General features: G+C 35.0%; 1 pseudogene across 4 annotated transcripts; it reads right to left on the bottom strand.

Annotated features, from left to right (window-relative positions):
- Window positions 1–130,027: 130,027 nt before the first annotated feature.
- On the bottom strand, window positions 130,028–133,962 carry LOC149546019 (pentatricopeptide repeat-containing protein At2g27610 pseudogene; annotated as a pseudogene). Of its 4 annotated transcripts, none has more exons than XR_016353639.1 (3): window positions 131,270–133,962; window positions 130,802–130,849; window positions 130,028–130,678 (listed from the first exon to the last, which is right to left on the bottom strand). The product of XR_016353639.1 is annotated as a pentatricopeptide repeat-containing protein At2g27610 pseudogene, transcript variant X3 (transcript). The 4 variants fall into 4 exon arrangements; XR_016353640.1 differs by having other exon boundaries at window positions 131,293–133,962; XR_016353637.1 differs by having other exon boundaries at window positions 130,028–130,849.
- Between the last annotated feature and the right edge of the window lie 10,217 nt (window positions 133,963–144,179).

Below are 144,179 nucleotides of genomic sequence, written 5' to 3'. Positions count from 1 at the left end.
TCATCGAGATTCTTTCTACAAATTAGGAAAGCATCTCACATGTACCTTTTCCATTGTTTCTTCCAAAGGGGAGGAACATTATTCAGTGCTCGTGGATGAGCTTCTACATTGGAGCAACTATCACTGATTGACACACTACATTTGGGGTAGGGGGGGAGGGGACTACCTTGTCTCCTTCTTCTCTTTTATGGGGGGGGCCCTTTTCCTCTTATGGGGGTTTGTCCTTCTTCTTCTCTTTTTATATAGTTGATGTATGTCATAATGGGTGGCGAGGAGGGGGGGGGGGGGGGGGGGTTGGGGGTCTTGATTGATCCATCCATCCATGCATCTTGTCTTTTCATCTCTCTTTTTGGGGGAGGGTTTTTAAGATGAGATTTTCCCTCTTTCTCTACTTTATGAGAGATTGTTTTACATTATGTACATGGGTACCTAACATGGCCTAGTAGCCAGGACCCATTATGCATTTCATCCTAGTTTTTGTGAGCTTAAGTGCATTCCCCTAAGTTGCACTTAAGGGGGGTGTTGGTGTAAATACGTATTCACTATCTACACTTACTTAAGTTTACCTAGGTTAATGCATTATTTTATTATTTCTTAGGTGAGACACTTAGGAGTTTGCGTACTCTTATGAGTTGTCATGTTGACAACATCAGAGTAAGAAACTCTGATTCAGCACATGGTGTCTACAACACTAGAGTTTGCATAATTAATTGAGTTTTCATGTAGACAACACAGTTATTCACACTCCTATTTTAGCACATGGTGTCTATAACATAAATTTGCACGCTACACCTTTGTAAGCGTATCCTCTCATCATCACACTTACTCCTATGCTTAATGGAGGATAATCCATTCTTAGAGGACATGTGCCTAGTTGTAAGACTTATCAGTGTGTTGACTCCTAGGCATTGTAGAAGCATTCAAGAGGCCTTTATACACAGACACTCCTAGTATACTTACACATTGAATGAATATCATATCATCATTTTGATCATACTCTTTTGGTCTACTATTGTGCTTGTGCTTGAGTTCCTTGGTCTTGGGTGATTTTTCCCTAAGGCAAATTCTTATAGTATTTGTGATAAAGTGTGTAAATTAATATTTTCATTACATTCGTATAATTTGTTTTATACATGCTTACATTTAGTTTGTATAATTGATTTGTGTAATTATTTTAAGAAATCAACAAATAAAAAGTAAGCACATTTTATAATATTTATATATTCAAACTATATTTTTTTATTAGTTGTTGCTACTTAAATTCTCCCAACATAAGAAATAATGATCAAATGTGTGAAGATATCAAAAGAATACAAATGATTACTTTGAATTTAAGGAATAACACCAAAACTTGTTACTAGAGGCTCTCATTCCTTTACAAAATCTCATCATTAATACTATAGTTGTTCTTGATGATATTGTTAAGAGTCATAGATCTAGACCCATTGTAGCCATTTCTTTGTCCTTCATAGTTAGGCCTTTGTCCTCAACATGACAATTGTAGATTTAGACTATCTTTAATATATATTGAGTCATTTTTTTAGATATTAAATCCTATCATACATGATAAAATGAAATATAATCATCAATATTTTACATATCATATTGTATATTTTGATACCTATCTCTTGTATAAAACCTCATTGTATGAACATAGTTTATGATTTGAAATCATTCATTAAATGATCATATTTATTCAATTGATACTTCATTTACTCATTTACTCATTGCATAAGGCAGGGACTCAAGTTCTCCTAGAGCTCGTTTAAATATTATTGCTTATTGACTAAGATATTATTACTTGCTGGGCTACTTCAAGGTTTCTAATGGTGAGCATGGTAGGCTATAGGCGTAGGCCACTTGGGAGAAATTAGAAGGAATTCTCGCCCATTTCTAGACACTCAACATCACTTTTATTGAGATAGTCCACGAGCCTTATCTGTGCTTCTGACATTTTGGTTACATGCCACATTTTATGGGTGTCAGCCAGTAGCTAGTCTAACTGTGCAAAAAATAGTAGAATATTATTGAACATATTGTATTTTGCATAGTGGATAGTCTTCAGTAGATTGTTAGGGTATCAGGTTTTATAGGTATGCTAATTGTTTGTTGCGATTGCTTTATTCAAAAATAAATCAAAATCTAATCTGATTCCTAGTCCTTGGTATTTGTCTTTGTTCCTTATGTTTTTGTCAAGTTGGTAGATCCCATTCATCTAATCATTTCTGTTGTGTTTAGAATGTCAATCTCCCTATTCAAAACTATAGAACTTTCCAGTCTTGATGAGTTTTAATTTAGCTATAGGAAGCTGTGGTTGATTGGGAACTACACTAGAGTGCTTAGTAACAACAACATTCCTTTGGATGAAATTTTGGTTTTCATCATGCTATGTGATTAAGGCCTCTCAAATTTGAAACTCTGAATTCTATTCAGCAACCTTCTGGACATAGTGACACGTGGCTGATGTACGTCTTAGTAACTTATGATAAATTCAAAGGCATAATACATAAGACCACCATTGTAGCCTTCATTATAGGAAATATTGCCGTTTGCCAATTCTTGCTTGGATAGTTAAATCAATGGCTGCGAACACCCAACAACTTCCATAAGACCTCTTGTCTGGTTTTGACTATGGAGGCACCAAAATGTATCTACATAATCAATTTGTTTGTATTTTTTAATAAATTAAAATTTATAAAATTGTTATATGTAATTTTAAAATTAATTAATAAAAGTACATTTTGACCTTTACATAGACAACACCCTCTTCTCTCTCCAATTAATAGAATTGGGTAATGATTCACCATTACTCTTCTGATTTTGAGGGCTTCGAGACCAAGAAAGCCTCTTGTTAGCATTGGGTTTTAACTTCTCTATTATAATTGAAGTAAAATATTAGAGCATATGGAAACCACATGTTCTTACTTGGATTCTTAACAAAGTTACACTGTAGCATTGTGGCTATGCGATATGGAAGTTGCCAAAGATCTTTTAATTGTTCATGGGTAGAGCGTGATTAAAGCATACAATAAAGTAACAAAGGAAGGGTCCACACCCTTATATAGAGAACAACTCTAATGCCTGTTTATCAGGCCATACGTTTTATCATTCATGCATCACAATCAAAATTCTAATATATTAACAAAAGACCTTTGAAAGGAAGTAAACAAGACATATATCCACAATGTTCATGACTCCTCCTTTGTTAACATCAAGACTTTAGAAAACACAGTTTACAATGCCTACCATATTTATAATAAATGAGTGACTGTATGGTAGTGGAAATATGAGTGAAATAGGCATATGTAAATTTTTAAAATTTTGAATTCTTTGTTTGGATGCACTAAGTCAGAATTGTGAATAGGAATACTTATTCTAATTTTTGACCCAAAAATGAGCATTTGTAATTCCATCTCAATAGGTGGAATTGGAATACGTATTCCTATTCCAATTTTACTTATTTTAGAAAGCATAAGTTTTTGGGTCCCTAAATTTCCCATCAAATTCTGACTGAACCAAACAAGAATAAGAATATGTATCTTCATTTTCTATTCTAGAATAACTATTCCAAAATAACAATTCCAATTCTCATAGTTCTATTCGATTTGTTCCATTCTTTCTTGATAAATTTAATTTAAGCCATGCAAAAAAGACAATAAAATAGTATCATTAGTATTGCTATACGACATTTGGGTTCCACATAAATCTAAAACCCTAATTCCTAGTTTGCCTTGCTTGAGATGGGACCAACACTAAAAAGTAAAATCTACATCTTGCCTTTCTCTCCAGAAGGAACATATCAATTTATTCATTTTCCTTTCAATAAATTCAATATTATTTTTACTAGCATGACTATATGAATTTGGACATCCCCCAAACTTGAAACCTAATCTAGCACTGCTCGAATAATGAAATCCTAATTGATGCCCTATTCAAATAATGAAACTATAGTTTGTGCCATACGAAAACAAAATTGCCTTAGCCTACAAATGATGGTCATTCAATGGATAACACAAGGGGTTTTCATCACTGACTATAGTATATTCATACGATATGGAGTTATAGTTGGGAGGAACATACCTTTAGAAACTACAAATAGGAAGGGAAAAGGAAGAAATTTTATACGTTTTGGTAAAAAGATTTTTCACTTAAAAAATACGTGATTTAGCCCAATGGAGTGTGTGGCAAATTGATTTCTCCAACAGTTGGATAGGCCCTTGATATCCAATCTTCCTTTGCATTTAGAGGGGCAGCTCCCTCGTAAGATAAAATTCTTGATTTTTCAATAAAGATGATTATAACTTAGAATATAAAAAGGAAACCATTGATAGAAAATGCACCACACGACTTCAATGTTTCCATAAAATCAATGCAAACTATTAATGAAAACAATCAAGAACTATGCTTGAGAGCTATCATTGACATAATGCTGATTCAAAAATTCGTGAGCATTTGCACAATATCGTGAAAAACACCATTACAAAGAAAGAATCAACATTTCAATGTTTCAAATATGTAGAAAGAGAGAACGCAAAGTGTACTTTCTTTATTTCTTAGCACCAAGAACATAAGAAATGACTGATTACAAGAACAACAATTGTACACACTTTCCAAAAATTGCCTTGCTATCAAAACATAAGTTTTCCTTTTCTTTAAGTCTAAAACATCCCTTATTACATTGAGGTTCATAAATTTATAGCTATTCCGGCTCAACTAACTTTTCAGGTTCGCAACCACTCAAAAAGTTAGAGTTTTGACTAGTCTAAAGATGGTTCGTAACTAACTCTAACTTTTGATACCTAACCATAACTAATGGAATGAGAGGTGGAGAAACTGAAAGAACCCCACCTCACCTCTATTTTACTTGAAAGTTTTTCTAAAAGCCTTTTCAACTATATAGAGATGAATTAAAACGAGAATCCCTACGCCCATGAACAATTTAATATAATTGCTATCACCATAGTTATCATCATGAGTGCTTGAGCTGGAAAAACATGTTTTGTGGCATGTAGATTTGTAAAATAATGATTTAAGTGGTCACTCAATCTCTTCAAACTCTCTGGAACTCCCTTAAATGGTTATCAAAACATGGTTATCTATCTCTCCATTGTGAATTTAATTAACTCTCTCTCACAAAAATATCTGGGTAACAATGCTTGAGACAACTCTAGCTAGATTTAGAGCCTTTCTCTTTCTGCTCTCATCCTCCAGAGACAATTTGAGCACTATTATCTGCAAATCAGAACCGTTAGCAAGCCGCTGAAGACATTTAAATCAAAATAATGCAATGATCAAGAAACAGAAAAATATTATCTTCATTCTCATAGGGCAATGAAGAATTACATGATGTTTAAGTGGTCTAAGAATGTGTGGCAGAAATTGGGGAATCTCAGTTTGGAAAGAGAAGGAAGTAAGTGTGTGCATTTGTAGAGGTGAAATGAGAAATGATTTATTTGGAAAATTTAGTCTACTGGATAGGTGCTTCCAAATGAGAGCATGCACAATCGAGGAAAGGGTCATGGTAGGAGAGTGTGGGAGTAGAAATTCATTGTACAGTGGGTTCTGCCATTGACTAGGAAGCTTCAAATTCAATTATTTGCATAACAGTAATAGAAATTTCATGAAAAGTAAGTTTGGAGAATTGTTTCAGTAGGCTTCCAGAACAAAAACCCAAAAATGTGGCAGTCCAATAGTTTATGTTAATTTTTTTTTTCTAATTTTTGAATTAAAAATCATTTTAGTTCATTACTTTTTTCAATGATCACCAATAGAATTTCAAATAATTGATAATTTAAAAAATAAAAATAAAATGTTAAAAATTAGAACTATATAATAAAATTACTATGTTGAAAAATACTATATTGTATTGGTCAATTGTAATATAATTATAATAATAATTTGTTGAAGAAAACAATTATAATAAGACATTTGTATGTACCATAAAAATTACTTTTTATTTATATTTAAATGATATCAATTAATTTTTAATTTTAAACAATTTAATGAAATATTTCTTAAAAGAAACAATTTTTTTTGAATAAAGGTATATTTTTCAAATTTAGTTAATAAATATTGATAGATAACATTATATTAATTAAAAAACTTTTATGAGTTACTCCATTTTTACAATACGGTTACTTTTCCTAATTTAGAAATGCAGATACATATAGTTTACTAAATAATATATATATTTAAATATTAAAATACATTTTTTTGAAAAAGCAATCAGTTAACGGATAGCTGCGAAGTTAGTTGCATCCTATATATTTGAACGATCTTCTTCCTTGCAATGCATCGATTTCATTTGAACACTCTTGTTTCATTGGGAATTCATTGTGACTGTGATGGGTAGGCAGAAGCTGGAGATAAAATTTGTTGAGAATGGCGCTAAACGCCGCACTCATTGCAAGAAGAGGTTGAATGGACTGTTCAAGAAAATTCATGAACTTTCTGTGCTGACGGGCGAGCCATTCAAAGTGGCAGCTAAAGACGAAGCAGGAAAATACTATTACCATTCACGTACCGAAAGCGGCTTCTCTCATATTGATCCGACTCTCTCAAATCTCACTGACAATTTGATGGTTTATGACGGCGAGAGAAACGAGTTTGTAAAAAAGATTCATGAAAAGGTTCGCCCAACTCTATTGAAAGGGGAATGTTCCAGCGGGAAGAATTTGAATGAGTGCAGGACAGAAATCCCACGCCTTTAGAACAATGAAAATAAAGTTTTAGATCCACAGCTTCAATTAAATGAGGGTAATATAGTGGCTGCTATTAATGTTCCAGAGATTCAAAATGACAGTAATATTCCAGCTCTCTGTTCAAAGGGCAAATCCCCTGTGGTCAATGTCGCTCAGTCTCTTCTTCAAGATTTTCAGTCACTCGATGAGCAGAGAAATCTTCATGTTCCACAGCTCGAGTCATTAGATGAGCAGAGAGAAATCTTGAATGTGTCAACTGATGGAGTGGTGTCAATGGCCGAATTTGATAATTGGATTGAAATGTTTATGATGACAAGCGAAGGTGATCTCCTTCCCACTGCCCCTCAAATGCCCCACGTAATACCAATTTCTCCCTTGTTTTAGTTCTCAGGTTGATGATATTTTTACATACCGATCATAGAGCGTACGAGGCTTCGTCTCATCTATTTTTAGCTTATATTCCCATTATCATTCCTATTTCTATTATGCATTCTTATGTCTGCAAACGGACATTTGTTTTGTGTGATGTTTAATTTTTACATGAAAAGTGTTAAATACTTAATGTTGATTTTTTTTTAAATCTTATATTTTTGTTTGTTTTTGTGTACGATGTTTGAGGGTTGTCTATTCGTTCTAACTATCTATATAGATGCACATATATTCTTGTTAAAGAAATATATTTTTTTTTATAGAAAAGGGAGTAAAATTATGAACACATTTCTTCAATTTAAGTATTATTAATTTAAAAAAAAAAAAATTCAAGCGAAAAAGAGACAAATGGATTATTACATATAGAATTTAAATTTAAGCTTTATTCAATTTATTGTTCTAATTATATAAATTTAAGGAGGAGAACCCTTAACAACAAAAAATTAACATCAAGTCAAAGGTACACCATATAGAATTTAAATTTAAGGTTTATTCAATTTATTGTTCTAATTATATAAATTTAAGGAGGGGAACCCTTAACAACAAAAAATTAACATCAAGTCAAAGGTACACCAAAATATGGTTCACAGGAAGTGAGAAACAATTGCTAAACTAAACATTATTGAGAGCTTAATATGTGGGTTATTTCTCAATTAATTAGCTAATAAATTACAAATATAGGGTTCAATTACTTGGATAATACATTGAGTTGAAAAAAAAAGGTTTTCAATTATTTTGATAATACATTATGTAGGGCTTATAGTGTATTTTTAAAAAATTCCCTAAGGGTTTCTCCATAATAAATCATCGTGTAATGTATTTATTGTTGTTTCATTTATGCACTTGTTTGTATCTTAAAATATTTCTAATAATTAAGTTGATATTTGCATAATTGTCTTGTCAAGATTAACATAGGATGTAGTCTTGCATACCTTTGATTCCTTGCAAGTGATAGTAGAGCCTATTGAGTTTTGGTTCTATTTCTTGGGTACATGATATTTTGGGCTATCCAAGTTTTGTGCGGGGTCTTGTGTAGATTATTTGATTTTCTATATTACAAGATGTAAAAATGGAAGACATGTCAGGGAGGATTGATGTATATCAACAAATATAAGTTATGAATAAGATTTCCTTGAGGAAGATGGTGTATTCCTCAATAATAGAAGAATATGGATGAATATTTGAGTATCTAAAAAGTTTTAATATGTTGGTGGCTTGGTTGAGCTTAGTAGGGGTGCCAATGGATGAAAAATAAAGGTGTCAAGTCTTGCTAGATGTTCATTGCAAAACCCATTGGATAGCCTTGTCATGGCCATATAGAGATTGATGTTGGCTCTAGTTCCCTATTTTATGAGAAGATGAGAAAGAAGTGTTAAAAAGTAATGTCCATCAACACAACTCGGGGGGTGGGGTGATTAAATTGTGTGGCTAAACAAGTTAAATTAACACACAATCTAAATTTATGCTGAAAAATTCACACACAATCTCACCTAGAAGCATGCACATCACTTAAATTAACTTTATCAAATTTGAAACATATAACCAATAGACACAACAACCATTAGATAATGACCATGCATAAGAACACAAGATTTTTCAACTAGGGAAACCCTTGGTTAGAGGGAAAACCTCAGTGGAAATGTTGCCCACAAGATGATGTACTAATATAAATGTTCTTTGTGAAAGGGTAGGACATTGTTGGGAGCCAAACACATACAATTAGTAATGTAGTCCTTGCTAGGAGATTCTGAATCAGTGCTAGAGGATTCCAACCTTATTAATCTAGCCACTTCAACTTTGTAAGGAGTTGATAGGAAGTCAACTGAATCCACTATCGAAATTGCTTCATAACTATCTTCAACTAAATCCCCTAGTAAGTCCAAGATAATTTGTTAGAATTGTTGCAAACTTAGTCACTTCCAAAAGGAATCCACTATCAAAATTGCTTCATAACTATCTTCAACTAAATCCCCTAGTAAGTCCAAGATTTATTTTGATTGTGAGTCCAAGAAGGGAGATGGAGATGGCTTTATTTTTACCTCGACCACTGGTTCATCTGACAATACATGGTGCATATTTTCACATGACTCCTAATAAGAATTGGTTTAGTAAGTATGAAACAATTGATGCTAGTAAGGTGTATCTGGGATATGACAACTTCTCTCTTGACATTGTGTGTCATGGAAGTGTTAACATTAAATTTTTTGATGCTAGAATTTAGAAGATTTGATGGTGTATTGCATATCCCTAGACTAACAATATTTTTTTATCTATTAGCAAGCTAATATATGAGGGCATGTACATAAATTTTTTTGGAGTATTTTCAAAAGTTGAAAGAAGTGTTATGGCAATAGGAATATGATGCACATTGGGTACATTATACAAATTTGATGCATGAATAGTTGAGTTTACTAATACTTCTAATAGGATTGTATGAAAAGGAACTCTACTAGACAAGGAGTGGGTTTCCTTTTCAAAAGGTGGTCATGGATTTTGGGTATCCAAGGGTTCTCTATTGAGTGAATAAATTTAACTTCATAGAAGATGTTTCTATTGCACTAGAGACTAAGCCATATAGCTGAGAAGGGTCCAAGAACTTTGAGAATTAATAATAATAATTATTTTCTGATTGGTAAACTACTGAAGCTTAGATTAATTATTATTATATGTTAAGCAAAGGTAAATTTGAACCCAAGACATCCCACCTGAGAGGCTCACAAGTTACCGTTGTGTTGTAGGGTTTTGCCTACAACTGAAAATTAATAATTATGAACTAGAACTAATTGTTTGAGTTATCGCAATCTTAAGTTTAATTTTTGTGAGCACTATATCTATGCCAAAAAAAACCACATTTTGTTAACTTTAGTTCTCATAAGTGTACATGTATATTGAATCTAATCCATTCAGATGTATTTTGTCTAGTTGAAGTTCCTTCCTTTTATAGCTTAGTTTATTATGTTCCTTTCATTCATGATTTTAGTAGTAGAACATTGGTTTATTTTTTAAAGAGTAGCACTAAAGTTTTTGATCGTTTCAAAGAATTTAAAGTAGTGATGGAGTTTCAATATAGAAACAAGATCAAATGTTATATGATAGATTATAGTTATGAATATTGATCCAATTATTTTGATCTATTCTATAAATATTTTAGTATTACAAGATAAAAGACAACTCTATATTCTCTACAAAAAAATGGACTTGCAAAAAGAATGAACATTACCCCAATGGAGAAGGCTAGGAGTGCGATGAGTGGTGTTGGACTAGAAAAATATTCTTGGTTGAAGCTATAGCAACTTACTGCTACTTTAGAAACATGTCTACTAGTCCAACTCATGTTGATAAGATGAAAATGGAAACATAGTCGGGTCATAAGTCTACACTTAGACCTCTGAGAGTTATTGGTTGTGAGGCATATTATGCTCATGTGCTAAAGGGGAAGTAGAAATTTTTTGATAATAATGTTATTAAGTTGGTATTCATTAGACATAGTTATGTTGTGAAAGTATCTTGTCTTAATAAAATGAAACAAGTTCACTACTAAATGAGTAAAGATGGGTATAATTTTTAATGGGGGAATATATGGATAAGTTCCTATGTCATATAATAGACATGGATGTATGACATCTCTTATTAGGTCTCCCTTGACAATTTGACCTTAAATCACAACATAATGGGAAAATAAATACATTCATTATCACAAAAGTTTGAAATAGATACACCATGAAGCCTCTATTTGAGAATGAAAATGATAAACAAAAATCACCCATTATCATTTTCATAGGATAAAAGAAGATGCTAAAAATAATAAAAGAAGAACATGATGTAGGCTAAGATCTAGTACTAAAACCTAAGGAGAATGAATAACAATAAAAGTGCAAGAAACTCCCTAAGGTCCATATAAATATTTGTTGGAAAAATAAACAGGTGGAAGACTTATCCAATGCCCTCACACTCTTGAGAGATATAACAAATCATAGTGATTTTATTTATGTAACATCACTACTAAAAAAGGAAGACTAAAAAATGATAGCTAATTAGAATGAAAAGATTACCAGAGAAAATTAGGAATTAATGGATAAAGGTCTTATCCAAAATAGCCTAAGTCCTTGTGTAGTACCCATTGTACTAGCACCTAAAAAGAATGGAATATGGAGACTTTTTACTAACACAGGGGCCATTTATATAATCTCTATCAGTTACAGATTTCTAGTCCTAAGAAAAAGAAGAGTTCTTGAGCCAATGAGGAGGTATATGTTACTTTTAAAAGATACACCTAAAAGTAGGCTATCATTAGATCAAGATAAGGCTAGGGGATGTATGCAAAATAAACTTCAAAACAACATAAGGGCTCTATGAATGTATTGTTATACCTTTTGGACTTAGTAATTCACCTAGCACATTAATGATATTGATGACTAAACGTCGTCATGTTTTCATAGTAAATTTTGTTGTTGTCTTGTTACAAGCTAGAGTTGCCATTGCACCAAAAGATCAACTTGTCAATGCCCGATACAACCATTAGACTTATAGAACACAAGAGGTGGTTAAGTCATGTCACAAATCCTAAAGGGAGATGTTGACAGTTAGTCCAATAATCCCCCCTCAGCATTACTTGAGGAGATTCGAACCTGTGACCAAGCTTTGTGGTGCAGGGCACCTATGACTCCTTGGCATGCTAAATTGCTAGGTAGGTCTAGTAGTTGGTCTAGGTCCGCATTTACATTATATTGACCCATTTTGTAAGGTGCTTGATCATTAAGGTGTCTTTATAAACCTAGTGAATCAAAGCAACCATAGGGTCCTAGGAGATTGATGGCATGTTTAAGTGGTTGTGGTCATGTTTGGTGTGTCTAGGTGATAGGTCAGAGTTGTTTTAGAGGTCTAGGGGGTTAAACATATCCTCAAGAATAAGTTTTAGGCCTAAGTACGCCTAAAGTGACAAATTACATTGTTATGTTTTAATAACATTTGAAAAGGTGTCTTTTGGTTCCCAACGGTCCATTGGAGAACCAACATTCATGATTTGAATTCAAAAATGATGTAATGTGATCCATAGAGGCAGAAGGATCATTGTGCAAGGCTTGAATTTGAAATAAGGCAATAAAACCCTTAAATTTTTGGAAAAACTAGTGTGATAGCAGACTGTACGGCCTTGTATAGATGGTTCATAAACGCAAATGTACCTTTTTGTGTAGAGGGTTGTTTTAGCTATCTTTTGGTTTTTGTTTGAATTCATTTGAAGCAGGGAGTCAAAAGTTATTTAAGTTTTTCTGGGATTGGTCTCGAATACTGTTTTGTAATAGTAGCTTGCATTAATGGCATCCTAACTTGCAAAACCCATGATGGAAAATTCTAAAACTCGAGGTAATGCAAGTTAGGAGTTTGAACTACATGATTCCAGAGTTTCAAGGGGCTTGGAGAAGGGTTGAGGAACTTTCAAGCTGACCCTAGGTCAAGTTAGAGAGCAATCTTGACTAGGAAAAGAAGCAAAATGGAGACAATTGTAAAAGCTGAGTTGTTTATTGGCACCAAGGGTTGTTTTTGAGTATTTTGGGGTTTTTTGAGTTAGCCTAGAAGATTTGGGGTCTTGGGAACCCACCTTGTTCAAATTTTCATGATGCCCTAGCTTAGTTTGGCCAACTAGGCATAGGAGTGCAATTGGGGATTTGGGGGTGCAGGACTAAGAACTTTGCCAATCCTTTTAGGATCAGACAAAACAACCAAATGGGTGTCTGGAAAGGTGATTAGTTTCCCTGGGTGTGTGGAAGATTTAAGGGTTAAAGCCCAAAAATAGAGAATGGAGGGCTAGTTGGCCTAATAGGCCTAATTGCTACAAAAGAGGGTTTGAGACTTGAGGGATCCAAACAAGTTTTGGAATCATAGTATTTAGGGTATTTGTAGATTGTCTCCAATGTAATTTGCTTGAGAAGTGACGTGACTTAAATATAGTTGCTTCATAACCCCATTGAATAGGGTGTACCTGGCTGAAGGGAAAGTTGCCAAATTTGAGTGTTGGTGTTAAGACCTAGTTGTGGAAAGGCCTTGGAAGGCTTAAGGAGGTCTTTAGCTGCAGACTCTGCATCACTTTGATACCACTTGTTACAAGCTAGAGTTACTGTTGCACCAAAAGATCGACCTGTCAATGCCCAATACAACCACTAGACTTACAGAACACAGGAGGCAGTTAAGCCATATCATGAATCTCAAAGGGGATTTACCTAGTCCTAAGAAGGATTTATAAGATGAAACTAATAATAAATTAGGATAAACATGTATTCATACAAGAAGAACTAAACTATCTTTGGTTTTTTAATCTCCAAAGGAATACTAAAGATGGATCCAAAGAAGGTTGTAACATTCTCAATTGACCACCCCCTAAAATGTTAGGTGATGTAAGAAGTTTCCATGGTCTTACAATATTCTCAAGAAAATTCATCAATCTAAATTTAGCCAAATTTGTGCCCCCATGTTGGCCACCGTAAGAGTAGGTAAGAAAGAAAGATTTCATTGGAATACCAAAGAAGAGCATGCCTTTGAATACCTCAAGGATTGAGTAGCCTAATTCCCTATTCTTTCTCTCCCAGACATTAATAATAGCTTCATTGTTGAAATAGATGTAAGTAACTTATCCACAAGAGTGGTTCTTATTCAAGAAGGAAATCATATTGCCTTCTTCTCTGAAAAACTAAATGAGGTCAATTATAAGCCATTTAACAAAAGCAAATATATGAGGAGAGGAAGAGCAAGGTAAAGCTAAAGAGATAGACGATGAAAAATGGAGAGAGAGAGGGTGGAGAAAGGGATAGATGTAGAGAGTGAGGGAGAGGGAAAGGGATATAGAAATATATAGATAAAGGGTGATCTAAAGAGATAGAGAGTGATAGGAAAATAAATAGATAGAGGAATTGAGGTAGACATGGACAAAGATACCAATATGGAGAGATATAGATAGAGTTGGAGATAAAGATAGGGAGATAGAGGGTAAGTTGAAGAGAAATAGGTGAGAGAGGGGAATGAAGAGATGGAGTGATATAGATAGAAGGATAATATAGAACTAGAAATAGGGAGTTAAATTTAGAGAGATATGGATAGAAAGAAATGGAGAGAGGTGAGCAAGAGATAAAGAGAGAAATAGAGAGAGATGGATATAAAGTAGGAGAGATTAAGGAAATAAAAGCCGTATGGAGATAATAATATATAGATATAGAAGGGAATAAAGATAAGGAGATAAATGTAAAGGGGATAAAAGTGATAGAGATATAGAGCAATATAGACCAGTATTAGAGAGAAAGATAGAGCAAGGAGGATAGAAATAGATAGAGAGATGGATAGGTAGATATAGAGATAAACATAAGAAGGACGAAATAGAAAGAAAGAAAGGAAGTCTAAGAGAGGAGATCAAAAATTTTAATTATTAATATACAACTATGTAAAATTGGAGAAATTAGGACGGACCGAATGAAAGGAAGTCTAAGAGAGAAGATCAAAAATTTTAATTATTAATATACAACTATGTAAAATTGGAGAAATTAGGACAGACCGAATGATTGTTGGGGGAAAACTGTGGCTGCTGGGATTCGAGCCCAGGTCTCCACGGCCACGTTTTTGTTGTCGGGATTATTGAGCTTTCTTTCTTCAATAGCTCAGACACAGGAATTCGTACTTGACAGGAAACTCAGACACAGTTACTTTGCCCAGTCCTATTATTTTGGTTTGTGAGAATGTCATGCTAATGACGCAGAGGTCGCAGGTTCGAAACCTATATAGGTCACTTATCTGCTACAGTAATACTGGTGATGCTTAAGCTCTAACAGGCCGGATCAAAATCCCTTTATCTGTTACGCCCAAGTTATAGATTTCGCTTTCCCTTTTCATAAGATTCTGTTGGAATGTACTGCAACAATTGATATGTTTGAAATTTGTATTGCTTAGTCTGTTGTTTCAAAACTATGTATTATTTATAGGAAAGTATTACAGAAAATATAATATATAAAATCAAAGCGTACATTGATTAAATTTAAAAATTAATTTTTAAATAGCACTGTATTATGATTTTGAAGAAAATAATAGAAAGTGAAAATTTTAAAATTCAAATAATTTATTTTTATTATAAAATATAATTAATTAATGAACATAATATATCTTATAAATGCATATTGTGGAGGAAAATAAATTATGGAGAGTTACAATAACACTATTCAAATATAATCTAGAAGCTAAGCATCATAACTATCATGAATTGTGGAAATCTGACCTCCGAAATGTTCAAATATAGTAATTAATATGAAAATTAAGAAATTGAATGTAATAAATTGGTCCATTTTTTAAATAGTAGGACATTTTACAAATGGTGTGGAAAATTGTTAAAGATTTTGATAGAGGAACATTGAAAACTTTGAAAACTGAAGTTCCAAAATTGATTAAATTCATACAAGTGAATTTGGAATAAAAAGATAAATCGAACTTATATAATTGAATAGATAAAAAAATTATAATTATTGTAAATGTTCTTTGGGCTATTCTTGCTCGCAAATGATGCTAATAGACATTTTTAAAGTATTTATTTGACAAATTTTATTGTGTTTGATCAAGCTTCTACACAAAAGATCAAAGACAAGGATCGTATAATATGTTCTTATAATAATCTCTTTTATCCTTTTCAATTGATATCTAGATATTTTCCAAGATTATTTAAATAAATAATCACTCCTTAAATGTCTTGTTGCACTTTTTGGAATCATTTGTGATTTAGTTAGCTTATAAGAGCTAGTAGGAAAGAAAAACAAGAGTCCAAATTTGAAATTCAAAACTAAAAATTTGAATTTTTAGTTTACTTGCATCAAAATTATTTGATCATATTTCTTCAATTACAAAATCAAATCAAATTGTTTAGTAAAATAAACACCTCAATCAAATATAATTATATAAATTTGACTATTACAATTTTGATGTGATTAATTCTTATCATACATAATTGTATGATTTTTACTATTGACAATAGAAATATCTTATCATTAATGTTAATATTTTTAATCTAAATATTTTTTATTTACGTAATAGATTGTAGAAATCTCTTACTATTCATATTAATGATTTTAACCATATACTTTGAATTTACATCATAAATTCTAAGAATCTCTTTTGATTTATATTGATATTTTAAAACCCTAATTGTTATCTCTAATAGATTATTTTAATCTCTCAGATTATCCCAAAGTCTGAGAAGATAAAAGAGAATTTCCATTTGGTAATGTAATTGAAGCTCATAAAACATCATCATGCCGAACAAGTGGCTGCTGGGATTCGAGCCCGGGTTTGACAGCGCAAGTTCGAAGAACAGCGTTAAACATTTACAAATAAGATTTCTGTGCAGTTGATTTTGCAAACGGTTTACGCTCGTAAAAATCCTCCCAATCTGTTCCAATCAATGAAATGCAGCACCAACTATTTTGACTCAAGGTGTTCATAGCATAGTGTGGAACTTGGCAAACATGAATTTCTAAGCGGAGAGTTAATAAAAATATACAAAAGGTTATGTCAATAATTTGATATATAAATTTGAATCAAAATATTGGAGTGGATCTTTACTCAAAGTACGTCAAATGTAGTTGTTTATGTAGATGTCAACAATTTTTTAAGATAACAATTGAAAATACAAAATAATTTATAAATTATTGATTAATTTAATTTAACTTATAATAGTTATTATATAATTTTCATATTAAAAAATAATTATATGTATTTAATAATATCATATTTATTAAAGAAATTAGACCAATTTTTTTTTTGTCATTTTCACAAATATTTATCAAATCTACTAGCTACATTTGAATTTTTTAGTTAAAAAAAAAATATAAACTAAACATATAATTCTTATATTTAAATAATAATATAATATAATTTTTCAATAAAAAAATCTTTGAATCACAAAGAATCCTTTAAAGTAAATATTGAATGATTGTCTAATTTATTGAATCATTTAATATAAACATTAGATGTGCTAGGTTATATTATTAAATATTAATATCGTAATAGTGTAACTATTTTTATAACTATTTCATTAGAAAAAAATAATATCGATTGGCCTCAACTTACCTTACCGTGATAGTGCCTCAATTAATTGTGTTTCTATGGATGAGGAATCTTTTTTTTTAGTTCATCCACAATTTTTACATATCGAATCAAATCTACCCTTGGGCATGAGGTAAGTATCAATATCTTGAATCAAAATTCGTTATACTTAGACTGTTGTTCAATAGATTTAGCTAAGGAACTCGTAGAAGTTGAAGATATTAGTTTTCAGAAATGGAAACCCAATTATAACAATACACAAGAGAACATTAATCCACTAAACTTGGTTTGTTTTAAAAATTTCCAAAATATATCACATAATCTCAGCCCTGTCAAAATTATTACGAATCACTTTATCTACAATTTGTAGCGTGAAATCTACAAAGGTCTTGTTGATGATATTGTCATTTTTACCTCTACAGTCAATGATCATTTCACTTGCATTCCCCATACTTTTGATCTCAGGCTTAGGTTAAAACCCTTAGTCTACCCTACTTCTACACAATAGTCAGATAGGGCTTTCTCCACTAGTAATTATGCCTCACTCTTTCATTCCCTGTCCACCTCACCATCTCACTTAGCTTCCATGTCAGCCCAACTAGACATGCTTTACGAAGGAGAACTACCTAACACTCAGGAATTCCAATAGAGGATATCCTTACTCCAATAGAGAACATCCTTTCTCCTTAAGCCTCACCCCCAACACACTCCCTTCCCTCCCCTAGCAAGTTGGATCCCTTATAGATCTCTCTACTAAACCTAGCACACTTTCCATAGTGGATCCTCAACCCACACCTACTTACACCTTGCCCCCATCCATTATGGACTTGATCCCCTCTTTCTTTCCTCCCCAAAATCAGATGCCTATTGGCCAAATCGATTGTCCAGTTAACCATACTAACCAACTTGAACAGAATAAAATTAATACTATTACTAAGGAAATATTGAATGGAAATTTGGATAATATCTTGGTAGATTTTGTTGACATGAATGCTATCAATGCTCAAAGAGAATTTTTAACTACCAAAATTCAAGAACTAGAGGCTCAAGAGCATGACCAATTGGTCTTGCAAAGAGAGTTGGTTGAATTAAATGTCTAGGAAAACAATCCAGATTTAGGCATTGCAACCAACAATGAAAGCATAGTAGAAATTGATTATGTTGAATACGTCAAGAAAAGGGGTAGGAAATCTCTTGTTGAATTAAGAATGAAGGATTGAAATTTGTTCAATCAAATGAAAATCACTTATCTATTTCATGCAAGGAGTGGGATGGTCCCTCCCAAGGACCAATGAAGGTACTTTCATGGAACATTAGGGGCTTTAATGCCCCTAAAAGACATTGTTTATTAGAGTGTTGCTTAAACAAATATAAACCTGAACTAATCCTCATATAAGAAACTAAACTTAATAAGGATGAATTAACTAACCTTGATAAAAAGTTAGGCAATGGGGAAATTTATGGTATTCAGGCAAACATTTCATCTGGAGGTTTAACTATCATAGATGACCTAAGGAAACTAGTGTATAACCCTATATCTAATAATAAAAATTGGATGTGCGGGAAAGTTAGAAGCTTAAAATCCAATTTGAGCTTCTTTGTTTCAAAAATATATGGACCAACACAACAAATAGAAAGACGATTAGTCTGGCATGAAATTAACACCTTTGTAGATCTCTATCTAGATCAAACCTTCTTCTTAGGTGGTGACTTTAAGACTATTTTAGATCCTTAAAAAAAAGGGGGGGGTAGAAATGTCACTTCTAGATCAATGGACGAATTTGGAGAGTTGGTAAGGTATAACTAGCTAATGGACTTGAATCCAGAAGAGGGCATTTACAGTTGGACTAACATGAGGAAAGGTAATAATAATATAGTAGAAAAACTTGATCATTTCTTCTTCAAGGGAAACTGGACTAATTTTCCCTTTTCCTTGAAGGCATAAATCCTTCTAGGTTTCGACCATTTTCCAGTCTTGCTTAACATTCTTGATGACCCCAAAATACAGGGTACCCCCTTCAGATTTGAGCAAATGTGGTTCAAAGATGAAAGATTGTTACCCTTGATTCAACAATGGTGGGAAAATATACATTTCAAAGGTTCTAAGATATTAATTTTAGTCAACAAGCTTAAGAAAATTAATAGTAAATTAATTAAATGGAACAAAGAGTGGTTTGGCAACATATTTGAAAACACAACTAAAATTGAAGCTGAACTTGATACTCTTAATAAACTAATTATAACCCAAGGAATGGATCAAGAAACCCATTATAAAGAAAAACTTCTCAAAATAGAGTTAGAAGACATTTTATCTAAAGAAGAGTTGTTCTAGAGGCAACAATCCAGAGAAAAATGGCTAAAGGCAATAGATAAAAATACATTTTTTTTCATAATAGTACTAATACTAGGAGAAATATTAATAAGATAACAAAAATAATTATTTCAAATGGTGAGCAAATTGAAGAAACCAAAGCCATTGTTGAGGAGGCCATTAATCACTTTAGTGATATTCTAAACAATAATGATTCTTTAGGCCCCTTAAACCAAAATTTACTCCTTAACAAATTCTTAGATTTATCTCCTATTGCTCTTCACATACTGATGATGGATCATTGGGTGTGATTCAAAATGTTAAATATGGCACACAATCAAATCCAAAATATGCATCTCTCTAATATTCCTAGAATTATCAATCAAGGTATTAATAAATCTCTAAAAGAAAATTTTACCATATAGAAGAAATTGGGAATGTAATTAAACAAACATAACTAGATAAATCACCTAGCCTTGATGACTTCCCAACAATGTTCTTCCAAAAATACTGGGAATTCATTGGTAGAGAAGTCACATGTGCATTAGAAGGTGTACATAATTCAGGAAATCTACTTAAAGAAATTAATAATACCTTCTTAGTCTTAATTCCAAAAAAGAAAAGATTGAAATTTTTAATGATTGCATACCTATTGCTCTATATAATACCATTATAAGTTGTAGACCAAAACAATGGCTGATAGAATGCAAAAATTACTTCCTTCAATTATTAGTGATGGACAAACTAGATCTGTTCATGATCACTCTATTTATGATGGTGTCATCATCACACAAAAAGAAATCCACTATGTTTAAATGAACAAAAGACCCAACATGTTCATTTATATAAGCAATATATAAATTTAATTTTTGAATGTATATCCACCTCCAAATTCTTCGTCATGCTAAATGAGTCTCCTAAAGGCTTCTTTCATCATTCAAGAGGCATTAGGCAAGGCAACTCCTTATCATCTTTCATATTTATCATTATGGTTGTGGCCCTGGGATGCACCATCACCAAGGCTAGCTTGGATAATCAATTAGAAGGCATCAAACTCACCTCCAATGTGGATTGTATTACTCATCAACAATTAATTGAAGACACTATGTTATTTGAAAAACCACAATCTAGGAGGCCAACAAATTTAAAGACATCCTTGAAACACATACAAGGGGCTCTGGATAGGGAATTAACCAAGATAAATCTAAAATATTTTTTCTTAACACATATCCAAATTTAGAAAATAACACCTTCAATATTCAAATTCTACCATAGAAGAAATTGGAAATGTACTTAAAACAAACACAACTAGATAAATCACTTAGCTCAGATGGCTTCCCAACAATGTTCATCTAGAAATCTTGGGAATTCATTGGTAGAGAAGTTGCAAATGCATTAGAAGGTGTGTGTAATTTAGGAAATCTACTTAAAGAAATTAATAATACCATCTTAGTCTTAATTCCCAAAAAGAAAAGATTAAAATTTTGAATGATTGCAAACCTATTGCTCTATATAATACCATTATAAGCTATTGACCAAAGCAATGGCTGATAGAATGCAAAAATTACTTCCTTTGATAATTAGTGATGAACAAATTGGATTTTTTCAGGTCTCTCTATTTTATGATGGTGTCATCATCGCACAAGAAGAGATCCACTATGTCTAAATGAACAAAATACCCAACATGTTTATTAAACTTGATATTAGCAAAGCCTACAACAAAGTAGATTGGAGATTTTTATGTAAGGTCCTAGAAAAGTTTGGGATTGATAAGTGTATATATATATATATATATATATATATATATATATATATATATATATATATATAATGTATATCCAACTCCAAATTCTCTGTCATGCTCAATGGGTCTCCTGAAGGCTTCTTTCATGTTTCAAGAGGCAATAATCAAGGCGATCCCTTATCATCTTTCCTCTTTATCATTATGGTTGAGGCCCTAGGACACACCATCACTAAGGCTAGATTGTATAATCAATTAGAAGGCATCAAACTCACCTTCAATATGGAATCTATGACTCATCAACAATTTATTGACATCACTATTTATTTAGAAAAAGTAAAATCTAGGAGAGCCATAAATTCAAAGATATCCTTGAAACATATACAAGGGCCTTTGGACAAGAAATTAACCAAGATAAATTTGAAATGTTTATTCTTAACACTTCACCAAATTTAGAAAATAACATCTACAATACTCTTAATTTAAGAAAAGGTTCATTACCATGGAAATACCAAGGCCTATCCTTAGATAAAGGTACTAGAAATACCAATTCTCAAGATCTAATTGTTTCTAAAATTAGAAAAAGAATAGCTACATGGAATGGTAAATGGCTTTCCTTGGTAGGAAAAATGGTGATGCTCAAATCAATGTTATCTTCCATCCCTATTTATCAAATGTCTTGTTATAACCTGTCCTCAAATTTCAACAAATAAATCAATAAACAACTCAAAATCTTTTTCTAGCGTGGAACTAGCGATCAACATAAAATACCCTTAGCAGCTTGGGAAACTTTATGTAAGGCCATGCATAATTTTGTGGTTTGAGCTTAAAAAATGTAAATGATCAGAGCAAGGCTCTAGGAGCCAAGCTAGCTTGTCCATCCTTCTTCATAAATCCATTCTAAAATGGGAAAAAATATTATGTCACATTTATACCTTAATGGAAGAGATGCCACTTCCTTTTTAAGAATTAGACAACTCCCAAAAGGATCAAGGATATGGAACTTCATGTATGAATGCAGAAAGATCTTGAAAAAAAATCTTGCCTGAAAAATCAATAATGATAGAGAAGTGCTCTTTTGGGAGGACTCATGAGAAGGCCTCCCTCTCATCTCTAGCCTTTCTAATCGGGGTAATAAAATTCAAATACTCCAAGATATGTGGGGTAAATTCATTAATGATTACATCATCTTTCCTAAGGATAAGATCCATGGTCACTTTAGATGGAAATAATTAGATGAGATAAATATTCTAGACCAACACTAGATCATGTTAAATAATATCCCGGCAAAGAGGAAAGTACACCTAAGCAATAAAAAGGAACACCTTTTTGGATTGCATCTAATAATGGGAAGTATAACTCAAAGGATGGTTACAAACAAATCCTCTTAGTGCACTACTAAAACAAATCTCACATTCCTCTTCACCTATATTTCGATAAGGCGGTCCTACCTAAAGTGGGTCCCTTCTTATGGTTTTCTATTCAGAATAAAATTCTTATTGTTGATTGGTTTACCAAAATGGGTTATGAAGACCTTGTAATTTTTTTTCTTTTTGAAAAAGAATCAAAATTTGTGGACTATTTACTTCATAACTACCCTTATGCAAGACAAAGCTAGGAATGATTGAGCAATACACTTGTTTTCATCTCAACATTCCCTCGCAGTTTTAAAGAAATATTTTCAGCATGGAAAAAGCTTCATAAAGATAGCATCTACAATATATTATGGAAGGTTTGTCCATTCATTCTTATTTAGTAAATTTGGAAAGAAGGAAATCAAAGAAATTTTAAAGAAAAATACATGCCTGTTACCGAACTATTAAACAAAATTAATGCAATTATAATTGAATTGAATAACAATAGGATCATGTATGAAAAAAAAAAATGGAAATCCATGAGAACCTAGGATGGGTTGATGAGAGACCAATGGATGGGTCTCAAGATCCTCCCATTTTTCTAACAAGTCAAAGTTTGATAAAGTCAAAGCTAGAAAAGAATGTGTAAGGATGTCTCCCTCACTGGGAATATTCAAATTAGGCTTTGACAAAACTTTAGAGGAAACCTCAGATTGGTTGGAATTAGATGTGTTGTTCATGATTCAAGTGGTTGAGAAATAGTTTCTCTAGATAAGCCCCTGGGTATCACTACAAATAATAACACAAAAATGGAAGCTTTGGTGGAAGGCCTCAAACTATGCTCAAAATTGGGTATATCAAATCTCAATATAGAAGGAGACTTAACTAACATCATTAAGGCCCTTAGAACTCTAACAACTCCTAACTAGAAGCTAAACACTAACTTAGACTTGGAATTAACAATTATCAATCACTTTTCCTCTATTGCCTTTAACTGCATTTACATATAAGGGAATAAACAAGCCAATGAATTAGAAAATCAGCCAATGAATTAGAAAATCAAGGCACATATGGGATCTTCATCAGTACCGTCGTAGTGTAGTACAACCTTTTCCCCTATTTCAGCATGATTCCTTTGAGGGTTCTTCTTCAAAGGCGTGACAAGTATTCTTATATGCTTTGTATATTTGATAGTAAGTGATAATATTTGTATATGATTTTTGTCAGTATTTGTTGATTATTTGGATAAAATATGGATTAGATTTTTTCTTTCTAATACAATCTTGGGATGATTCTTTTGATGAATCTAGGTTTCAATATGGCCCCCTCTATTTCTTTGACCTTGGCTCTAAAGGTGCTCGACATAGATTATAGTTCTTCTGATCCTATCATACCTTTGACCTTTTGAACTATTCGCTGACTACTCTACTCTTGATAACATTCTATCTTATTTTCAATTTAATTAAAAAATATAAAGACTCTGTTTCGTAAGGCAAAATACATAGGTATGTTTTGGTTATCTACAAATTGGTTTTAGTTCTTTAAATTATATTTCTTTTAAATAAAAACTATTTTACATTTACTCTAATATGAATGATGATTCATAATATCTATAATTTCTTTTTACTAGTAACAAATATACTGCTTGCATGTTTTTCTCCTAAAAATTGTCCCTTTGGTATAACAACTCGATGTAAATTAGGGCTGAACTAATAACAATGTTAGGTATATGATTAATGAATTTTGAAGACTTTTCTATATAGTAATGCTCAAATATCATGATAAATTTAGGTTTAAATAAAAAAAGTACTTCGTTATAAGGTTGAATGGTATTGTAAAGTTGTTCTATGTGAGTCAGATCTTCAATATACTTAACTAAGTTGAATTAATCAATACAATTTTAAAGCTTTTAGTTTATTAGGAAGACATGGTTTTTGATAGTGGAACTCATTTTCTTAACAAGGGGCTTATAAACTTAAAAATATTGATTAAGATTTATTTCCAAAATATATTTATGATCTTATATGACAAGCCTAGTATACATTAAACAAACATGGCGTTTAGGCCTCCTATTTGGTAATTGGATATTGACCTCTTATGAACAGGTTTATTATGGAGGAAAGCTTACCTATGGTAATTTGTTACTTAAGTTATTTATTTTCCTAAAGCTTTACTTGTGTTGTCTAACATCTCTATTTAATTATATTTGTATATGAAAAAATACTCTAATATCAATATTAGCCAAGGCAATATTTCAGGTCCTAGTGGCATTCATATGAAAATATTTGTGAAAAAGAGAATACCTAGTCAACAAAGCCTTCATCTTAAAGTATGCAAATGCCAAAGACTAGTGAAAACAACATTGGGAAGTAGTATAATATGATAGTTTTAATACAAAGGGTGCAAAAGCACTAAAATGTTATAATAATACAAAACACAAGATGTAAACCATGACTATAAATGTTTAGAGTTACCTTAAAACTCACAAATGGAAGAGGGTATGTCTCTAGTCCTATGCACAGAAGGGTGTGCCCCTAAATGTCATACTTTATATTCTTTATTGGAGTGGACAATGGTCCTTGAGAAAGACTTGAGGTTTTCTTTGCTTTGCTCTTTGCTGCCAGTGCCTGTTTTGAATAGAGAAATGCAAAAAAGAAATTTACATGATTAATAAAAAATATCAAGGCCTAGCCCTATTATTGAGAAAAATAATAAATAAATTTAAAAAGATTATTAAAGTTTATAAGAATTGAATTAAATCAAGAGATATATTTTTAAACTATAGACATGTGAGTGCTACTTAATTTAAAAAATATATTTATAAGAGTGATAACGTAAAAGAAATGTATAATGCTATGAAAATTTTATCTAATAAATGAAAAAATGCTCATAGGCGGATCTAAGGAAATTGAGGCTAAGGAAGTATAGAAAATGTCAGAGATAGAAGATATAAAATAGTGGAAATAAGAAAATGCAAGGTAAAACAATTATTATAACTAACTCAAATGTTGTAAATATTGATATTAAGAAAGACAAATGACTATAAAACACAACAAACAAATGATGTGTGAATGCAATGCATGGAGATATTAGAGGAACACGAACTATTTGATTGAGTGCCTTAATGAATCCCACTGAATGAAGTGTAGTTCATAGGTTATGCAAAAAATGAATATCTTGAGAAGACGTCAAAAAGTTTTAAGATGAAATTTGTAGGTGTAAATCTATGAACCACAATTGTTCTCATCATCGTTTCTATGCACAACAAAGTGGGGGCTTTGTAGTAGGTTGTGAAATGCTTGATAGAAAAATAATAATAGATATTTGTAAGATACTTATGCTCAGATCAACATGCATGCAACCACAGATGATATATCTTGATCATTCAACAAAATTTCAACAAATGAATGAGATGAAATATTTGCACAATGCACACAATTGTTTGTAATGTGAGAAGTGATATACAAATTTTTAAACAAATTATGAGAATCTATAATATGCGAGTCAAATGATAACATGAAAGGAAAAATGACATAAGGGTTGGGGTGGAGCACGTTGTTTTCAGTTGTTTTCAAAATAGATTAACCTCATTGCAATCTAGAAAGTGTTTGAAGATGCCATTGAATTTTTTTTCAAATGATATAAATGCATGTGAATTCTCCAAGGTAGATCATAATTTACTCCCTTTGAAGATCTTGATAATGATAAATATTGTGTTGGGTTCTTCTCACACAAACGTGAGAAATGACTTCATTGCATAATGTCACTTTTAAAAGTCTCTTTCAATCAGTTGATGCCCATCCTTTTATAGGAACACCCAATTATCAAATTTCCATTGATAACTCTAAGAATTTGTCTTAAGTGTAAGATAAAAAGAAGAAAAGAAAGATTATGCTAAAAATCCCTAAGATAAAATAAGAAAATTACATAATGGAGAAATTCAAATATAAAAACAAATAAAAATTAAAAGAATATGCAAGGAAACTAAAAATTAAAAAATATTATTTGAAGATACGACTAAAAAATTAAAAAAAATGGCCAAGGATTGACATTTTTTCTGGTAGAAAGTTTTTTCAAGGAGCAAAGTTCCCATATATAATCTATTTGCTAAATAAATGCTATTTTTAAAAGCTTTTAGACTAAAAGTAGTTCAAATTATTCATAGTCCTTGCTTTAGCGAGGTTTGATGAGGCAATTATGTTGAATGGAGAAATTAGTTTTTAAAGTTGAATTTGTATGAAAAGTTGAGGAAAGATTTATAGTTCACTTATCAATGTCTATCTTGTTATGGATGTCGTAGCCGATGTTGTTAGTCATGTAAAATTTTGAATGCATTTAGGGATTTTCTAGTATAGCTATTGTTATAACTTTACATGATGTTAACTCTAAAGGATCTTGCAAAGTAAAACATGTTCAAAAGTGTTATTAATAGTTATCATTCAATTCATATTTTTGGTTGCTTTTAAATAATATGCAAAGGTTCAATATAATGTATGGCCCTGAAGTTGATCATGGTTTTCTTGCACAACTAGTTCTCTAACGGGTTTCAATATCATTTTCTCTTGATACATGATATGTAATATTCCAAGCTACTTTATTTGTTGTTAATGGGATGAAATTGTAATTTACGAACATGTATTCTAGGGCCAATCTTAGTTTCTTATGACATCATGTCATTTCCTATTTTTAAATATTATAATGTTAAGATAATGGATATCAATAATTAAGAAAAACATTAGTTTACATCGATACTAAAAAGTAAAGAAGGATGCAAGTGGTAGTTGACATAGGTGCTGATAGAAGGTTTTTAAATCTTCTCCTTTAGTGAATTGGTTTTAAAACTTTTTTGTATAGAATTTTGACCACAATTATAGTATTTTAGTCTAATTTACTGAAATAATTTAATCCTATCTACTAATTTATGTGAACTATAAAAATTAGTTACATTATCTACTTATACACAGAATGCTAAATATTTGTTAAAAATTAAAAAGTGACAAACAAAAAAGATAAAACTTTAGGTCAAAGAAACTACACACCATTCTTCCAAAAAAACCTGTTTTTTGTTGAGGCATTGACTTTGCATCCTACAGAGTGACTACTATGGGTGGTAGTTTCTAGTAATATCCCTACAGGTACCTTGCAACACAACAAATTTCTCAAAATGAAAAACCTAATTACTCAAGAAAATAAAAGATTCGAGGGTTTTAAGGAAAGGAAAACACTGAAAAAGTCCAAAATTTCATAGGTTAGTGATGTAAAATTGGTATGGCCAAATTAGGATGGATGTAGAAAGAATAAATTAAATATTTAAACACATACTAACTATGAAAATTATCCAAATTTCATTGTCCATTCAATTTGATAACTACATAGTTAATTTGAAAAATGTTTATACACAATGTAGAATACAAATATATAGTTGCAATGTACAAATTAATTAATTATTTTAATCTCAAACCCTTTCCCAACAAGAAATTGAGCCACTCAAAATTTCATTCTATATCCCATGTGTGAAGGCCATTTATTTTTTTGTGATTCCAAGCTAAATATCACAAAGATGCACTTCCCATTTTGTAAATAAAAAATAAAAAACACTCTTTAGGATGAATTTCTTCATGGAACATTATGCGCTTCATCAAGTGCTAAAATATACAAAAAAATTTTACATTTGCAAAAATTTTAGGTGAGCCTTTAAACAACACAACATGACAAGCACAAAAGCTCCAAAAGAAGCAAGAAGGCAAAAAAGACCAATGGTCAGTTTTAGAATTACATTCCATCCACATTTACCTAGTTATAGAAGAAAAATCTACAATACTCATGACAATTTCCTGTTCTTGTAATAAATGCCCTATCTTGAAATATGTGTTAGAGTAATAAGATATTTCTTTATTAATTAAATCATTTTGATTTAATTATTAAGTCACTTATTATCTCTAGTTTACTTAATCTAAACATTAGGCATATTATAATTAATTCTTTTTTTAATTATCATCATGCAACCTAGGATATCTATCTATTAGGGTTTTGATCTCCTTTACAAGGACTATCTCTCTTTGTAATTTATATTCATTCACTTTTGATAATAACAATGCCTTTTTTACTCATCAAGAATGTCTCATTTATGGATCTAAGAATTCCACCCTCCATAGCTTTGCTTCTCTCTTTCTATGACAAGTGTTTGCATGCAGGTGATTCTCGGGAGCTATGGGGTTGATCTTTAATTAACTTCAACATGGTATCAGAGCTCTAGATCTTCATGCCCTTGTTCTATTTATGAGAGGTTTTTCTTGGCTTTTATTTTTGTATTTTTTCTTGCAGAGGGTTTAATTTTTTAGAGTTTGTTTGTAGTGGATCTAGGGGGTCACCTTTTTTTGGTACACTTCGAGACCAAGTGGACCTCACCATTGAGCTTAGAGTGCCCAGCAACCCCTATTTTCATATAAAATTTGTCTAATTTGGACACAATAGGAATTTGAGGAAAAAAAAATACTCCTAGATTGGGTACATTTCCTAAGGCGGCCATTTTGTGATTTGTGGCTCAAAAATTGAGGTTTTCTAGCATGGAAATCAAGATTTTTTCTCCTAAATCAAGATTTTTGGTATGCAAATTGAGGTATTTTGGTACGGAAATTGATGTATGTTGGCATGAAAATTGAGGTGATTCACCTCTGCTTGCCCTTTTGACTCTTTTTTGACCTACCTATGGTTTTCTAGTCTTAACTTGCTCATCCAAACTCTATTTTTCACAAACGAGATATTGTCAGAAAGATAATTTTGAGCCCATCATGGTGGTGTAGTATATTTTGACTTTTGATGTTGTTTGGTTGCTAGTTTATGTAGTCAAATTCATAGGTTCTACTTACCACTCTGGGAGACATATCTTGAGATATTCTATTTTCTAGATTATGCTCTAGGCATATCCCATTCAAATTTTTTATTTTTTGCATTCTCATGGATATATTGGTTGTTTCATATTCAGAGATCAATTTTATTTCTTTATATAATTTTTTATGGGTTGTACTATCTTTTACATTAGCCTTATATCTCTTTTGATCTTTGTTGATAGCCTTTTGTAGTATTTTTGCAAATGCACTAAGATAAAATGCCACTCTAGTGCATTTTAGGATCTTGCACATCTTTATGTCTTTTTGTACTCACACTACATTATAAAGTGCCTTGTGGGGTTTCATGTTCTCCATATTCACCATCTTCCTTTGTTAAGTGAGTGTTCCTTGCATGATATTAGGCTTTTGATGTGTCCATGACATGTCCCATTATAGGTGTTTGTACTTCTTTTGCACTCTTGATGTTCCTGGTTCTTCTTTCTGCAGGAGATATTGCATTTAGTTTCAGTGTTCATGTCTTAACTCTCAACATTATAGGGGGTTATGTTGGTTCTGTTACTTTACTAGTTCAATGAAGTGAGATATGCATTCTGTATTTGATCCTATGTAGTAAGCGATTGCAGTGGTCAGATAACTATACACTTTGGTGAGATGGATCATTTACTATACAGACATTCTTTTATTCTTGTTTTTGGAAAGCATGAAGATACCTTCCATCTTTGATTGATCAGCTGCTTAAACTTAGTCTTCTCTACTTGGTCATGTTCTATATAGTGGAGATTCTTTAGATCAACAATTTGACATTGTTTGCAACTTCATGCTTTAGTTGTGTTCCACATGATCATCTTTTGTTCCTAACTTCTAAGGCATTCCCTAGTTTGGAAGCTTCTTCAATCCTTCAATAGTTCTTTCAACATTATTTCCATCTCTTTTTGGAGTAGGATTCTTCCCATGTGGTTTTCTCTATTTCTCCTCTTTTTAGAGATTTGGGTGTGCTTGGGTACCTCATCAGGCTTCATTTGCCAGGACCCAAATTTACTTTCAATAGTAATTTCTAGGTTTTTAGCTACTCCCTAAGATTATCTTAAGTTGGGTGTTAGAGTAATAATAAATTGCCTTATTAATTAAATTATTTTGATTTAATTATCAAGTCATTATTATATCTAGTTTACTTAAGCTAAACTTTAGACATATAATAATTAATTCTTTTTAAAAAAGTTATTATCCTGCAACCTATGATATTTATCTGTTAGGGTTTTGATCTCCTTTATAAGGACGGTCTCTCTTTGTATTTATATTCATTCACTTTTGATAATAACAATCTCTTTTTCTTTCATCAAGAATGTCTCATCTATGGATCTAGGAATTCTAGCCTCCATAGATTTTGCTTCTCTCTTTCTGTGATAGGTGTTTACATGTAGGTGATTCTTGCGAGCTATGGGGTTGATCTTTCATCAACTTCAACATTATGCACATAAAAAGATGACAATATGTCTTATCTTGCAGTATGTACATAAAAATATGACAATAAATTTAATGAAAATTATTTGGTAAAAGTATTTTTTCTTAATTTTTGATTCAAAATTAATTTTCCTCCATACCATTTTCAATCATAGCCAATAGAAATTTAAAGTAATGGTCTTTTTCTAATTTTAAAAATACATAAAATTTTCAAACTTTAGGATAAATTAATAGACTTCAAAAATATTAAAGTTTGATTGGTCAAATCTAACAAATAAATTACATCTAACAGATGCAATAATATCCTCTATAATAGGAACTAATAATAAGATGAGAAATATCCAAGGCTATAAGCAAGTTCAAGTCTAGATTGATGCAAATATAAGAGGAGTAACTGAGAAGGGAGGGGTGAATTAGCCACCACTAAAATATATCCTAGATCCCTTAGATGTCAATACAAAAAATAAAATCTACCTAAATTGTTGTTACTTGGTTAACACATGGGTATTGGATTAACACTAACAATATTCTGCGACTCATTAAGCTCTATAATACTAGCTTCTTATCTTCCACACATTCACACTTTCAATCCTCAACTTGACCTTATACTTATATCATTGACATTGTCAAGTTGATTTGAATACAACTTAGAATAATTTATATTCATCTCTTCAGTCGGCTAGAACCAACAAACAAATCCATAAAATTCAATATGCTAATACAAGAAAATGCTTTGTTAGCCGATCTTGCTTGGTAGACACTAGCACTAGAATGATTTTTCTATGTTAACTAGGTGAACTCGGTTAACACTGCATCTTCACAAAATTCCTTTTGTAATCGAGTGAGCTCGATTAACACTGGTTCCATCTAACTTCTCTTTGTCACCTAAGTGAGCTCAATTAACACTCAACTTCTGTGAACTTCTCTTCGATGCTCGAGTGAACTTGGTAGGCACTATCTTCCAAACTTGGAAAACATTAGAATGCTTGGTAGACATAAGAAACTTTCTTCATCACCCGAGTGAGCTCGACATACACTGATTGGTAAAGATATGACATTTGTGTAATATTAAAAGACAATATACAATTGATTAACAATCTCCCTCTTTAGCATTGATGAAAAAACAACATGTCATCATATAATGAAATTTTAGAGAAAAATAAAGTAAGAAAAATATCCTTAGTTTCATTCTAATTCTCACCCACGAGAACTCCCTCTATTAGTGTAAACTCCCTCTGATTTGAGTTTCTTCCTCTATTAGCAAACTCTATCTTCAACATCTTCTTCTGATAGAAAAATATCCCTCTTTGATATCATACCAAGTTCTTCCTCTTTGACATCTTCAAACAAAATTTAAGTGATATGACACACAAAAGCTCCATCTTTGACATCTTATACCAAAGACAATATTTGGTGAATATTAATGTACCTGATGTACAGATTCACATGAAATCTTCCCTTTCATTACTACATCAATTTGACTAATTTTCAACATGCATTGTTTGATGCATCACTAAACTTCATTTGGTGAGCCTCAGATAGGGGAATAACCCCTAACTTACCTCTTAGATACAAAAATGTATCCTTAGGTAATGACTTTGTGAATATGTTTGCAATTTGTTCTTTAGTATTTAGATATTCCAATCTTACCTCTTTTTCATGCACTAATTCTCTCATAAAATGATATTTTATAGCAATATGCTTGGTCTTGGTATGCATCACAAGATTCTTTGATATATTAATTTCACTTATGTTATCATAGAAGATAACCACTAGATCCTTGATATATTAATTGTATATCTTTGTGTTTATGTATTTTCTTTCTCTATCTATTTTTTCTATTCATGGTTGACTATAATATTATTGTTTGCATAATATCAAATCTAAAATTGTAAGGATTTAATAGGAATTTGCAATACTTTCCTTAAGGGATTAGTGTAGGAAGCTGTTTCCACACTTGAGTTTCCTTACAAGTGGTATCAAAGCTTGATCAACTTTTGATCCTAGTTTTTGGGTAGATATTTTTGAGCTAATCTCAAGTTAAGTGGAAGTTTTGTGCAGAGCATTCTGAATCTTATTTGTAGATTGAGATGGCTAGTTCATCATATGGAAAAATGGAGGTGGAGAAATTTAATGGCAGTAATTTCAAGTGTGGAAACTTAAGATGGAAGACTTGCTTGAAGATCTTAATCTATGGGAGGTAGCTTCACTTGATGTGAGACCTACATCAATATCTCAAGCAGATTGGGATCTCATTGATCAGAAAGCTAAGGGTCTCATTAGACTCTGTCTAGCTAATTTAGTTCTCCTGAATGTTCTTGATGAGAAGACTGCAAATAGTTTGTGGAGACGGCTTGGGTCTATGTATCAGGCCTAATCTCTGGTGAACAAGTTGTTCCTAAGGAAGAAGTTGTATTCTCTAAAAATGGATGAAGGACGATCTATTATAGATAATCTAAATGCTTTTAATTTACTAATTACATTGTTGACATCATTTGGTGTCAAGATAGAGGAGGAGGATCAATGTATGACCCTATTATGTTCCTTGCTGGACTCATGGGACTATCTTGTAGTGGCTCTTGGAGGTACTTTAGTCACTTTTAGAATGGATGATGTGGTGTCTTCACTGTTATCTAAGGAGACGAGGAGAAAGTCTTCAAATTTGGCTAAGGAAGCTCTTGCTCTTTGTGGGAGATCCAATGAAAAAGGGAAGAAAAATGACAACAAGTCTGGAAAGGCTAGATCCAAATCCCATGGAAAATCAAAGACTCCTAAAAATTCCAAGGCAAAATGTTGGAACTATGATAAGACTGGGCACTTGTGTAAAGATGGTAAAGAGCCAAAGAAGAAGAAGGTCATAGATTTAGGTTCAAAAAAATCTCAAGAAGATGGCAATGCTTTTGTAGCCTTGGCAACACATGCATCTGATAATGTGTGGTTGATAGACTTAGGTGCTTCTTTCCACATGACCTCTCATCGAAGCTAGTTCTCAAAGTATGAAGTTTTTGATGGTGGAAAGTTGTACTTGGGTGATGATTCTCACCTCAAGATAGTTGGATGAGGAAGGGTCACTATCAAATTCCTTGATGGACAAGTAAAGGGGATCAATAGGGTAATGCACATCCCTAGTTTGGCACAAAACCTATTATCTATAAGTATGTTGAATGATGTAGGTGTGCAAGTTTTTTTTTCTAAAGATGGATGCAAGATGATGAGAGGAGCTATGGTGCTTACTAAGGGTACTAGGAGAGGTGCTTTGTTTCAGCTTGATGCATGCATTTCTCAGTGCAATAGTTCTTCTATTTCAAAGAAGAGAACAACCATCACTTCATCTCCACCATTTGAACAAGTAGTAAAGAAGACCATGGTTATTGGTTCTGATGGCACTTCAGCATGTGTACCTAAGGGTGCAAACACATAGGAAGGAATGCTTCCTTTAGAAAAGAGAATGTTGTGGCATATGAGATTTGGCTACATTGGTGATAAGGGTCTCAGAACCCTAAAAAACAAGAACCTTGTTGAGGGGTTAAATGAATGTAATCTCAAGTTTGATTTCTATGAACATTGTGTCTATGGTAAACAAAATCATGTTCAATTTTACTGTAGTTCTAAAAAATCTTCTAATATTTTGGATCTTATTCATTTTGATGTATTTGGTCCTATAGAAGTTCCTTCAATCTCCAAGTCTATTATTTTTGTATCTTTCATAGATGATTATAGTAGAAGGACATGGATTTATTTCCTAAAAATTAAGACACAATTCTTTAGTCAGTTCAAGGAATTTAAATCCCTTGTAAAGAATCAAACCAGTAAGAAGATTAAGTGTGTGAGAATTGACAATGGTGGTGACTTTTGCTCAATAGAGCTCAAACAATTCTATAAAGAATGAGGTATCGAGAGATATAAGACTACTCCTTATACCCTACAACAAAATGGAGTTTTAGAAAGAATGAACAGGACATTGATGGAGAAGGCTAGGAGTATGCTTAGTGGATCTAGTCTTGAACAAAGGTTTTGGGCTGAAGCTATGGCCATTGCTTGCAATTTGGTTAATAAATCTCCTACATCAACTCTTATTGGTAAGACACCCATGGAGGTGTGGTTTGGTAAGAAGCCTTTAATTAGACATCTTCGTATTTTTGGTTGTGAAGCTAATGCACATGTTCCAAAGGAGAAAATATCTATGTTGGAAAACAAAGCTATCAAATGTATTTTCATTGGATACAGTGTTGGTATGAAAAGATACAAGATTTGGGACCCTGTGACTAGTAAGGTGTTGTATAGTAGAAATTTTTTTTAGAGAGCTAACATCTTCTTCTATTCTACTACAACCAGAGGAAAAAGAAAAGAAGGAAGATATTGTTCAGTTACCTCCTACCCTTGAGAAGACTGAACAAAAAGACCATGTTGGGTCTAATGATGAGGAGAACTCTAGTGGCTTTGATAGTTTAGAAGAAGAGGAAGAACAACCTCAACCTCAACCCTTGAGGAGATCCATGAGAGTAAGAAAGTAGCTAGAAAGGTTTGGTTATTCTATGTTAGATTCTATTTGTGCCTTCACTTTGATTACTAACATTGATGAGCCTAGATCTGTGAAGGAGGCTTTGGATTTGGAAGATGCAGGTTCCTAGATTGAGGCCATGGATGATGAGATGGCTTCATTGGATAAAAAAAAAATTGGGACCTTGTACCTTTGCCTAAAGGATGGAAACCTATTGGTAGCAAATGGGTTTTCAAGAAGAAATTTTGTGCAAATGGAAGCGTTGAAAGGTATAAAGCTAGATTGGTTACAAAGGGGTACTCACAAGTAGAGGGAATAGATTATGGTGAAATATTATCTCCTATTGAAAAGTTGACATCCATTATATTTTTGTTATCTCTTGCTACATCATATGATTTAGAGATAGAACAGATGGATGTGAAGACAAATTTCCTTCATGGTGATTTGGAGGAAGAGATTTATATGTCATAGCTTGAGCACTACATTGTTAAAGGTAAAGAATATTTGGTTTACAGATTAAAGAAGTCTCTATATGGTTTGAAACAATCTCCTAGGATGTGGTACCTTAAATTTGATGCCTCTATGTTGTCAATTAGATTTGTAAGATCAAAATCAAATCATTGTGTTTATTTTAGAGTTGAAAATGATCGTTGTCTTATTGTTGCATTATATGTTGATGATATGTTTCTATTTGGAAAGGGTAAGGGTATGATTTCTGATTTTAAATCTTAGTTGTTAACATAGTTTGAGATGAAAGATCTTGGGGTAGCAAGGTACATCTTGGGTATGGGAATCAGTAGAGATATATCTAATAGAAAACTTTGGTTGAGTCAGAGTAAGTATGTGTTGGACAGGTTCAACATGGAAAATTGTAGACCATTGTGTGTTCCTATTTCTATGGGAACAAAGTTATCTGTAGATGATTGTCCAAAATCTCCTAGTGAGGTGGAGTACATGAGTAGAGTTCCTTATGCTAGTGTAGTTGGTAGTCTTATGTATGCTATGGTTTGTAATAGACCAGACATTGCCCAAGCAATGGGAGTTTTGAGCCGATTTATGGCTAATCCTAGATGGGTACATTAGGATGCAGTTAAGCAAGTATTCATGTATTTGAGGGGTACATTAGATTACTCCATTTGTTATCATTGTAAATCTTCTAGATCTCTGCATTCAGTTTGTATTCATGAGTTTGTAGATTCAGATTGGGCAAGTGATATTGACAGCAGGAGATCCACCAGTGCTTATGTGTTCACTATGTTTGGTGGTGCCATTAGTTGGATGAGTCAGTGACAACCTGGGGTTGCTTTTTCCACTAAAGAAGCTAAGTACATGGCTACTACTCATGCTTGTAAGGAGGCCATTTGTCTTAGGAGATTGTGTTATGATATTAATGTTGATGTAGGATAGATTACTATTTGGTGTGACAGTCAGAGTGCTATTTACCTTGCAAAGAATCCAACTTTCCATGCTAGAACAAAGCACATTGATGTACAATTTCACTTTGTGAGAGATATGGTGGAAGATGGAAAGGTAAATTTGGAGAAGGTAGATACTATAAAGAATTTTGTAGATGCATTTACAAAACTAGTGGACACAAAGAAGTTTAGATGGTGTTCGAAGTCTATGGGCCTTTTGGATTATAGCGGTTAGTTCCTGTCACTCTTACAAGGTGTTCAACAAGTGGGAGAATGTTAGGAATAAGGAATATCAACCTTGGATAATTCCTATTCTTATTTTTTTTTGTAAATGTATTTTTTGCAAATAATGTAATTAAGTGTGAGTGTTACATGTCTAGTTGGCATGTTGATGTGTCACTCCACTTGCATGTGTCAGCATCTTGAATTGTGTGTAAGGAGATCATGACTGAAATGGTTATGATAGATTCCTATGACATGTAAGATCTATATTTGAAAGATTTGATGATGGGTGAAGATGTGAAGACATGTGGCAATTGATCATTAAGTACTATAGACTCGAGTCTCCATCTAGCGCAAGTGGCTTGGGGCATCACCCCAATTTTTTTTGGGTTCCTACTTTTTCAGAGAATGGTGAACCCTAATACAGTTGTTCTTTGGAAGTTTTCCTAAAATTGGAAGGTGCATGATATAAGCATTTTTAGGGTTACAGATAAGGAAGAGCGAAAAAGTGTATTGTTGGTTGCTACTATATCAGTCTTCCATGTCCTCAAAGAAGTTGCATTGCAAGTGTGTTGTAACCTTTGTGTTGAAGATAATACATTGTGTAGGCTTTGGAGGGGTGGGGTGGTTTTACCAAAAGGGTTTTCCCCACCGGCATATCTTTGTGTTTATGTATTTTCTTTCTCTATCTATTTTCCATATTCATGGTTGACTGCAATATTATTGTTTACATAATATCAAATCTAAAATTGTAAGGATTTAATAGGAATTTGCACAATACTTTCCTTAAGGGATTAGTGTAGGAAGCTATTTCTACACCTAATTTTCCTTACAAATAGGTCCACAAAGGTCTGTATGAACTAGCTTGAAGACTTCTTCAGAATGATAGTTCTTGCTCTTGAAACTTGTCTTGCCCATCTTATCGATTTGATAATTTTTGCATAGACCCATATCAGGTTTCCTTAGACTAGGAATACCTCTTACTCTTTTTTCTTTTTCTTATCTTGATCAGTTTATCAAATTTCACATGACATAACCTTTTATGCCATAATCATATCTCTTCTACTTGAGCAATGAAACATGAACTTTCACTAAGATCCAGGTAGAATAAGCTACCTTTTGTTTGGTTACCAAACCGAACTAGATTTCCTTTTTCCATCTAGCAGCTTGGCCTCCCATTCATGAATTCTACCTTGAATCCAATGTTATTCAACTATGCCACACTCAGTAGATTATGTTTCAATCCTTCAACCCAATAAGCATTATCACATCCGAGTTCATTGGTTAGAGAAATAAAACCTTTTCATTTTTTCACCAGTCATATTATGAGGACAACCACTATCAATAATCTATGCATCATTTTTGCTAACATGAGAAATAAGTGCCATTTTATCTTCTTCATTGTCAAATTCATCTTTTACAGCAATATGAACCATCTCATCGTCATCACTACTATCTGAGTATTTAGCTATGAAATAAGACTTCTTATGTGTATCCTTATAATCCTTGTAGCTTTTGAAATCCTTCTTTCCTTTAGACTTGTTCTTCTTCTTTTCATCTTTTTCTTCTCTATTTAGACACCTTGCAACAATATGACCAACTTCTTCACAAGGAAAAAAGATTAGAGGAATTTTACCTTTGTATTTTCCTTTGCCTTTGGGATACCTTCTTAAGTGATAACTTGGCTTCAAGATCACTATCAGAACTAGCTTACTCTTGACTTTAAGATTTTTTTCTTTTAGAATTTGCATATTTCTTCTTGAATGATAACTTGGCTTCAAATGCAGACTCAAGATTTCTAGAACTAGGAACATAATTATCATAGTTATCTAGCTCAAATGCTGCCAATCTTCCGACTAGAGCATCCAAGGTTATCCTATTATTTGGATCACATCTCATCTCTTGAATAGATGACACTTTGATTGCATAGATAGGAAGAAGGGTTCTCAGTACCTTGCTTACCACTATCACATCTTTAATTGTCCCTTTAGAGGATTTGATTGCATTGACACTAGCTTTGATTCTATCAACATATTTTACAATGTTTTCATCCTCTCTCATCTTCATTTGATCAAACTAAACTCTCAAGATTTCTACCTTGGATCTTCTCACATTATCATTGCCTCCACAAATATCCTTTAACTTTGTCCACATCTCATGAGCAATAGCACACCCTTTAACCTCATCAAATTCAACATAGTTAAGAGTTGATGCAATGTTAATCATGATGATGTTATGAATCTCGTTTTCAACAATATCCTCAATATTTATTGTTCTAGTAGGTGTTAGAAATAGATGATAGGATAAGTTATTGAGAGGGGAGGGGTGAATTGGTAACTTTGAAAACATAATATTTTTTTTTACCAATTAATCCTTCATGAATATTCTGATCTAATTGCATGCATGAAAAATTGAAAGCATTAAAACATTCATAACACTTTAACACATAATATCATGACCCAAAAACCTTTTAAATAGAAAGTAAAACTGGAGTGGGGATGATACCCACAAGCTTTAGTACTAAAGTATAAAGTTGGCCTATTAAGGCTTACAATGACCACTTCTGATGATCTACCCTGTTAGGAGCAATAAGGACTACTAGGTCCACCTTGCGAAAGGATTTACAAACATACAATGAAGTATGCACTCAGTAAAGAGATTTACAAAAGACTGTTAAGTCTACCTTGTGAAAGGATTCAATTGTTACACCTATTAGGATGAACCAACAGATGATCTTTGATCTACAACTTGATTTACTAAATGAGATTCCTTTGAGTGTAATGATCACCTTGCCGTGATAGATAAATCTTTGTTGCTCCTTATATTGCTTTAGCCTTTTACTTCACACTTTTGAACTTTTATACTTTGATGATATTCCACATATTTTGCATACATTGGATGTGATACAATACATTACATATATTCCAAACCAATTTACAAATCAGCAAAGTCAGCTACAATACAAGTTTCACCAAATTACATAAAGTCAGCTCAACTGCAGGTACTCAAGTTCTGAAGACAAACTTGGTGAGGTTTTGATGCTCAAAAACCATTGTCAATGCTCAGAATTATCATGCACTTGGTAGACATAGAAGCTCAGCTCATACTAATCGCTTCCAAGTACTCTGAACTCAGTCTGCACTAGTGACTCAGTGAATACTACAAAACTCAACATATAAACTCAATCACTTGATTCACACTACATAGCTTGGCCAACACCATTACTACAAGTTTGGTATAAATTGAATCACTTGGTTGACATTGCATAGCTTGGTCAACACTGGATTCACATCACTAAATTTGAGAGTTTGGTAACCACTGTAGAACATAGTTTGTACTAATAATCACCAATTTGGTACAAATTGCTTGACACAAACCAAATGATGTTCTTGGTACTCGATAACAATTGTAGAACTTGGTAGAGCTTCAACTACTTGGTTAACACTGTTAACTGTACAATAAGCTTGGTAGTTGCCAACTGTCTAAATAAGTATGCGTGCCACTAATAAACAATCTTGATTGAAATATCAACAATCTCCCCCTTTGGAATTAGTGAGAAAAATACTTATCAATCAAAACTAAACTCTCAAAAAGTTCAAAAACAATCTTTAGTCTTCAACTTAGTAACTCACTCTATTTTTGAGATTTTCCAAAATTGCTTTTGTAAGAGATGTTTATTTGAATAATGCTCCCCCATACTTATAAATTATATACATTTTCTCATCTTCTCCCCTTTTATTGTATCATTATATACTACATCTTTTCCTTTATACAATATGCTTTACATGTTATATACATCTTCTCCCCCTTTTTGACATAAATTCCAAAGGTGTAATTTACACGATTATTCTAATTAAATGTGACAAGAAATCAGAATGTACCTTTAGAATCAATGACAATGTCTTGTCTCAATTTTCTTGCAACACCTTGCTTGCATGCAATGCAATCTGCACTTTTGTTGACAATTCTATCATGTGGTCAACAATGGAGAAGTTGTTATCATGGATGAGAGTTTTAACATGTGCAATATGTTTCTTCAATGCATCCATGTTTGGGAGAATCATGCATTGTATATCTACAAGTGTAACTCTTATCCTGGCTTCTTCCCTTAGAAATTCTACGTGCATATTAGTTAGAAATATGATCTTTGTATAGTGAGTAGAATTGTAGCTTGGGTCAAGCGACAACTGATGTGCACTTGCCTTCAGATCTTCATCAATCTTGGAGAGTTTATTTTTAATTTCCTATGTGAAAATGTATGTATCACAGAGTTTACTGAATAGAGAAGTCACATTATTGGCAGAGGTTTCTAGTGAGCTAACAATAGTAGACAAGTCTACTTGGTATTTGACAATCTTTTGTGCAACTAGCTCAAACACTTTAATTTCAAATTTAGTCTCTGCTCTCTACAATAATTTTTCTTGTGCATTCAAATCTTCATTGAATTTCTGGACCACTTCTATAAATTGAGCCAAAATAGGTTGTGAAGTGTCAACCTTAGTACTGAGTGCCTCTGCAAGAATGTACTTTGCATCTTCAAGCACTTGTTACTTTTTGTTCCTTTCTTCTCTAAGTCTTTGCTACTTGGCTTTCTTCTGTAGAAGTTCTCCTATTATATGCATCTGATTAGGATTTAGAGTAGAGATATCCCGATTTGGGATAACTAAATCTTCATCAAGATCAATGTCTTCTTCCTTTTCTTTGCCTTTAGTAGAAACTTTTGTACTCCATTGAGGCTTTCTCTCAACTATCTTAGTACTTATTATTTGCATGCTTAGAATATAAAAAATGGTAGAAATAGAAGGACTAGTAGTAAAAGTAGATATTTCACTTATTGAAGAAATACGTTGATGCTGAGTGACCAAAATTGATCGAGGAGGAAGTACTGAATACTCAGTAGATGAAGTGATGGCCACTTCAATCAATGAAGTACTGAGCTGAACAGGTGCAAAGATTGGTTAAGTGCTTGGATTTGCAATGTTTGACACAACCAACTTAGTAGTAGCTTTCTCTAGGCTAGATGGATTTGAAGCTTTGCTCAGAGAGTGAGGAAGTGAGGCAATAATTATTACTGCAATCTTCTCAGGGTCAGTCTCCTCAATGCTCTAAATCTCAAGGAGATTCTCCTTGGTAGCTTCCTATTCTTGTTCCTCATCATCTTTATTCTCATCATTGGTTTCTTCATCATCATCTTTGTCCTCTTCCTTTTCATCTTCATCATCATCCTTGTCATTGACATGAACCAAAAAATCACTCTACTTATGAAGATTGTAAATATTCTTCCATGTGTTAGTGGCATTCCTTACCACATGTTCAATGTCATTGATCAATATTAGACAATTGTTAAAATTTGAAGTAAGTTTTTCTTCATTCTACTTGATGGATTATTTCACTTCTTTGTTACTCAAGCTTGATATGAGTTGCCTCAGGGTTTGCTCATATATATCTTTTGTAGTATTCTTTGCATGTTCCCATCTTGGCTTGATTTTCTCCACTAATTCATTGGGAATCTGTTGCATAAGTTGGTCTAGAGAATATTTCCATTTACCTATTTTAGACATAACCATGTCTTCAACTTGCTTTTTCTTTTCATTAGTTCTAGTTTCATATCTTAATGATTTAAAATTTTCCATGCTGGCTCTAGAATCAATTTCTTTTAGTTTTTCTTGAAATGTGGGTGGAGGCCATTTGAAAATGACATCTCCTATTTCTTTGCCCAATTTTAGTTTCCTCCTAGATGCCCTTCTTGTAAACACTGTAGTAGATGTCTTGCAAGTTTGGTTAATAACCTTACCTTTCTTCTTGACATGCTCTTCTTCTTCTAAATTTTCTTCATCTTTCGCACCTTCTATCAACAAGAGAGTGGAGCTAGTTTGTTTCAATTTTGTTATCCTCTTTTTCCTTTTTTGACAACCTGAGGGAGTTTTAGCTCTAACTCAATTCTTTCTTTGGCTTCCTTGTATGTTCCAAAATATGTAGCCTTTGGGTCATTAGGTTAATTTAACAATGCCTCAATAATATTCTTGGTGTCATCTATATTAACCTCATAACCTAGAGGCTTGACCCATACAATTCTCGGTTTGGCTGCTTGTATATGCACTTTGTCACAATCTATCATAAAACAAATATCATACTTGTAGTCTTCTACAAGTTTCTTTGGTATTCTAAATCTATTATTCATCTTATCCTTAAATGCATCAAAATAGTTGTCCATGATACTGACATAATTTTCTCCCATTTCTGCTATATACTCATTGATTTGATAAAGAACATGTACATCTTTTCTCCATATAACTGTACCTTTTGATGGGAAAAAATTTTGTACAAAGAAAAATAAATAGGTTAAGAGTGAAGTAAAATTACAAGGGTTATTCTTTGATGTCTTGATGCTTTCCATATTTTTGTTGAATTGGCTCAACATCAACTCGGCAAGGTCAAAGGACATGTTGTTCTTGACCACTTTGAAAGTGAGATCCACAGCTTCACAAGATACACTATTGAGACAAATGGAGTTGTATATCTTATGTCCAATTATATGAATTCCAAATTTCAGCTCCATATTAGTAACACAACTCACCTTCATACCCCTTCCATCCTATTCGATAAGGGTTTTCTTCTCCAGTTCCACCCAACTTAGAGTTTTGGTAGTTTTTGCCTTTATTAACATTAGAAGCCCTGCAATTTGATGAATCATTCACTTTGTTATCAAAATAGGCTATTCAAACTATAACTGCCTATTGTGCACATAGCTAAGGATAAACCGTATCCATTTTATCTAAAAATCTTGTGGTATGTGTTGAATGTGGGTAAAACCCTTTGCTTCCAGGTGTTGATGCTCTGGTTTTAACACACCATTCACACACAAATTCTCCAAAGTTTCATCCATTTCTAGGGTTCCTATGTCTTGGATAGAACATTAAAAATGTGAGAAAATATCATTTATCAGAAGTACCTTTGGTGGAATCTAAGATTGTGCTTCGGTGGGATCAAGGGTTTCTGCAACAACCAGACTAAGTTTGAAATCAAGTGCCTTCCATTCAATGCCCCAAACCAACATTGTAGACCCTTTCTTTTCCTTGCTGCTGGAGGATGCCATCACTTAGTAGGGTTTTAGAAAATGCAGAAAATCTCAAATTTTTTGCACAAATTGCTCAAATGCACAGAGATCAACAGTGACAAATGAATTTGATTTTTCCCTTTTTTAAAAATTTCAACTTTTAGTCACCATAGATGCTTGTACATTCACTTGGTTGATGGTAGACTACCTTCCACTCAGCTTGAATTAGTTGCTTGAAAGAAATATTCATGACTCAGTTTTCGAACAACTTAGTTGCTCTCGACCTTGCTCGGTAGGGTCTTGCAACCTCACCTTGCTGGGTAATGTTCAGAATTCCTTTAGACACCCAGTGATCCCTTTGCATCTAGAATGTTGATATAGATATTTTCTTTCTATTGATTGGAATTGATGTAGGATGTCTACATCAGAATCTTAGTTCCAGTTATCCTTGTGGGAGATCAAGTAGAAATGCTTGATTCACCCAATTCTTGAGTAACATGTGCTTCATTGCTCGAACTTGCATTCTCATAAGATTTTAGAATCCACTGTTGTATCACTTTCTTTATGATATTTTCAACCTTGGCTTTCTTTTCATCTTCAATTCTTCCGGTGTTCATATAGTTCTTGGAAAGATGACCAAGTTTTATACAAATGAAACATCGTCTGGTGGTGTCTCTTGTCAGCATGTGATGTTTTACACAATTTATTCCAATGTGTCCAAATTCTCCACAATAATGACATCTGCACCAAGTGTTGTAGTCCCAACCAAATATAGCTTTTACAATCTATTATATTGGATTTAATATGTTAGTTTTGCATTTAGAAGATTTTTGCCCATGTTTCTTGCATTTGTGACATTTGCCCTCAAATTTAGGTTTCTCTTTTCATTCATTAGATCTATGACCATACTGATTAAAATTGTAGCATTTGCCATTGAATTTAGCTTTACCATTTCTCCAACATTTGTTTGATGTATGACCTAACTTACCACAGTGACTGCAAGTAGGTCTTTGATTCTTTTGAGCTCCTTATTTGGATGATTCACCTTCTTCTATATATCTAATTACTACTTTTCCCTTTTGTCTATATTGGATTTTCTCATTTAGTTGATCCATGTTTGCTTGATATTTCATCATCCTTTCATTGGTTTTCCTTTCAGTGTTTAGATCATTCTACAATCTTTCATTCTATGATCTTAAATTCATGATTTCTTCATTTTCATTAGTAAGCTGATTAATGAGGTTTTCTCATTGAAGGGATAGATGCTGAATTTCATTATTCTTTCCTTCCAATTTTTCTTGTCTTTTTTTTCTCTTCCATGATTTCACACAATCTTACTAACTGAATTTATTTCTCTCTTTTCAACTTTCTTACTTCTTCTTGAAGTGTGCCATTCTTTTCTAATAGTTCTTTGATTGCCTCATTAGCTTCATCCAAATTACTTTCTAAATGAATTGATTCAATTATTTCTTCAATATAGAGTTTTTCATTCATTTGTACTGCAAGATCTTTTTGTCTTTTCAATGAATGAGAGAGTTTCTCCTTTGCTTTCTTGAGTTGCCTAATAGCTAATTCCAAATCTAGCCTTTCATTGTCAATAGCCTTATTAAGTCTGAATACCTCCAAAGCCTTTGATCTTTGCTCAAGCTGTTAAAATTTTTCTCTAAGAACCACAAAGCTCTGATACCAATTGTTGGAAATATATGATAGGCTAAGTTACTAAGAGGGGAGGACTAAATTAGTAACTTTGAAAACTTCATCTTTTTTTTATACCAATTAATCCTTCATGAATATTCTGATCTAATTGCATGCATGAAAAATTGAAAGAATTAAAACATTCATAACACTTTGACACACAATATGGTGACCCAAAAACCTTCCAAATATAAAGTAAAACTGGGGTGGGGATGATACCCACAAGCTTTAGTACTGTAGTATAAAGTTGGCCTATTAAGGCTTACAATGATCACTTCTGATAATCTGCCCTATTAGGAGCAATAAGGACTGCTAGGTCCACCTTGCAAATAGATTTATAAACATACAATGAAGTATGCACTCGACAAAGAGATTTACAAAAGACTGTTAAGTCTACCTTGTGAAAGGATTTAACAATTCCACCTGTTAGGATGAACTAGTGGATGATCTCTAATCTACAACTTGATTTGTTGAATGATATTCCTTTGAGTGTAATGATCACCTTGCTGTGATAGATAAATCTTTTCTACTCCTTATATTGTTGTAGCCTTTTACTTTTCACTTTTGAACTTCCAAGTACTCTGAACTCGGTCTACATTGGAGACTCGGTGAATACTACAAAACACGACATATAAGATGAATGACTTGATTCACATTGCATAGCTCAATCAACACTATCACTACGAGCTCAGTATAAACTAAATCACTTGGTTGGCATTGCATAGCTCAGTCAACACTACATTTACATCACTAAATCTGAGAACTCGGTAACCATTTTAGAACTCATTTTGTATTGATAATCACCAATTTGGTACAAACTGCTTAGTGTAAACTAAATGATGTTCCTAGTACTCGATAGCAACTATAGAACTTGGTAGAGCCTGAATTACTTGGTTAACACTATTAACTATACAATAAGCTCAGTAGCTACTAGCTATCTTAATAAGTATGTGTGTTACTAATAAACAAACTTGATTGAAATGTCAACAGTAGGAGCCTTATACCGAGCATTCAATTTTTTAGACCCAAATAATTGATGGTCACTAGATGTAGTTTCATAAGTTCTTTCCATGACTCAAAGTTATCTTTGTTCAACTTGGGAATCTCTCTTCTGCAAGACATCCCAATCTTTTGCTTAGGTCCTTGAAACCCTCTCTACAAGCACCACAAGCTTTGATACCAATTGTTGGAAATATAAGAGTAGTAGCTGAGAGGGGAGGGGTGAATCAATTACCACTAACATATATCCTAGATCCCTTAGATGTCAATACAAAACTTAAACTATGCCTAAACTATTGTTACTCAGTTAACTCACAAGTACTAGGTTAACATTAACAATATGTTGTAACTCGGTAAGCACTATAATATCAATTATTACTCGAAAAATACTGAACATGCAGATCTGAAGTTATTATTTGTGATTAGCCTTAATTAACTTACTTTTATATACATAAAATAAATAGCATGAACAAAAGTGACACCAAGATTTAACATGGAAATTCAATTTAAGAAAAACTACCAATTGTAACTAGTTATTGATTTTAACTCTTTAGAAGTGAGCCCTTTTAGGAGCCAACCCTATTAAAGTTTACAAAATGAACTGTTAAGTGTGACCCTATTAAAATATTTAATCACCCTATTAGGAGTGGCCTTGTTAGAGATCTTTAGACACTTCAATCTAGAAATGCCACCTTGTTAGAGGATTTGGAAAATAGTTGTTAAGCCAACTCGACTAAGAGATTTGATACAATGCTACAATGGTTAGAGAGTAACAATGATATGATTTAATTGCTGATGCAACTATATTGTTGATTTTATATCTCAATTTTGGTTCGAATACTTGATCCTTTCTAATTAGATTAATCTTTTTCACTCAACAAGGATATTCTGCTTATCCTTCCAATTTACTTCCTCTAAGAATCTTCTTATCTTCATTACATTCACACTTTCAATCCTCAAATTGACCTTATACTTATATCATTGAAATTGTCAAGTCGGCTTAAATAAAAATTATAATAAATAATATTCATCTCCTCAGTCGACTAGAAGCAACAAACAAATCCATAAAACTCAATATACCAAAAGAAGAAATCCTTTGTTAGCCAACCCTACTCGATAGACACTAACACTAGAACGATTTTCCTATGAGAACCAAGTGAACTTGGTTAATACTGCATCTTCACAAATTTCCTTTGGTAACCAAGTGAGCTCAGTTAAAACTGGTTCCATCCAACTTTCCTTTGTCACCCGAGTGAGCTTGGTTAACACTCAACTTCTGTGAGCTTATCTTTGATGCTCGAGTGAACTCTATAGACAATGTCTTCTAAACTTGGCAAACACTAGAATGTTAGATAGACATAGGAAATTTTCTTCATCGCTCGAGTGAGATCAACATACACTGATTGGTAAATATATGACATTTGTGTAACATAAAATACAATATACAATTGATCAACATAAACTACATGTAGATGTTTCATTATTTAATAATTCTTCGATAAGTAATAATGTATATTATAAATCTTTGCATAATTTTATGTACTGTAGGGAGATGAACTAGTAGCTTCCCATGTTCTAATGAGCACTATGTCTACATTATAAATGCCCCCCCCCCCCCCCAATTTTCACTCATAAAAACCCCCAAAAATGATAGCACTTGTACTAGTAGTCAATCACACGTCTATTAATACTTGATCATTTTTTAGCTTTCTTGATTGCTGACTGGATCATTCATACAAAAAGTATGATTTTTGTATGAGCGACTATTGAGGGGTGAACATAGAAACTTTTGGGTGAGTTTTTTGAAATGACGCTTTTAGACCATCTCACATTCTAAAAGTTCTATGGAGAGCTTTGTAAATGTAGAAAAGATAAAAAGTTAGCTTTAATCTCTTCACTCACCTACAAAGGTTCACCAAAAAATTGGCAAATTTTGACATAGAAATTAGGAATTCTAGGTGCCTGAAGTTAGCTCGAGAGGCTATTAGGTTGCCTTCCCTAGTGTGTACTACATAGTGTTTCAACTTATGCTTTAGAGACATCTTTGTAGTTATGGCCTTGAAATATGAGTATGCACACACCTTTTAGATCCATCGAGCAAGTTGATATTATTTGATTTACCGACCAAGTTGATATTCAAACTTCACAATCTATTGCAATCAATGAAATCTAGCACAAACCATTTTAAAGTTAAAATTTTATAAAAATAATATTATTGTCTATAGATATCTAAATCTAATCACACAATTAAGTAATTTAATTTGGTTAGCTTCTAAGACATTATTAATTTAATATTTAATATTTGATTAATTTAGGTTATCCCCTAGTCAATTAATTTAATTGATTTACTATAGTCCAATTAATAATCAAATAATAATCAATAACTTGATTTATTAATTAAATCTCTATTTCTCTATTAAATTAAATAAATTACATAAACTATTTAATCTAATTCCAAATTCCTCCACATTTAATTAGTTAATTCCCTAAAATCTTAAACAACCCTTAACCTAATAGTTAGCCTAAGCCAACCCATGCACCAATAATTGGCCTTTTTAATTAAATAATTCCTTTGATTTAATTAGTCCACCCACTTGCAATTCTCTAATGTAAATCCACTCCCCAAACACATCACCTCCTCATCTAAGCCATATCACCTACTCTCTTGCTACATCTCCCTCTCCCAACTAAGAGAACTAATGTCCATCTCACACCTCCTTCACTTAACTATCCCTCCAAAAATCTTATCTCTGCACACTCATTGTCCTCATGAAACTTGTTGTGAGGCTATGGATTTGAGAAAGCGCAATCCATGTGCTCCTCTTTCCTTGTATCGTTGCCCTCCCTTACGATCTTTATGCTTTGCATCTTGGCCATCCATTTCAATTACCCTTGGCCTATAAATTGAACCCTGCATCCTTCACAACTCATCCACCTTTTGAGTAAAGTTATTATGCTATTTTGAGAGCCAAATACTACCAAAGCACCATTGTTATATCCAAATTTCCATACATTCCCATCATTTAATCCGTATTTGAAGCTTGAAGCAACATCTATTAAGAAGACATTCCATCTCAGATGAATCATCTATATGTTAGGAGCATTTTAGAGAACAAGATTTGCATATTTTTCATTTTTGTTAGTTTCTAGTTTGTAGGTCTTTTGTATATATTGTTCAAATATTAATTTTGTGAATGCTTTCTTTATCTTTTTTTTCTTTACATTACTATTTTTCATAGCATACACCATCTATGTTTTATGATAATGATATTTTTAAAGTTCTATATGTAAAAAACATTGTTTTACTAAGTATAATAATAAGATGATAAATATGCAAGGCCATAGGCAAGTTCAAGTTTGAACTACATGTAGACATTTCATCATTTAAGAATTCTCTGAGAAGTAATGAGATATACTATAAGTCTTTGCATATTTTTATGTACTGTAGTGTTTACTATATAGTGTTTCAACTTATGCTTCAGAGACATCTTTGTAGTTGTGACCTTGAAATATGAGCATGCACATGCCTTTTACACCCATTGAGCAAGTTGATATTCAAAATTCAGAGCTCCCTATATAGGTTGATAAATACTTGCATCAAATAAGGTGTAATGATTTAGTTTAAAGTTATTATCTTTGCCTATTTTAATGTACAATCATTAGAAGTCTTGAAAGAGCTCAAAAATTTGGACCCAAAAACAAATGAGCATATGTTTGATGCTATGAAGCATGTTGATGAATTGCATCCAATTACATTTAAAGAGAAACATGCGAGAAATAAACTTTTCTACCTTTTTTATGCTTTACACTTGAATATTTGCCTATCATAACAAATGAGAAGATTCTATTTCATCACTAAAACATTTTTTGAGTGCCTTAACTTTCTCTTTTTACTGATACACTACAATATTTGATAATGAAATTAACATTGCAATATTAACTCTAACCCTAACCTAAGATTATTACCTTAGAATGGAACCTTTTACATATATGTTTTTAGTTATTTAAATGTTCAATATATATATATATATATATTTATATATAATTTAAAATATTATTTAATGCAAAATATACCTATAAAGTCTTCTAAAATGGCTACACAAGGGTTTGGATTAAATTTATTTACCTTCGTGAGGTTTATTTTATAGACTATTAAGCCATTAATCAAATTTGAAAATATGATCAAAGCTTTCCATTCATCACCATTCATCCCAAACTTGTTATAAAATTTTTTATATTATACACTGGGAGAAGATCATTGGAAGAAGAGTAGACACATGTTATGGTTACATACCATTATTCTTGAAGACACCCCCTTGGAAATAAAACCTAAGTCCATATGTTGATATATGCTCACCCCATACCTCAAGGTCTCCATATGAGTGTGTTACAAGGTGTTTACTTGTGGTAGCATAAGCTAAATGTATGGTGTGAAATCATCATGCTCCACTTCTCACCCCAGATACATTGGATAACATGTTAAGTAAAATATATTGCATATGTTTCATAATGATATAGGAGTGAGGTTAGTTTCTTGATATGTTTACATGATAGCATGCCTTAAGGTGCCCCCATGGAAACACATGATGAACTAAATGCATTGCCACCAATTTTTTAATGAAACAACAAATAAATTTTAAATTGATAAATTTTAAATAAAATAACTTTCATAAAATTTAAATTATTAAAACCTTATTTAGTATAATACTAAAAATATTTTTTCTTACAAAATTTTTGGTCAATGCTAGGGGAGGACCTGTGGGGAGAAATAAAAGCTACTAGAAACTTGATCTCACTCAGCTCAAACAAAAAATAAGATCAAAGGAGTTTAGGTTACAAAAGATGTAGAAAATATTACACACCAATAATTTGTATATGATACAATATTACCAGGAGAAAACACTTTAAAAGAAGCAAGAAACCTTAAAAAAATCATCAATACATATATGGAAGCCTCTAGCCAAATAGTAAATGTAGAAAAATTTGAAATATTCTTCTTGAATACCGATCCCTAAAAAAATAGAAATGTTTTCCAACTGATGGGATATAGGAAAGGATCCTTCCCATGTAGATATCTAGGTATCTAGCTAGAGAAAGGGACTAGAAATTGTAAAACTTGGGACCTAACTATTGAAAAAATGGACAAGAAAATTGAAAGTTGATAAGTAAATGACTTACAAAGGCAAGAAGGGTTACAAAGATTAAATTAATAATTTCAACCTTGCCTTCATACTGAATATCATGTCTCCCACTACTAGGGGGTTGAAATACAAAATATATAAGAAATTAAGGACTTCGTTTGGAAAGGAATGGAGGAAAAGAAAAAACAAGCTTTGATTAAGTGAGAAAATATATGCAAACCCAAAGAGCAAGGGGGCTTAGGTATAAAAAATCTAAGTTGGCAGAATGAAGCATTTGGAGAAATAATAATATGGAAAATGTACAAGAAGGATAAAAATGGGAAAAAATATTATACCAAAATTACCTCAATAGCACCGACCCCTTATCATAATTCCAAATTATAAACCCTCCTAAAGGTTCCAAAACATGGAACTTCATGATGCAATGTAGACGAATAATAAGAAAAAATCTTACTTGGGACATAGGTCATGGGGAGGAAGCCTTATTCTAGGAATATTCATGGGATAGGCTCCCTCCCCCTAATTCCTACTCCCTACCTCCATCCGTCGGAGATAATCTAGTCAATCTATGGGGTGTCAATATAAAGGATTACAAATATAAAATACATGAAAACCAAACAGGGGTTTGGAAATGGAAAGACGTGGAAGAAACAAATTTATTTGAACTAGAGAAAACCTATATGAATTATTCATCGGCCAAAGACAAGTCAATTGTGAGGAAACTTGGCAATAAAGAATATAACTGTTTCCACATAACCCATAATAGATCTGAAATAAACACGAAATTAAAATCCACATGCAAGAGAATAGAAAACATACCCATAAAATTGTGACACAAGATATACCCTAGGAAACCCTCATTGAGGGAAAAAACCCAGCCTCCAAAAGCATCCATCATCATGTATTATTCAGCAAAAATACCATTGCCATACAACCATGGAAGCCTTCATGGCCATAGCCACAACTGAGCAAACTATGTGAACAAGCATGAATCCACACATCCCATGCCATGCTTTCAACCTTCACAAATGCTCCCTTGGCTAACCTGTCAAGCCTTGTCCCGCTCGACTCTTGCCTTTTGTCTTCTCCTTGTCACTCTTTTTTTTCTCTCTACAACAACTACCCTTGTGGCTGCTTATATAGTAGCAAGTCCCACAAAACCACCAAGTGGTATTACATAAACCATGTGCTAATACCATGTGCTACCTAACCCACTGACCCCACATTTAATATTGGGCTTTTAATTCTTTTTTCCCCAATATTAAATAATTACATGAAATATTTTCACAATGTTACAATACAACTCATCAAGAATATTCCATGGGAATCTTTACATGTTGCACGTCCATCTAGGTACAACATTACATAATAAAATAAAATAATAAAATAACAATATTATGCAATGTGTGCAAAACCCATTATCTCAACAATCTCCCACTTGTTGTATACATTGGATAGGGTCAATCCGTAGCCACATAAATGAACAAGGGAATAATCCCTCCCAGCACATCCACCATCATGGATCAAAATACACCAAGTGCTCCATCCTGGTACCCGCAACAAAATCAAAGTATCTAGCATCTCAAACATGAATGATCTCACCTCCTATTATGCCACTCCCATTGGACATACATAGAAGCCATCCAAAGAGAAAACAACCCAACCTGTCACATTAGAAGATCATAAAATCCTGTACCAACTAAAATTCCAAGCACAAATAACATGATCCAAAGGTAATCAAATGTATCCATAGTTGTCAAAATATCCATAGCTGAAATAGCACCCACAGCAAGTGCCAAACCCATCCAACTATCTATACCTCAAAGGTATAACAAGTGAATCTTATATCACCGACATATCCAATATACAATTTGCAATCACAAGCCTCAAAAGCAATACCTGCCACATATATACCAAGAAGCTCCCACTGCAAAAGATAATGCCAAATCTATAACCAATCCACTTACAACATCTCAAAGAAGTGAATCCATGTAGTATCAAGGACATCCACAATACATAATCAATATCCTACAAGAATAACTCTCATAACAAGTCTCTAATAGTCTCCCAAATTCACCACAACCAATAGAGGAAAGAGATAAAGTAATAACCATGTCATCTCTCACATGACATACATGAGCACAAACCAGTGATCACAATCTCTAACCAATCTCAAATCCAATGTAAGCAAAACTGAACATCCAAGAAGATACCCAAGACCAGAGAAACCATGCAAATCATAACCTATATCATGTCCTTCTACACACACCTCTAGATGTAAACTGTGCAAGTATGATCTCCTCCATAAAACCCCAACAAGAAGCCTCAACAAAACTCAAACCATACCATATAACTCATCATGGATGTAAGCCTCTCACAAGAAGATCAAACTCAATAAAACCATTCCTAAACCAAGGAATAACCATTCCTAATTCAAGGAATATGCCCAATATAAAACCATCTCCCAAACTCAACCAGCATAACAACAAATGCACATGGAGATAACCAATGCTAAAACCATCTCTCAAATGAACCCACCAGAACTAACTCATGTATCATAGCTCAAGATCCATATCCATGAAAGACAAGCATAAATATAATGCAACTGAGAGAAACAATGGGCTATACCTCTCAAGTAGAAAACCGCCGAGTAGACCAAGAGTGGGGAATGAGAATGCTCATCAAGATACCCAAGTCTCCAACCAAGACTCATCTAAGAACAATCTCCTCTCAAGTCCATATCAGGTGACTGCCCCTTGGACTTCCTGCTGAAACCATCAACTGTCCCAACAAATACTTCTCTAATCCAAGAGAAATCAGCATCACCACCGTCTCTAAGTATCCATGAGCACCTGTAACCAATCAATCCATGCCAACTCCAAATGAAACATAGCAATATCATGAAGTATCCAGCTTATGATCAGTGTACTCAATACCAAGAAACTAAACCAAGATCAATGTCAAAGTTCCAACCATGACCTCAGGAACATAAACATGACAACATGATCTTACCATCTCAACTAAAGAGATAACATGCTCCACATGAACACACTATAACATGTCACAAATCTAAACACGTATCAAGAGTATACCATGACATAATAATGAAACCATCCTCATACCAAGGATAACATGCCAAATAAAAGCATAAACCACACCTTTGCCAAGAACTCTATGAGTCCTCAAGATGCAACCATCTCCATACACCATGAAGAAAACCATCTCCACATACTAGGAAGAACCATCTCCACACACCATGAAGATAACCAAGAACTCCATGAGTCCTCAAGATCTAACCATCTTCAAACACCATGAAGATAACAAGTGCACCATGCAAATGTCAAAGACGCTTCTGCAGCAACAGGATCTAAGACAAACCTCCAACATCTGCAAACACTCAATAAATATATCAATACCAACAACTCCCACTCAACCGTGGTACCAAGTCACCTATGGCATCATAAAATCCATCCTCTCCAAACCAAGAAGATATAAACCAAACTAGGAACTAATCCTGCACTATCACCCCATCACTGTCACAAGCTCCCACTAAATCGTGTATCCAAGCTATCCATGACATCATGATGAAAAACCATCCTCTAACCATGAGAATCAACCAAGGTATCAAACCATCAAAGAACTCAAAGTGCACATCATGAGCTCCTCAAAAGAAAACAAATAACCATGATCCTCAACCAAGAAGATATACCACCATAACCAAATCAGAAAATCCAAGCTAACGAACATCAAGGATGTACCTGTATATCCATTCATGTCATGCCAAAATCCATGACACCATGATCACATCCATGAACCGAACATCTGTCTCTCAAAGTTTCCAACTTGTCAGCATAGTCAATCACAATCCTCCACCATGACTGTACCTGGTAACAACATCTCATCCCTTCTACATGAAGAAAATAGTAAATCATGTGACTTAGGGCATAGACAACCCAAATCCAAGACACCAATCTGAATATGCATCAATAATGAAAGATCAATGGGCAAAGACAACCCATAACCAAGCTATAAATGCAACCTGTAAGTATAGACCGCTTACAACACTGCACAACTTGTAGACCCAACAAGTCATCATGCATATCCAAACCAAACACTGATTACCATATCATCATGAGACCAATCTAAAATATGAACTGAGTATACAATGACATCAAATCTTAAATCTCCAATGCCATAAACTCACAATGTTACCATAGTCAAAATATACTTATAAACTGTTCAGATAAATATATCACCAAATAAATCATGCCAAACCTACATCAAATCTGAACCAATGTGTAGAGCTCTCCAAGAGCTTTTTGTTGACTACTCGAAGTCCAAAATCCGACTCCGTATGCCCAAGTTATGCCCTAATCCGTGCTCAAAATAAAGAACATTTGTCTTTAGGGCTCTTAAAACTTGACAAAATTTCAAAATCACAGAACCAAACCTATACCATCTTGTAGTGCTCTGAATTAGCTTTCCAACGCCTATAAGAACTCTGAAATTTGATATTCTGAGAGAAAGTTATGGCCGTTTTACTAAGACAGTATTTTTACCATTTTCAGTAAGATTTTTTATTTTTTTTATTTTTTCAGTGACGAAAATTCCGATGGGATTAAATTTGACGGCCATCATGGGCTGAAACCCAAAAACTCTTTCATTTTCTCTGAACATGGCCAAACTAGGGCATATTATATATCAAAATTTATGGAAATGTTGACTCGGATCCAATGGTGAGGTTTGTTTTTACCCAGGAGGTCATTTCTGCATGCTACCCCCCAAAACCCTCATTTAAATGAAACATCCGAAAAAAACTTTTTGTCCAACAATTTCACATGCCCAAATGTTTTAACATCTCATCATAACAGCAAACCCAAAACCCTCAGATCTGCAATAAATCATTCATATATCTTGCCCTTTCTTTTATCCTCTCATGCATTCCCATGGATTCAATCTAGGGTTACAAACAATAAAACCATAGCTCTGATACCACTTGTGAGGAAACTTGGCAATAAAAAATATAACTGTTTCCACATAACCCATAATAGATCTGAAATAAACACGAAATTAAAATCCACATGCAAGAGAATAGAAAACATACCCATAAAATTGTGACACAAGATATACCCTGGGAAACCCTCATTGAGGGAAAAAACCCAGCCTCCAAAAGCATCCATCATCATGTATTATTCAGCAAAAATACCATTTCCCTACAACCATGGAAGCCTTCATGGCCATAACCACAACCGAGCAAACTATGTGAACAAGCATGAATCCACACATCCCATGCCATGCTTTCAACCTTTACAAATGCTCCCTTGGCTAACCTATCAAGCCTTGTCCCGCTCGACTCTTGCCTTTTGTCTTCTCCTTGTCACTCTTTTTTTTTCTCTCTACAACAACTACCCTTGTGGTTGCTTATATAGTAGCAAGTCCCACAAAACCACCAAGTGGTATTACATAAACCATGTGCTAATACCATGTGCTACCTAACCCACTGACCCCACATTTAATATTGGGCTTTTAATTTTTTTTTCCCCAATATTAAATAATTACATGAAATATTTTCACAATGTTACAATACAACTCATCAAGAATATTCTATGGGAATCTTTACATGTTGCACGTCCATCTAGGTACAACATTACATAATAAAATAAAATAATAAAATAACAATATTATGCAATGTGTGCAACACCCATTATCTCAACATCAATCACAAAGAAATATGTGACAAGTTGATATGGGGGCTTCAAATAATGGATCATACAACATTAAGAGAGGATATGAACTTATAATTAACTCAAAATAGTGGGAAAGGACTAGAATTCCCCTAGCTCTTTGTTGGGACCCAACTTGCCTACATAAAGAGAACATCTTTTTATGGGCAACACTCCAAAATAGAATTGTAATCATAGATAGATTCACAAAAATGGGATTTGAGGGCCCCTCAAGATGCCCACTATGTCAAAGGGAGTCTGAGAGAACTGACCATCTTCTATACAACTACAGTTTTGCTAGAGAATGCTAGCATTGGTCATGTCACAAGCTAAATTGGTTATCAACACTACATAACAACCTCCAGGACCATCTCAGAAGTTTTCCTAAAGAGGGGCAGTCTAATATTTACAATAACATTTGGAAAATACCACCATCCATCCTATTATGGGAAATCTAAAAAGAAAGAAACATAAGGATATTCAAGGACAAAGAACTGACTTTACTATCCGTTTTAATCAAAGTAGAAGCTAGTGTTGTTGAAGTACTCAATAATAACCTAAGAAATACCACCAAAGAGGAAGGAACCTTTTCTAAATGGGATGCATTAATGGAAAAGAATTGGAATAAACTTATCAACCCCCTATGGTTTATCCCAAAGACAAAAAAAAAGATAGAAGAAACTGTGTTGGAATTCTTTAGAATAACTAATAGGGGGTGAATTAGTTATCCAAGGTCTAGATGTACAAATAAAACTTTTCACAGCATAGTGAACCCATATCCACAAAACATTTTCATCATGCATGCATCCATTAGATTATGCAATCACTTAAACTTGTAGGTTACTGTCAAATCAATTTGCAAAAATGTAAACATAAAACATAACAGATTCAATAACACATTTGACATAATGATATAATGTGGAAACCCAATTTGGAAAAAAACCACTTGTAACATGCTACTCATTCTCACTCTTTTGAAGTGATGCCCTGTGAAAGGCCAACCTTGTTAAAGGTTACAATGCACACTGTTAAATGTGACTTGATTAAAGGATTTCAATCACCCTGAGGAGTGAGCCTTGTTAGAGGACTTTAGATCATTCACTTGGAATGTCACTCGGTTAAAGAATTTACAAATGACTATTAGGTCAACCTTAACATTTACCCTAGACTGATGCAATGATTAGAGAGTAACAACAAGGCTTGATCTGATAACAACTCAAAACTCCATTTTTAGATTACAAATCTCTATTTTAGTCCTCTGTTCTACTTGGCTTTCATTCACTTCATCTTTGATAGCTTGTTCACCCTTCAAGAATCAATACCCTTAAGCCTTTTGCTTTGCTTGCCAATGCAATTTCTTCTCTTAGGTCATTGAATGAAGCAATACCTTGGACTCCTTGTCTTCCTTAGGTTCTCACACATGACAACCCCTACTTCTAACCAACCATCTCTATACATAAAGAATTAAGATATTTTGATGTTCATCCCCCATCATCCATTTTAGGGTTAGGTTGGATTAGGTAGGATTCAATGAATCTACCCCTCATTTCACTACATTCCTTCTAGAAACTTCTCCTTCAATCCTCTTTGAATTCACCTCAAAATGGTTTACCATGAATTTTGTGCCACTAGCTCATCAACCTTATCTTCCACACAATTCACACAATCCAAGAAATCAAACTTGTCGGCTCATATTCATCAAATTCTCGATCTTTCTCATAATATTGAATCTCAACATTAATTGGCTTCTGACGCTCGACACATACTACATTGCTCGACATCCTCTATTAAATCACTCAACACGAACTCAAGTTTACTCGTGCTCGACATCAACTAAACTTTACTTGGCTTACACTGTTTCACTCGACTTACACTAAAATTGAATTTACTCAGCTCCAACTGATTTTATGCTCAGCTTGCATCAACTTTTCTTGCCACCCACTGTGTAGAATGTTAAGCTTGGCAGACAAACTTTGTTTAACTTGTTCTTCTGAACTTAATTAGTGTAACCAACCTTTGCAACCTGAAGTAGATTATCAATGTACTATAACATCATTGTCTTAACTGATTCTTGTACTCCTTTTCACATCATAACTCAACCTTTCCTCTAGGTGCTATTGCTACCTCATTTGATCAAATCCTCTTCATCAATCAAATAAATGATAGTACTTAAATCATATAAGTAATTTTCATACCAGAAACTAGTAGGTTTGACATCAGTGACAAAACAATGACTGAAACACATTTATCATACTTATGTCAATATGTTTTTAACGAATTGCAGATGTGAACCTCCTCCCAAAGGGGGGACTAAATTAAATTTTTATATCCTAGGCATCATTGGATTAGGATGTATCATATCCTCACTAGTCTCCTGGATCGTCAAATGGGATAAACCATTAGAAAAAATGCCAAATAGCTTGGTAGAATTAGAAGCTCTAGTAGAGGGCCTCCAAATATTCTTGGAATTAAGGATCAAGAAAATTATCATAGAAGGGGGCTCCCAAATAATTTTAAATGCATTAAGAAAGAGAGACACACCAAATTGGACATTGAACTCTAAATTGGAAAATGCACTAACTCTAATGGACAAATTTGAAGAGATTAAGATTCAACATATCCATCGGGAAGGAAATCAGGAAGCAAATTTGCTAGCAAATGTAGGGGCTGATGGACAAGACTTCCTCAATAAAAATATAGCAAATCTTTAGCAAATCTATAAATAATAATTATAAACACATCTAGACAAATTCAATCTAGGAACTAGGAAGTGGATAAGCTAATCTATAAGCAATTTATAAAGAGATAATAAATTGGTTGGACATCAAATATCAAAATTACCTAAATAAAAAGTTTAAAGACGTGCTAGCCCTAGTCCCCTAAACTTATAATTCAAATTAAACAATACCATTCTAAATAGGACATAATAAATCATGATAATCATTTTATTATCTCAAACATGACAATAGTAGACAACTACTTTACTAACTAATTTACCAATATTAGTAGACAACCAATTTACCAATATTACTTAGACAACTAATTTAATAAATCTAATATTATTTAGACCTCTAGTTCTCCACCATGCCCCCTCAAATTCCCCTGAATATTCTCTTACTTGTTCTCATTACTCCTTTTTAAGACTCTAAGAGCCCGTAATTTAGACTTTTTGCCTCTTGTTTCTTCTAAATCTAGCCTCTTGTATTGTCCGCTATCCTTGCCTTTTAAACTTTTCATACCCTTGGTAATCACAGTTTCATTATTTCTTCCTAATCATGGAAAAATACTCTTGGACCATGTTATATAATGCCCTTAATAGTTTCAATTTTGATAAATCTTCTCACACATTTTTGGTGATTGAGATGGTACAACAAGGTTACCCGTTTTAATGTAGAATGCCGGAAATTTTGACAACTCACCTTCTACAAGCAAGGCAACGATCCGCCTTTCAGGAAAATTAAACCAAGGAAATGACATAATTTTGAATTCCTCCCTGGTTTTGAATGATATCTCCTTTCTAAAGGGCATTCAATCGATTTTCATTTTAAATCCGCTTAAAAAAAATCAACTGTCACAATACTGTTAATTAACAAAAGAGGGAAGATACTTTGCTTCACATTAATGATCTAAATGCATAATTTCATCTTCTTTAGAGAGAAGTAAATAAAAACAATATTAAAATACTTATCAAATCTATAGCTCATAATCTTTAAATTAATAAGATCCAAAGGTCAAATTAAAGTCAAATTACAAGATGGAGACATAATAGACTTAAATCTAATTGAACAATTTGAAACTATAAAAGGATAATACCCTATGGAAATGGTGGAACACAATAAGGAATTAAAAATGGTTTTGATTCAATCTAATTTCTATTGTCAATACTTCATCTTCTAAAAAACAATTAGAAAAATCTTCAAGCATAGAATTACCATACTAAATACAGACTAAAAAAGATAATATGTATGTTTCAAAATATTTTTGTAAAGTGAGGAATGTAATATCTAGAAAGGAGGTTATCTTTAATTGCTTTTATTTTAACCCATTTTTGAAATTAAGCTAGGCCTAAAGCTATAGTTATCTATGAAGGATAAAAGGACATAGTTCCTGTAGAGATCAACACCTATTCACAAATGAAGTCTAACTACTATTGTTAGCCAAAGCGTCACAAACTAATCTAAAAAAGGGCCTTCAAGGAACAAGGTGTTGACGTTTTGGCTGACAGTAGTAATTAGACTTTCTCTTCTTTTTTTTTGGGTTGTCTTGACACCATATTATCCTTTTTCTATTCTCACAATGATCATCTTGACTATTTCACCTTTGTTTAAAGTAAAGAGGGAAAAGATACACTATTAATCATAATTGATATTGCTTTTGGCTGCATACATTGTACACATTAGATTCTAGGGAGACTAAAATAAAATATCTATATTTCTTTTATCCAATAAAGTCGTGTGTGAAATGACTAAGAGGACATAACAAGTTGGAAGAGTGAATGAGTTTGCAACAAAGGGATAGTGAAAGCTATGAGAAATAAATAAGGTAGTTGGAGATTTAACATCAAAACTCCCTCTTAATCCTAACTTCCATCCATGATGCTAATCAATCTCTTTGACGTGCAAAACTTTCATTTCCCAATGTTTGATAAAAATGTGAGAATACTAATATTTTGACCTAAAATTTTAAAAAATTATCCATTGTTGATCATCTCCCTAAAAAAATTATACCTTTAATTAATGTTTTTTCTTCTATTATGAAAAATTGGTTTTTTTGACGACATAATAGCTGATTTGTCATAGTAGAACTTTGTTGCTTTCTCTTTTTCACACTTTAGTTCTTTCAACATCGTTTGCATCCATATTGCTTGACACACCACACTTATGGCTTCTACATACTTATCTATAGTTAATCAAATAGTAACAATTAGTTGTTTATTTGAAGCTCACGATACTAAACTTGACCCAAAATAGAAAACATTACCTGACGTGCTCTTCCTATCATCTAGACTACCCATTGATGCAAGTAGAGATGCACTTGAATGATCTAGGTGGATCTTGAAGACCTCAAAAATTCAGCCCACTCAAAATCTCCCAAAATTGGCATCAATGTATAGAGTACAAGGAAATGTTCTTGACACAATTTGAAGTGTGTCAAAAGGAGTGTGTTTTCTCAAGATATGCGTGGTCAAAATTTGAGTCAAACTAGTGAACCAGGGGCTGACAAAAAAGGTGAAATTGGACCTTCTTAAAAGTGGTCAACAATGGGTTTTAAATTGAAGACCTCATCAAAAGCTTTCCAACGCATTTTGAACAGACAAAATCCGAGTTTGTATGCAAAAGTTATGCCCAAATGAAATTCTCCATTCAAAAACATGGCAAAGTGATTGTAGATGATGTCTAGGGTATTTTTTAGTGGTGAATATTCATAATTTTGTTAATTTTTTAAAAAAATATCTTGTAATTTTTCTAATATTTTAAGATTTAATGCAACCTAAATCGCCACATTTTTATTAAATTTAGTTGTAAAATATTTAAAATCGCTCAATAATTTATTGTATTAAAAAATTTAAACTAAAAGATCCGCCACAATATTTGATACATGATTAGATTTGATTCACCTAAATATTATATATTATCAAAGAAATTAAAATTAATTCACCAATAATTATCATAATTATTAGTTACTTTAGGGATATATTACCAATATTTAGTTTTCACCATTGATTTAAAATATAATGTAATTATCCTCATAATTTCCATAAGATAAAACATGTTCAATTTTGATTTGTAATATTCCATGACGATTAGCAAACTTCCTATTATTATTGAGATTCACCAATATTTTCTACTTAAAAATTATGATTCCAAAATAAATGTCAATGTAAATAATATTTAAAATTAAAAAAATTGAGAGATTCGCCAATAAAAATAATTTGGTTTTTCAAAATAATGAAAGATTCACCAATAATTTATATATTTTTCTAGAGCAAGGTTTCTTAAAGTTTACACTGATGATGTTAGCATGACATAGCACCACAAATGCAAACAAAACAAAAATTGGTATCGTAAGGTTCCAACCTCAAACCTCTATGATTTCATTACTGCTACTCACCAGCACACCACAAGAAGGTTCTTTTTTTTTTTAAGTGCAATTTGTTCTATTTAAACTAGATTGTGGCCTGTTAATGTCAAAGAATGGGGACCCATGGGTAAGAAGCCAAGACACATGGCTTCTTGTGCCACCTTGAACTTTGCAATTTGAAATTACCATCTTAATTTTTGAGATTTGAATGGACAATTATGTTTTTAGTTGAAAAAGAGAAATAACATATGCTATTATAAGGTGATCCAATCTATAACCCCCTACTTCTGATTTATCCTCACAACCATTGCATTCATAGGTGGTTGTTAAAACAATTTTAGATTTTGTATTTGTTAAAAATAAGCTTCAAATAATTTTGGTGGAGGTTATTGATTTAATAAGGGAGATAGTTTAAAACTAAGAGATATGTTTTCATCCTCATATTAGTAAATTGTTTTTATAAAAGGGGACATATTCTTTGTAAATGAACAATGAGTCCTTTGGGGAAAAATTAGTCCTTGGGGAGAAGAAGACATGGATAATTCTTTATAATTTTTTGGAGAGGAAATTTTGGAGAATGCTCTATAGAATCAAGTGGTCTCATAATATGAGATAAAAACTTAGAATTTTCTCAAGAGGATTTTTCATGACCTTATGTTGTTATTGTAAAGGCTTAATATCTGTTGAGAGAGAGTTATGGTTTTATTGCTTAGCATTGTAAAAGACGATGAAGGAGCTAGGTACGGACATGTTGCTAGCAAGTTCTTGTCATCACAATATGGAAGTGGGAAGTAGATTGTAACTCCATGGAATACGATGGTGATGTATGAGTTTTACATCATAATAATGATATTGATCTTGCGAGTTTGTAGATCCAGAGATGTAGCCAAAGTCTAGTGAACTCTGAAATTAAATTCTTTGTCTCTTGTTCTTTCTGATACATGTTTTTGTCTACTTAGTTATTTCCCAAATTTCTACGTATTACTTTCTTAGTTCAAAAGAACATAACTTGTGTTTCCTCCATCTGCTTCAATATAGTGAATCTTAAAATTGTAAGTGATTCATAACAAGGAGTTTACAAATCATTGAAAAGGTAACGTCAAAAACACCTACAGTAAAATCTAAAGACATGGGTTTGATCTAAAACCCTTCTAAGTATTATGATAATTAGGTAGGTCTTATATAGTTACCAAATAACCCACTTATCACAACCAACTTATCTCTTTGTTCAATCAGTCCTTAAGCTTCACCAAACTCTAACCAACCCTTCACCTTCCAAGGCAACCACACAAGCATCCCCTCAGATCTCTCACCAAAAAATACCGAAGAGAATTCCAAAGACCTCAAGTATCTCATTCTATTTAGAATAAACCATTTTTAGGGTCATAAACATCATCACAAATACCCACAAAGAGAAAACACAAAACATGCCTAAAAGAGACCTAAACCCAATTAGCCCTCTGAGTCAAATTTTTGGGAAATAAATCCAAATTATACCCAATCACCCTACGATCAAAATTGATATTCTAACAACCATTTAAAAGTTCTAGAATATTCCAAAGGATCAAGTCTCTAAGTCTCTTCTATTGCATTGAATCGAAAAACCCTAGATTTAAGGGTTAAGGCCTAAAAACCTAAAAAATTAGGGAGTTGTCTATTTTAGGACCTTTTACACAAAAATCACCTATTTAATCTTGATTTTAAAGGTTTGGATGCATCACATATACCATAATGCACATTTTTTGTGAATTAGCACACATTCTACCTCCATGGTAATGTATTGGTACCCTTGTTATAGGTTAGTAACATATAAATGCATAACCTACTCAAATTGAGTTTGGCTTAAACATGGGGTATGTGCAAGATCATGGTTTACCAAACTATGACCTTAAGTGGCAGTGAAAAATCAGCAAATCAGGTTTATGTCAACTTGACACATAATTTTGAAGTGGTTATGGACTTTATATCAAAAAGTTGTAAGAAATTAATTTGTAGAAAATTGAATTTAGTTTCTAAACTACTAGGCCTTATTAGGAGAAAAAAATAATTGATTGGTCAAAAGTTTGAATTTTAATGTAGTACTAAGAAAATTTTAGGGCGAAAATAAAAAGTAGGTGTATGTCTGACCACCTTAATCAAAATCAAATCATATTTTTTTTAATATAATTATAGATATGAAAACTAGACTCATGCCTGGATGTGACGCATATTTTTTAATATTTTTATTCCAAATAAATAATTAAATATAAATTTTTTACCCAAAATTTTTTGGATTAAAAAAAGTCCCGTGTCTGACCACCCTAACTAATAGAAAATTTGATCAAATTTATTTATTTATTTATTTTTCTTATACTAGGCAAAGTATAGAATGTGACACAACTTTTAGATTTAAAAAATGTTATACCGTTTGAAAGTTATAGCTATTTTTCATTCAGTATGTCAATCAGAACTTTACAATAATCTTCATTGATAATTAACTAATAAATATTTATCGAACTCAGAATTTGACAAAAATTATATTGATGGAATCTAGAGAGCGATATTAAAAAACCCATTTCGTTTCATTCAATTTCGATCAAAATAACATTGTCAGACGGCTACCCGAAGTCTGAGTATCACTAAAACTCTCTATAAACACGTCTTTGGGGTTGATCGGGCAGGCTTGGTAAATACCAAGCCTGATCGGATATCCGATTTGACATCGGATATCTGATATGGCTCGGTAGTCAAATTCAATTTTTTTTAAAATTTTGGAGGGAAATTCGATTTAAACGTTCTAGTTTTTTATTTATAAATTATTTCACTTATATTAACATGTAAAGGCATATTTTAATATATTATATATATATATATATATAATAACGTAATGTAAACATACAAGATATAATCTAGTAATATATAATAATATCTTATGTTAATCTTATTACAATTTATAAATATAATATATATTATTATTATTTTTACTAAATATAATAACGTAATTTATATATATATATATAATACGTATTATATATTATTATATTAATATGTATAATAATATAATATATATAACAATGTAATATTTTTATTAAATATAATATATATATTATAAATATTATTATATTAATATGTATGTTATTAATATATCTATATAATAACGTAATATTTTCATTAAATATAATAATGTAATATGTATATGTATTTATATATTATTATATTAATATGTATATTATTAATATATAAGAGTCAAAGGGGGTCATAGGGTGACCTATGACCCTCTTTGACAAATTTAAACGATGACATATGTCCCTAGGGGTCCTCGGACCCCTAGGGACATATTCGAATGGGTAATATGGGTCAAAGGGGGTCATAGGGTGACCTATGACCCTCTTTGACCCATTAAAAGACGACATAAGTCCTTAGGGGTCCTAGGACCCCTAAGGACATAGTCGAATCGTTCATATGGGTCAAAGGGGGTCATAAGGTGACCTATGACACCCTTTGACCCATTAAATGACGACATATGTCCCTAGGGGTCCTAAGACCCCCAGGGACATAGTCGACTCATTCATATGGGTCAAAGGGGTTCATAGGGTGATCTATAACCCCCTTTGACCCATTAAACGACGACATATGTCCCTAGGGGTCCTAGGAACCCTAGGGACATATTCGAATGGCTAATATGGGTCAAAGGGGGTCATAGGGTTACCTATGACCCTGTTTGACCCATTAAACGATGACATATGTCCCTAGGGGTCCTAAGACCCCTAGGGACATATTCCAGTCGTTCATATGGGTCAAAGGGGGTCATAGGGTGACCTATGATCCCCTTTGACCCATTAAACGACAACATATGTCCCTACTAGTCCTACGACCCCTGGGGACATAGTCGAATCGTTCATATGGGTCAAAGGGGGTCATAGGGTGACCTATGACCCGCTTTGACCCATTAAACGATGATATATGTCTCTAGGGGTCCTAGGACCCCTAGGGACATATTCGAATGGGTAATATGGGTCAAAGAGGGTCATAGGGTGACCTATGACCCTCTTTGACAAATTAAACGACGATATATGTCTCTAGGGGTCCTAGGACCCCTAGGGACATATTCGAATGGGTAATATGGGTCAAAAGGGGTCATAAGGTGACCTATGACCCTCTTTGACTCATTAAACGACAACATATATCCCTAGGGGTCCTTGGACCCCTAGGGACATATTTGAATGGGTAATATGGGTCGAAGGGGGTCATAGGGTGACCTATGACCCTCTTTGACCCATTAAACGATGACATATATCCCTAGGGGTCCGAGGACCCCTAGGGACATATTCGAATCGTTCATATGGGTCCAAGGGGGTCATAGGGTGACCTATGACCCTCTTTGACCCTTTAAATGATGATATATGTCTCTAAGGGTCCTAGGACCCCCTAGGGACATATTCGAATGGGTATTATGGGTCAAAGGGGGTCACAGGGTGACCTATGACCCTCTCTGACCCATTAAATGATGACATATGTCCCTAGGGGTCCTAGGACCCCTAGGAACATAGTCAAATCGTTCATATGGGTCAAAGGAGGTTATAGGGTGACCTGTGACACCCTTTGACCCATATGAACGATTCGACTATGTCCCTAGGTGTCCTAGGACCCCTAGGGACATAGTCGAATCGTTCATATCGGTCAAAGAGGGTCATAGGGTGACCTATGACCCCCTTTGACCCATTAAATGATGACATATATCCCTAGGGGTCCTCAGACCCCAAAGGACATATTCGAATGGGTAATATGGGTCAAAGAGGGTCATAGGGTGACCTATTACCCTCTTCGACCCATTAAATGATGACATATGTCCCTAGAGGTCCTAGGACCCCTAAGGACATATTTGAATCATTCATATGAGTCAAAGGGGGTCATAGGCTGACCTATGACCCTCTTTGATCCATTAAACAATGACATATGTCCCTAGGGGTCCTAGGACCCCTAGAGACATAGTCGAATCATTCATATGGGTCAAAGGACCCATTAAATGACGACATATGTCCCTAGGGGTCCTAGGACCCCTAGGGACATATTCGAATCATTCATATGGGTCAAAGGGGGTCATAGGGTGACCTATGACCCTCTTTGACCCATTAAACGACGATATATGTCTCTAGGGGTCCTAGGACCCCTAGGGACATATTCGAATGGGTAATATGGGTCAAAGGGGGTCATAGGGTGACGTATGACCCTCTCTGACCTATTAAACGATGATATATGTCTCTAGGGGTCCTAGGATGCCTAGGGACATATTCGAATGGGTAATATGGGTCAAAGTGGGTTATAAGGTGACCTATGACACTCTCTGACCCATTAAACAACGATATATGTCTCTAGAGATCCTAGGACCCCTAGGGACATATTCGAATGGGTAATATGGGTCAAAGGGGGTCATAGGGTGACCTATGACCCTCTCTGACCTATTAAATGATGACATATGTCCCTAGGGATCCTTGGACCCTTAGGGACATATTTGAATGGGTAATATGGGTCAAAGGGGGTCATAGGGTGACCTATGACCCTCTTTGACCCATTAAATGGATCCCTAGGGACATAGTCGAATCATTCATATGGGTCAAAGGGGGTCATAGGGTGACCTATGACACCCTTTGACCCATTAAATGATGACATATTTCCCTAGGGGTCCTAGGACCGCACCTATGACCCCCTTTGACCCATTAAATGACGACATATGTCCCTAGGGGTCCTAGGACCCCTAGGGACATATTCGAATGGGTAATATGGGTCAAAGGGGGTCATAGGTCACCCTATGACCCCCTTTGACTCATTAAACGATGACATATGTCCCTACGGATCCTACGACCGCTAGGGACATAGTCGAATCATTCATATGGGTCAAAGGGGGTCATAGGTCATAGGGTGGCCTATGACCCTCTTTGACCCATTAAACAACGATATATGTCTCTAGGGGTCCTAGGACCCCTAGGGACATATTCGAATGGGTAATATTGGTTAAAGGGGGTCATAGGGTGACCTATGACCCTCTCTGACCCATTAAACGACGATATATGTCTCTAGGGGTCGTAGGACCCCCAGGGACATATTCGAATAGGTAATATGGGTCAAAGGGGGTCATAGGGTGACCTATGACCCTCTTTGACCTATTAAACGATGACATATGTCTCTAGGGGTCCTCGGACCCCTAGGGACATATTTGAATGGGTAATATGGGTCAAAGGGGGTTATAGGTCACCCTATGACCCTCTTTGACCCATTAAACGATGACAAATGTTCCTAGGGGTCCGAGACATATTCGAATTGTTCATATGGGTCAGAGGGGGTCATAGGGTTACCTATGACCCTCCTTGACCCATTAAACAACGATATATGTCGCTAGGGGTCATAGGACCCTTAGGAACATATTCGAATGGGTATTATGTGTTAAAGGGGGTCATAGGGTGACCTATGACCCTCTTTGACATATTAAACGATGGCATATGTCCCTAGGGGTCCTAGGACCCCTAGGGACATAGTCGAATCGTTCATATGGGTCAAAGGAGGTCATAGGGTGACCTATGACCCCCTTTGACCCATTAAATGATGACATATGTCCCTAGGGGTGCTAAGACTCCTAGGGACATAGTCGAATCATTCATATGGGTCAAAGGGGGTCATAGGTCACCTTTGACCCATTAAATGATGACATATGTCCCTAGGGGTCCTCGGACCCCAAGGGGCATATTCGAGTGGGTAATATGGGTCAAAGGGGGTCATAGGGTAACTTATGACCCTCTTTGACCCATTAAACGATGACATATGTCCCTAGGAGTCCTAGGACCCGTAGGGACATATTCGAATCGTTCATATGAGTCAAAGGGGGTCATAAGGTGACCTATGACCCCCTTTGACCCATTAAATGATGACATATGTCCCTATTGGTCCTAGGACCCCTAGGGACATATTTGAATCGTTCATATGAGTCAAAGGGGGTCATAGGGTGACTTATGACCCTTTTTGACCCATTAAACGATGACATATGTCCCTAGGGGTCCTTGGACGCTTAGGGACATAGTCGAATTGTTCATATGGGTCAAAGGGGGTCATAGGGTGACCTATGACCCTCTTTGACCCATTAAAAGATGACATAGTCGAATCGTTCATATGGGTTTGAGGGGGTAATAGGGTGACCTATGACACCCTTTGACCCAATAAATGACGACATATGTCGCTAGGGGTCCTAAGACCCCCAGGGACATAGTCGAATCATTCATATAGGTCAAAGGGGGTCATAAGGTGACCTATGACCCCCTTTGACCCATTAAACGATGACATATGTCCCTAGGGGTCCTAGGACCCCTAGGGACATATTCGAATGGGTAATATGGGTCAAAGGGGGTCATAGGTCACCCTATGACCCTCTTTGACCCATTAAACGATGATATATGTCTCTAGGGGTCCTAGGACCCCTAGGGACATATTCGAATTGGTAATATGGGTCAAAGGGGGTCATAGGGTGACCTATGACCCTCTTTGACCCATTAAACGATGACATATGTCCCTAGGGGTCCTCGGACCCCTACAGACATATTCGAATGGGTAATATGGGTCAAAGGGGGTCATAGGGTGACCTGACCCTCTTTGACCCATTAAATGAAAACATATGGCCCTAGGGGTCCTCGGACCCCTAGGGACATATTTGAATCGTTCATATGGGTCAAAGGGGGTCATAGGGTGACCTATGACCCTCCTTGACCCATTAAACGATGATATATGTCGCTAGGGGTCCTATGACCGCTAGGGACATATTCGAATGGGTAATATGGGTCAAAGGGGGTCATAGGGTGTCCTATGACCCTCTCTGACCCATTAAACGATGATATATGTCTCTAGGGGTCCTAGGAACCCTAGGGACATATTCGAATGGGTAATATGGGTCAAAGGGGTTCATAGGTCACCCTATGACCTATGACCCTCTTTGACCCATTAAACGATGACATATGTCCCTAAGGGTCCTCGGACCCCTAGGGACATTTTCGAATGGATAATATGGGTCAAAGGGGGTCATAGAGTTATAATATGAATTGATGACCCTCTTTGTATTATATATTATTATATTAATATGTATAATAATATAATATATATAACAACGTAATATTTTTATTAAATATAATATATATTATAAATATTATTATATTAATATGTATGTTATTAATATATCTATATAATAACTTAATATTTTAGGGTATACTATTTATGTTATTTTAGGATAATAATTATAATATATATAAATACTTAATATTAATATTATTATATGTATAGTAATAATAATACTATTAAAGCTATCATTATAATATATATTAATACTATATATTGTAGCTTAATATAAATAAACACTATATATTTACACTATTATATCTATATTAATAATATTAATACTATTATAGGTATAATAATAATATTGGTACTATAGGTATATTAATATTATTGATATTTTATACTAATACTAATATACTATTAACCTAGTTATAAATTAAAGTCGTTTGCCTCCAAATATTTTCATAATATTAATATTATTGTGGCAAAGGACGGAAATCTTAGCAAGTTTTCACCCCAAAAGTCATTTTGCTATATCGGATATCTGATTTTACTGGCATCAATTTCAAATATTTGACTGTCCCTATAGACCCGACAACATTACTTTTTAACCTCTTTTTTCACAGGATTTGTAAAAAGTCACGTTTTGGGGCCCAACCAATCGAAAATAATTCGAAAATATAACCTTAGGTGTTCGAATTTGTCATCTGAATGGGGAGCAGCAGTCGTTGAAAGAATAAACGTAAAAGGAAGATATCCAATGAAGACATTGCAGCATATAGGAAAAAGGACAAAATGAAACACCGAAAAAAAGACAAGTTATGCTAAATATCAATCAAGTTGACGATGAATTAATAGAAGGTGAAATCATAGAGTCAGATAATGAAAATGTACAGTTGGGGAATGAAAATATACCTATTGATAATGATAATGTGGAAATTGAAAATGTAGAGATTGAAAATTTTGAAGAAGAAATGCCACCAAGTCATAATCCAAATTGCATAATTAACCATGTTGAAGATGACAATGCACAGGAACCTAATGCACAAGAACCTTACATATCTCCTAATTATAATTGACATGAAGGTTCTAAAACACCAAAATGGATAATTGAAATTGATGAAACGATTATGACTAGTTTGGAAGGAAAAAAATCAGAAAGAACCATGTGGTTATGGGCTTCAAGACTATATCAGATATTTTTCGGCAACAAGACAGTGGTAGAGCAATGTCAGCTTTTCATGCACTTATTAAATATGCAAAAGATGAGACCTATGCTTTCCAAATTGAAAATTCGTGTCAATAAAAAGTTGGAAAGAAATGCCATTATTGTGAAGAATCTTTTTAGTGCTCTCAATAGCGTTGGGAAAAATAGCAGAGAGAAGGATAATAGAGCTGCTCGAAGGGTTATTACAACCTCTTTGGTAAGTCATCATTTGAGAAAGGGTAGATATATGAGACAAACTTGTATTGATTTGAATCTAAATCGTACTACTTTGAGAAGAGCACTTAGTCGACAAGAGAAAATTGATGATCCTCTTCAAAATGAAACATGGGCATTTGGTAGGAGACTTCCATGTTTTGATAAGAAGCTATCCGACGATGTGAAGGAAAAAATCATTCAATTTTGGCACTCTAACTCATGAGTATCACCCAATGCTAAAGATGTCTTAAAGTTGAGAATTTGCATCAGAGACCGCACGCCACATCCTAAACACTATTTGGAGGTAAGTCAAACTATGTTGTTCAAACAATTTAGAGAGAGTCATCCAAGTGTTCATATATCACAAAGGGCTTTTGAATCTTTGAAGCCATTTTATTGTGTGCCACTCAAAATTCGAAATACATGTTGTTGCAAATATCATGCTGAGTTTTCTATGCACCTTAAACTATTACGCTCCATCCATTCTACTTTGCATAGTAAAGAAATGTTGGAGGATTGTGGGGCTAGTGGGCTTCCAAAATCATCAAGAGACTTGTTAGATCAACTCTTATGTCATAGAGTTGATAGTTGTTCCTTTTATAAAAATGCTTGCTTAAATGAGAAGTGTTCAGAATGTGGTGGCTTAACCAAGTTTGACACATATTTCCATGAGGGGTGTGAACAAGATCTTGGAAAGACAATAGTGAAAAAAGGGTCTATGAAATGGTGAAATACACATTGAAGAGTGGGAGTGAGAGCTCTAGATGTGAATTGGTTGGAAAAGATATCAATGTGGCTAATTTTATTTCAAATTTCAAGGCAAATCTTTTTTACAAGTATGCAAGACATAGTCACAGGTATCAGTGGTTGGATCAACAATTTAGAACGTGTAAGGAGACTTTTCCCATTGGCACTATTATATCAGTTGTTGATTTTGCTGAGAACTACACATTGCAACCTCAAAATGAGACATAATCTCAGTATTACAACTCTATTCAGATTGCAATTTTTGTTCACATAACTTATAGACATGCCCCTGATAGTGCGGAAGATAATTGAAAGATTATTAGAGAGTATCATTTTTATATGAGTGATGATAGATCTCACTCTCACGAGTTTGTGCAACATTTTTTCGAATTTTTTTTTGATTTCTTACACGAGCATGCAATTGCTATGGATAGACATATCATTTGGTCAGATAACTGTACAGGTCAATTCAAGAATGTTCGCATGTTTTATTGGTCGTGTAGGATGCATGTAGAGAGAGGGGTGCCTCATATTTATAGTTTTTTTGAGTCTGGCCATGGAAAAGGGGAACATGATGGAGCAGGGGTATGTGTGAAGAGAGCTCTAGTTAAGGAGCAACTGAAGATTTCAACAACAAAGCTTCTTGATGCTCGTAGCATTGTTGATTGGTGTAGTTTAGCATTATCACAAGGGGGGACTCTTAATTCAGTGGTACACAGGTTCTTTTGGTTGGTTGAGGAAGGGTCCATAGGTGATAGATCAGATTGTGCTACAGTGAGAGACTCATCAAAAATGCATTCATTTCGGAGCTCTAATTCTAGTACATGGACCATTTGGACACGACAACTAGCTTGTTTTTGTTGTACTTGTTTTCAGTGTGATTGGGATCACTGTGAGTCAAGTGAGTGGGTGGACACATGAGCTCGACATTATCTTACTCCATTTTCTATCATACCCTCTATCAAAAATGATGACATGGAAAGTTCACTTGAACATAACCATCTATCAGATCTACTTCAACCAGGACATGTCTTTGCATTGGTTGCACCATAGGGGAATGATGAGAAATCTGATTATTGGTTAGCACGTTGTGTAAGAGGCAAACAAAAACTTGCACAATCGATCACAGATGATGATGGATTCACGTATCCTACTGGTTCAGTGGTTGTTGCTGAAACATGGCTGCGGACATACATGCTTAGAAGGAACAGAATTCCTACATTCGAAGACTATCAGAAGCACAAAGTAATTCTCATATATTCGCATCTTATTATAGCAACAAATGTAAAGTTATTGAAGCATCAAAGAAGACCAAAAGTAAAAGAACATTTTACTATTGCTAATGCTGATCATGAAGCCTTGTTGGAGACCCTAAAATAGAGAGAGGACCCTATTGGAATACTCGACTAGGTATATATACTTCTTATGTTATTTTCTTCATAATGATTTAATGAATTGATGATTATCTTGTTTAATACAATAAGTTACTAATTTTTGTATGATATTGGGATGTAGGTACATCATGAAGACTTGGAGGGGGGTGGTATTGGGGAGAATTTCTAAAATTTATGATGTATTATGATGTAAAATGTGTAGTTTTTTGTATATGTTTTTTGTATTTTGGTAGGTTCTTTGTAAGGAATTATAAGAGGAAGATATTGAACAAGTTCTTCCAAATCATATTTGCATGTGATACAAGGCTATAACGATAATATTAAGAGCATTTATAATTATATGAAAGATAATTGCATGCAGATATCTTATTACAAATTTGGTTTTTTCCTTATTTGACATAAAGCTGACATTATGATTATTAAAACTATTTTTATCAAACTAATCAAATAAGAAAAATCTAGAAAGTACGGATGAACAATTAGAATACTTGATTTCTTCCATTTTGCAACCAATCATAGCATTTGAAAGCATAAAAAGTCATAATATTGTATAATGTTTTGAAAGACTTTCATATTGAAAAGTTGTATGAAGCACATTTGGGATAAGCCATGAAATCCATGAAAGAAGATAGCATGTAGGATAAGCAATTAAAGCCAATAAGCAAGATAGCACATGCATAATGACATGATATGAAGTTGGATATGAAGGCTATGAGTGGATGAGTCATTAGAGGTATCAACAATCCCATCATAAATGAGATCTTGGATTTTATGTTTCAACACTATGGAATCTTTAGTTTTATGAAATTTTCTTCCATAGAGATTAATTTAAGAATGCCCTGTGTGTATGTAAAGGTCTTAAGGGAGATTAATTTAAGAATGCAATATTCTCCTCTAACCTTTTCTCAAGTTTAGAATTGATTTCTATCATGTGCTTAGAGAGATGAAGGTAAGAAAGATTATTTGTCTCTTCTAGCTCTTTGTATTGAACATATAGAAAGAGAGATGACAAGTGAACAAATTTAAGTGTAGTCAATAGATCAAGGAAACCATTTAGTGCAAGAAATTCTTAGTATGCATATCATAGACCATGAAGTTAGGAAATACCAATAGCTCTAAGACCAAAGAGACATTTTAAGCATGTTCAAGCACTAGAGACATAGAAAATCAAAGTCAATTTATGAAACTCCCCTTAGCAAAAAATGCAAACAAATATTTGCATTTGACATTTTTTATTGGTTGAAAAAGTTTGACAATAATTGATAATATTGCAAGCTTGATGTTCAAAAGCAATTTTTTTCCAAGAAAGATAGTGACACATGGAGCAGTCTTCAAACAATCATCCATCATTTGCAGCCACCCCGTACCGAGGAGTCTCCAAGGTGCTCTAAGTGCATTTGGAGGTTGATCATTCGAGGGTCATAACTCAGAGCTCGTGAGGGCTATCGATGAACTGTCAAATGCTATAGGACGGTGATCCCGAGGCCTAAAATAACCTATCTCATTTTCAAGAGATCACATTCCGTTTGGATTCAGCACAACGATCTCGCTCGATGCCAAAACTCGCAGTGTGCCTCAGGTCATAGGTGCACCACAACGTAACTTTGAAACCGTTGATCTTGGCATCAAATCGTTAGTGCCATTAGCTCTGGATGGGCGGGTGAACCCTAGTCACACCCTTGTTCTGGCCACAAAGACCATCCGTCATTTGCGGCCACCCCGTACTGAGGAGTCTCCAAGGTGCTCTAAGTGCATTTGGAGGTCGATCTTTCAAGGGTCATAACTTAGATCTCGTGAGGGCTATCAATGAACTGTCAAATGTTAAAAGAAGGTGATCCTAAGGCCTAAAATAACCTATCTCATTTTTGAGAGATCACATTACATTTCAATTCACCACAGCGATCTCGCTCGATACCAAAACTCGCAGTATGCCTCAGTTCATAGGTGCACCACAACGTAACTTTGAAACTGCTGATCTTGGCATCGAATCATCAGTGCCATTAGCTCCGGATGGGCGGGTGAACCCTAGTCACACCCTTGTTCTGGCCACAAAGACCATCTATCATTTGCGGCCACCCCATACTGAGGAGTCTCCAAGGTGCTCTAAGTGCATTTGGAGGTCGATCTTTTGAGGGTCATAACTCAGAGCTCGTGAGGGCTATTGATGAACTGTCAAATGCTACAGGACGGTGATCCTGAGGCCTAAAATAACCTATCTCATTTTCAAGAGATCACATTCTGTTTGGATTCAGCACAGCGATCGCGCTCGATGCCAAAACTCGCAGTGTGCCTTAGTTCATAGGTGCACCATAGCGTAACTTTGAAATCGCTGATCTTGGCATCGAATCGTGAGTGCCATTAGCTCCGGATGGGCGGGTGAACCATAGTCACACCCTTTTTCTGGCCACGAAGAACATCCATCATTTGCAGCCACCCCGTACTGAGGAGTCTTCAAGGTGCTCTAAGTGCATTTTGAGGTCGATCCTTTGAGGGTCATAACTCAGAGCTCGTAAGGGCTATCGATGAATCGTTAGAGGAGAAAAGCTCATAAGGATGGAGTGTCTTAGTGTTTTTGCTAAAATAAGTTAGTGGGAAGGCTTTATTAGAGGGTCTTGGCCAAACTAGTGGGGTGTTTCCCCACTCTCTAATTTTAGAGACACGTAGGTTTTGGAGGGAGATTAGGGGAGCTCTACTACAACTATCCTTACTCTAGCTTGGACCAAGGTTGGTATCTCTTCTTTTAGCATGGTTAAGAAAATATGCAAGTGTGGATTTTATCAATGTAGTATGCATTGCATTGCATTGTGCAGTAGCATTCATTCGAGTGCTTCAATGGTGTTCATTCCATGTAGATTAGTGTGACACCATTATGCATCTTATTGTATTGTGTGGAGTATTGTGAGTATGAGGTTTGGATTTCATCTATTTCCTTTTTGTATTATGGGTGTTGATATTTTGTTGTGAAAATGTGATGTGCTCTTGAAAATTTCTTGTTTTATTTCTACTTGGTTTTGTTTTCTTGTTTTGTGCTTGAGTATTGTTATGGGTGTGGGACTTACACTCACCCTTGTGGGAAGGGAAGAGAAGTCTAGGGTGAAGGGCTTAAGTTGGGTTCGAAAAATGTATTGAGAACCTTGGAGAATGAGCTCCATTGTATGCCATAACATTTCATATCTTGCTAGGGGTGATAAGGAAAGTATGGTGTAGAAAGGAAGTTTGAGGAGTTACAGCTAATGGTAGTGGGTTTGGAGGAGAAAATGTGGAGGCCCCGAGAGGGCATTAAATGGTTCATTTATGATAGCCCCGAGAGGGCATGAAATTTGGTGAATTATGATAGCCCCGAGAGGGCATGAAAATTGTTTATTGAAAATATGGTTTGGTATGGCAAGTCTCCATTTTAGAACACACCTTCACCCTATGTTTATGGTTCCATCTGTGAAGCCATTGTGAAATAGTCTTGGGGGGAAATTGTTCAGGTTTGAAATGTAATGTTTATGCATTGAAAGATTGTATGTGTATCCCAGTTTGAGCCTTGTTCCCTAGTGTGGGGGTGGTCTCTTTGAGGCCTATGGTTGGGTGGAAAGCACCCATGGTCCTTGTTATTTTTTTGTGTTGCATATGCATATTTGTGTCCAAGGGAGCAATGGAAATGGCTTGGAATGATCATCTTGCAGATTGATGTTGGATGAGAAAACTTGACATTGTGCCCTCATTTGTGAAGGAGGATTCACCAGCTTGTTCATGTTCTCAACGATCATGTTGGACAATGTTCATGCTACTAATTGTCCATATCTTTCAATGTCCATGTTCCTTATGATTTTGAAAAGTCCCTTATGTTGCCCCATTGTGATGGAAGGAGATTGTATCATTGTTACCTAATGTACGTGTAGAAGAAATAATTGATAAGCTTGTATATGCATGTTTCATTTGGATTTTATATTGTTATGAAAGCATTGGTATGAGTCAAATATTTGCTTTGACATCATTGTTATCATTTGAAAATGTGAAAGAAAGTTTTCTCCTTGTGGTATTGTAAATGACTAGTTGATAATAACAATCCATAGATGTTATGTGATACCATTGATTGTATAAATTTAAAACTTAGTAGATTGCTTACAATCTTGTTGTGCACTCAATAATTTGGAAGGAAATTTTTATGTTCATATCACATGCATGGATAACATTGATTTTAATTGCCAAGCTTAATGCAATTCTAAGCAAGAAAATCATCAAATTAATTTTATGATATAACAAAATGAAGTTTGTTGTAAGAGAAGACATAATAAAATCTATGAGATACATTGCTGTAGGCATGCATTTTCCTCTCTATAAAATGTATGGTAAAGGCAAATAAATCCCTTCCTTAATACAGAGTAATAAAATATTAAAGAATATTCCCAGATTCTACACTGCTATCCAATTAAAATAAAAATAATAATAGCATATAGAGACTAATGAGTGTCCTAGACTAATATATTTTTTAAGTGACAGAATGGTACACATTACAATCTTGTGACCTCTAAGTCACATCCAACACTCAAATAATAAATTAGTAATTAAATAAATAAAGGCATATTAGTGTGCATGTTAGAGAATATGACAAATTTAAATATTTAACTCAAAAATAAAATAAAAGCCAGGATTGATTGGATGTACATATAATAGGGTTTTAATATGAAGTAATTTGTCGAGATGATGGGATTGGAGAATCAAGGATAAGGATGGATGGTGGATTAAAATAATAACTCAAATCTAGTTTTATCTAGTCAATAAAGCACATTGATACATTGATACATATATGTCAAAACGACAAGGTATGTTATATACAAACCTTATTTATACGCTTGCACCTAATCCTTGCATAAACAATTCATCTAACAAGTTTAAATTGACACACTCAATACGATGGTGTAGTAGGATGTGTTTAAATATAGATCGTGAATTATTATTGAGTTAAGTACTTTGAATTGGCCCTTAGACTTACTAAGAGTTCCTCATTTTATGTGCTTACTAATTCGTACTATGAAACTACTTTGAATCTTAACATGCTTTGATAATAATAATATTGATAGTGAGAAAGTGAGCTTATGGTGAATAGTTAGATGTAATTTAATGTAAAAAGTAAATGTAATAGTATAGTAATTAAAATAGTAAATGTAAAAGCATGGCAATGTAGCTAGATTAGTTAGTAGTTGATGAGCTAGATAGTTAGTAATTGTCTTTCGTTAGAGTGAGTTTAATTTATGTATTAAAATAGTAATTTTTGTGTTTAGAAAACTATAGTGAGTGCTAGTTTGGTGAGGAAGCAATGTTGATAGATAATGAGGATATAGTAATATAGTAATTGTCACATTAATATATATTGTAATGATTAATGAATGTGTGTACATTGGTAATGAGGATAATAAGTAATTCTGATCCCCTTCCCTTACATGCTAGAATCACGACCTAGTCCATATGATACAACTGACAGACCCTAATAGAATATTAGTATCAAAGGCTTGTTAGGATATGAATTACCTCACTAATTTATGAGTGTTGTATCTTGAACTTTCTCGTTTGACTCGTGATGCTAACTTGAACTAGACTGTCATCCAATCTATTTGAAAATCAACTGTGACTAAAATGTTAACACCTTCACACTATTCACATGAGTCTTGAACTCCTATTCAATGATAACCTTGTTTTACAATATGTAATTTCTTATGCGACTTCATAAGCTAAAAAAAAAATAAAAAATTGTTGTGTTTTTACTAGTAAAATTTAGGGCATGACACATGATCCATGATAAATTGAACAATACTAGATACTAAATTAATATGTATATCATTGTGCACATTTCCAGTTGCCAAGTTTCCAATTAGCTTTTTCAAAAGCTAAGCTCTTCATCCTCAAGATGCCATTCCAAATAAAAAAGCCCTTAGTGTTAGAGTCTTTGTTGATGAACTGTTTGAGATTGAGGTTTTCCATATACTTTAGCTCTAGACTATCTCTCCATTCCCCCTTGGTTTTGAAGATTCTACATATTTGTTCTTATTGGAGTGCATAGTTAAACTATTTCAGCTTTCTTATCCCCAAACCCCCTTTTATCTTTTGTCTACAGATGTTATCCCAAGCCACCAAAGGGTATTTTTTATTCTCATTGGTGCTTGACCCCATGAAATTCCTCTGAATAGCTTCCAAATGCTTAGCCACCTTGGAAGGGATAGAAAAGAGGCTAAGAGCATACGTTGGTAAGTTTTGTAGGGTGGACTTGATCAATAACACTTTGCTAGCCTGGCTAAGAGTGATACCCTTCCAGCCCACTAGCTTTCTATTCAATCCATCAATGAGATTGTCCCAAAACCATTCAAGTGATTTAGTCCCTAAACAGAGGCCCAACTAAGTGGAGGGAAGACTCCCAAGATGCGAGCAATTTTCTTCTATCTATTTGAAGGGGTATTGAAGAAGAACATTGTACTCTTATCCCAGTTGATGAGCTATCTAGAGGCCTTGGAGTAGGTATTGAGGATACATTTGACACTCCTAGCCTCTCTATTCGAGGCCTCATGAAACGCCCCACCAAGGGATCCAAAATAAATAACCTAAAGTTTAACTAAGTTTGGTAGCATTTTTTTTTTGAAACAAGAAAGATAAATCATTCAACTAAAAGCATTCATAATAGGCTACATTCCTTAAGGATTCCATAACATTGAATCACATTTAAATTTAAATTAATACTAAGTCCATCAAATACCACATCCATATGAAAGAATAATGAAAATTCCAATGTCCTTTAAATAATATACATTTGTTTTGAATGCCTCTTGGAAAATTAAATTCAGAATGCTCGATCATCCACTGTACATGTCACAGGGTATGAAAGGTTTAAAAGAATATACATATGTAGAAATAGAAATACATCATCCTCTTCGGATCCATGATACAAGTACAATAAAATAAATGAAACCATCCACCATACATTATAGATCCATCCATCATAAAAGATACGTACAAAGAATGAAAGTAAATGCCGACAAGGAATGCTCCAGCCACAGTGACTATGGACAGATCTCAATAGTAAGAGTAAAATGCACTACCACCCAACTGCATGGAACCTAAATGGCCCACTCCCACCGCGCTAAGGAGATAGTCTCAAGTCCCAAACAAGATATCAAATCACATAAAAAAAGTACTCTCTAAGTCCAGGAAATCCTAAAAGCAATCTAACTCAAGGGTTCCAAGACAGATCAACACCTAGACCCAAAGGTACACAAGACATGTAGGAAACCTACTATGTAAGCAAGCAAGTGTCATCGCACAAATTGTGATGGAGTTACCCTGGCAATCTCTTAGGACCTTCAGGTCCTTGGTGATCCCTATGCGGCCACTAGTATCCTCTCGTACTGACAAGGCATACTATGGATGCAAGGTCGCAACCAAGCGTTCTCTCTAATCTCATCCTAGTCTGTACTAGCACTCGAGGCATGGGCGAGAACATACAAGACTCTTAGTAGGTTCATTTTACTCTCATTTAGTGTAAATGTTTTCACTTATTAAACAACTTATAATGGGTTGCCCTGGGAACCACTTAGGGACCCGGCCCCCATTGCAAGCCAGTTCCCGACAACATATATAGATTACCTACCCTAAGCTCATGAAATCACAAATCAAAGAATCATAGTAAAATCACCTCAGTCCTATACAAGTGACTAGAAAGCATCATAAAGATAATCATAATAATCACATCAGTTCTCTGCGAGCAACTAGAAAGCATCAAAGATAAATCACAATATCCATCAATTCTTAATGAGAAACTGAAAGTATCCCAAAAATACTGATCAATGATTCAAAATGGTTAATTCAGGTAGCTCATAGCATAAATCTTGCTATCCCACAAAGCACTGAAAATAGTAATTAGCAATATAAACACATTCAACATAGAGCATACCATCACATACCATGGTTAAGTAAAAGTAATCAAGATTGAGTCAGCATGATACCACACTCACAAAACCCCCAAGCCTTAGGTAGACGTCCTATAACTAGTCAACAATCTAGTCAACCCCAAACCCCAAACATAGATAGCATAAAGAAACAAGATGCAAGTACATGTTTTGGTTTGTTTTAAATCACATGGTTGGATTAAATTCAAGGTTTCCATTTTGGTTCCAGTGTATGTTTCAACTTAAAAAGATTTCTCATTTACCTTATAGTTTAACTCATTCATTTAATGAATTAAAATATAGAATTACCCCATTATATTTTAAGTCAACTACCTAAAATACTATATTGATAATCTTGCATTTGATTAGACTTGCTAAAAATAATTCTCATTAATTTTTGTTAAGATAATTGTAATTTACTAAAATCAGAATTTAAATAAATCTTCAACAAATTTTAAATGAATTCCCAACCTTCTTATATAATTCTCATTATTAAATAAATTTAATTTAATTTAATAAATAACATTTAATTAATAATAAAATAATTTTAATCAAATAATATTTAACTAATTATTATAAAAACTATTAATGGTTTTTTATTAAAAATTTAATATTAAATAGCATTTGAAACTTTGAATAAATTTAAATTTTATAAAAAATAAAATAAAATTTTAAAGAATTTCATAACACACGTTAATAGCCCACCGGCTAAAATAAAGGCTTGTGGCCTCTGCGCTGAGTACCCTACTATCGTAGGGCCTATAAGGATAGAGTACAGAGTACCCTGTCGTCGCAGTACCTGCAACGATAGGCGTACTGGTCGTAGAGTAGCGACAGGGGGGGTTGTATGGGGTAATTCGCTCCCCCTAAGTTTTTTAAAAATAATTTTAAAAAAAAATTCCCTTTTTATATAAAACGTGTTTGGTTGATGTTTCCCCTTTTAATAAATTTTTATTTATTTTATTATAATTTTGTAACTAACAAAACTTAATAAAACAAATTTAGTTAAAGCATTTTTTTTAAAATTCAAAACCCAGAATTGATCTGATGGAGAAATACAACGTACCCACCAATATATATATATATATATATATATATATATATATATATATATATATATTTTTTTTTTTTTTAAATTTTTATTTTTATTTTTATTTATTTTTCCCTAGGAAGATTTTCCTATTTAAAGTCAAACCCTTCCCAATAAATTTCTCATTCCTTTAATCTACTAAAAGAGGGTTATACATATCTTTTGGTTTTCCAATAAACAGAAGATTTAATATTCATATTAGGAGTGCATTTTACTAAAAACATTCGTCACAAGAATTCTTCAAAAAATACTCAACAGACATGACAAAGATAGGAAGGAAAAGAGCATATTAAAATATGCAAAAATCACGAGCATCTACTTTGACACTTATGTTAATTCGCTATGCCTCAGAAAATTGTAGAGAAAAATCCCTCCTCTCAGAACCTTCTCTTTTCCAAAAATTCCTTCCTTCTCCAAAATTTGTGGTCCTTCGAAAATTAACCCCCAAGTTGTGATAAGGAGTTCTCTCCCTAAAATCGGGCCACTAATTGTGCATTCACTCGAGAGAACTCTTTGCTTACAACCCTTCACTCTTTATTAACTTTTATTTGTCTTTCTTTTATCTTTTCCATGCACATTCATTAATTAGTTAAATTACTTTATTTAATTTTTACTCGACTTCTTTTTAGATTAATTTATTAAATTTAATCTCATGCACACATCATGCAATCACGAAGTTTTTAATAAATTAATTTCTTTTCCCACTTCTAAATTTATTTTTGAACATTAAATTTGATAACTATTTATTAACTTAAATAATAATATTATTTAGCATTTAATTAAAAATGAACTCTAAATATATTATTATTAAATTAAATAAATATTATCACATTTCCAATTTATACTTATAACTTTTATCTCCAAATTTAATTATTTTTATTTAATTAATTAAATATAGTTAAATATTGAAATATCATAATAATTTTTCATTAAATTAAATCATTAATTTAATCTTTTAATTAGACTTAATTAATAGAAAATTCACCAAAGACTCACAAGGTAAAATACGAAAACCCATCATAGAAAAACTCATACAAAATCAAACTAAGGGGTTATAATCATGAATTATGTCATCTGATGCATTCAGAAGGTAGACAACTCAAATATTTGTGCTACTTTTCTAGGACAAATGGCTTAAAGGTTTAGGATTTGGACTTAAGAATTTATCTCCCCTCTCTTACCATTCAGATAATGCGATAAGGTATGCTCATCCTGGCAATTTAGGGAAGTCGATACCTAGTACCTGCAACCTGCATAAAATTCATGCATGTACAAACACAATATTCTAAGCTAAACAGGCAATGGCAGGAAGTGGTGCATCATGTAGATCCCGACTAGCAGGTGACTATAACTCCCTTCCTTAGCCACATCAGAAACGCCATACATAAATAAAACAAACACGCACACCATAAACATGCAATATGGGGTAAGTATCCATAAGAAAACACATATGATAATCCATCTATCTAAACATCATCAATAACTAAAAACACTATAACAAGGAAGGAGACATTTTTTTGGTTTATTCGGGTGAACATTGTCATGTTCTTTATAGGCCATGTACTAGGTATGATTATCGGGTACTTGATATTCTCTTGTTGGCCGATTCCTATTATAGATGTCAGTGAGGGAGAGGCATCTGATCCCAGCGATCTAAGCAAGGGGACTTCCAATCCTACAATGCCCCTTTTCCCCTTACAAAATCACCATCATGCATACATGAAGTATAGAGTACCAAGTAATCTCATCATATATCAATTGAATCTGAAACAATATCTTATAATCTCAAAATAATGCTACTAATCATCAAACATAAAACTAGCCTAAAAGAGTTCAGCAATGATAGCAAAAATGTAAACTAGGGGCAGGCACTACATCCACCCCCCCTAGAATTAGGATTACTCTTGGAAGCCTATAAAAAAGTAAAAATATAAATCATGTAATCTAGATGAATCCTCCCATGTAGTTGAAGAGTCATTAGTAGGGTCCCATTGGACCCTTACCTGCTCTATGGTTCGACCCTTCAGGCTCAACTCCCGCTGCTCCAGAATGTGAACTAGCTCCAAAGCCAGTTGCTCGTCCTCTACCTATAATGCATTCCAATCAAGAACATGTACCACATCAAGGATATACTACCTAAGTACTAAAACATGGAAAACATCATGAATGCAAGCTAAGCTGGGTAGTAAAGCAAGACGATAGGCAACTAGACCAATCATCTCAAGAATCTTGAATGGTCCCACAAAGTGAGGTGCTTGCTTCGAACCCTTTCCATAATGGATCAGACTCTTCCACGGATGAACTCTCAAGAAAACCTTATCTCCCACAGCAAACTGCTTATTTTTCCTATGAACATCGACATACTTTTTCTACCTATCCTGTGCCATAGTCAAGTGCTCTTGAATGCACACTACCTATTGCTCCATTTCTCGAAGCATCTCAGGACCCAAAAGGATGCGATCCTCAAGACTGTCCCAACTCAAAGGTGTATGACAAGGACAACCATATAATGCTTGCAAAGGTGCCATACCAATAGAACTGTGGTACTAGTTTCTGTAAGAAAACTCCACTAGGTAGAGATAGTCCTCCCAAAGAGTCTGCCTATCCATCACATACATCCTCAACATATCTTCCAGAACTTGATTCACTCTCTCTGTCTACCCATCTGTCACTGGGTGATATGCTGAATTGAAATTCAACTGCGCTTCAAGATCATGCTACAACAATGTCCAAAATGTGGAAGTGAATATAGGATCCCTATCTAAAATGATCTTTCGGGAAATACCATGTAGTCTCACGATGTCATGCATGAGGACATTAGCTACATAAGTTGTAGTGTAGGAAGACCTTATCAATGAAAAATTTGCCACCTTAGTCAACCGATCAATGGTGACCATGGTAGCATCATGATGACGAGCAGTCATAGGTAGTCTTACTATGAAGTCCATAGAGATGATGTCCCACTTCCATGAAGGAATGAGATTTGGCTGGAAAAGTCCTGCCGAATGCTGGTGTTCTGCCTTGACTCTCTAACACTCAAGGCACCTAGCCACAAAATCAAAAATGTCACACTTCATTCTGGACCAATAGAATAAACATCTCAAGTCTACATGCATCTTCTTGACACCTGGGTGTGCCGAGTAAGGTGCACGATGGGCCTCTGATAGGATCAGTGTCTGAAGCTCATCCAGTAGTGGCACATAAATCCTTTCTGAATGTCTCAAAAGGCCATTTGACTCTAGGACATAGTCTTTAAACTTACCCTCTAAAGGTCTCCCTAAATCTATCTCTCTACACACCTCCTGGTACCAAGAATCAGTAGGGAGTGCTTGGAGTATCTAACTCCTCAAATCAACACTAAGAGTCATAGATGATATCGCATGTCTCTTGTGACTCAAAGCATCTACCACCATGTTCTCCTTCCCCTAGATATACTTCACCTCAAAGTTATACTCGCATAAAAACTCCATCCAACGACTCTGCCTAGCATTCATATTAGGCTGCGTGAATATGTACTGAAGACTGTAATGATCACTATGAATTTCAAACTTGTGTCCCAGCAAGAAATGTCTCCATCTCACTAAGGCATGAACTACCACTGCTAACTCAAGATCATGCTTAGGATAATTCAGCTCGTGATCCTTGAGTTTGCGTGATTCATATGCAATCACCCGTCCATTCTACTCAAAACCGCTCCAATCCCCTCAAGGGAAGCATCTGTACACACCATGAAATCACCTGCTAGATTAGGTACTGCTAAGATTGGTGCACTGGTCAAAAGCTCCTTGAGCTTCTAAAATGCTTCCTCGTATTTCTCCATCCATAAAAATTTCTTTCCTTTCCTCTGAAGGGAGGTGATAGGATGTGCTATTTTGGAGAAGTTTTAGATGAATTTGTGATAATAACCAGCTAGACCCATGAAACTATGAATCTCTAACACAGTAGTGGGTGTAGGCCAATCTACTATTTCTTGGATCTTTGTGGGGTCTACAGAGATACCCTCACCTGATATGACATGCCCTAAGTATTGTATCTCTGATTGAAAAAAATCACACTTCGTCGTATTGGCATAAAGTTGATTATCTCTCAAGCACTGCAAGACCAACCACAGATTTTCCTCATGCTCCTTCTGGTACTTAGAATATATCAGTATATCATCAAGGAACACAAGTACAAATCTATCAAGATAGGAACGGAACACTCCATTCATCAGGCTTATGAAAATTGATGGAGCATTCGTTAGCCCAAAAGGTACCACTATGAACTCGTAGTGCCTGTAGGAAGTTCGAAAGGTGGTCTTATGAATGTCAACTTCCTTGATGCGAAGCTGATGGTATCCTGACTTAAGGTTGATCTTGGAGAACATTGTAGCTCCCTTGATCTGATCAAATAAATCATCAATCCTTGGTAGAGGATACCTTTTCTTTATTTTCACCTTTTTCAGTTATCTATAATCAATGCAAAAGCATAAAGAAACATCCTTCTTCTTCACAAAGAGCACTGGAGCTCCCCATAGTGATACACCAGGTCAGATACTACCCTTGGCCAAAAGTTCCTCTAACTATAGGCGCAACTCACTCAATTCCTGAGTGGTCATATGGTAAGGAACTCTAGAGATAGGCTTTGCTCCTAGAGTGAGCTCAATGCTAAAATCAATATCTCTCTTCGGGGGCATGCCTAGAATCTCACTCAAAAAGACATCCACATACACCTATAAAATAGGGTGATCTAGAGTCTTTCTCTCTTCTTCATCTAGCTCATTTACCATAATAGTAAATACCTAACATCCCTTATGAAAGCTTCATTTTATTTGCATAGCAAAAATCATCCATGGAGAAATAGGTCTTAGTATCCCCACAATCTCCACATCCTTCCCTTGGTCATCCTGACACATAATGGTCTTCTTCCTGTAGTCTATACTAGCTCTATGAGATCCAAGCCAATCCATACCTAAGACCACATCGTAGGAGCCAAGAGGCATAACTCAAAGGTCAACTGATGTCTCAAACCCTCCTATGCTAAGCCCACACTTATGAACTATAGAATCTGTGGAAACCTTAGTGCCTGAGGCTAGTTCCACTTGCCAACCACAATCTTGCTTAATCACTTCCAGCTTACTCTTAGCAACTAGAGATGGTGAAATAAAAGAATCTAAATCAAACAATACAAAGAGAGGTGTACCTCAGATAACTCTCAGACATTGCTAGCCTAGGACCTGAATACTAACGTGCTCACTATGGACAATGAGCTGCAATGTGTCCAATTTTCCCACATGTATAAGATCCTATAGCTCTGCCAAATCCTATCCCTATAGGTGGTGCATTCGACCGCTGGTGGCTATCCCTACTAGCAAAAGACTGGCTACTCTATGTAGGCTGAGTGTGCTGATTTTTCTTATTGCGTTGAGCATTGCGATTGTTCTTGGAGTTAGAACCACTGCCACCACTTTGTGCCTGAGGGTATGATCCCTTCTGCTGCTGTGACTCCTGAGGCTACTATTGATATTGATTCCCCTTAGGAAAAGGAGGCTTCCTATTCCCACTTGAGTTGTGGTTTCCCTTAGATCTTGATGCTATAGGTGCTCCCATAAAATTATCATGTCCAAGGTTGACACTCTTCTCTACAAGGATGGCTTGATGTACCTCATCTTTGAGGGTTTTAGGCTGAAATACCTTAACACCCCCAAATAAATGGTTGTTCAAGCCTCTGATGAAATGTTGTGCCAACTGTGTTGGGTTATCATTGATTCCCAAAAAAGGCATGAGCTCATAGAATTTGCGCTCATACTCTACAACGGTCATAGAGTGCTGTCTCAGGTTATGGAACTCATCTGCTCTATGCTACTTCCATTCCTCCAGTAGAAATTGCTCATGGAAGCTCTCCAAGAATAACTCCCTTGTGACACTATTCATGTCTATGCCCAGCTTCTTTTCCTTGATTTTCCACCAAGTGGCCCCAAAGTTCTCCAGGTTGGTAATAGAAAACCTCACTTTAACATTACTGTCAAAGTCCTGCATAGCAAAAATCCTGTCAAGGGCAATAAGCCACTACTCAGCTACATATCATGAACCCTGCCTGTTAAAGGGCTTGACCTTGGACCTCTGAAGGTCCTTCATATGAGCAAATACAATGGATCTATGTTGATCCCTTTGAGGGCTCCTAGACCTGGGTCTATGCTCTTATCCCACCCGATGTGCTCTATCCTGATCATGAATAGGAGGTAGGCGATCAATGATGGTTTGCATCATTTGCCTCAGATCAACCTCCTAAGAGATAGCATGCTCCTCTTTATGGTTTTCTTCCTAATGCTCACTGACATGCTCTTCCCTATTCTCTTCCTGAGCAGGCCCTCTGTGGATAGACTCATGGACACTAATAGCTCTGCCTCATCCATGGCCTCTAACAGAAGACCTCATCCCAAATACCATCCTACAATAATATCCAAGATAAAAAAATACTATAACAACCATAATGCATACTACTGTGAAGCATATATATAAAAGACAGATATTTTGCAAATAGTATAAGTTTCAATTTTAGTTTTGAAGTTTAAGTGTTGAAGTATGAAAAATATACAACTAAAGGATTAAGCTCTGTTTTAATTCAACTAGTTCAAGTTTTTAGTTTGAAAGAGATACACATAATAGTTTAAAGTTTTTTCATTCTTGATCAACTAGTTAACACTAGTGGCATTCCAATATACCCAAAGCTCCCAATGTAGAAACTCAGGCTTTGATACTAGATGTAACGCCCCGCCAAGGGATCGAAAAGAAATAACCTAAAGTTTTACTAAGTTTGGTAGCATTTTTTTTTAAAAACAAGAAAGATAAATCATTCAAATCAAACACATAGTAGCGGAAGCAATAACATACATTCAACTAAAAGCATACATAATAGGTTACATTCCTTAAGGATCCCATAACATTGAATCACATTTAAATTTAAATTAATACTAAGTCCATCAAATACCACATCCATATGAAAGAATAATGAAAATTCCAATGTCCTTTAAATAATATACATTTGTTCTGAATGCCTCTTGGCAAATTAAATTTGAAATGCTCAATCATCCACTGTACATGTCACTAGGTATGAAAGGCTTAAAAGAATATACATATGTAGAAATAGAAATACATCATCCTCTTTGGATCCATGATACAAGTACAATAAAATAAATGAAACCATCCACCATACATGATACATCCATCCATCATAAAAGATACATACAAGGAATGAAAGTAAATGCTAACAAGGAATGCTCCAGCCACGGTGACTACGGACAAATCTCAATGGTAAGAGTAAAAAGCACTACCACCCAACCACATGGAACCTAAATGATCCACTCCCACCACATTGAGGAGATAGTCTCAAGTCCCAAATAGGATATCAAATCACATGACAAAAGTACTCTCTAAGTCCAAGAAATCCTAAAAGCAATCTAACTCAAGGGTTCCAAGACAGATTGACATCTACACCCAGAGGCACACAAGACACGTAGGAAACCTACTATGTGAGTGAGCAAGTGTCATCGAACGAATCACACTGGAGTTATCCTAGCAGTCTCTTAGGACCCTTGGGTCCCTAGTGATCCCTATGTGGTCACTAGTATCCTCTCATATTGACAAGGCATACTACGGATGCAAGGTCACAACCAAGCATTCTCTCTAATTCCATCCTAGTCTTTACTAGCACTCGAAGCATGGGTGAGAACATACAAGACTCTTATTAGGTTCATTTTACTCTCATTTAGTGTAAATGTTTTCACTTATTAAACAACTTACAATGGGTTACCCTGGGAGCCACATAGGGCCCTAGCCCCCATTGCAAGCCACTTCTTGACAACACATATAGATTACCTACCCTAAGCTCATGAAATCAAAAATCAAAGAATCATAGTAAAATCACCTCAATCCTATACAAGTGACTGGAAATCATCATAAAGATAATCATAATAATCACATCAGTTCTCTATGAGCAACCGGAAAGCATCAAAGATAAATCGCAATATCCATCGGTTCTCAACGAGAAACTGAAAAGTATCCCAATAATATTGATCAATGATTCAAAATGGTTAAGTTAGGTATCTCATAGCATAAATCTCACTATCCCACAAAGCACTAAAAATAGTAATCAACAATATAAACACATTCAACATAGAGCATACCATCACATACCATGGTTAAGTAAAAGTGATCAAGATCGAGTCAGCATGATACCACACTCGCAAAACCTCCAAGCCTTTGGTAGACATCCTATAACTGGTCAACAATCTAGTCAACCCCAAACCCCAAACACAGATAACATAAAGAAACAAGATGCAAGTACATGTTTTGGTTTGTTTTAAATCACATGGTTGGGTTAAATTCAAGGTTTCCATTTTGGTTCCAATGTATGCTTCAAGTTAAAAAAATTTCGCATTTACCCTATAGTTTAACACATTCATTTAATCAATTAAAATATAGATTTACCCCATTATATTTTAAGTCAACTACCTAAAATATTCTAAGGATAATCTTGCATTTGATTAGACTTGCTAAAAATAATTCTCATTAATTTTCGGTAAGATAATTGTAATTTACTAAAATCAAAATTTAAATAAATCTTCAACAAATTTTAAATGAATTCCCAACCTTCTTATATAATTCTCATTATTAAATAAATTTAATTTAATTTAATAAATAACATTTAATTAATAATAAAATAATTTTAATCAAATAATATTTAACTAATTATTAAAAAACTATTAATAAATTTTTATTTAAAAAAATTAATATTAAATAGTATTTGAAACTTTAAATAAATTTAAATTTTATTTTTAAAAAAAAAAAATTTTGAAACATTTCATAACACACGTTTATAGCCTACCGGCTAAAATAAGGCAACGACTATCCAAGCAATTCGTTCGACTGCCCTGGATGCCATGCCTCCCACTCCCATGCCATGCCCATCACATTGAAAACTCTGTCGCCATCCGTCTGTGTGCCCTCTTGTCCGCAGTTGTCAGTGTTTGTTGGACAATGGAGAATAGTGTTTCAAGGCAATCGTATTTCAACGTGCACACATTGATTTCACCATCATAAAAATGATATTCACTAAACTGCGTTTGTGAGTGTTTAGGTTGTATGGTAAAATTTTTATATAGTATGAAATCTTATAATTTTTTATTATTTAAAATTTATACTATTATTAAAATTATTTACCGTTTAACTAAATATGTATTTTTAAAATTTATTTTGATATGTATTATTATATTTACTTAAAAAATTAATTTGATATATATATTGAACTAAAATAATAATAATATATAATATATAACTAATTTATGAATTTACATAAAGTTGAAATATATTAATTTATTAATTTAAAGTTGAAATATAACTAATTTGTTAATTTAAATAATATATAACTAAATTATATTATTATATATTATTATTTTAGTTCTATATATATATATATATATATATATATGATTAAATTTTTAAGTAAATATAATAATACATATCAAATTAAATTTAAAAAATACATATTTAGTTAAATGGTAGATAGTTTTAATAGTAGTATAAATTTTAAATAATAAAAAATTATAAGATTTCATACTATATCAAAATTTTACCATACAACCTAAACACTCACAAACGCCTAAACACTTAGTGAATATCATTTTTATGATGGTGAAATCAATGTGTGCACATTCAAATATTACTACCTTGAAATACTATTCTCCATTGTCCAACAAACACTGACAAACGCGGACAAGAGGGCACACAGACGGATGGTGGCAGAGTTTTCGATGTGATGGCATGGCATGAGAGTGGGAGGCATGACATCTAGGGCATTCAAATGAACTGCCTGGATAGTCGTTGCCCTAAATTAAAGGCCTGTGGCCTCTGCACCACAGTACCCTACTGTCGTAGGGCCTACGGTGACAGGGTACAGAGTACCCTATCATCGCAATACCTATGATGGCAAGTGTACTAGTCACAGAGTAGTGATAGGGGAGGTACGAGGTAATTCCCTCCCCCTCCATTTTTTTAAATAATTTTTTAAAAATTTTCTTTTTTATATAAAACATGTTTGGTTGACATTTCCCCTTTTAATAATTTTTTATTTATCTTATTATAGTTTTGTAACTAACAAAATTTAATAAAACAAATTTAGTTAAAGCATTTTATTTTATTCAAAACCCATAATTGATCTGATGGAGAAATACAATGTACCCACCAATTATTATATACATTTTTTTTCTTCTAAGATTTTCCCATTTAAATTCAAACCCTTCTTGATAAATTTCTCATTCCTTTAATCTACTGAAAGAGGGTTATACAGATCTTTTGGTTTTCCAATAAATAGAAGATTTAATATTCATATTAGGAATACATTTTACTAAAAACATTCGTCACAAGAATTCTTTCGAAAACACTCAACAGACACGATGAAGATAGGAAGGAAAAAAGCGTATTAAAATATGCAAAAGTCACAAGCATCTACCTAGACACTGATGCTAATTCGCTATGCCTCAGAAAACTGTAGAGAAAAATCCCTCCTCTTAGAACCTTCTCTTTTCCAAAAATTCGTTCCTTCTAGAAAATTTGTCGTCCTTCAAAGATGAACCCCCCAAGTTGTGATAAGGAGTTCTCTCCCTAAAATCGGGGCACTAATTGTGCGTTCACCCAAGAGAACTCTTTGCTCACAACCCTCCACTCTTTATTAACTTTTATTTGTCTTTATTTTATCGTTTCCAAGCACATTCATTAATTAATTAAATTACTTTACTTAATTTTTATTTGGCTTCTTTTTAGATTAATTTATTAAATTTAATCTCATGTACGCATCATGCAATCATGAAGTTTTTAATAAATTAATTTCTTTTTCCACTTCTAAATTTATTTTCAAACATTAAATTTGATAACTATTTATTAACTTAAATAATAATATTATTTAGCATTTATTTAAAAATGAACTCTAGATATATTATTATTAAATTAAATAAATATTATCACGTTCTCAATTTATACTTATAACTTTTATCTTCAAATTTAATTATTTTTATTTAATTAATTTCCTAATTAATTAAATATAATCAAATATTAAAATATCATAATAATTTTCCATTAAATTAAATCATCAATGTAATCTTTTAATTAGACTTAATTAGTAGAAAATTCACCAAAAACTCACAAGGTAAAATACGAAAACCCATCATAGAAAAACTCATACAAAATCAAACTAAGGGGTTATAATCATGAATTACGTCATCTGATGCATTCAAAAGGTAGACAACTCAGATAAATGTTCTACTTTTCTAGGACAAATGGCTTGAAGGTTTAGGATTTGGACTTAAGAATTTATCTCCCCTCTCTTACCAATCAAATAATGTGATAGGGTATGCTCATCCTAGCAATTCAGGGAATTCGATACTTGCTACCTGCAAACTGCATAAAATGCACGCATGTACAAACACAATATTCTAAGCTAGATAAGCAATGGCAGGAAGTGGTGCATCGTGTAGATCCCAACTTGTAGGTGACTACGACTCCCTTCCTTAACCACATTAGAAATGCCATACATAAAGAAAACAAACACACACACCATACACATGCAGTATGGGGTAAGTATCCATAAGAAAACACATATGATAATCCATCTATATAAACATCATCAATAACTAAAACACTGTAATAATCATCATGCATACATGAAGTATAGAGTACCAAGTAATCTCATCATATATCAATTGAATCTGAAACAATATCTGATAATCTCAAAATAATGCTACTAATCATCAAACATAAAATTGGCCTAAAAGAGTTTGGCAATAATAACAAAAATGTAAACTAGGGGCAGGCACTACACCTCACCCCCCAAAATTGTATCATCCATAAATTGTTGGTGGGTGAAAACTAGAGAACCTAAAGAATGTTTCAGGCCCACCAACTCCCCTCTGCATCTTTTAAAATTAATAAGCCTACCCAAACCTTCAACCAGAATGATAAAGAGAATAGGAGATAATGGGTCCCCTTGGCAGAGGCCTCTAGAAAACTTGAAAAAGTTTGAAGGGGGTCCCATTAACCATGACCACAAAGGTAGGGGTGGAAATCAATTGTGCAATAATCATTCTCACTCTGGCATTGAAACCAAAAGCTTCAAGAACTCTGTCCAAAAATCCCCAATCCACCCCAGCATAGGCCTTAGATAGATCAAGTTTAAGCTGAAAGCCCTCTTGTTTACTAACTTCAAGGGAATGAATAACTTCATGAACCTCAATGATAGAGTCCATAATTTTCCTACCAGGCACAAAGTCTGATTGTTGAGGCACTATAATCTCTAGTTGTAATTTAATAACTCTGTTGGTTAAGAGTTTCGTAAAAATCTTATAGAAAGAGCTGTAGAGGCTAATAGGCCTGAAAGAGCCAAAAGAATCCGCCCCAGTGACCTTAGGGATCAAGACCAAAAAAGTTGCATTGATTTCTTTTAGTAGATTCCTAGCTCCAAAGAATTCCTGAACCACTTTAACCAGATCAGGTTGAATAATTTCCCAATACAGTTGAAAGAAAAAAGTGAGGAAACCATTAGGGCCAAGGGCCTTCTCAGCCGGTAGAGAAAAAATTGCCTCTTTAATTTCTTCCAGCTTGGGGATAGCCAGTAAGGCTCTATTTTGAGCCTCATTGATAATAGAAGGGATAGTATCAATAATAATATTTTGGTCCTCTTCAACCAGGTGAAGATCTTTAGTTAGGATTGAGGAAAAGTACCTAATAGCCTCCTCCGCGATCTCATTGTCTTCCCTAATCATGGCATCTCCCTTTTTAATCTCACTAATTTTGTTGGCTGCCCTATGTTTCATGTTGGAAATTTGGAAGAATCTCAAGTTTTTATCCCCTTCCTTAAGCCATACTGACTTAGACCATTGTCTCCAAAACATTTTATCCTTTCCAACAATATTGTGAAGATCAACAAGGATTTCCTTCTCAATATTCATCTTTATTTCATCATAACCCTAGGTCTGGATCTCTTCCTGCACCTCCTCAAGTTTTTCCACAATCCTTTCTTTAGTTTGGAAAATATTACCAAAGTCCATTTTGTTCCATTTTCTAATTTCAAACTTAATAAATCTAATTTTTTTAGCAACCTTGTACATGGTTGTGCCATCAACCTCTATCCCCTAGCACCCCTTGATTTTGTCGAAGAGGCTAGGGTGTGTCGACCACATCTTCTCAAATCTAAAAGGCCTTCTTTTTGTTAACTTTGTCAATAGTAAATGAGATAGGGGAGTGGTTCGAACCAAGACAAACCAAAGATGAGAGCTTGCACTGAAACTGACACAACCAATCCATAGTTAAAAGGGCTCTATCCAGTCTCACCTGAATGCAGTCTGGACCAATTCTCATGTTGGACCAAGTGAAATTGCATCCCCCAAGTTCCACATCCATTAGGGCTAAATCCCTAATCAAGCAGAAGACCTCCTAACTTCTTAGTAGCTAAGAGTGGGGTATTGAAATCTCCCATAACAATGCCCTTAGGTTCCCTAATCTGAGACACTAAATCAAAAAAAAAATCCAAAAAATTCTTCTACCCATTTCTGTCATTGTCAATGATTTTTGTTTTATAAAAAATTTTCTTTAAAAATTTTCATTTACTTGTGGAAGTCTTGCCAATATAATTCTTTTGTCAAATGTGTGTTACATTTAATTAGTTTTTTTTTATGATAAGTTGTTAGACATATAATAGAAATATATTCTTTTAATAATTAACAAATCTTAAACAAAACATGACATTAAATGACATAAGAGAAATTTCTAATTTTTAATGATTGTATGATATTTTTTTGAAATCTATTAGAGCTTTATTTCTATAAGAAAAATAAAATAGAAAAGAGTTTAACTTCTCATAATAGAATCACATAATCATAAACTAGATCCTTATAACTAGTTGATTGTATGATGTGGGATCTTCTATTGCCTATTTGATTTCTCTCTCAAGTTGGATTTGTAGAATCTTATAGTGATGCTCTCTCATTTGAAGTTTTCCCATTCTATTGCTCTAAGTACTAATATAGAAAAATCTAATTTGATGATTTTAAAATGAGACCAACCTATAGAGGAGATTAGCCCTATGAATATGCATGTAGGTAGAAAGAAGTATAGAATTGAATTTGATTATATCTATGAATGTTTCTTACATAATTTTTTTATAAAATTTGAATGGTTGTAAGATATTATAAGAGTTAAGAGGTCAACATAAAACAAAAAGCATAGCCATTGTACAAAACAAAATTTTAATTCAATTTAAAAAAAAAAAAAAATAAGTTGTTATATAACAGAAATATATTCTTGTAATAATTATTAAATCTTAAACAAAACATGACATAAAATGACATAAGAGAAGTTTCTAATTTTTAATGATTGTAAGATATTTTTTAGAAATCTGTTAAAACTTTATTTCTAGAAAAATCTAATTTGATCATTTTAAAATGAGGCCAACCTATAGAGGAGATTAGCCCAATGAATATGCATGCAAGTAGAAAGAAGTATAGAATTGAATTTGATTATAATCTATGAATGCTTCTTACATAACTTTTTTATAAATTTTATTAGCTGTAAGATATTATAAGAGCTAAGAGGTCATCATAAATAAATAAAAAAGCATAGCCATTGTATAAAAAATAAAATTAATTTAATATATTTAAAAAAAATAAAAACTAAATTTAATTTAATTCATGATATAAAATAGAAACTTAATTGATTTGTTACTAAAAAGAAAATAATAGATTTGATTTCTTTTCATTTATGTTAATCACGTGATGTTTTAATTTATTTCCATTTATGTTTTTGATTAAGGAAAATAAGCTTTAAAAGGGCCCTGAAACTCTAAACATAGATAAAACAGTCAACAGTATAACATTAAAGGCTACCGAGAGCTAGAAAGCAAAAGAAACAACATCCCTCAAAAAGAAACTATGAAAGCGCAAGGGAAAAACACCAAAAAACTAGGACTATCTGCCAAAGGCCAAGGAGCATCAGACGATGTCTCTGAGCATCTCAACAACACTAATTTCAAGTTCGGACAGCTTGCCCACCTCCTCTTTTATCTTCGAGAGTGCTAGATCTAGGGTCGGGGTTTCTTTTTTCCTGGTACTAGATCTGGTACATTTCCTGGCACCATCATCCAGAGTCTTGTCCTTAAGGGTGACATCCTAGTCCTGTCCTTTGCATATACTCTGACCTTCTCCAAAGTGAATGAGCTTTTTGATGTTTTCATTGTCCTTGAGAATATTAGTGTTCTACTCAGCTATGCCTTGCATAGTCTTGTTCAGCTCAAGGGCTCTAGTGTGTATTGCTTCCACTTTATTATCCATACTCTGCTCATCCTCACTGAGCCTATTTTTGAGGCTATAAGTCTCTCTTTCCAGAGTGCTAAGCCTCTATTTGAGCTTGAGTATCTCATGATACATCCATTTAGTGGTCCTGTAGCTGTCCACTGCACTATTTTTAGCATTGTTTAGAACATCCATCTCCAGATTCTCCCTAGCAATATCATTGAGGATAACTAGGGCTAGATCAATTAGCTCTTCCACTTGAATGCTACCTTCTTCATTCTCTCTGACCTAGGTTTTATTAAGTTCCCTTTTTATTCCTAAATTTGTTGAAGTATGGTCAAAATTTTGCCAAACCACCTTCCTATTCTTCCCAGTGACCGAACATCTATAGGTGGTGGTGCCCACTTCATCGTATCCCTGGTTGTGTTCCTACTCAAGTCTGTCAATGGGGTCCCCCTCCAACTTCTCCCTTTCCTCCCCTTGTTTGACCTTGTTGCCTTCCAAATTTTTCCTTTTACGCTTCCCAGTCCCTGTCGTCTCTCTCTCTCTCTACTGGCTGGGACTTTGATGATTATGTTTCTTTTTTCCTTTCTTCGCTCCTTGTCTTCCACCTCCCTAATGTTCTCCTCAACCTCCACACTTTCACTTCTAGTGTCCATCCCTTCATCCCATTCATTGTAATCCATGTCAGAAGAGGCATCATTATGCTTTGTGGGCTCCAGGAATTCATCCTTCTCCTTGCTATTAGAGATATGGGTTCTTTTTCTCATGCTCCATTGGGGGAGCTCTGAGTCCTTAGAGTCTGTGTACAATTCCATACTTTCCTCCATTTCTGAAGGTGAGTAAAGCTCTTCAAACTCCTCAAAATCACCTTTGATTTTCTTGCCCTGTTTCTTGTCTTTGACATGCTTGCTAATAGTCCTAGCTTTGAAATACTCATAGATTAATAGCAACAACCCCTCATAGAGTATTGGGTTTCTAGTTCTCTTGTCTTGAAATTCAGAAATATTCTCATTCATAGATGAATAAAGGTAAAAGAGAATGGAGATTTTCACCCTGTACCTGAAGTGGTTGAGTAGAACAAAATGGTAGGTGCAAATGCAATCAAACCTAGTGTTGAGGGTTATGTATTTGATGATGGCCCAAAGCACAAATCTCCAAAGAGGCTTAATTGACCTGGGGAGATAGTGGGTGCCTTTCTTCACCAACTGTTGCTTCTCCTCTTGGTTTATCGTGAACTCAACAATCGCTTCCCCAGAAACCTTCCGATCTCTATAGAACTTCTTTCCTATAATGGGGATGCTAGTGACATGGGAGATAATTTCTTCCATGACTGAGAACTCCACCCCATCAATTACAACCTTGCCCTCATTCCAATTTTTGACCATGTTTTTAGTAACCAAGGGGTTCCATCCTTGGAGATGGTCAATGTAGCTAGTGATTTCACCCTTATTCAGGATGTCCTAGACCTTAGTTCTTCTCCTCTACTTTTGAGCCTCATCCTCTGGTTCCTGTTTGTGATTTTCCCTCACCATGGTATTTTCATCGCCATTATTTCTACTGCTAAGAGTCTTCTGAACCTGCAAGTTTTTGGCCCCTTTGATTTTCTTGTACTGCTTTTCTCCTTGTGATTTAGCTTCCCTTTCACAGAAATTGAACTATGTTGATGGATTTTGTGGATATGGAAGGTATGCAAAATATCATACTTCCACATCAAAACTCTGTCCCTTCCCCATAAAATATTTATTACCTGATTTAGATCACACATGTTGGTACTAATCTTAGCCCGCAGACAACTAAATTTCATTATTACATTTAATTATTCCCAATCTGCCTGGGATACGATCCTTCTCAATGCCCTCATTAACTTCTGATGGGATGTCAAATCCATCCATCCATTTAGATATCACGTTGTGCTTGACTCCCCAATTTGCCAACTTGTCTGCCACCATGTTAGCCTCATGGTATTCATGTGCCACATAGGTATTATCAAAAGTCTGGAGGTCTTGGATGCATTCCCCAATGATATTAGTCATTGTCCATGTCAGCCTATTTCTGCCATTAAGGCAGTTAATTATGTTTTTAGAGTCTCCTTCGAGCCAGAGGAGTTTAACTCCCATTTCCTTAGCTAGCTTGATAGTCTGATGAGCCGCTATGACCTCAGCATAATGATTGGTTTGGCTCCCATTGGGGGTAGCAAAGGCTGCAATACCTTTTCCATGTTCATTTCTAATGATGCCACCCACCCCAGCCTTTCCTGGGTTGCCTTTTTTCTGCCCCATCAAAATTGGCCTTGAACCAACCCATAGGCGGTAGAGACCAGCAGCATCCCTCTCTATTATCTCAGGCCTTAGTGTTAAGATTGGGGATGGGACCCTTAGAAATGGAGTAATTTTCAGTCAGAGCATAAAAACATTTATGAAAAACCACCGTCACATTCACCTCCTTATCCTTGAAGAGGGTATGTGCAGGATTATGGTGTGGCAAAAAGTGGTGATGTGAAAAAAAGAGAGTTTGAAGACGCCTAAAAGCGCTTCAAAATCCGCTCTGACTTTTTTTTACCTATCCAGGAACCAAACTTGGAAGGTTAAGCCTTATTAGATATTCGATAATATCGGATATCCGATTTGATATCCAATATCCGACTAATAATTAAAATCATATAATAGTATGATATATTATTTAATATTATTATTATTGATATAAAATAATAATAATATTATTATTAAATAATATATCATACTATTATATTATAATAATAATAATATTATAATAATTATTATACTATAATATAATAATATTATTATAATTATTATTATACTATAATATAATAATAATATTATTATTATATTATAATTGTATAATATTATACTATAATAATAATATTATAATAACATATTATATTATAATAATATAATATAATATTTCATATATTATAATATATAGTAATGTAATATAATATATATATAATATAATATAATAATAAAAAAGTATAATATATTATAATTTATAATAATATAGTATAATAATAATATTTTATATTATAATATATAGTAAATTAATATAATAAATATAAAATATAATATAAAAATATATAAAATGTAATATATATGTTATATTATATATATTGTCATATCGGATATCCGATGTTATATCAGATATCCGATACCTGTTGCATGGATTAAACACAAAATCACAGACCTGCGGCCCTTATTTTCATGCAAATTTGGGCCAGTCGGATCGGATATCAGATATCAGGTATGTTCCCCCCCCCCCCCCCCCCAACTCGTTTTTAACCTAAATTTAATAGATTTTAACATGATTTTTTTTGTTTTAGTTGAATCTAGGGTTTTTTTGACAAAAATGGTTAAAATTTAGATTTTTTTAAATATATATTACATTTTGTAATTAAATAGGAATGGCTGATCAAAATGATGACACTGAGGCAGGGAATAATATTCCTCGCAATCCACCACCAAACGATCCAGTATCCCCACAAAATCGTCCACCAAATGATACTCTACCTCTTCACAACCCTCCTCGAATCGAGGATTTGATAAATGAAAATCTCACTGAGTTGAGAGGTTTGCATAGAACATACAATAATGTACCTGCACTGGCTCCTATGTTATCCACGTTAAACACCATAGTGGATAACATTGAAACCCTTACAAACCAACAAAATGCCGCTCTTCATTGGCATGATGAAATGCACCAAATGTTTGATGATGGTTTGGATTATGATGAGGTTACGACCCTCAACATAACCAAAGATGATTTGTCAAGCCTTTTTGCTAACCCAAAAATGGGTATACCAGTTGACCCAAAAAAAACCAAACTATCAATTAAATGGTGCACAAATGACGCCATACGTGCAAATTTTTGGGACCGTTGGTGGATGGTCTTTGATATCCCTCCACATGGAAATTTAGACATACCATTTTATTTCCTTAGAAAATTATATGCAGAATTTGTGTTTAAACTTAAAGTGGACTATTGGAGCATGAAGCCCAACATGGGCTTAGGACTAGGAGCTCCTCAGGATAGACCCTCTTCCTAGCAGAAGAAACTTGCCACTTTTGTCCCCCCCCCCCCCTGATATCTCCCCCCCTCCTTGAGTGCAGCATCCAAATATTATGGCAGAGGCTAGCTCTCAAACCATCAAAGCCATTCATAGGCTGAGTAGCCTAATGATATCTCAGGCTAGGTCAGTCTAGCCTCCTCGTGTTGATGATGTTGGTTCCAGTTCATCATCAGCTAGCTCATCACACATTTGTGTGCCTCACACTTGCATTACATGCAAGAATATTTTCCTGGGTCCCATAGGTGATCTTCCTGAGTATCATTTTTTATTAGACGAGGATACACCAGACGCACGTGCAGAGGCTACAGACCCTGATGCGAGAGAGGAGGGGAATGCAGAGGCATGGACTCTTTCGATGTCGGTACGTGCACAATGATATACATATTAATTTAGTATCTAGTATTGTTCAATTTATCGTAGATCATGTATCATGCCCTAAATTTTACTAGTAAAAACACAATTTTTAAAAAAAAAAATTGTAGCTTATGAAGTCGCATAAGAAATTACATATTGTAAAACAAGGTTATCATTGAATAGGAGTTCAAGACTCATGTGAATAGTGTGAAGGTGTTAACATTTTAGTCATAGGTGGTTTTCAAATAGATTGGATGACAGTCTAGTTCAAGTTAGTGTCACGAGTCAAACGAGAAAGTTCAAGATACAACACTCATAAATTAGTGAGGTAATTCATATCCTAACAAGCCTCTGATACTAATATTCTATTAGGGTCTGTCGGTTGTATCATATGGACTAGGTCGTGATTCTAGCATGTAAGGGAAGGGGATCAGAATTACTTATTATCCTCATTACCAATGTACACACATTCATTAATCATTACAATATATATTAATGTGAAAATTACTATATTACTATATCCTCATTATCTATCAACATTGCTTCCTCACCAAACTAGCACTCACTACAGTTTTCTAAACACAAAAATTACTATTTCAATACATAAATTAAACTCACTCTAACAAAAGACAATTACTAACTATCTAGCTCATCAACTACTAACTAATATAGCTACATTTCCATGCTTTTAAATTTACTATTTTAATTACTATAATTACTATACTATTACATTTACTTTTTACATTAAATTACATCTAACTATTCACCATAAGCTCACTTTCTCACTATCAATATTATTATTATCAAAGCATGTTAAGATTCAAAGTAGTTTCATAGTACGAATTAGTAAGCACATAAAATGAGGAACTCTTAGTAAGTCTAAGGGCCAATTCAAAGTACTTAACTCAATAATAATTCACGATCTGTATTTAAACACATCCTACTACACCATCGTATTGAGTGTGTCAATTTAAATTTGTTAGATGAATTGTTTATGCAAGGATTAGGTGCAAGCGTATAAATAAGGTTTGTATATAACATACCTTTTCATTTTAACATATATGTATCAATGTATCAATGTGCTTTATTGACTAGATAAAACTAGATTTGAGTTATTATTTTAATCCACCATCCATCCTTATCCTTGATTCTCCAATCCCATCATCCTGACAACTTACTTCATATTAAAACCCTATTATATGTACATCCAATCAATCTTGGCTTTTATTTTATTTTTTAGTTAAATATTTAAATTTGTCATATTCTCTAACATGCACACTAATATGCCTTTATTTATTTAATTACTAATTTATTATTTGAGTGTTGGATGTGACTTAGAGGTCACAAGATTGTAATGTGTACCATTCTGTCACTTAAAAAATATATTAGTCTAGGACACTCATTAGTCTCTATATGCTATTATTATTTTTATTTTTATTGGATAGCAGTCTAGAATCTGGGAATATTCTTTAATATTTTATTGCTCTGTATTAAGGAAGGGATTTATTTGCCTTTACCATACATTTTCTAGAGAGGAAAATGCATGCCTACAGCAATGTATCTCATAGATTTTATTATGTCTTCTCTTACAACAAAATTCATTTTGTTATATCATAAAATTAATTTGATGATTTTCTTGCTTAGAATTGCATTAAGCTTGGTAATTAAAATCAATGTTATCCATGCATGTGATATGAACATAAAAATTTCCTTCCAAATTATTGAGTGCACAACAAGATTGTAAGCAATCTACTAAGTTTTAAATTTATACAATCAATGGTATCACATAACATCTATGGATTGTTATTATCAACTAGTCATTTACAATACCACAAGGAGAAAACTTTCTTTCACATTTTCAAATGATAACAATGATTTCAAAGCAAATCTGTGACTCGTACCAATGCTTTCATAACAATATAAACTCCAAATGAAACATGTATATACAACCTTATCAATTATTTCTTCTACACGTACATTAGGTAACAATGATACAATCTCCTTCCATCACAATGGGGCAACATAAGGGACTTTTCAAAATCATAAGGAACATGGACATTGAAAGATATGGACAATTAGTAGCATGAACATTGTCCAACATGATCATTGAGAACATAAACAAGCTGGTGAATCCTCCTTCACAAATGAGGGCACAATGTCAAGTTTTCTCATCCAACATCAATATGCAAGATGATCATTCCAAGCCATTTCCATTGCTCCCTTGGACACAAATCTGCATATGAAACACAAAAAAATAACAAGGACCATTGGTGCTTTCCACCCAACCATAGGCCTCAAAGAGACCACCGTCGCGCTAGGGAACAAGGCTCAAACTGGGATACACATACAATCTTTCAATGCATAAACATTACATTTCAACCTTGAACAATTTCCCCCCAAGACTATTTCACAATGGCTTCATAGATTGAACCATAAACATAGGGTGAAGGTGTGTTCTAAAATGGAGACTTGCCATACCAAACCATATTTGCAATAAACAATTTTCATGCCCTCTCGGGGCTATCATAATTCACCAAATTTCATGCCCTCTCAGGGCTATCATAAATGAACCATTTAATGCCCTCTCGGGACCTCCACATTTTCTCCTCCAAACCCACTATCATCAGCTGTAACTCCTCAAACTTCCTTTCTACACCATACTTTCCTTATCACCCCTAGCAAGCTATGAAATGTTATGGCATACAATGGAGCCCATACTCCAAGGTTCTCAATACATTTTTCGAACCCAACTTAAGCCCTTCACCCTGGACTTCTCTTCCCTTCCCACAAGGGTGAGTGTAAGTCCCACGCCCATAACAATACTCAAGCACAAAACAAGAAAACAAAACCAAGTAGAAATAAAACAAGAAATTTTCAAGAGCACATCACATTTTCACAACACAATATCAACACCCATAATACAAAAAGGAAATAGACGAAATCCAAACCTCATACTCACAATACTCCACACAATACAACAAGATGCACAATGGTGTCACACTAATCTACATGGAATGAACACCATTGAAGCACTCACATGAATGCTACTCCACAATGCAATGCAATGCATACTCCATTGATAAACTCCACACTTGCATATTTTCTTAACCATGCTAAGAGAAAGAAATGGAAAAGAAGCAAGTTTGAGATACTAACCTTGGTCCAAGCTAGGGTAAGGATAGTTGTAGTAGAGCTCCCCTAATCTCCCTCCAAAACCTATGTGTCTCTAAAATTAGAGAGTGGGCAAACACCCCACTAGTTTTGCCAAGACCCTCTAATAAAGCCTTCCCACTAACTTATTTTAGCAAAAACACTAAGCCACTCCATCCTTAGGAACTTTTCTCCTCTAACGGTTCATTGATAGCCCTCACGAGCTCTGAGTTATGACCCTCGAAGGATCAACCTCAAAATGCACTTAGAACACCTTGAAGACTCCTCGGTACTGGGTGGCAGCAAATGATGGATGGTATTCGTGGCCAGAAAAAAGGTGTGACTAGGGTTCACCTGCCCATCCAGAGCTAATGGCACTAATGATTCGATGCCAAGATCAGCGGTTTCAAAGTTACGTTGTGGTACACCTATTAACTGAGGCACACTGTGAGTTTTGGCATCGAGCGAGATTGTTGTGCTGAATCCAAACGAAATGTGATCTCTCAAAAATGAGATAGGTTATTTTAGGCCTCAGGATCACCGTCCTGTAGCAATTGACAGTTCATCAATAGCCCTCACGAGCTCTAAGTTATGACCCTCGAAAGATCGACCTCCAAATGCACTTAGAGCACCTTGGAGACTCCTTGGTATGGGGTGGCCGCAAATGATGGATGGTCTTTGTGGCCAGAACAAGGGTGTCACTAGGGTTCACCCACTCATTCGGAGCTAATGGAACTGACAATTCGATGCCAAGATTAGCGATTTCAGAGTTACGCTGTGGTGCACCTATGAACTGAGGCACACTGCAAGTTTTGGCATTAAGCGAGATCGCTGTGCTGAATCCAAACGGAATGTGATCTCTCAAAAATGAGATAGGTTATTTTAGGCCTCAGGATCATTGTCCTGTAGCATTTGAAATTTCATCGATAGCCCTCACGAGCTCTGAGTTATGACCCTCAAAAGATCGACCTCTAAATGCACTTAGAGCACCTTGGAGACTCCCTAGTACGGGGTGGCCGCAAATGATGGATGGTCTTTGTGGCCAAAACAAGGGTGTGAATAGGGTTCACCCACCCATCCAGAGCTAATGGCACTGACGATTCGATGCCAAGATCAGCGGTTTCAAAGTTACGCTGTGGTGCACCTATGAACTGAGGCACACTGCAAATTTTGGCATCAAGCGAGATCGCTGTGCTGAATCCAAACGGAATGTGATCTCTTGAAAATGAGATAGGTTATTTTAGGCTTCAAAAACACCATCCTGTAGCATTTGATAGTTCATCGATAGCCCTCACGAGCTCTGAGTTATGACCCTCGAAAGATCGACCTCCAAATGCACTTAGAGCACCTTGGAGACTCCTCGGTACGGGGTGGCCGCAAATGATGGATGATTGTTTGAAGACTACTCCATGTGTCACTATCTTTCTTGGAAAAAAAATTTCTTTTGAACATCAAGCTTGCAATATTATCAATTATTGTCAAACTTTTTCAACCAAGTCAAAACGTCAAATGCAAATATTTGTTTGCATTTTTTGCTAAGGGGAGTTTCATAAATTGACTTTGATTTTCTATGTCTCTAGTGCTTGAACATGCTTAAAATGGCTCTTTGGTCTTAGAGCTATTGGTATTTTCTAACTTCATGGTCTATGATATGCATACTAAGAATTTCTTTCAGTAAATGGTTTCCTTGATCTATTGACTACACTTAAATTTGTTCACTTGTCATCTCTCTTTCTATATGTTCAATACAAACAGCTAGAAGAGACAAATAATCTTTCTTACCTTCATCTCTCTAAGCACATGATAGAAATCAATTCTAAACTTGAGAAAAGGTTAGAGGAGAATATTGCATTCTTAAATTAATCTCCCTTAAGAGCTTTACATACACACGGGGCATTCTTAAATTAATCTCCATGGAAGAAAAATTCATAAAACTAAAGATTCCATAGTGTTGAAACATAAAATCCAAGATCTCATTTATGATGGGATTGTTGATACCTCTAATGACTCATCCACTCATAGCCTTCATATCCAACTTCATATCCTGTCATTATGCATGTGCTATCTTGCTTATTGGCTTTAATTGCTTATCCTACATGCTATCTTCTTTCATGGATTTCATGGCTTATCCCAAATGTGCTTCATACAACTTTTCAATATGAAAGTCTTTCAAAACATTATACAATATTATGACTCTTTATGCTTTCAAATACTATGATTGGTTGCAAAATGGAAGAAATCAAGTATTCTAATTGTTCATCCGTACTTTCTAGATTTTTCTTATTTGATTAGTTTGATAAATATAGTTTTAATAATCATAATGTCAGCTTTATGTCAAATAAGGAAAAAACCAAATTTGTAATAAGATATCCGCATGCAATTATCTTTCATATAGTTATAAATGCTCTTAAAATTGTCGTTATAGCCTTGTATCACATGCAAATATGATTTGGAAGAACTTGTTCAATATATTCCTCTTATAATTCCTTACAAAGAACCTACCAAAATACAAAAAACTACACATTTTACATCATACTACATCATAAATTTTAGAAATTCTCCCCAATACCGCCCCCCTCCAACTCTTCATGATGTACCTACATTCCAATGTCATACAAAAATTAGTAACTTATTGTATTAAACAAGATAATCATCAATTCATTAAATCATTATGAAGAAAATAACATAAGAAGTATATATACCTAGTCGAGTATTCCAATAGGGTCCTCTCTCTGTTTTAGGGTCTCCAACAAGGCTTCATGATCAGCATTAGCAATAGTAAAAAGTTCTTTTACTTTTGGTCTTCCTTGATGCTTCAATAACTTTACATTTTTTGCTATAATAAGATGCGAATATATGAGAATTACTTTGTGCTTCTAATAGTCTTCAAATGCAGGAATTTCGTTCCTTCTAAGCATGTATGTCCGCAGCCATGTTCCAGCAACAACCACTGAACCAGTAGGATACGTGAATCCATCATCATCTGTGATCGGTTGTGCAAGTTTTTGTTTGCCTCTTACACAACATGCTAACCAATAATCGAATTTCTCATCATTCCCCTATGGTGCTGTAGACACCTAAAAACCTTTAGAAAATAAAGTACTTTTATTTTCTGAAAAAGTCCTGATGACATCATCATTTATTAATTAATTAATTAATTAATTTTTATGCCATTAAATCCCTTTATCTTAATTAAAAATATTTAATTAAGGAATCCCTCCCAAAAATGTTTAAATCTTATTTAAACATTATTTCCTTATTTATTAATTATTTAATTAATAAATTGACCAAAAAACCCAAAATAAATAAAAAATTTATTTTTTGCCCAAAACTTGGCCAATTTCTTTAAGACCACTAACCTCTTCCAAAATCTTCTAATCCTTCTTTAATTTTGATTAAAGGCTAATCGCATCATTTCCTACCCCTAATCCCAACTCAAAATATTTAATTAAGATTAAATATTAATCCTCATGTTTATTAAAAAAGTTTTAATAAATATCTCCTCAACCAAAACCATTGAAATAAATAAAATTTTATTTATTTCCTAAAAATCTAATTTATCCTCATCCTAAGAAGTTCTAGACTCTTCTAAAAAGTCTTCATCCTCATCCTAGGAAATTCTAGACTATTCTAGAAAGTCTTTATCCTCATCCAAAGTCTAGACTCTTCTAGAAGATGTCTTTAAACCTAATCCTAATCCCCTCCTAACCTTGTCACATTCCCTAAGCATGGGTTAAAACTTACTAACCCAAGCCAAAGTTAACAAATATCTCCTCCTTCACCCACCCTCATTAAATGCCATCCACTTGCCTATCCCTAAGCTAATCCTAAACCATCCTAATCCATCCTCTAATCATTTGCACAAGCCTAAGCAAGCTTAAAACCTTCCTAATCAAGTCCAAGTCGAAATTGCTCTCATCACCCTCAAAATATCTCAACCATAAAACTTTATGAAGTCCACTAGGTCATAAATGACTCTTACAAGCCCTTTTATTGCTCTTACAAGTCATTATGAGGGTCTTTATGAAGATTTTATCCCTTGAGCCTCCTTTGTTGACTCATCCTTCCCCTTTCCTCCATCCTCTCACCATGTGACATGTGTCACTCCTTGATTGGTTGTAAGGAAGCACAATCCATGTGCTCTCCTCTCATGCAATCTGAGCCCTCCATGAGCTTTTTCCCATCCTTGCATCTTAGCCCTCAATCCCTCAAGCCTCTTGCCTATAAATTGGATCCTTCCCCTTTGCAAAATAACACAATCCATGAAGTAAAGTTATAATGCTATTTTGAGAGCCAAATCCATACTAAAGCCATCTATCCACACCAAAAATCCACAATCATCCATTGAAGCCTTTGGAAGCATATTGAGCATACATCCTATCCATTTAGATAAAGCCACTCAACAAGAGAGCTTCTCATTGAGAGAGCCCATTAATGGCTCATATTCTCAATTGAGAGTTCATCTTAGTCTATCTTGAAGTTTATGAATTTTGTTTAGTTTGTAGAAGCTTTATTTAAATTTGGTTTCTATTAGCATACTAACATTGCTCATATACAGGTGCAACCAATGCAAAGACATGTCCTGGCTGAAGTAGATCTGATAGATGGTTATGGTCAAGTGAACTTTCCATGTCATCATTTTTGATAGAGGGTATGATAGACAATGGAGTAAGATAATGTGGAGCCCATGTGTCCACCCACTCACTTGACTCACAGTGATCCCAATCACACTGAAAACAAGTACAACAAAAACAAGCTAGTTGTCGTGTCCAAATGGTCCATGTACTAGAATTAGAGCTCCGAAATGAATGCATTTTTGATGAGTCTCTCACTGTAGCACAATCTGATCTATCACCTATGGACCCTTCCTCAACCAACCAAAAGAACCTGCATACCACTAAATTAAGAGTCCCCCCTGTGATAATGCTAAACTACACTAATCAGCAATGCTACGAGCATCAAGAAGCTCTGTTGTTGAAATCTTCAGTTGCTCCTTAACTAGAGCTCTCTTCACACATGCCCCTGCTCCATCATGTTCCCCTTTTCCATGGATGGACTCAAAAAAACTCCAAATATGAGGCCCCCCTCTCTCTATGTGCATCCTACACAATCAATAAAACATGAAAGCATTCTTGAATTGACCTGTACAGTTATCTGACCAAATGATATGTCTATCCATAGCAATTACATGCTCGTGTAAGAAATGAAAAAAATTCTCGAAACAATGTTGCACAAACTCATGAGAGTGAGATCTATCATCACTCATATAAAAATGATACTCTCTAATAATCTTTCAATTATCTTTCGCACTATCAGGGGCATGTCTATATGTTATGTGAACAAAAATTGCAATCTGAATAGAGTTGTAATATTGAGATTGTGTCTCATTTTGAGGTTGCAATGTATAGTTCTCAGCAAAATCAACAACTAATATAATAGTGCCAATGGAAAAAGTCTCCTTACACGTTATAAATTTTTGATCCAACAACTGAGACCTGTGACTATGTCTTGCATACTTGTAAAAAAGATTTGCCTTGAAATCTGAAATAAAATTAGCCACATTGATATCTTTTCCAACCAATTCACATCTAGAGCTCTCACTCCCACTCTTCAATGTGTATTTCACCATTTCATAGACCCCTTTTTTTCACTATTGTCTTTCCAAGATCTTGTTCACACCCCTCATGGAAACATGTGTCAAACTTGGATAAGCCACCACATTCTGAACACTTCTCATTTAAGCAAGCATTTTTATAAAAGGAACAACCATCAACTCTACGACATAAGAGTTGATCTAACAAGTCTCTTGATGATTTTGGAAGCCCACTAGCCCCACAATCCTCCAACATTTCTTTACTATGCAAAGTAAAACGGATGGAGCGTAATAGTTCATGGTGCATAGAAAACTCAACATGATATTTGCAACAACATGTATTTCGAATTTTGAGTGGCACACAATAAAATGGCTTCAAAGATTCAAAAGCCCTTTGTGATATATGAACACTTGGATGACTCTCTCTAAATTGTTTGAACAACATAGTTTGACTTACCTCCAAATAGAGTTTAGGATGTGGCATGCGGTCTCTGCTGCCAATTCTCAACTTTAAGACATCTTTAGCATTGGGTGATACTCGTGAGTTAGAGTGCCAAAATTGTATAATTTCTTCCTTCACATCGCCGGATAGCTTCTTATCAAAATGTGGAAGTCTCCCACCAAATGCCCATGTTTCATTTTGAAGAGGATCATCAATTTTCTCTCGTCGACTAAGTGCTCTTCTTAAAGTAGTACGATTTAAATTCAAATCAATACAAGTTTGTCTCATATATCTACCCTTTCTCAAATGATGACTTACCAAAGAGGTTGTAATAACCCTTCGAGCAGCTCTATTATCCTTCTCTCTGCTATTTTTCCCAACGCTATTGAGAGCACTGAAAAGATTCTTCACAATAATGGCATTTCTTTCCAACTTTTTATTGACACAAATTTTCAATTTGGAAAGCATAGGTCTCATCTTTTGCATCTTTAATAAGTGCATGAAAAGCTGACATTGCTCTACCACTGTCTTGTTGCTGAAAAATATCTGATATAGTCTTGAAGCCCATAACCGAATGGTTCTTTCTGATTTTTTTCCTTCCAAACTAGTCATAATCGATTCATCAATTTCAATTATCCATTTTGGTGTTTTAGAACCTTCATGTCGATTATAATTAGGAGATATGTAAGGTTCTTGTGCATTAGGTTCCTGTGCATTGTCATCTTCGACATGGTCAATTATGCAATTTGGATTATGACTTGGTGGCATTTCTTCTTCAAAATTTTCAATCTGTACATTTTCAATTTTCGCATTATCATTTTCAATAGGTACATTTTCATTCCCCAACTGTACATTTTCATTATCTGACTCTATGATTTCACCTTCTATTAATTCATCGTCAACTTGATTGATATTTAGCATACCTTGTCTTTTTTTTCGGTGTTTCATTTTGTCCTTTTCCCTATATGCGACAATATCTTCATTGGATATCTTCCTTTTACGTTTATTCTTTCGACGATTGTTGCTCCCCTTTTAGATGACAAATTCGAACACCTAAAGTTATATTTTCAAATTCTTTTCAATTGGTTGGGCCCCAAAACGTGACTTTTTACAAATCCTGTGAAAAAAGAGGTTAAAAGTAATGTTGTCGGGTCTGTAGGGATAGTCAAATATTTGAAATTGATGCCAATAAAGTTGGATATCCGATATAAAATCAGATATCTGATATAGCAAAATGACTTTTGGGGGGAAAAATTGCTAAGGATTCCCTCCTTTGCCACAATAATATTAATATTATGAGAATATTTGGAGTCAAACGACTTTAATTTATAACTAAGTTAATAGTATATTAGTATTAGTATAAAATATCAATAATATTAATATATAATAGAATTAATATACCTATAGTATCAATATTATTATTATACCTATAATAGTATTAATATTATTAATATAGATATAATAGTGTAAATATATAGTGTTTATTTATATTGAGCTACAATATATAGTATTAATATATATTATAATTATAGCTATAATAGTATTATTATTATTACTATACATATAATAATATTAATATTCAGTGTTTATTTATATTATAATTATTATCCTAAAATAATATAAATAGTATATCCTAAAATATTACGTTATATATACTAAAATATTACATTATTATATAGATATATTAATAACGTACATATTATTATAATAATATTTATAATATATATTATATTTAATAAAAATATTACGTTGTTATATATATTATATTATTATACATATTAATATAATAATATATAATACAAAGAGGGTCGTCGTTTTATATTATTACTCTATGACCCCCTTTGACCTATATATTCCATTCAAACATGTCTCTAGGGGTCCGAAGACCCCTAGGGACATATGTCGTCATTTAATGGGTCAAAGAGGGTCATAGGTCACCTTATGACCCCCTTTGTCCCATATTGCCCATTCAAATATGTCTCTACGGGTCCTAGGACCCCTAGAGACATATATCGTCATCTAATTGGTCAAAGAGGTTCGTAGGTCACCCTATGACCCCCTTTGACTCATATTACCCATTCGAATATGTCCCTAGGGGTCATAGGACCCTTAGCGACATATATCGTCATTTAATGGGTCAAAGAGGGTCATAGGTCACCCTATGACCCTCTTTGACCCATATGAACGATTCGAATATGTCCCTAGGGGTCCGAGGACCCCTAGGGACATATGTCATCATTTAATGGGTCAAAGAGGGTCATAGGTCACCCTATGACCCCCTTTGACCCATATTACCCATTCGACTATGTCCCTAGGGGTCCGAGGACCCCTAGGGGCATATGTCATCGTTTAATGGGTCAAAGAGGGTCATAGGTCACCCTATGAACCCCATTGACCCATATTACCCATTCGAATATGTCCCTAGGGGTCCTAGGATGCCTAGAGACATATATCGTCGTTTAATGGGACCTATGACCCCCTTTGACCCATATTACCCATTCGAATACGTCCCTAGGGGTCCTAGGATCCCTAGTGACATATATAGTCGTTTAATGGGTCAAAGAGGGTCATAGGTCACCCTATAACCCCCTTTGAGCCATATGAATGATTCGACTATGTCCTTAGGGGTCGTAAAACCCATAGGGACATATGTCATCGTTTAATGGGTCAAAGGGGGTCATAGGTCACCCTATGACCCCCTTTGACCCATATGAATGATTGGAATATGTTGCTAGGGGTCCTAGGACCCCTAGGGACATATATCATCGTTCATATGGGTCAAAGAGGGTCATAGGTCACCCTATGACCCCCTTTGACCCATATCACCCATTCGAATATGTCCCTAGGGGTCCTAGGACCCCTAGGGACATATGTCATCGTTTAATGGGTCAAAGGGGGTCATAGGTCACCTTATGACCCCCTTTGACCCATATGAACGATTCGACTATGTCCTTGAGGGTCCCAGGACCCCTAGGGACATATGTCGTCATTTAATGGATCATAGGGTGTCATAGGTCACCCTATGACCCCCTTTGACCCATATGAACGATTTGACTATGTCCTTAGGGGTCCTAGGAGCCCTAGGGACATATGTCGTCGTGTAATGGGTCACAGAGGGTCATAGGTCACCCTATGACCCCCTTTGACCCATATTACCCATTCGAATATGTCCCTAGTGGTCTGAGGACCCCTAAGGACATATGTCATCATTTAATGGGTAAAAGAGGGTCGTAGGTTACCCTATGACCCCCTTTGACCCATATTACCCATTCGAATATGTCCCTAGGGGTCCTAGGACCCCTAGAGACATATATCATTGTTTAATGGGTCAGAGAGGGTCATAGGTCACCCTATGACCCCCTTTGACCCATATGAACGATTCGAATATGTCCCTAGGGGTCCTAGGACCCCTAGGAACATATGTCATTGTTTAATGGGTCAAAGGGGGTCATAGGTCACCCTATGACCTCCTTTGACCCATATGAACGATTCGACTATGTCCTTACGGGTCCTAGGGGACATATGTCATCATTTAATGGGTGGCCTATGACCTCCTTTGACTCATATGAACGATTCAAATATGTTCTTAGGGGTCCTAGGACCCCTAGGGACATATGTCGTCGTTTAATAGATCAAAGGGGGTCATAGGTCACCCTATGACCCCTTTTGACCCATATGAACGATTCAAATATGTCCCTACGAGTCCTAAGACCCCTAGGGACATATGTCATCATTTAATCGATCAAAAAAGGTCATAGGTCACCCTATGACCCCCTTTGACCCATATTACCCATTTGAATATGTCCTCTGGGGTCCGAGGATGCCTAGGGACATATGTCGTCATTTAATGGGTGAAAGGGGGTCATAGGTCACACTATGATCCCCTTTGACCCATATGAACGATTTGACTATGTCCCTAGGGGTCCTAGGACCCCTAAGGACATATGTCATCGTTTAATGGGTCAAAGGGGGTCATAGGTCACCCTATGACCTCCTTTGACCCATATGAATGACTCGACCATGTCCCTAAGGGTCGTAGGACCCCTAGGGACATATGTCATCGTTTAAGGGGTCAAAGAGTGTCATAGGTCACCCTATGACCCCCTTTGACCCATAATACCCATTCAAATATGTCTCAAGGAGTCTTAGGACCCCTAGAGACATATATCGTCATTTAATGGGTCAAAGAGGGTTTTAGGTCACCCTATGACCCCCTTTGACTCATATGAATGATTCGAATATGTCCTTAGGGGTCCGAGGACCCCTAGGGACATATGTCATCATTTTATGGGTCAAAGAGTGACCTATGACCCCCTTTGACCCATATTACCCATTCGAATATGTCCCTAGGGGTCCTCTAATGGGTCAAAGAGGGTCATAGGTCACCCTATGACCCCCTTTGACCCATATTACCCATTCGAATATGTCCCTAGGGGTCCTAGGACCCCTAGAGACATATATCGTCATTTAATGGGTCAGAGAGGGTCATAGGTCACCCTATGACCCCCTTTGACCCATATTACCCATTCGAATATGTCCCTAGGGGTCCTAGGACGCCTAGAGACATATATCGTCGTTTAATGGGTCAAAGAGGGTCATAGGGTGACCCATATGAACGATTTGACTATGTCCCTAGGGGTCGTAGGAGCTGTAGGGACATATGTCGTCATTTATTGGGTCAAAGGGGGTCATAGGTCACCCTATGACCCCCTTTGACCCATATGAATGATTAGAATATGTCCCTAGGGGTCCTAAGACCCCTAGGGACATATGTGATCGTTTGATGGGTCAAAGAGGATCATAGGTCACCCTATGACCCCCTTTGACCCATATTACTTATTCGAATATGTCCCTAGGTGTCCTGGGACCCCTAGGGACATATGTCATCGCTTAATGGGTCAAAGGGGGTCATAGGTCACCCTATGACCCCCTTTGACCCATATGAACGATTCGACTATGTCCTTGGGGGTCCTAGGACCCCTAGGGACATATGTCATCATTTAATGGGTCAAAGGGTGTCATAGGTCACCCTATGACCCCCTTTGACCCATATGAACGATTCGACTATGTCCCAAGGAGTCTTAGAACTCCTAGGGACATATGTCGTCGTTTAATGGGTCAAAGAGGGTCATAGGTCACCCAATGACCTCCTTTGACCTATATTACCCATTCGAATATGTCCCTAGGGGTCTGAGTACCCTTAGGGACATATGTCGTCATTTAATGGGTCAAAAAAGATTACAGGTCAGCCTATGACCCCCTTTGACCCATATTACCCATTCGAATATGTCCCTAGGGGTCCTAGGACCCCTAGAGACATATATCGTCATTTAATGGGTCAGAGAGGGTCATATGTCACCCTATGACCCCCTTTGACCCATATTACCCATTCGAATATGTCCCTAGGGGTCCTAGGACCCCTAAAGACATACATCATCATTTAATGGGTCAAAGAGGGTCATAGGTCACCCTATGACCCACTTTGACTCATATGAATGATTTGAATATGTCCCTAAGGGTCCTAGGACCCCTAGGGACATATGTCATCGTTTAATGGGTCAAAGGGGGTCATAGGTCACCCTATGACCTCCTTTGACCCATATGAACGATTCGACTATGTCCTTAGGGGTCCTAGGACCCCTAGGGACATATGTTATCGTTTAATGGGTCAAAGAGGGTCATAGGTCACCTTATGACCCCCTTTGACTCATATGAACAATTCAAATATGTCCCTAGGGGTCCTAGGACCCGTAGGGACATATGTCGTCATTTAATGGGTCAAAGGGGGTCATAGGGGTGACCTATGACCCCCTTTGACCCATATGAACGATTTGAATATGTCCCTACAGGTCCTAGGACCCCTAGGGACATATGTTGTCATTTAATGGGTCAAAGAGTGTCATAGGTCACCCTATGACCCCCTTTGACCCATATTACCCATTCGAATATATCCCTTGTGGTCCGAGGACCCCTAGGAACATATGTCGTCATTTAATGGGTAAAAGGGGGTCATAAGTCACCCTATGACCCCCTTTGACCCATATGAACAATTCGACTATGTCCCTAGGGGTCTTAGGACCCCTAGGGACATATGTCGTCGTTTAATGGGTCAAAGGGGGTCATAGGTCACCCTATGACCTCCTTTGATCCATATGAACGATTCGACTATGTCCTTAGGGGTCCTAGGACCCCTAGGGAAATATCTCATCGTTTAATGGGTCAGAGAGGGTCATAGGGTGACCTATGACCCCCTTTGACCCATAATACCCATTCGAATATGTCCCTAGGGGTCCTAAGACCCCTAGAGACATATATCGTCATTTAATGGGTCAAAGAGGGTCATAGGGTGACCTATGACCCCCTTTGACACATACGAATGATTCTAATATGTCCCTAGGGGTATGAGGACCCTTAGGGACATATGTCATCGTTTAATGTGTCAAAGAGGGTCATAGGTCACCCTATGACCCCCTTTGACCCATATTACCCATTCGAATATGTCCCTAGGGGTCCGAGGACCCTTAGGGACATATGTCGTAGTTTAATGGGTCAAAGAGGGTCATAGGTCACCTTATGACCCCCTTTGACCCATATTACCTACTCGAATATGTCCCTAGGGGTCCTAGGACCCCTAGAGACATATATTGTCATTTAATGGGTCAGCGAGGGTCATAGGTCACCCTATGACCCCCTTTGACCCATATTACCCATTCAAATATGTCCTTAGGGGTCCTAGGACCCCTAGAGACATATATCGTTATTTAATGGGTCAAAGAGGGTCATAGGGTGACCTATGACCCCCTTTGACCCATATGAACGATTCGACTATGTCCCTAGGGATCGTAGGACCCGTAGGGACATATGTCTTCATTTAATGGGTCAAAGGGGGTCATAGGGCACCCTATGACCCCCTTTGACCCATATGAACGATTGGAATATGTCCCTAGGGGTCCTAGGACCCCTGGGGACATATGTCATCGTTTAATGGGTCAAAGAGGGTCATAAGTCACCCTATGACTCCCTTTGACCCATATTACCCATTCGAATATGTCCCTAGGGGTCGTAGGACCCCTAGGGACATATGTCGTCATTTAATGGGTCAAAGGGGGTCATAAGTCACCCTATGACCCCCTTTGACCCATATGAACGATTGGAATATGTCCCTAGGGATCCTAGGACCCCTGGGGACATATGTCATCGTTTAATGGATCAAAGAGGGTCATAAGTCACCCTATGACTCCCTTTGACCCATATTACCCATTCGAATATGTCCCTAGGGGTCCTAGGACCCCTAGGGACATATGTCGTCGTTTAATGGGTCAAAGGGGGTCATAGGTCACCCTATGACCCCCTTTGACCCATATGAACAATTCGACTATGTCCTTGGGGGTCCTAAGACCCTTAGGGACATATGTCGTCATTTAATGGGTCAAAGGGTGTCATAGGTCACCTTATGACCCCCTTTGACCCATATGAACGATTCGACTATGTCCCTAGGGATCCTAGGACCCCTAGGGACATATGTCGTCGTTTATTGGGTCAAAGAGGGTCATAGGTCATCCTATGACCCCTTTTGACCCATATTACCCATTAGAATATGTCCCTAGGGGTCCAAGGACCCCTAGGGACATATGTCGTCGTTTAATGGGTCAAAGAGGGTCATAGGTCACCCTATGACCCCCTTTGACTCTTATATATTAATAATATACATATTAATATTATAATATATATATATATATATATATACATATACATATTACATTATTAGATTTAATGAAAATATTACGTTATTATATAGATATATTAATAACATACATATTAATATAATAATATATAATACATATTACATTTAATAAAAATATTACGTTATTGTATATATTAATAACAGACATATTAATTTAATAATATATAATACGTATTTTATATATATATATATATATATATAAATTACGTTATTATATTTAGTAAAAATAATAATAATATATATTATATTTATAGATTGTAATAAGATTAACATAAGATATTATTATATATTACTAGATTATATCTTGTATGTTTACATTACGTTATTATATATATAATATATTAAAATATGCCTTTACATGTTAATATAAATGAAATAATTTAAAAATAAAAATTAGAACGTTTAAATCAAATTTCCTTCCAAAATTTGAAGATTTTTTTAATTTGACTACCGAGCCATATTGGATATCCGATCAGGCTTGGTATTTACCAAGTTTGCCCGGTCAACTCCAAAGACGTGTTTATAGAGAGTTTTAGTGATACTCAGACTTCGGGTAGCTGTCTGACAATGTTATTTTGATCGAAATTGAATGAAACGAAATGAGTTTTTTAATATCGCTCTCTAGATTCCATCAATATAATTTTTGTCAAATTCTGAGTTCGATAAGTATTTATTAGTTAATTATCAATGAAGATTATTGTAAAGTGTTGATTGACATACTGAATGAAAAATAGCTATAACTTTCAAACGGTATAACATTTTTTAAATCTAAAAGTTGTGTCACATTCTATACTTCGCCTAGTATAAGGAAAAAAATAAAATAAAATTTGATCAAATTTTCTATTAGTTAAGGTGGTCAGACACGAGACTTTTTTTAATCCGAAAAAAGTTTTGGTAGAAAATTCATATTTAATTATTTATTTGGAATAAAAATATCGAAAAATATGCGTCACATCCGGGCATGAGTCTAGTTTTCATATCTATAATTATATTAAAAAAATATTATGATTTGATTTTGATTAAGGTGGTCAGACATACACCTACTTTTTATTTTCGCCTTAAAATTTTCTTAGTATTGTATTAAAATTCAAACTTTTGACCAATCAATTATTTTTTTCTCCTGATAAGGCCTTTTAGTTTAGAAACTACATTCAATTTTCTACAAATTATTTTCTTACAACTTTTTGATATAAAGTCCATAACTACTTCAAAATTATGTGTCAAGTTGACATAAACCTGATTTGCTGATTTTCACTGCCACTTAAGGCCATAGTTTGGTACACCATGATCTTGCACATACCCAAGATATGATTATTCCTCTCCTTCCACAATCCCTAGTAGACATGGAGTAAGGCCCATAGCCACAAGGTTTTGGAATCTTTAACATCTAAAAATTGTCATTGAACAAAGAGATCTAGAATGTTGGAAGGAAAAACCTAGGATAATTCGAAAAAGGACAGGAGAAGAGACCAAATAGAGAAAATGAAAGGGCATTGTAAGAACAAATGAACAATACTCTCACTGTCATTTTTACATAAATTTCACCTGTTGGGAATCGAGTTACCTCTTTTGATGAGGTTATCCACAGTGAGGATACAATTTTGCAAAAGGGTCCAAAAGAAAAAGTTGATCTTCAGAATAAGGCCAAGGAGCCAAGCTTTAGCCCAAACCAAGGTTTGGTCTTTGAGTTGAAGAGACTCATATCTAGAGGCCACCGAATACCTTCCATTAGTAGTGTCCCCCCAAAAAATAACATCTTTATCATGAGATAAGGGAATGTGTTTGATCAGGTCCATGATCGGCTTCAAATCCCTAGACACCCCATAAAGGTCTATCCATTGGTTATGGGTTCTGTAGTCACTCACTCTGCAACCATATCTTTCTATGCAGACATTGGCCCAAACTTTGAAATCCTCATTATCCTAGAGTGGTCCAGAACTAAGCCAATCATCCAACCAAATATTGAAATCTTCACCATTGCCCACTAACCACTTGGCTTTACAAAAGGCAAGGTCCTTGGATCGCATCAAACCATTCCAAATGAAAGAGCCACTGGGATGAGAACCTCTAATGATGAACTGTTTAAGATTAAGGTTGGAGGCATATTTGGATAACAAAATATCACTCCATTCACCAGTATTATTGAAAATTCTCCAAATCTGTTTAGCTTTAAGGGCAAAGTTGAATTGTTTCATCTTGCGGATACCCAAACCTCCTTGCTTCTTAGATTTACATATTGAATCCCAGGCAACCAAAGGGTATTTCTTGCTCTAATCAGGCCCTGACCACAAAAAGTTCCTTTGAATGGATTCAAGGTGGTCAACCACCTTAGAGGGAATCGAAAAAAGGCTAAGGGCATATGTGGGAAGATTCTGGAGAGTAGATTTGATCCGAGTAATTTTTCTCACCTGACTTAAAGTAATTCATTTCCAACCTACCAGCTTCTTATTAAATCTGTCTACAAGGTTGTCCCAGAAAGATTCAGGAGGTTTGAGTCCCAAGGGAAGACCTAAATAAGTTGATGGGAGCTTGCTAGCTCTGCACCCCGAAATTTCAGCAATCTTCTTCTCCCTTCTAGCCGGGGTATTGAAGAAAAAAAAATAAACTTTTTTCCTAGTTGATGAGCTACCCAGAGGCCCTAGAGTAAGTGTTCAAAATATTCTTAACAAATTTAGCTTCCTTCATAGAGGATTCACCCCCCATGATAGTGTCATCAACAAACTATTGGTGGGTGAAAACTAAAGGACTAGAAGAAGGTTTCAACCCAATCAGATCCCCTCTCCTCCTGCTGGAGTGAATGAGCCTACCCAAGCCTTCAGCCAGAATGATAAAAAGGATGGGAGATAAAGGGTCCCCCTAGCACAGACCCCTTGAGGGTTTGAAAAAATCTGATGGAGCACCATTCACCAAGAAAGCAAAGGAAGGAGTAGAAATCAATTGCGAGAACAACTCTCTCACTTTAGAATTAAAACCAAAAGCATCCAGAATGTTGTCCAAAAACCCCTAGTCCACCCTGGCATAGGCCTTAGAGAGATCCAATTTGAGAAGAAAACCCTCTTGCTTTCTCGCATCTATAGAATGTATAACCTCATGGACCTCCATAATGGAATCAAGAATTTTCCTACCAGGGACAAAGCCTGACTATTGGGGAGAAATGATACTCAACAAGATATTGATAAGTCTATTGGCAAGAACTTTTGCAAAAATCTTGTAAAAGGAATTGCATAGACTGATGGGCCTGAAAGAACCAAAAATGTCTACCCCAACAATCTTAGGGATGAGAACAAGAAAGGTAGCATTAACTTCTTTCAAGAGGTTTCTAGCACTAAAGAATTCTTGGATAGCTTGAACAATATCAGTATGAATGATATCCCAGTACAGCTGAAAAAAAAAAGTGGGGAAACCATCATGTCCAGGGGCCTTCTCAGTCGATAGATCAAAGAAAGCTTTTTTAATTTCCTCATACTTTGGGATGGCCAGTAAGTCCCAATTCTGATAATGACCAATGATTTTGGGGATGGAATTGATAACCTCACGTTGGTCACCCTCATCCAGATTGAGGTCCTTGGAGAGCATCGAGGAGAAATATCTTATGGCCTCCTCTGCAATCAAGTTATCCTCTTTTAGATACTCATTCCCCTTTTTAATCTCGTTGATTCTGTTGGCTACTCGATGTTTCAAAGTTGATAAGTGGAAGAATCTGGAGTTTTTGTCTCCTTCCTTCAGCCAAATAGCTCTGGATCTTTGCCTCCAAAACATCTCCTCTTTCCCTACAACATTTTGGAGCTCAGTAAGGATTTCTTTTTCACTGTTGAGAGAGGCATCATCATATCCCCAGTTCTGGATGTCATTCTAAACTTTAGCCAAGTTCTTGAGAATCTTATCTTTGTCCTGGAAAATGTTGCCAAAGTCAGACTTGTTCCACTTGCGGATCTCTGATTTGACATATCTAAGTTTCTTGGCAACCTTATACATCATGGTCTCATCCACCACAATGTCCCACCACTCTTTAATTTTGAAGGATAAGCCTGAGTGTGATGTCCAAATTTTCTCAAATCTGAATGGAAAATCCTTCTTTCTGTTGATTTTCTCTAGAGTCAGAGAGATAGGGGAATGGTCAGAGCCAAGCCTCACAAGAGCAAAAAGATTGCACTGAAAGATTCCCAACCAATCTAAAGAACTAAGAGCTCTGTCTAATCTAACTTGAATGCAATCCTGACCAATTCTTCTGTTAGACTAGGTGAATTTGCAACCACCAAGGTCCACATCAAGAAGAGCAAGATCCCGAATCATATCAGCCAAGTGTTGTCTACTTTCAGCATCAGGCAGAAGCCCCCCTAACTTATTCAAAGCTAGTAGAGGAGTGTTAAAATCACCCATGACAATGCATTTGGTATCTTTAAGATTTAAAACCAAATCCTGGATTTTAACCCAACAAGCCCTTCTATCCCTCTAAGTGTTGGGAGCATAAAGATTTAACAAAACCCATCTAGTCTGATCCATAGGGTTAAAGAAATTCATAAGGAAAATATTACCTTCATTATAAAGAATGGTAGCCTCCAGTGACTCCTTCCAAATAGTGAGAAGGCCTCCCAAAGCTCCCTCTGAATCCGTCGCAGTGTTTCTCATTCTTTTACCAAAGTGGATCGTCTCTGTCTTATCCTTTTTCATTTTGGTCTCCTGAATTAAAAAAAATATGGTCTTTGGTCCCTAACCATATTCCTAACAATTTCCTATTTGTGGATCCCATTGAGTCCACGAATATTCCAAGAAATGATCTTCATGCTTTAATTGATGAATATGATTCATGGATGGTTCTTTGTGTCCCATCCATGATATTCCTTCGTGTTTCTTCCCTTTTGAGTTGGTTCATGTTCTTCCTTCCTGAATTGTTGGGTTTATGTCTAATGTCAGCTTTCACCCTGCTCCTCGTGGTTGTTGGAGAGGCAGGCAAAGGTTCATGACTGTTCTTCTTTTTTCTATTCTTGACCATAGTCTAGGGAGCCTCATTCTCCTCCTTGCAATTTTTGAAAAAAGCTTCCAATCTAGCCAGATGCCCTGGGGTTGTGGCCAAGAGTCTTTCAAGGATTCGGTTCGCAGTCTTGGGTGATACCCTATTGACCGGGTTGGTGTTGGATTCCTATGAGAGAGGAGGGTCAGGCAACATCCCACCAAAACCCTCCAAAGAGTTTGGGACAAAAGATAGATCTTGCTTAGTCTCCTTAGAGATTAAAGCCTCGTTGTGACTCTTTCTCTTGGAAACACCCCCCCCCCCCCCCCCCCCCCCTCCTAGCCAACTCAGGAGTGGTATTGATTTCATTGGTGTGAAGGGGACACGGCTCCTAGAGAAATTTCTCCCTCGTTGAGCTTATCCTCCTTTTCGCATCCTCTTTCCCCCTCTGGATCCCTATTCTCAGGGGCTGAGACATCATCAGGACAATCATTTGCTACTGGATTTTCCTTGCTTACTTTTTCAGCAATGGCTCCCGTATTTTTGTTACTTGCATTTTTCTCCATCCAAATTTTTTTGGGTGGTTTAGCTGCGTTCATGCTAGCTTTGTTTTGGGCTTTTCTAGACTTGTCTTTCCCTTTGAATAATGGACATATGCTTGCCTTATGGCTAGCCTTTTTGCAATGAAAACACACGAAAGGGACACTTTCATAGTCAATCTATTGGACGCTTCGACCCAAACGAGAGTGGAATTCTATCACCTAAGGCATATCCTGTCCCTCAGTTACCCCGACACAAATTTTGGCATATGTGAGCCTTTTCTTGGCTACAGTGACAGGATCAATAGAGAGAAGTTCTCTAAAGGATCTCACAATCCCATCAAAAACATCTTCATGCCAATATTCAAGAGGTAGTTTAGGCATCCTAATCCAGACCTGGGCCTGGGTTAGGAAGTCATTGTTCAGATCTAGGTTCGAAGTCCACTTTTGGAGAATAGAGTAGACTTGCCCAAAGACCAGTTTCCCACACACAGGATTCTGGAATAGTCCTCAGAACAAGAGAATTCAAAAGTCATGAAACCCTTAGCCATGGTCGTCACCTCAACACTGCCTTTCAGATCCCATTTATTCCTGGCAAAGACCCTTACCAGGTCAATGTTGGGTTTGGGTCTAATAAATTTGCCCACTAGGATAGACGCCATACTGAGGATGTTATGGTCTATAATTTCACTGGGGACTTCCAACACAAAGATACCTTTCTCCTTATCAGATTTGTTAATGATTTTAGGAAAGGTCGACTTACCTGTGGGTTTGACCTCGAAGAGATTCGACCACCGGACCCAAGCCCCAGAGGTCCCGCCTTCTGATGACCTGGGAGGAGGAAAAGGAGGAATCTTTTCAACTGGATGTGGCTGCAGTTCACGTGGGTCCCCATCCTTTGAGGCATCGACATCATTCCCTGCCTTTTCCTGCTCTGCATCTGCATTCCATTCCCCATTTCCCATATTCTCCAGATTCTCGCCTGATGACCGATTCAAATTTCCGCTCCTCTCAGCTCCGCTCATGTTGCTTTTGCAGTCGATCCAGTGTTTTTTATTTCCATTCATGTTAGTGTTTTTTATTTCCAATTATGTTGCTTCTGCAGTTAGTCCAGTGTTTTTTATTTCCATTTATGTTAATCATAGTGTCTATCAACATTTCTTACATTCCAAGTGGGCAACAACTTGGTTGCAAAAGTCAATAGGAAATCCCTCATATGTAAATTACATTGAAGCTAATGAGCTCAATTTGAGAGCTAACAACAACAATAACATATTATAATTCTAGGAAATATTTACAATTTTTTTTTATAAAAAAAAGTAATTTGATTGTATGAGTTATTTATATATATTGTTAGGAAATTACTTGCACAAGATAGAATTCTATCTTCCATACAAATGATTTGTAGAGTAGTAGTTTTAATTTAGTTGTTTTGAAGATTGATATTTTATTGGAGTCCTTTAGTATTTCTTGTAAATGGAAAGTGTTAACATAAAGATCAGAAGCTAATAGATGACAATAGCTTTAAATGAATTGATTTTTAAATAATGGACAACATTTTTTTTTTTTAAAGGATATATTTTATTTTAAAAAAATATTTCTATTTTGAAACTATTTTTAAAAAATATTTCAATTTTAAAAATATTTTGTCTTCATAACTTATCTACAAACACTAATTCATATAGGTTTCCTAATTTTGAATTAATTCGTCAAGTGTTCTAGTCCTTATTATAGCTTTTGGTTTATATTAAAATCCACAATCATTTAATACGTCAATAATAGTTTAAAGTGGTAATAATATACAGAATGTTATGTTATAATCACGTATGTAGAAACAAAATGAAAAATAAAATAAGAATATTCATAAGATTTTTTTATCAATCTGAATGAAACCATTGATTCTCCTCATCACAATATGACATGTTATTTTATAGTTTAAAAATCAAATCTCCTATTCTTAAGATTTTTTATCAATCCGAATGAAACCATTGATTCTCCTCATCACAAGATGAGATGGTATTTTATAGTTTAGAAATCAAATCTCCTATTGGTTCATTGTTGCATGTCCTAAAGCATGTGACTTTCGTTAGTAAATCATTTCAAATTACTTTTATTTTATTTTTAGGAATAAAATAACTTTTAAGTAAATCATTTCAAATTATTATTCTTTTATTTTTATTTTTTTAAATATCATTTCAGTGGTTAAAGATTTACAATAAAAATATTTTATTTAAAATGATCATTAGCTCAAATATATTGAATAATATCTCATTCTTTACTTTTTTATTTATTAGATTATATAATATTTTTAAAAAATAAAAGATAATAATAGTATAAATAAGCAAACAATGAAAATAACACATTTCTATAATGATATTTCTAAAAATGTTTTAGATAGATTTTTAAAAAAACAGGTATACTAATTTTATTTTATTATCTAACTATTTTATATATTTGAAAATTATTTAGAAATCTTGCCACTTTTATATTTAAAAATAAATAAAATAAAATTTGTTGACATGTGACACCATATCATTAGAGGGATAGATGGGATGTAATCAAGAAACAACTTGATAGTTTACATTGTATATTGAGAAAATAATATAATTGATTTTAAACACAGTCAATAAAGTTATTGGAAAAAATATATAGGATACAATAAAAGAAGGGGAAGAAGAAGTTGATGGACAAATTTGAAAAAATAAAAGCAAAGAAGAAGATGAAGAAGTAGGACAATAAAATGGAGAAGAAGATGAAAGAGAAGTAGAATAAGAAAAAGGAGAAGAAATGGAATATGAAGAAATAGTTGTACAAGAAGAAAAAACAAAAAAATGAGCAAAAAAAGAAGCAAGGAGAAGGAGAAGATGAGGAGGGGGAGGAAGGGTAGGTGAAAGAGAAGAGGGAGAAGAAGAAAATGGAGGAACAAGAAGTAAAAAAATGAGGAAAAGACGGGGAAGAAAGGGAAGGAGAAGGTAGCGAAGGAGAAGGCCAAGAGGAAGAAGGATAAGGGGAAGATGAAGTGGACGAAGATAAAGAAAAGGCAAACCAAGAATAAGAGGAAAAGACAAAGAAGAAGAAATTAAAAGGAGTGATGCAACTAAATGAAGAGAATAGAATGGAGAAAGAGGAGAAGAAGAAGAAGAAGAAGAAAAGACAAAACTAGAAAGGCAAAAAGGAGTAATGAGAAAGGGGAAGCTGGAGAAGGAGGTGAATGAGAATAAGAAGGAGAAATACAATTGATTTTATCTCCCTTCAATTTCTTAGCATATAAAACAAGATATATCTTTCTATCGGCATAACTATTGCACCTCCTGTCGGTGCATGTGCTAGTCTTATACAATGCCAGATAAGTGACCAACACATTTTGTCACATGCTGTCAAAACTCAATGTTTTTAAATCATATCTTACCAACTCTGAACAATATTGGCAATCCCCATTATTCCAACATTATGTAACAATTTAAGATCAACGAGCATATTATAGGACAAGACTCATTCAGATACAGATCGCTTAGTAGATGTTTAACAGGAAACTACATTCTTCAGAGACTTTATGGTGAATTTTTCTTTTCCACAGATTAGGCTTTTGGTCCATAGAAGTCCAGTGGAAGGCCGGGAGTTGGAATAGCATGAAGATGTTCTGCCTCATGCATGATAAGGCCTTATAGTTCTGACATTTCAAAGTTCTCTGGAGTTACTCCTTGAGCAAGACTCTAATAGAAGCACTGTACTAGGTGGACGCAGCCAAAATGGATCAAGGATAAATCCCAGGGCATGCTGATCTGCTGGCGGGAGCAAATGGCATGAGTTCAAAATCTGGACCTTTTACATTAATTTGTCTTTGTAAAATCTTTTTGGCTTGAAATCATTAGATTGTACCGTTTACATCAATTTGGCTTTGTAAAATCTTTTTGGCTTGAAATCATTAGATTGTTCCCAAAAATTGGATCTGTTGCAATTGCCCAAGCATTGACAAGAACTTAAGCTTTCTCTGGAACTCGATATCCCTCTTTTGTGGATTGCTCCATAGGCTAATTTGGAAGGAGCAACGGGAGCAAGCAGTTGAAGTCTTAATGTTTCCTTTACTATTGATTGCAGCCTGCAGGTATTGAAGATGAGGAAGATCAGATTGGTCCACCATACAATTGAATCCAATTATAGAATTAGGCTCCTGTTACACCATCTTTGTTGCTCATGGATTTCTAAGCAATTCTGAGATTACCCATTCTAGTGTAGATCCTGAAGTATCTGAGGATGCAGACAAGAAGTCCTGAAAAAATAGACAAAATGTTGTAAAGTTTAAGAAAAGCGTGAAGAAAACATGCATTAATCAAACTCACAAAATGTTGGTACAGTTAAAGAAAAGCATGAAGATAGCATGTCAATCTATAATTATAAAAAAGCTAATTAAAAGGTTGATGATCAAACCATCATAGAAATTTCTTATTAGAGGCAGAGGTGACCGTCAGATTTCAAGCGTGGTGGATTGGAAGAAATGTAATTATATTTTCACTAATTTTATATCAGTAAACCTGTTTCTAAAGAAAACTGTAACTTGATTAAATCAAACCTATGCATATTTGACTCTGTGGATCATATGGCCAAACAAGACTGAGCCTAAGCAGGCATACTGATTTTAGTGAACAAGGAAAAAAACACCCAAAACAAAAGTGTGAAAAAAGGAGCTTACAAATATTAGGGTTGTGTACATACAAAGACAACTTTCTTGATGTGGTCTCTTGTAATATTGATCTCCATGGACTCATCTTCAGACATGTCGATACCACTGAACTTCTTCTTCTTTGAAGATGTCCTGTAATATGCTCGATACTACTGAACTTCTTCTTCTTTCAAAGTGTCCATTATAGGACAAGTCTCACTCAGATACCACGTGAAAAATCTTAGTAAGCTTGGTTTGTCTTCGCACATGATATCACCGTGCAGATCAAGCCAATCCTGTGTTTTGATCCATTCCCAAATGTAGTTCATAGGGAGCTTAATCTTCATCTTCCAGTAGTTGCAACGATCTCTGCGCCTTATAGATTTGGTCAGTGCCCAACATGAAATACATGAACCTTGCTCTTAATCTCAATCCAGCTAACCCCTGCTTCTCTGTTCACTTCCCTATCACTCATCATTTTCCTCAGCTTCGCTGCATCATTCCACCTGCCTCTAGCAGCGTAGAGATTTGAAAGCAACACATAAGTTGCTGAATCTTTTATGTCCATTTCAAACAGAGATTCTGAAACACGTTCTCCAAGCTCTAAATTGCCATGAATTCGGCAGGCAGCAAGCAGAGTCCGCCATACTGCAGGCGTGGGTTTGAATGGCATCAACTTGACCAAACACTGAGCCTCTTCCATAAGCCCGGCTCGACTAAGAAGATCAACTACGCATGCAAAATGTTCTGCCCTAGGAGAGATTCCATAGTCCCGGTTCATATGATCAAAGTAGTAACAACCTTCGTCCACTAGGCCTAAATGACTGCAAGCATTGAGAAGGCCAACAAAAGTAACATGATCTGGCCTTATTCCAGCATCTTGCATTTCTCTAAAGAGTTCCAGAGCTTGTCTACCATGCCCGTGCTGAGTAAGTCCACTTATCATTGCATTCCATGAGGCAACATCTTCTCTGGGCATTTCGCTAAATGCAATCCAGGCATCATTTATATTCCCACATTTTGCATACATATCAACAAGACTGATACCCACAATGGCAGTAGATTCAAATCCAGAATACAGGATGTGCACATGGATTTGTTTTCCTTTTTCCAATGTTGCAAGATTTGCACATGCCTTTAGAACACTGCAAAATATAAACTCGTCGGGTTTCAAGCCTAGCTGCTGCATTTGATAAAAGAGGTCCAGGGCTTTGTCACCATCACCCTGGCGAGCATATGCAGCAATAAGCACACCCCATAATATCAAATCTCGTTTGGGAATTTCACTGAATACTTTGACTGCACAATCCATCCTTCTACAGGTAACAAGCATATCAATAAGCGTTGTTCCCACATAGAGATTCCCTTGAAATCCAGTTTTAATGACAAGGGCATGTAACTGCATGCCCTGTTCTATAAAAACTAAGTTATCGCATATCCTGAAAACAGTTGCAATGGTGAACTCATCGATCTTCAGTTCCGCCATTTGCATTTGTCTGAAAAAGTCAAGTGCCTTCTTATCATACCCATTCTGAACATACCCTGCTAGAATCGCATTCCACGACACAAGATCTCGTTCAGGCATTTTATTAAACACACAAAATGCGTCCTCTATCCTTCGACAATTGGCATACAAGTCAATAAGGGCATTCCATAAAGACACATCCAGATCAAGCTGAGATGTAATCACATTGGCGTGGACTGCCTTTCCTAGTTCTAAAACCAGACTGTCTGCGCATGCTTTGAGAATAATCGCAAATGTGAACTGGTTCGGAAGCATAAAAGCCTGCTTCATTTCACAAAAGAGTCTAAGGGCTTCTGTTCCATTCCCATTTTGCACATATCCGGCAATTATTGCATTCCACGAGACAACATCTCTTTCAGGTATTTTCTCAAACACATGGCGTGCAAATTCCATGCTCTTACTTTTAGAATACATATCAACAAGAGAACTTTGCACAAACAACTCAAACTCAAATCCAAATTTCACAACAAGAGCGTGAAGTTGTTTACCCTCTTCTTTTAATGGAGCAGTAGCAACCCCTTTAAGCAAGCTGCCAAACGTGAATTCATTTGGCTGCAGACGTCGTTGTAGCATTTGGTAAAACAACTCCATTGCCTTCTCATGTCGGCTATACCGTATATATCCCGCTATAATCCCATTCCATGAGACGACACTTCGTTGGGACATTCCGTCAAACACTTGGCGTGCATCTCTTAAAAACCCACATTTTGAATACATGTCGGCCAGATTATTGTTAACAAAAGTGTTTGGCTCATATCCTATTTTGATCATGTGGGCATGCATACATTTACCCTTCGCAACTTCTCCCCACGTACCTGCAGACTTTAAAATAGGGACATACAAATCTAGGCTAACCCAAGTGAGAGGCTTCCGAAATGCCTGCTGCGGCAATCCAATCATGCTCATTACATATCTACATGTTACAATATAGAAATGAAGGCAAACAAATCGTTATACTTTGAACCAATTTCTTATCAGATCATATTTTTAAAGAAATCTTGTTGGTGAAGTTTTCATGGACCTTGGATCAAAAACTTATGGAGAGTTCAGAAATTAGAACATGATTCCAGTTCCCGAGCCCTCCCACTTCTCACTTTTCCGTGTCTGGTTGTTTTATCCGCTTTGCGTCTTGAGCTCTTGGAAGTCCAAGGAACATAGGTACTCATGAACTTGGTTGCATGTTCCAACCTCGTGAAGGGTTGGGTTTGAAGGGTTGGGTTTTGTGGGGTAATTTATTTATTTTTCAAAATATGAGCTTTTATTTTTTTTAAATAGATGAAACAAGGTGTGGTTAGAAATTGTTGCATTAGTTTGGGAATGATTTTGTCATTTGTCAAATGTATTTATTTCAAATTTTTCATACAAAGTAATTTAGTAGGAAAATAATGATATCTATGTAGAAAAAATGGAGGGAAGGGAGCAATCATACGAGCGAAGGAAGAATGCAAGGAGGATCACAAAGACAAACAAATTAAGAATCACATAAGTGATTGGTTTAAAATCAACAAGGTAGGAGAATGGGCGATCGATGCACAAAAGCATTCTCGATAGAGCAACTCAAAGAAAGATTCATGCAAAACTAGCATAGAGCAATGAATCAATATTTTAGCTTCCAAGGGCATAAGAGCAGAAACTATGATGTTGGTGTGCACAATAATTGGGACAAAGATAAATAACTAAATAAAGAGTTGCTAGTGTAGAGGGGAATCAGAAATCACAAATTGCAATGTGTCTTTTAGGGAGATTGGTGGGTTGATAGAAGCTACATTGAATACGAGGTAGGGAAAGGAAGGGGAGGTTCTATGAAAAAATGTTGCTAGAGAATTATTTAGAAACTTTCCCTTCAAAATAAGAGCTCCTACGTCTTAGTGTTGCATAGTTAAACATGTGCTAGAAATTGTCTCACCAACGTGGGAATGGTTTTTACCTTTTGTCAAATATTTAATTTCAAGCTTTTATTAAAAAATAGATTTGAAAGAAAAATAATGTTCTCTATATGGGAAAAATGGATGAAGGAAGCAATTGGAGGAAAGGGGGTGACAAGAATAACACGAGGGGGATCACACAGGGAAACAAAATCAGAATGGCACAAGTGATTGGTCTAGAATCAACAGGTCATGAGAATGAGCAATCAATGCATTAAAACATATTCTAGATGAAGGATCTTGAAGAAAGATTTATACAAAACTAGCATAGAGAGACAAATCAATATTTTGGTGACCAAGGGTAAATGAACATAACTGTCACATTGGAGTGAGTAATACTTGGGTCAAGGATAAACAACTAAATGAAGAGCAATAATAGGTGTGGCGAGGTATCAGAAATCACAATTCACAATGGGTCTTTCAGTAAGGTTATTGGGTAGATATAGGTTATAGGTGGAACATTGTTTTTCAAGATCAACAAGTTATAGTTCCTATAAAGAAATATTAGTTGGGAAACAATTGGGAAATAAAAGGGGGTTTGCCATGGTGCAACTAAACAATAGAATAAATTTGGATGGTCTTCTCTTAGCAACCAAGTAACAAGCTCAATTAAGTTTCAACAATTCGTGCAAGATATGTAATTTCCTCAAAAGAAATGATTTCCAAAGGTAAAGGAATGAAAGGTTCTTGTATAAGGGCCTTCCAAGGGACAATGACTTGAAATCCTCGTGGTCAAAGATAAACCATAATATGGCACTTGGTGGAGTGGATCATATAAAGAATGTTATTAAAGAAAAAGAGAAAATGTTGTCAGAGTAAGAAACTCTGAATTAGAATAACGAAATCCCCGATAAGGGTTTCAATCCATTTCTTTTGTAAAAATTTGTTATAGTTGATGTAGACAAATTGTTCAACATGAAATAGATGGATTGAAGGATAAAGGGATTGTCCTTGTAAGAACTTTCCTAAGGCAATGAATGCAATGTCAAAATCTAGAACCTCAATAGATAACATAATACGAGAGACAAGATGATATGATCAAATGAATAACTCAATAATAATCAAATGATAATCAATAAATACATCATAGATGGGCCTCAATATATGGTAAATGCATGATAACTAGGAGACATGTAAAGGAATATAAGCTAGACAAGGTGTAATCACATGCCCACCAAAGGTGGATCATCCTCCATTGTGCAACAAAGTATGTGTAACAATGTGTTAGCATGAAGCTGATGATATTCCTATGGGGGAGTATATTAGAATTATTGGATCTACATGATTCAAATATTATGTGTTGCATTCATAATAATGTTAGTCATTGATATCAATATACTAGATATTTTGTGAACACTGACAGAGCTACAGAGGTAGAAGTGTTTGGCACAGTTCAAGGATTGAAGATGAGTTTATGTGGACTTGGGATTATGTTCTACAATATGTCTAGATGTTATAGTTAAGAGTGTGCACATAATTATGAAGACAAGATAGAGTTATGAAGATTTTGGTGAAGGTATCTTTCAGACAACATTCGTAAAAAGTGGGTACTATTATTTTGATTATATCTTCTCATAGACATGGAATTTGCTTGAGCGGGCAGAAAAGGAGGATGAAGACCATGATGGACATGCTTTGGTTTAGAAAACATAATCTAGATATCATTGAGTGAAAATTTATGAAGACTATGAGCCAACGGTTGTTTGTATTCTTGGTTAAAGTGTAAAATTATAATGTAACTTATATAGTAATATCTTAAGATGGTCCTATATTATTATTGTAAATTGGGAAATCCTCAAGGCTAACTCAATACCTTTTTTAGGACTTGGTATAAAGGAAATGTGCTTTCATTGGTTGTAATAATCCGTGAGATCATTTTGTATGGTATGGGGTTATACCTTTGTAATATCTATCATGCGAACTTGGTATGCAAAGTTGTGAAGATTAGAGCATAGATTGGTGCAGTTGTGGCACAGTGAGCTTACAAAGGAATTGTATTTGGCAAGAAAAGTTGTTGGTTGGAAAATTTTTGTTTCACATTTTATTATTTGGAAGCATACCATAGACACTACTTGGATAGTGGGTGAAGTGGTCCTCCTTTCAACTTCTAACAAGGTTGGAATCTCCTTACAAGGATTTAAAGTCTCATAACAGGGGCTCATATGTACTTGTTGTATTTCATTGACTCCTAATAGGGTCTATCCTGACATAGTGCAAGATAGGAGAATCCCCAAAGGAGATGTCCTAGCCCCTAGCAAATAACCACATAGCAGAAACACAACAGCAAGAAGCAATAACACAAGATCTGATACCAAATTACAATACTTGATTTATAAATAGATAACTGATTACATGCAATGTGTCGGGTTGTAAGGCCTTCCTAGTTATGGCCAACTACAAAGCAAGTAATAGTTCCGCAAGATCCCTCAAGATCCAATCCAAACCCTAGCTAGTCCAGATCCACACTCTAGTAGAAACCCCCAAGGAAGAACTCAACTTGTGTTCACAAGCCCGCCAAGCAATCTCCTTGTTTTCCAAGCCACAGCTACTAGCTCTTCTCCAAATTCGTTCTTCCAAGATCCAAGTGTAAAATGCCTCACATTCAGCACTCTGTCCACACATTCACAACTTCATCACATTCGGTGCTCTGTCCACAGACTCAGGAAAATTCTCTCTTCAACTACTCTCCACTTCTCCAAGATGGATCCATAATGACTAAAGACTTCCCCACAACCCCTACTTATACCCAACTAAGCCACAAGTCGACCCAATTCATTACAAACATAATTAAATTCCTTACATTTAATATAGGTCGTGCCGCAAGTCGACCACAACACACATTAAATAAACCATACATAAATTAAATGCCTTAAGTCGGCTCACAAACAACTCAGCACCAACAAAAACCAAGACCAAACCAAATGTCAGCAAAGCCAAGCCGAGCACCAGTAAATCCACAAGCATCGCCGAGCTCCAAGACCATGTTGAGAAACAAAGACCATGTCGAGCTCCAAACCATGCCGAGCTCCAAAGACCATTCTGAGTCCCATAGACATGTCGAGCTCCCAGACCATGCTGATCTCAAAGACCATGCTGAGCTCCATAGACCATGCCAAGCTCCCAAAGCATGCCGAGCACTAGTCCAAGCACCCTCCAAAGAAACTACCGAGCTTCCTCCCAAGAACTTCAAAGTAGTCACTAAGCAAACCCAAGATGCTCCTACATCAGACTCCTCGGGTAAATAGAAAAGTGCGTCCCACACTTTGATGCCCAAAAGAAGATCAGCAACCATCTTCATTTTCACCAAAGACTTCCACTCCAACAAGGACAAGAAAACCAATTTGTACATCATCCATATCTACATCATTATTTCAAACACCCGAACCTCAACCATCCAATCAACATGCTCACTCCCAGGAATAAACTAAACATAATGCTTCATCACCAAATCCTCATCCACATTAGCAACTAGTGAATCCACACTAGCAACAACCAACTCCACATCAGCAGCAATATGAAGATCTCCATCAACATATGACAAACTCACAACCCTAGCAATCTCATTGCTCACAACAAGATGCTCTGTAGTATACAACTCACCACCAACAACAACCAGATCATCCACGACCAAGTGCTCTACAATTTCCATATCAGACTCAACCAACTAATCATGAAAACCAATCCCCATTTCAGCATCCACAAGGTTAGGAGTATCTTCAGCAACAACCTCCAGCTGCTCTACAAGTTCTTTATCAGACTCCACAATCTGATCAAAAAAACCAACCTCTTCCACCTCAACCTTGGTATGCCATCTTCTCTTGCGAACAAGTCTCTTAACCAGCCAAACAACTCTCTTCTAGATCGGTAGACTCCAACTCCACAAACAGCTACAGAATTCCTTCCTCACCCCATCCTGAACTCGATCAACCAAGCTAGTCTCAAATCGAGTAGTCATCTCAAAAAACCTTCTCTCCACCACATCACAGAGATTTTCAATCATCTTAGGGTCCAATCCTCTTGGATCCATCTACTAAGATCTTTGTAAATCCTCAGCAACAAATCCTTCCCACGATCCTTGTGACAACCTCAAACTGTTTGCAAGTTAGATCGCAACCTGCCACCTCTCATGAACAATCAAGAACCACATCACAAGTCTAGGACCATGGATCTGCAATCCACAACTCTCTACGATCATGCCTTAACAAGATCAGTCTTCCATCTTTGCATCCATCGATCCATCTACAAGCCCTTTGCAATTGCAAGTCAGATCCACGATCTGCCACCTTACAACCAAGATATCTAGGACTCTAGAAAGAAAATCCACCACCAAATCAAGATCAACTCAGATCTTCTTCTGCAACCCAAGTCCTGGTGCAAACTGCCTCAACTTTGATGATCTATCTACATGCTCAAGAAAAACCTTCACTCTGATACCACTTGATGCAGTGCAAGGTAGGAGAATCCCCAAAGGAGATGTCCTAGCCCCCAACAAATAACCACACAGTGGAAACACAACAGCAAGAAGCAATAATACAAGATCTGATACCAAATTACAATACTTGATTTATAAATAGATAACTAATTACATGCAATGTGTCGGGCTGTAAGGCCTTCCCAGTTATGGCCAAATACAAAGCAAGTAATAGTTCCGCAAGATCCCTCAAGATCCAATCCAAACCCTAGCTAGTCTAGATCCACACTCCAGTAGAAACCCCCAAGGAAGATCTCAACTTATGCTCGCAAGCCCACCAAGCAATCTCCTTGTTTTCCAAGCCACAACTACTAGCTCTTCTCCAAATTCGCTCTTCCAAGATCCAAGTGTAAATTGCCTCACATTCGGTGCTCTATCCACACATTCACAACTTCATCACAATCCTGCTATAAACTGCCTCACATTTGGTTCTCTATCCATAGAATCAGTAAAAATCACTCTTCAGCTACTCTCTACTTCTCCAAGATGGATCCATAATGACTAAAGACTTCCCCAAACCCCTACTTGTACGCAACTAAGCCACAAGTCGGCCTAGTTCATTACAAACATAATTAAATTCCTTACATTTAATATAGGTCATGCCACAAGTTGGCCACAACACAAATTAAATAAACCATACATAAATTAAATGCCTTAAGTGGGCTCACAGATAACTCAACACCAACAAAAGCCAAGACCAAACCAAGTGTCAACAAAGCCAAGCCAAGCACCAGTAAATCCACAAGCATCACCGAGCTCCAAGACCATGCCAAGCAACAAAGACCATGTCGAGCTCCAAACCATGCCGACCTCCCAAACCATGCCGAGCTCCAAAGACCATGTCGAGCTCCAAGACCATGCCGAGCTCCCAAAGCATGCTGAGCACCAATCCAAGCACCCTCCAAAGAAACTATCGAGCTTCCTCCCAAGAACTCCAAAGTAGTCACTAAGCAAACCCAAGATGCTCCTGCATCATATCCTCTAACAAGGAACTTTTATATTAGTACATCATTTTGAGGGTACCATCCCATTGAGGTTTCCCTCTAATCAAGGGTTTCCCTAGTTAACAAAATATGATGTTATTTGTTGACCCTATGGCAAGACATATTGTCAATTAGTGACAAACCACTTAAGCTATCCAGGAAGGTTAGCTAATACCGTAAGCAAGATTTCCACCAGGGAGAAGATTTTAGTGTAGCCCAAACAGATGAAGGTATACTTTGTTAACCAAGCTTGTAGTATAAACCAAGCTATTGAGTATTACCAATAAAAGCAGTGTCATGTATGAACCAAGTTCACAGAGATAATTGAGATCTTTTTGTAAACTGAGTTAGCTATGTCGCCCGAGTTTCATAGTGTTATCTGAGCATCCAATGCTACCAAGAAATAGTATTACCAGAGATCACTGCATTTCTCGAGTGTCAGCAAAAGATCAAAAGCATTGTATTTCCTGAGCATCAGTACTTAAGATGACTTAAAGGTATAATTGATTATTATGAAAATATTTATTGTGGGAGTTGACTTGGTATAGAGTTATTGTTTTGAAAGATATATAAGAAAGACAAATTCATTTTTCTAAGTGTGAAATATGAAAGAATAGAATATACATGTTTTTTTTCGAGACAAGAAGCGAATATGGAGCAGAATATGTAATCATGCTACAAGGTAGTATAAAGGGAAGAGTAGAGACTCATTCATCAAAGTAAGATGATCATATTATTCAAAGGATCTTATTTATAAAATCAAGTTGCAAAGCAAAGATCAACTTGATGATTCATCCTAATAGGTGCATCAGTCAAATCCTCTAACTAGGTGGACCTAATAATCTTATGCTAAGTCTCTTAATAGAGCATATACCTCATTGTATTCTAAGACCCTTTTGCAAGGTGGACCTAGCAGTCCTTCATACTCCTAACAGAGTAGATCACTAGAAGTGATCAATTGTTTAAGCCCTAATAGGCCAACTTTATTATTGCAGTAGTGAAGCATTATGGGTGTCATCCCCACCCTATTTTTACCTTCTACTTGGAAGGTTTCTGGGTTACCATATCTTGTATCAAAGTGTTATGGTGTTAAATTATTTATGTTGATGCATGGAAGTAGATTAGATAATCTAAAGAAGTAAAAGTAATCAAAGTAAGAAAAAAATTATTGGTTCCTGATTCACCCCCCACCCCACACTCAGTCACTTGCTTGTCATTACATTTTCAACAATTATTGTGTTGGAAATAATAATGGGAATGTAAAATCAGAGTTGGGGGGTGGGGGGGGGGGGGGGGGGGGGGGGTGAATCAACACTTCAAAACTTTAACCATAAAATATTCACCACAAATTCCTCTCATGATTTAGCATATAAATTGAAATAGATAACTACATAGTTGCATCCATAACAAAAATAAATAAATTAACACATGAAACAATAAATTTGGTTACCCAGAAACCCTCCAAGGAGAAGGTAAAACTAGGGTGGGGATGACACCCACAAATCTTCACTATTGTATTAGTAAAGTGTAGCCAATTATGGTTACAATAAGTTTGATCATAAACTATGATCTACCATGTGAGGGATCTTCCCCATCAAAGGCTACAAAGACTATTAGGTCTCACCTTATTAGAGGATTTACACTCACAATTAAGTAAGTTCTTGGTTAAGAGATTTACAAGAGCCTGTTAAGACTACAAATCTTGTTAAGGATACTCTGTTAGGAGATTTATTCTATATCACCTATTAAAATGATTCAACACCATGATCCTTCAGTTAGCACCTCACTGCTAGATGTCAGATCTTCTCTTTACTCATAAATCCTTGATCCTTCTAATTAGATATTTATCCTTTTTCCTTTCTCTACTCTACTATGTTCTCTCTAATTGATTATGCAATTCATAACTCTATCATAACCTCCATAGCCACCATGAATGCTCTATCTACATTTGGCATTCATCTCTCACACATCTTACAAACTCTTTAGGGTTTTCCTCCTTAGGTAAACATAGGTGGAATATGGTTACTTTAGAATCAACGATTGTGGTTGATCCATATTGCCACTTAAAACATCCCTTAATCTGATTGGTTTCATGTACTGCATAGGGATTTATAATATGACTCGATTCTTATCTTCTATAATTGCAAAAAAATGTTTATGTTGGTCCAAAAATGGTTTACATAGTAGTTTGTGCCATTAGAAATAGCTATGCTATTTATTGTTCACTTGCCATCCAAAGGCTCTGATGCTCGACCATCACTGTGTTCATAATGTTGTAACTCGGCTTCTAAACAAATCAACACCTATATCACTCGGCACATACTAACTTTCTCGGCTCCTTCTATTGGCTTGGCACTTGAGTGACTTGGCATACATAGACTACTCGACACATACTAGTTCTTAGCACTAACTATCATATTGCTCGGCATGTATTGTTTGGAAACTTATGCTTAGCATACACAATGCACTCAGCTTGCACTAAGATTCTACTAGATAATGACTTAAGTGTTTTGTCACTACCTTGTCAAAACAAAAATGAGATCAACATATTGTGCATGGTTATATTTCTATGTTTGTTGTATCTACTATTTACATGCTTTAGAATTAATAAAAATATTGAGAGTTGTTTTAATTGTATAAATAATTTCACCCCACTCACAATTGTCTTGGTGGACTTTGCTTTCTAACACAATGAAAGGATGATAATGTGATAAGAACATAAAGGTGGATCTCACAAGCAAAGAGGTGTGAAATAACAAGTGCAAGTAGATTTCTCCTACAGTGTGCTAAAATAAAGTGCAAACTCCTATGTGTCTACATGATAACGAATATGAAAGTACATTATCCTATGTAAACTTAAGTATAATTAGTAAATTTAACTACACTAAGATCCCCCTTGAGTGTAACTTAGAGGAATGCGCTTAAGGTCACAAAGAAAGATGGCAATGCATGATGGATCTTAGCTACTAGCATGCTAGGTATCCATGTACATACTACAAGTGCAAAAGAATTACAATGCAATCTCTCTTAAAGTGGAGAAAGTGGGAAAATCCCTCCCCAAATTTAGAGAGATGGGAAAAACAAGATTCATGGAAGAATGGAGTAATCACGACCCCACCATTATTGCATGCATCATGCATATAAAATAAAGAAATTCCCCATTGGAAGGAAACAAAAAGATATGATATCCCCCCATAATGAATAATCTCTTGTAAGAATGGAAATTACTTGAAGGAAAGACATAGAACAATTTGCCTACAAACAACATTTCTCCCCTTAGGAAGAATATATCTACTAAGTAAAAATGCAAGAAATTGAATAGTTCCCATTGTGGATAAGAAGAAGCAAGGGAAATCCAAATAAAGTATGATGGACCTCTAAAGAATGGTTATGTGTTGTTATACCCTTGGTTGTTGATGATAACACAAATCAATAAGGATGAAGTGCAATAGAAGAACATAACAAGAAAGTAACCGATGGTAACTTGTCCATGTCATAATTTGGATCAAACTCCAAAGGAAAAGATCCTTCCTCAAGATGAAAGTTAGGAACAGAAGCAAAGAAGCCTCTCCTTTATGTAGAATGTACACCTAGGAAAGATGCTTCATTTAGATGTTCTACATTTAGGAATAAATGGTGGCATAGATGTATAAAATAATCTTCCCCAATCACTAGGAAGAACCCTTAAAATGTATGATGTCCTAGGAAATTGAATAGGAACATCCAACACATAAGCATAATCAATATAAATCATACAGTTTGTCATCTCAAGTGAAGCTTGTGACTCATGAGTACCAATCTCCAAATACTCAAATGTCTTTTCTTAAGTGAAAGTGACCTCCTCCAAATGTTGTAATAAAGTATCCACAATCATGTCAAACTCAAAAGAATGATCAATAGAAGGATGATGAGGACTAGAATGTTCTCTTGAAATAAATAAAGAAGGATCATCATTAGCAAAGAGAAGATGAATATCATCAATGATATCTTCCCAATCCTCAATAGAGGACTCCACAAGCAAGCTTAAAATGCTTGT

This window comes from Cupressus sempervirens, chromosome 7, assembly GCF_028749045.1.
Source record: "Cupressus sempervirens isolate cs-2001-9-10 chromosome 7, ASM2874904v1, whole genome shotgun sequence".
NCBI lineage: Eukaryota > Viridiplantae > Streptophyta > Pinopsida > Cupressales > Cupressaceae > Cupressus > Cupressus sempervirens.
Note: the sequence above shows the minus strand (reverse complement) of the source record. Positions and strands in the feature narration are given on the sequence as shown.